This window comes from Oncorhynchus clarkii, chromosome 16 (assembly GCF_045791955.1).
Source record: "Oncorhynchus clarkii lewisi isolate Uvic-CL-2024 chromosome 16, UVic_Ocla_1.0, whole genome shotgun sequence".
Taxonomy (NCBI): domain Eukaryota; kingdom Metazoa; phylum Chordata; class Actinopteri; order Salmoniformes; family Salmonidae; genus Oncorhynchus; species Oncorhynchus clarkii.
This window is the reverse complement of record NC_092162.1, coordinates 10,790,847-10,915,510: the sequence shown is the minus strand read 5'-3', so window position 1 is coordinate 10,915,510 and position 124,664 is coordinate 10,790,847. Positions and strand designations below refer to the sequence as shown.

Below are 124,664 nucleotides of genomic sequence, written 5' to 3'. Positions count from 1 at the left end.
TTATTTCAGCTTTTATTTGTTTCATCACATTCCCAGTGGGTCAGAAGTTTACATACACTCAATTAGTATTTGGTAGCATTGCCTTTAAACTGTTTAACTTGGGTCAAACGTTTCGGGGAGCCTTCCACAAGCTTCCCACAATAAGTTGGGTGAATTTTGGCCCATTCCTCCTGACATAGCTGGTGTAAATGAGTCAGGTTTGTAGGCCTCCTTGTTCGCACACACTTTTTCAGATCTGCCCACAAATCTTCTATAGGATTGATGTCAGGGCTTTGTGATGGCCACTCCAATACCTTGACTTTGTTGTCCTTAAGCCATTTTGCCACAACTTTGGAAGTATGCTTGGGGTCATTGTCCATTTGGAAGACCCATTTGCGAACAAGCTTTATCTTCCTGACTGATGTCTTGAGATGTTGCTTCTATGTATCCACATAATTTTCCCTCATCATGATGCCATCATCTTTGTGAAGTGCACCAGTCCCTCTTGCAGCAAAGCACCCCCACAACATGATGCTGCCACCCCCGTGCTTCACGGTTGGGATGGTGTTCTCCAGCTTGCAAGCCACCCCTTTTTCCTCCAAACATAACGATGGTCATTATGGCCCAATAGTTCTATTTTTGTTTCATCGGACCAGAGGACATTTCTCCAAAAAGTACGATCTTTGTCCACATGTGCAGTTGCAAACAGTCTTCTGGCTTTTTTATGGACATTTTGGAGCAGTGGCTTCTTCCTTGCTGAGCGGCCTTTCAAGTTATGTCGATATAGGACTCGTTTTACTGTGGATATAGATACTTTTGTACACGTGTCCTCCAGCATCTTCACAAGGTCCTTTGCTGTTGTTCCGGGATTGATTTGCACTTTTCGCACCAATGTATGTTCATCTCTAGGAAACAGAACGCGTATCCTTCCTGAGCGGTATGACGGCTTCGTGGTCCCATGGTGTTTATACTTGCGTACTATTGTTTGTACAGCTGAATGTGGTACCTTCAGGCGTTTGGAAATTGCTCCCAAGGATGAACCAGACATGTGGAGGTCTACAATTGTTTTTCTGAGTTCTTGACTGATTTCTTTTGATTTTACAATGATGTCAAGCAAAGAGGCACTGAGTTTGAAGGTAGGCCTTGAAATACATCCACAGGTACACCTCCAATTGACTCAAATTATGTCAATTAGCCTATCAGAAGCTTCTAAAGCAATTACATCATTTTCTGGAATTTTCCAAGTTGTTTATAGGCACAGTCAACGCAGTGTATGTAAACTTCTGACCCACTGGAATTGTGATACAGTGAATTATAAGTGAAATAATATGTCTAAACAATTGTTGGAAAAATGACTTATGTCATGCACAAAGTAGATGTCCTAACCGACCTGCCAAAACTATAGTTTGTTTGCAAGAAATTTGTGGAGTTTTAATGACTCCAACCCAAGTGTATGTAAACTTCTGAATTTAAATATGTGTGTGTGTGTGTGTGTGTGTGTGTGTGTGTGTGTTTTGTTATTGGGTGATGTCGTTGTATCAGCCTGGTATGGTGTGATGGGTATTCAGGGCGGGGCCCAAACAATACCCCCTCTCATTAAGACACAAGACACTGACTAGCTACTAAAACATACTCACAGCAGAGGGCTCTCTCTCTCTCTAGATGAACATAGTTCAGAAAATGTTTATCTGTGTCTTTGATGGTTACGTGTTTGACCCCAGAGCTCTGGGTTAGAGGTCAAACTATGACGTCACTAAACAAAGGACAAAAGTCCAGGGGAATACCAAAGGAGACATTGGGATAGTGATATCTGCTGTAGAATGACAGGATGAGGGAGCAGAGCAGTACCTATCTGCACCAGTAGACTGCAGCAGAGGACAGCTTCTTTGAGTTACATCATAATGGGACTTCCTGCAAACAAGCCACTTTGATACAGTTAAGGCCAGAAGTGACTTCTCATGGCAGATTAGGATATCATTTTCCCTTACCCTAACCCTAAAATTGTATTTCAAAAAAGTATTTCATGATTTTAAACTGAATCTTAGGAATATTGCATACAGTTTTTACATTCAATTTCAATTGAATTCATTTACATTTTAGTAATTTAGCAGACGATCTTATCCAGAAAGGTTTACAGTTAGTGCATTAATCTTAAAATAGCTAGGTGGGACAACCACACATAGATGTTTACTCAATAAAGGGGGAAAGTGTTGAGGAGGGGGTGCGAAAGGGGGAAGGCTATGAGATTATTAAGATACTCTTTAAGGAAGTAGGGTTTCAGATGTTTTCAGAAGATGGCCAGGGACTCTGCTGTCCTAGCTTCAGGGGGAAATTGGTTACACCATTGGTGTGCCAGGACAGAGAAGAGCTTGGACTGGGCTGAGCGGAGCTGCCCTCCCGTAGGGGTGGAAGGGCCAAGAAACCAGAGGTGGCCTGCTGGTTTTCTGTTCTACCTGATAATAAATTGCATCCACCTGGTGTCCCAGGTCTAAATCTCTCCCTGGATAGAGGGGAACAATGGAGAAAAGCAATGAAACTGGCTTCGAGGTCTAGAGTTGAGTTTGAGGGTTAAAGAGGAGCGAGTCACTGCAGGAGCGAGTGGACGGCGCCAATGACTTGGTGTATAGAGAGAAGAGCAGAGGGCCTAGAACCGACCCCTGGGGGACACCAGTAGTGAGAGTGCGTGGGGCAGACACAGATCCTCTCCACATCACCTGGTATGAGCGGCCTGCCACATAGGATGCAGTCCATGAGTGTGCAGAGCCTGAGACACCCAGCCCTGCGAGGGTGGAGAGGAGGATCTGATGGTTCACGTGGATTTAATGGTTCACAGTGAATTGGTCTACACGGACAAGTTCTGGCCTGGTTCAGATCTTATCTGTCGGAAAGATATCAGTTTGTCTCTGTGAATGGTTTGTCCTCTGACAAATCAACTGTACATTTCGGTGTTCCTCAAGGTTCCGTTTTAGGACCACTATTGTTTTCACTATATATATTTTACCTATTGGGGATGTCATTCGAAAACCTAATGTTAACTTTCACTGCTATGCGGATGACACACAGCTATGCATTTCAATGAAACATGGTGAAGCCCTAAAATTGCCCTCGCTAGAAGCATGTGTTTCAGACATAAGGAAGTGGATGGCTGCAAACTTTCTACTTTTAAACTCGGACAAAACAGAGATGCTTGTCTAGGTCCCAAGAAACAAAGAGATCTTCTGTTGAATCTGACAATTAATCTTAATGGTTGTACAGTCGTCTCAAATAAAACTGTGAGGGACCTCGGCGTTACTCTGGACCCTGATCCCTCTTTTGAAGAACATATCAAGACCATTTCAAGGACAGCTTTTTTCCATCTACGTAACATTGCAAAAATCAGAAACTTTCTGTCCAAAAATGATGCAGAAAAATTAATCCATGCTTTTGTCACTTCTAGGTTAGACTACTGCAATGCTCTACTTTCCGGCTACCCGGATAAAGCACCAAATAAACTTCAGTTAGTGCTAAATATGGCTGCTAGAATCCTGACTAGAACCCAAAAATTAGATCATATTACTCCAGTGCTAGCCTCCCTACACTGGCTTCCTGTCAAGGCAAGGGCTGATTTCAAGGTTTTACTGCTAACCTACAAAGCATTACATGGGCTTGCTCCTACCTATCTCTCTGATTTGGTCCTGCCGTACATACCTACAGTGCCTTGCGAAAGTATTCGGCCCCCTTGAACTTTGCGACCTTTTGCCACATTTCAGGCTTCAAACATAAAAGACATAAAACTGTATTTTTTTGTGAAGAATCAACAACAAGTGGGACACAATCATGAAGTGGAACGACATTTATTGGATATTTCAAACTTTTTTAACAAATCAAAAACTGAAAAATTGGGCGTGCAAAATTATTCAGCCCCCTTAAGTTAATACTTTGTAGCGCCACCTTTTGCTGCGATTACAGCTGTAAGTCGCTTGGGGTATGTCTCTATCAGTTTTGCACATCGAGAGACTGACATTTTTTCCCATTCCTCCTTGCAAAACAGCTCGAGCTCAGTGAGGTTGGATGGAGAGCATTTGTGAACAGCAGTTTTCAGTTCATTCCACAGATTCTCGATTTGATTCAGGTCTGGACTTTGACTTGGCCATTCTAACACCTGGATATGTTTATTATTGAACCATTCCATTGTAGATTTTGCTTTATGTTCTGGATCATTGTCTTGTTGGAAGACAAATCTCTGTCCCAGTCTCAGGTCTTTTGCAGACCCCATCAGGTTTTCTTCCAGAATGGTCCTGTATTTGACTCCATCCATCTTCCCATCAATTTTAACCATCTTCCCTGTCCCTGCTGAAGAAAAGCAGGCCCAAACCATGATGCTGCCACCACCATGTTTGACAGTGGGGATGGTGTGTTCAGCTGTGTTGCTTTTACGCCAAACATACCGTTTTGCATTGTTGCCAAAAAGTTCAATTTTGGTTTCATCTGACCAGAGCACCTTCTTCCACATGTTTGTTGTGTCTCCCGGGTGGCTTGTGGCAAACTTTAAACGACACTTTTTATGGATATCTTTAAGAAATGGCTTTCTTCTTGCCACTCTTCCATAAGGCCAGATTTGTGCAATATACGACTGATTGTTGTCCTATGGACAGAGTCTCCAACCTCAGCTGTAGATCTCTGCAGTTCATCCAGAGTGATCATGGGCCTCTTGGCTTCATCTCTGATCAGTCTTCTCCTTGTATGAGCTGAAAGTTTAGAGGGACGGCCAGGTCTTGGTAGATTTGCAGTGGTCTGATACTCCTTCCATTTCAATATTATCGCTTGCACAGTGCTCCTTGGGATGTTTAAAGCTTGGGAAATCTTTTTGTATCCAAATCCGGCTTTAAACTTCTTCACAACAGTATCTCGGACCTGCCTGGTGTGTTCCTTGTTCTTCATGATGCTCTCTGCGCTTTTAACGGACCTCTGAGACTATCACAGTGCAGGTGCATTTATACGGAGACTTGATTACACACAGGTGGATTGTATTTATCATCATTAGTCATTTAGGTCACTTCTGGAGAGAGTTTGCTGCACTAAAAGTAAAGGGGCTGAATAATTTTGCACGCCCAATTTTTCAGTTTTTGATTTGTTAAAAAAGTTTGAAATATCCAATAAATGTCGTTCCACTTCATGATTGTGTCCCACTTGTTGTTGATTCTTCACAAAAAAATACAGTTTTATTTCTTTATGTTTGAAGCCTGAAATGTGGCAAAAGGTCGCAAAGTTCAAGGGGGCCGAATACTTTCGCAAGGCACTGTACATGTACGCTACGGTCACAAGACGCAGGCCTCCTAATTGTCCCTAGAATTTCTAAGCAAACAGCTGGAGGTAGGGCTTTCTCCTATAGAGCTCCATTTTTATGGAATGGTCTGCCTACCCAAGTAAGAGACGTAAACTCGGTCTCAACCTTTAAGTCTTTACTGAAGACTCATCTCTTCAGTGGGTCATATGATTGAGTGTAGTCTGGCCCAGGAGTGGGAAGGTGAACGGAAAGGCTCTGGAGCAACGAACCACCCTTGCTGTCTCTGCCTGGCCGGTTCCCCTCTTTCCACTGGGATTCTCTGCCTCTAACCCTATTACAGGGGCTGAGTCACTGGCTTACTGGGGCTCTTTCATACCGTCCCTGGGAGGGGTGCGTCACTTGAGTGGGTTGAGTCACTGATGTGATCTTCCTGTCTGGGTTGGCCCCATCTTTGTGGGCTATATTCGGCCTTGTCTCAGGATGGTACGTTGGTGGTTGAAGATCCCTCTAGTGGTGTGGGGGCTGTGCTTTGGCAAAGTGGGTGGGGTTATATCCTTCCTGTTTGGCCCTGTCCGGGGGTGTCCTCGAATGGGGCCACAGTGTCTCCTGACCCCTCCTGTCTCAGCCTCCAGTATTTATGCTGCAGTAGTTTATGTGTCAGGGGGCTAGGGTCAGTTTGTTATATCTGGAGTACTTCTCCTGTCCTATTCGGTGTCCTGTGTGAATTTAAGTGTGCTCTCTCTAATTCTTTCTTTCTCTCTTTCTTTCTCTCTCTCAGAGGACCTGAGCTCTAGGACCATGCCTCAGGACTACCTGACATGTTGACTCCTTGCTGTCCCCAGTCCACCTGGCCGTGCTGCTGCTCCAGTTTCAACTGTTCTGCCATATTATGGGGCGGCAGGGTAGCCTAGTGGTAAGAGTGTTGGACTGGTAACCAAAAGGTTGCGAGTTCAAATCCCGAGCTGACAAGGTACAAATCTGTCGTTCTGCCCCTGAACAGGCAGTTAACCCACTGTTCCTAGGCCGTCATTGAAAATAAGAATTTTTCTTAACTGACTTGCCTAGTTAAAAAAAAAAAAATATATATATATATATTATTGGACCATGCTGGTCATATTTGAACATCTTGACCATGTTCTGTTATAATCTCCACCCGGCACAGCCAGAAGAGGACTGGCTACCCCACATAGCCTGGTTTCTTCCTAGGTTTTGGCCTTTCTAGGGAGTTTTTCCGAGCCACCGTGCTTCTACACCTGCATTGCTTGCTGTTTGGGGTTTTAGGCTGGGTTTCTGTACAGCACGTTGAGAAATCAGCTGATGTACGAAGGGCTATATAAATAGATTTGATTTGATTTGAATTCAATATTCAAATTCAATTTTTGAAATAAGTTTACAAACTATAATTTCAAGTTTACCAAAGTTTAATATAATCAATTTCTCAGATGCATTCAGATTCAGTTTTAAAATTCAGTTCTCTAAATTCAGTTCTCTCAATTCAGATTCATAACTTCAAAACAACATCCTGGTGCTTTTCCAGCTAGGAAAGGTAGAAGAGAACAGATATAATCTACCGCTCTCTGTGGGAAACAGAAGGTATTGTAATGGATGCTTGCTTAGTGGGTACCGCTTTCCCCTGATTCAGCTCATACCACCCTCCCCTTAGTGACGTAATTCCAGGACTGTATAGTTGTTCTCCAGGCTGACTAACGATGCTAATCTAAAGCCTCTTTTGGCCTCTTATCTGCTCAGACCTGCTGGTTAACCACAATACCAAAATACCACCTACTGTTGGCCTCTTTACCGCTGCCTGCAGCTACACCAAACACCCACTAACTATCCCTCTGGCCCCACTTACTAGCCAACTACCCTTCCCCTCAAGCCCCCAACTCACAAGTTACCTACCCCACACACCTACTAACTACCCCTCAAGACCTTACTCACTGGCTAACTATCCCTTTGGCCCCACTTACTAGCCAACTACCCTACACACCCACTAACTATCCCTCTGGCCCCACTTACTAGCCAACTACCCTACACACCCACTAACTATCCCTCTGGCCCCCACTTACTAGCCAACTACCCTACACACCCACTAACTATCCCTCTGGCCCCACTTACTAGCCAACTACCCTACACACCCACTAACTATCCCTCTGGCCCCCACTTACTAGCCAACTACCCTACACACCCACTAACTATCCCTCTGGCCCCACTTACTAGCCAACTACCCTACACACCCGCTAACTACCCCTCAAGCCCCCAACTCACAAGTTAGCTACCCCACACACCTACTAACTACCCCTCAAGACCTTACTCACTGGCTAACTACCCCTCAGGCCCCCACGCACTAGCTAGCTACTCCAAACACCCACTAACTAGCCCTCAGGCCCCCACTTACTAACTAGCTACCCCACACACCTACTAACTACCCTTCAGGCCCCCACGCACTAGCTAACTACCCCACACACCTACTAACTACCCCTCATGACCCACTCACTAGCCATATGCACCACACACCGCTAACTGCCCCTCAGTCCCCCACACACTAGCTAACTACCCCACACACCCGCTAACTACCCCTCAAGCCCCCACACACTAGCTAGATACTCCACACACCCACTAACTACCCCCCAAGCCCCAACTCACAACCTCATTATACTTGGTCCTTTACAGTACTATAATAACACCTACTGCTGTTCTGCTCTCTATAGGTCTCCCCTCTGACTTGACCTGGAATCAGAACCTTGATTTGTGGTACAGGATTGTGCCTTTCCAAATACCTCCTCACTACCTCAAACATTTTAGCCATCAATGGGATGTAATGCTGATTACAAATATTACGGCCAAGGATGCATTTAGACAGGCAGCCCAATTCGGATCTTTTCTTCTCACTGTGAAAGAGATTTGATGTGATTGGTCAAAGACCAATTAGTGGAAAAAATACCAGAATTGGGCTGCCTGTGTAAACGCAGCCCAAGTGAAACAGAATCTGGCAGCTGCATGGAACTGGTTGGCGACTTGACAAAATATGTGATGATCGCCTATAGATGCAACGTTTTTGTATCTCTGTTGGACATTGAATGCTCAGATGAATGACTGGGCTCTGGCGTTGTCTGGTTGTCTCCTCAGTTTATAGATTATAGGATTTACTGTTTACCACTGGACACAGACAATCACATAATGTCATAGACAATTAGACATCAAATGTCACAATTAAATTAGTATATTTATCAAGGAAGTCTTGCAAAGGTGCTTTAATGACGGTAACGTAGTTAATGGTGGATCCTTTGGTAACGTAGTTAATGATCCTTTGGTAACGTAGTTAATGGCAGATCCTTTGGTAACGTAGTTAATGGTGGATCCTTTGGTAACGTAGTTAATGATCCTTTGGTAATGTAGTTAATGGCAGATCCTTTGGTAAAGTAGTTAATGGCAGATATTTTGGTAATGTAGTTAATGGCAGATCCTTTGGTAACGTAGTTAATGGCGGATCCTTTGGTAACGTAGGCAGATCCTTTAGTAATGTAGTTAATGGCGGATCCTTTGGTAACGCAGTTAATGGCAGATATTTTGGTAATGTAGTTAATGGCAGATCCTTTGGTAAAGTAGTTCATGGCAGATATTTTGGTAATGTAGTTAATGGCAGATCCTTTGGTAATGTAGTTAATGGCAGATCCTTTGGTAATGTAGGCAGATCCTTTGGTAATGTAGTTAATGGCAGATCCTTTGGTAATGTAGTTAATGGCAGATCCTTTGGTAATGTAGTTTTTGGCAGATCCTTTTTTGTAACGTAGGTGGATCCTTTGGTAATGTAGTTAATGGCAGATCCTTTGGTAACGTAGTTAATGGCGGATCCTTTGGTAACGTAGGCGGATCCTTTGGTAATGTAGTTAATGGCGGATCCTTTGGTAACGTAGGCAGATCCTTTGGTAATGTAGTTAATGGCGGATCCTTTGGTAACGTAGGCAGATCCTTTGGTCGCTTAACAACTAAAAACACCTAGAATGTTAGAGATCTGAAGTTTAGATTTTTTTTACATCTAAAGTCACAGAACAAACACGCACACGCACACGCACACACACACACGCACATACGCACACACCCTCGTCCTTCAGTCTCCATGTGCAGGGTTGTCCTGTGTCCATGTGAATGCGATAATCTGATGATTACCCTGATCCAATTGGCTAAATGAGGCACCCCGCTGAGTTCCCAGAAGGCATTGCTGTTTGATCTTTGATCAGTCTTAAGTAGAAACAACACAACACCAATATGTCCAACTCTACTTCACAGGGCTAGCTTCTTTATTAACATTTTCATTTACACAATGGCCTCATCATCCTTCTACACAACATACAGAAAGAAAAACAGAAGGATTTCTCATGGCAAAACATTTTCTTTACAGTAAATAAAATAATTTAAATGAATTACACGGTTAAAAAAAAGTTATGTATCAATACTAGACTATTTACAAAGACAACAGTAGCCTGGGAGTTGGTCTGTGAGTGTGTGGGTATGTACAGTAGCTCTTGATAATCCAATAAGAGAATGCTGATTGGACCTGCTGAGTGACCTCACAGAGCAGACGGCTGGGGTCAGAGTTCAGGGGTCAGAGGCCAGGGGTTTAGCTGCCAGTCTCAAATGTCCTCAACTTTGGGGTCACCCCTGGTTCACCCCCGCCACGTCTCCTTTAGCCCCTCACCCCCAAACTTCAACAATATCGGTTAGCATAAAATGGTTCCACCTCTTCCAGCCCAGGAGTCTCCAGCCCTCCTCCCCAAACTTCAACAACATCGGGTTAGGGTGAAATGGATCCACCTCTTCCAGCCCAGGAGTCTCCAGCCCTCCTCCCCAAACTTCAACAACATCGGGTTAGGGTGAAATGGATCCACCTCTTCCAGCCCAGGAGTCTCCAGCCCTCCTCCATCTCTCAAATTAAGTTAGAAATTAAGAACTTTAAAGAGTTGATATCTGGGGTGTTTCAGTCCTTTTCTTTGGAATTTTCTAGGAATTATCTAATAGAAAAAACTGCACTACAGGTGGATCCAAAACATATATTCCTTGGGCTATGAATTAACATTTAACCTTTCCACTTTAACGTCCTCTCTGGGAAGGGAAGCGGGTTGCGCCACAACCACCAGCCCCACATTATCCATAAAACACAACATACCTGGTTTCCTGACCTTATTCTTAAAAATGCATTTTCACAGTGCAATGCAAAACATCTGACATTATGCATTTTCATGACACTGGGTGGTGTTTAGTTTTTCCCTCGTTTTATAGAAAATGGGCTAAAAATAAAATATGAAACAGAGCAGAATTATACAGAACGTAAGAAAACTGAAGCAGAGTAGCAAAGCTGGGGTTGGAGGAGAGGTGTGTGTGTGTGTGTGTGTGTGTGTGTGTGTGTGTGTGTGTGTGTGTGTGTGTGTGTGTGTGTGTGTGTGTGTGTGTGTGTGTGTGTGTGTGTGTGGAAAAGGTATGAGTTTTAGAAAAAGTGTGTATTGTTTGTTAGTCTGTGTGTATTGGAGTGGGGGAGGGCATATTGGAAATTGGTTATAATGTGACTTATACATACATTCATGCATTCGTACATTCAACATATCGTAAGTGCTGACATGTACTCAAGAGTCCATTTGTGTCCATTTCAGTTTTCCCTTCAGATGGACAGTATTGTGTGTGTCGGGCATGCATGTGTGTATTATGTGTGTATTTTGTGTAATAAATGCAAAGGAGTTGTTCAATCTGCCTTTCTTCCCCTCGGTGGGAATGGTCTCAGTTTGTGTCAATGTGTCTTGTTCAGCTGCCCGTGGCGACACCATCCACTCCGGCCTCGTCCACTGCATTGCCTTTACTCATGGCTTTCATCTTGTCCATGATGTCAGTAAACGTCTCCTTCACTGTCTTCTCCAGGATCCAGCCTTCGCTCTCACACTCTGGGTCCTCTGGGTTGGCCAGGTTAGACAAGGAGGTATTCACGTACTGGAGGCCGATCATCACAATAACCTACAGGGGATAGAGATAGACATATTAGTTACATCTAGCCTGGGCTAAGACTTACAGCTAGCCTGGGTGAAGAGCTACACCTGGCCTGAGGTAAACACTAGCTTCAGCGACTTGCTCATGTACTGGAAGTGAAAACCCATAACTTAACCTAACCCCACATTAACCAACCTACAGGGGTTGAGAGAGATAGCTATAGCTGTTAGCGCAGGCTGACATGTCTAACAGAAGACACCAATCAGCATTCAGCAACTGAAATATAGCTTTGCTTATGTTCCAAGTCAACACATCAAACCCGTCTGAAACAAAGAGTTAGCTAAAAACAGAGATTCACACTGACAGGGTAAGCAACAACAGGCAACAGCAATCATAAGTTTGCCTCACAGGCATAGGCTAATGTAGTAGCATCTCTGTAGCCCTACAGAACCGAATAAAAGACATACCCCATTTCACTACTTTGACACTATCTGCTCCTGCACCATGCCAAAGGCCTGGGAGGACGGGACACCACCACTCAACACACCCTGTAACTCTTCTGAAGTCAAATCTCGAATGCCCAAATAGTTCTCTGCTGCTGCCACCACAACATCTATTTTCTGTGATTTTACGTTCCATCTCTGCGGTACAGTTGATAAGCATTTCTATGAACGCTAAGAAGCCAGCCTTAATGAAGCTCAAAACACCCTCTGACACAAATCTATTACTCCATTGACCCATCCTCCTCTACCGTTGACCCATCCTCCTCTACTTTCTTCACTGCCTCAGCATACGACACCTTCTGCACTACTCTGACTCAGGCCACTTCAACCTGCTCTCGCATCGAACACTTCCGATCCCCAACAACATGGGCACCCTTACAGTTGACACACGCAACTTTATCCACCAAAACGACACAATCCTCTGTCCCATGCCCTCCTGCACACTTCCCACATCTTGGAATCTCCCCCCTACACACGGCTGCGACATGAACATAAAAGTTGCACGTGAAACAGTGCAATGGGTTCGGCACAAAAGCTCTAACAAGATAAAAAAAAACATTTATTTAACCTTTATTTAACTAGGCAAGTCAGTAAAGAACCAATTCTTATTTACAATGACAGACTACCGAAGACACTCAAAAATCCCTCTGACACAAATCTATTACTCACTGGGATCCTCTCAGGGTCCCTCACCATTGACCCATCCTCCTCTACTTTCTTCACTGCCTCAGCTTACGACAACTGCTTTGTTCAGGGGCTGAATGACAGATTTTTACATTGTCAGCTCAGGGATTCGAGCCAGCAACCTTTCAATTACTGGCCCAACGCTCTAACCACTAGGCTACCTGCCACCCCAACATGACTTTGTTAAGTAGAGACTTTGACTCAAAAGGACTGCGATGACTCCTCTGTTTCACCACGCTCCCTACCTGGTCTGCGTTGCACCAAACGGCAGGCATCACAAACACCAGGATTTGTTTCGTTTCCCCCCCTCCCTTTTTCTCCCCAATTTCATGGTGTCCAATTGTTAGTAACTACTATCTTGTCTCATCGCTACAACTCCCGTACGGGCTCGGGAGAGACGAAGGTTGAATGTCATGCGTCCTCCGATACACAACCCAACCAAGCCGCACTGCTTCTTAACACAGCGCGCATCCAACCCGGAAGCCAGCCACACCAATGTGTCGGAGGAAACACCGTGCACCTGGCACCTTGGTTAGCGTGCACTGCACCTGGCCCACCACAGGAGTCGCTGGTGCGTGATGAGACAAGGATATCCCTACCGGCCAAGGCCTCCCTAACCCGGACGAAGCTAGGCCAATTGTGCGTCGCCCCACGGACCTCCCGGTCGCAGCCGGTTACGACAGAGCCTGGGCGCGAACCCAGAGTCTCTGGTGGCACAGCTAGCGCTGCAGTACATCGCCCTTAACCACCGCTCCACCCGGGAGGCCCCACCAGGAATTTTCAAATTCAATTGCTTTTGTCAAAAGTAGATGAATAAAAAATTTTACACTTAAGCTAAGCCTTTTCCAAACTTTAACATTCCCCTAACCTGCTACATTAATTCTCCAAACCTAGTACGAAAAGCCAAATATGATGTTAATTTGACAAAAGCTGGATCCTTTCTAGTATGACCCCTCTGACAAAGCTATAGGTAAGGTAATACCATGGAGACAGTTGCGTAACCATGGCTATTCCAGGTAGGAGATCTCTCGGGTTGTTTTTATCCCTGATAAGCTTCAGCAGATTGAGTCCAAGTCCAGGTTTTCAGGACAAGTTAAGGGAGCAACTGAAGGCAATAAACAACTTCTCTGGTAGAAAACAGTTTATGTGGCATCTATATTAGTCAGAAACATTTATTCTTGTGTCAAAATTGACTACAACAAAGTGTAAATCATTTTGGTCATTGAGTCAGTCTTGTCCAAAACTGAGATTTGCAAGATAATTAGGAAAAAATGGTATGTCACAGAATGAAGGGTACCGTAACAGCTTTCCTTGGGTTGGATTTATTTCAACCCTGCCTACAGCTGGAAGCACCCAAGTATTTATCAATTCAGATTGCATCTGCAGATGGCCCTATCCTAATGACCATGGTCAATTTGATATGTTTGATATTTGATATCCATATGGGACTCGTTAGGAACCATCAGTAAATTACACAATGTACATGGGACAATACTTTTAAATGTCAATAGCTCCAAATTTCAATGACTTAAAAACCTCAAACCAACTATAAATTGTAGAAATGCATGTACAAATATTGAAAGCATTTAACGAAACAACTCGAAGATGTGCAACATGAAAATATTATCCTGTTTACATAGTGTAATTATTTGACGTCCCTAACTAGCCCCAGAGATATCATATCCAACGTCATACTAACTTTGACAATTCCAGACCTGAGGCCTATGCATAATTTGAGGAGTTAGGGAGGTAACTTTGGTCAACTCTGAGTTCAACTGGGGATAACTGGTACCTCTAAAGTTGCTCACCTTTCAGGCAGGTAAATTCCTGTGGCTACAAATCATTCAGAACTAACCTGCTCAAATATATCCTGAATAAAGTGTCTGAGCTGCGAGTTGAGGACCAATGAAATTAGATTCCCTCCCTCTCGCAAAGATTGCATCATCCCTTTCATTTGAGGTACATGACTGATTCAATATTTTATTCATAAAAAAATGTTTGTTCAAAAAAAGTTACATTAAAATACCTATCACATCACACATTTAGTAATGACAGAATGCATTTTAAACTTTGCACAGAAACTTTTGCTTTTATTGATAGGTGTGGGGAAAAAAGTGCTTGTGCATTGACAAGCATGCCAATGATGGCATTAACGATCAATAAAGACTTCAACAAGCCTATTTCACGCCATAGCCTGCTGAATATGCAAGATAACTTTTCTTTCAATTTGATTTAGGCACAATTGAAAATGTGGCACTGACTCGCCATTACATTGGTGTTTCAGCATTGTCTCAATGAAGAGTTCGGTGTTCGACTAGCCACATACAATATAAGCCTGCTAGAGTTAGCGGCCGGCGAACAAGCAATATCCACGTCGGAGTACGAATGAAGCATGAGCTGGACTGTGAAGCTAACTGAAGCTGGCTAGCATTAGAAAATGATAAGTAGATCTAGCTTAATCATAGTATACCCCTCTGATCAGATTGTTTCAAGTTATCTGGAAAGGTGAGTGACTGTAACTGTGCACGGTTTTGGCCGAGTGAAAGTGCAAACGCTTCCCACGTTCGAACACACACTTCCGAGACACCCACATCAAAGCCTCCAAGACCCAAATCTCGCTCTCAGTTGCACTTCCTAATGAGGAGAATTTAAACCAAAGCTGAATCAAGTTCAGGTATTTTATTGGTGTGTTTGAAGTGAAAGCCTGCAACCATATGACCCACAAGAAGACCACTAAAGAGTTACCAGCCATGTGCACTACCACTGTAAGCCTGCCTCTATGTGTGTGTCTGTGTTTACCATTGTAAACCTGGCAGGTGTGTGTCTACCATTGTAAACCTGGCAGGTGTGTGTCTATGTTTACCATTGTAAACCTGGCAGGTGTGTGTCTGTGTTTACCATTGTAAACCTGGCAGGTGTGTGTCTGTGTTTATCATTGTAAACCTGGCAGGTGTGTGTCTGTGTTTATCATTGTAAACCTAGCAGGTGTGTGTCTGTGTTTATCATTGTAAACCTGGCAGGTGTGTGTCTATGTTTATGTAACAGTATAACTTTAGTCCGTCCCCTCGCCCAACCCGGGCTCGAATCAGAGACCCTCTGCACACATCAACAACTGACACCCACGAAGCATCGTTACCCATCGCTCCACAAAGGCCGCGGCCCTTGCAGAGGGTAACCAAGGGGAACCACTACTTCAAGGTCTCAGAGCAAGTAACGTCACCGATTGAAACACTATTAGCGCGCACCACCGCTAACTAGCTAGCCATTTCACATCCGTTACACTTATCATTGTAAACCTGGCAGGTGTGTGTCTATGTTTACCATTGTAAACCTGGCAAGTGTATGCCTGTGTGTACCGTTGCAAACCTGGCAGTCATGTGTCTGTGTGTACCGTTGTAAACCTGGCAGGTGTGTGTCTGTGTGTACCTCTGTAAACCTGGCAGGTGATGGCGTCCCTACAGCAGAGAGCAGGAGGCGTAGAAGCAGGTATCATGACTAATGCAGGAGGTTGGGGTGGAGGAGGTGGAGGTGGAGGGGGGTGGTGGAAGGAGGAGGTGGAGGTGTAGGGAGCTGGTGGAGTTCGTGGGGGGGAGGTGTAGGGAGGGGAGGAAAGTGTGTGGAGGTGGTGGGGGGAGATGAGGGAAGTGGAGGGAGGTGGTAGGTGGTGGAGGAGATGGAGGGAGGTGGAAGTGGTGGAGGAGGTGAGGGAGGTGGAGGGAGGTGTGGAAATATACATTGAGAGTACAGGAGGACACCATGCCAGGAATTCTGGATCTAGCCAGGCATCTGGGGCATCTTTGTCAACTCTCAGTTAAAACTTAATCACAAAAAACACCCCATGCCTTTTAACAAGCGAGTGAAAGGGAGTATTTGGTCAAACTTTATTTGGATAGTCCATCTGTAGATGCTCTACAGACTATCTTTTCTTACCTCCAGAATAGTGACCAGCAGCACCAGGGCTCCTATGCTGTTCATCATGCCTCCGTAGTAGGAAATCAGAGCGTCGCGGCAGCCCCGTTTCCAGATGTTCAGGTCTTCGGTGTGGTGGTCGTAGGAGTAGTGGGCCGTGTTGTTGGTCACCTGGTACTGGATGCAGGGCCGCGGGGAGCCGGGGTTACAGCAGCTGAATGGAACAGCATCCATCAGGTACTTCCCATCCACGTTGCTGCCGATACGACTGGGGGGTGAAATGGCAAAGAGCAGAGGTTAAGGTTTCATGGCTTAGGGTCAGTGTATTGTGTGTTAGGGTCAAGGTCTTATGGGGTTAGGGGAGTGAAAAGGTAGCCTCCATCAAGTACTTCCCATACTCATTAGTGCTTAAATGACTGGGGGTCAGAGGGCAAAGGGCAGATGTCATGGTCAGGGTAATATATAAAAAGCCCTACCCAATCCATCCATCATAACGTACAGTATGTGTGATGAAGTCCCAGTGAACTACCAGTATTTAGAAAGGTAGTATAAGGCTGAAAGACCTGACACAACCTAACACTGCTTTTACGTGCTCTTTCCATGACAAAGGGTTTGCAGTGCTTGCATTGTTTCTGACAGAGCTGAAATCTGTCCACATTGTACCTGGTAAAGCGAGGATCACGAAGCTCTATCAGTCACATGCTGTTTGAATGGGATTAACCCCGTTTGCCCCTCTCTACTGGGAACACTCTGCTCTCCTCACATTGGATTTGGGAAGAAACAGTGCAAACGAATACTGTCACTTGCTTTCCAAAAAAAGGTGCATGAGCCAAAGGAGAATGAAGAATGAACTCTGCTTACATTGGGAAGGAACTATGATACTTTCACTACATCTCGGTCTCCAACACAAACAGATGAGCACACTGAAGATGAGAAAAACATTCAGCAACTGTCATTGAACACACGTCCTCATTGGTAAGACATCTATCTGCCACGGACTCAGAAATTACAACAAAGGATTATGGAGGATAATGATGCACACCACTTACAAAGGATCTCTCTCAGAATGACTTTCCTCCACTACACTGAGAAGGCATTTCAGAGGATGTATTGAAATTCAATTCATAAATTGATGGTTGAGCCATTACTTCGAATGATGATGAATTGTCTAAATGGAATTAGTCTGCATACTAACTAATCGATGGCTGGATATACAGTAGTAGCTAGTTAACCTAGTTGCGGCTTGCCAACATAGTTATAGTTGACAGGTAATCAATCAAGCAGTTTGTTGATCGTCTGAGTAGATGATCCCCATAAGGTGAGACTGACTGGCCTGACCGTGACAGCAGTAATCTCTCTGATTCTGTAGCAGGGAGCGTGCATTTGGCCTTTGGGTGGTCTGGCGGTAGGGTTTCAACTGTGATTGACAGTTGTAGGGCAGTTCTAAATTAGAGTCATGCAAAGAGTAGTCTGATGGGATCAGAGATGAGAGAGTGACAGGGATATGAATAATTTCCAGTCATTCCCAACAACAAGGACATACTGAAAATGCTTGATAACGCTGACACTCTAGACAGGTCCGATCTTCCGAATGAGTTGTATTAAAGTAGGGTTGGAGCCACTAAGAACTCACAGACTCACAACACACACACACACACACACACACACACACACACACACACACACACACACACACACACACACACACGCACACACATTCACGCATACACATGGGTGCATGTACGCCTTATACCACTTACTTCCCCTTTAGACAACCACAACTACACACTTGATATCACTTACACTGAAAACCAAAACTTGAAACACCTGAATCCATACACACCTTACACGAGACACACTGCAAAACAGACCCCGGAATCATTCCCCTTCAGCTCTCACAGACTGAATCTCCTTCCCCCACCTCCCGTAAGCCAGACACTGTTCAGTAATCCTTTAAACAAACCCACATGCACACACCACCATCACCACCTCTAACACTAAAATCTAAAATCCACTGACCCTGTAATCCCTCCTTAACCTTATAACAAAAAGTGGCCCTTTTATATTACTTAGCCCCCCCCCCCTCCTCGCACCTGCAATCCCTTTATACTGAACACCCTTTAAGAACAGTGGACACCCCCACATAAACTAACTCTACAATCTCCATTCATACCATTTGTTGGTGTGGGCCTATTATAGAGTCATCTTATTTAAAATAAAACGTACATCACTATGTTTAACACTTATCTAAGGTCAGTTTTGCATTATAACCTCCTAATGGTTAGGGATCTTTAGAACTGATCCTAGATATGTTGCTAATATCATGACTCACTCTTTTACTTCCTTGGCACTGAAGTCCAGGTAGCGATTGCTGACCCACTGGATCTCGAACCAGTCCCTGAAGTTGTTGTTGCCGCAGCAACGGAACTCCATCTGCATCTGGTCCAGGGTTCTCTTCATGTAGCAGCGTCCCGGCGTGTCTGTGTCCTTGTAGAACTTCAGGGCGTTCTTCAGGCCCTCGGCCAGCGTGAACTGGAGAGGGATCCTCATAAGGAAGCAGAGGAGAGCCGTCAGCACCAGGAGACAATTGAAAACCACACAGGAGACTAGGAAGGGTTTGAGCATAGGCTTCCACCTGGAGAACTTGCTGGGGTCCAGGGAGTCATAGCAGATCTTGCCTCCCATGGCATTGATCCCACAGGCCAGCAGCCCCACGCCGATTAGTAGGTTAGGAACGAAGTGGCTCTCGTTGTTGTCCATCATCTCTGAGCGCTTACGCAGCTCGATCTTAAAGAACAGCCCCATGCTGAAGACCAGCACGCCTGCCATCACTGAGAACCAGTACATCAGCCATACGAACTGGGCCAGTTTCACCCGCTTCTTCAGGTCAAACTTGACCTTCATTAGTGCCATGGTGGCAATTTAGGGAGAATCCTAAAATGAAAATACACTACTGAGATGAGATATAGCTCTAATGTCTGAACGTCTGGTCCTTCTTTTGGATGTCCCAGGCAGCAGAGTTTCAGCAGGGCAGGAGTGTCAGCTCAGCCAAAGATCTGTAATCCATCCCAGAGAGGAGAGGTAAGGAAAGAGGAGTGCTGTTATTACTTCAGGGCACTTTCCTCTCCCATAATGGCAGGACCTTAAATAGAAAACTCACCAAACTCACCCAGACGGATGACAGAACACAGGGTCACACTTTTCCCACTTTTCCCCCTTGCCTCTGTCCCAAACTTTCCCTCCAAAAATGTCAAAATCAACAGGTGAGGCTAATTGTGATGTCCCTTTCACTGGCTGGAGGAGGATTGAGGAAGATCCTCCCGATTCCAGCCAGAGGGGAGGTGCGTCATGATAATTCCCTGTAAGCAGTCTGATCCCATTTACAGAAATCCCTCTCCAGAAGATGAGCCAGGCCGTAAACTGCTGCCAGGATACATAATTGGTTTGAATGCTCACATGGTCCACGGTCGCCCCGATCGAACGCACCGGGGGCCGGAAACGAGGACAGTTAATGGTTAGTGGTTAACAGAGAGCCGGTAGGTGGAACTAAGACGTGCTGCGATGTTGACATGGGTCCCTTGGTTCAGACGAGGCAGGATGTTTGCAGTGTAGAGTCAGTGAGACGATTCAATAAAAACAACCAAAAAACCTGTAAGCCCCTCACAGACAAACAGGCTCTGGAAGAATGGATCCTTAGAGTAACTCCTACAACAGTCTCCCCATGACCCACTTAGCTACACCTGCATTCAGCAGCCAACATAAACAACCTGGCAGTCTCTCATCAGAGGGGTCTACTACAAAGCAGGATCAGATAAATTTGATCAACAACCAGAAATAATTATTGCTTTTCTGGTTCATTAAGAAAGCTAAACTGATATGTTTTTTGGGCTGTTAAGACAATTAAACCATGCCCATTTCTAGCTTATATTTCTAAAAAAATAAAAAGTTATTTCAGAGTGATAAGGCAAGTTCGCTGGCTAACTCATTGATCCTGCATTGTAATATACCCCGCTGTAGTAAGGAAGCAGGCAGATTTAACTATGAAGGTGTTTGTGTCTGGACTGAATGAACTGTGTAATGCTTCTGGCAGTTTGGTGGACCAACAACTAACTTCTAAAGGAGGCCTCTTCATTGCACAACAAAGCTAGGATTGTGATGTGTAAACTATATAAGAGAAGGGAGATGTGTGTGGTTATGTGAGTGTCAGTGCATTCAATCAACTACATGATGGCAGGTGCACATGTGAGCTGCACAGTTACACACAACAGGCCAGCAGACCTGATATGACATCTTCAGAAGTTGGCAGAACTTATGAGTGAAACCAGAGGAACATACTGGTGTTAGAGTAGCTGAGGGCAGAGATCAGCACTGTCATTGGTACAGTATGATTATAACCTCTACTACATGTCAGATTTCTCTGGGAAAAGTGGGGACAGGATGTGGAAAAGGGAAGAAACAGTTAGAGACGGTTTTCCATACACAGATTAGGCCCGGCCCTAGACTAAACACATTCAATGGAGATTCCCTATTGAACTTGCTTTTTAGTCCAGAACTAGGCTTAATATGCATCCCGGAAAACCACCCCAAACTGTTTCAGTCAAATATTTCATGTACCATTAAAAGACAAACTGACAGATTTATTGGTTTGTCAACCAAACCCTTTATTTACACCTTCACTAACACTCACCGAGACCACTTCCACAGATGAGAGAACAGTGAAAAAAATGCATGTTGTAAACATTAAGGTGTGGCTATTATATATATATATATATTTTTTTTTTTACAAACTAAGGTGGTCCTTTCTGAATAAATGAACATGTAACAAACTGTGTTAGTGACATTACCTGTGGTTAACGTTCTAATTGTACTGCTGAGAGTAGGGTAGTGAGAAAGCAGCAATGAGTAAACACACACATACATATATATATATATATATATATAAAAAATACACATACAGTCAACCCTGTCAGGACATCAGGACTGAGTGATTGTTGAAGTCAACAACATAAATTCTAGAAAATAAGAAAACACTTCATTTGTTTGATTGACATGCTCTTTATTTATGTCTCTAGGAGTCCCATTCAGTTCTTCTCTCAGCTTCTGGGATGACACACCAGTTAGGTGATTGGGTCCCTATGGCCAGCCAGTTAAAATCATCCACCTGGTTCCAGTTGTTCCTCTCCCGGTCCAGACCAGACACCTTAAAGTCCAGGTCCAGACCCGGGTAGGACCAGGCAAAGGGGGCGAAGCGCACCCCTTGGCAGTCCTCTATGATGGCGCGGCTGGTGACATGCAGATAGACCTGTGTGTCAGTAGTGTGGTGAGTCCGTAGCTGCTGGCAGGGGAAGGAGAGGGTGCTGTCGGTGCAGTGGTCGACGAATACAGAGCTGGAGACCGGCCCAGAGAAGATCTCACAGTTCTGGACGTGTTTGATGTGGACGGTGCTTGGGGATCCCAGGAGTCTGACCTTGCAATTGGTCAGGTGGGTCAGGAGAACATCCTGTTGTTTGATCTCCTCCGCTGTCTTGGTCAGCACCTGCCAAAGACAAACAGTGGTCATCAGACATTTAAACTACATACCTTCAAAGAGTAGAATCTACAGCACAGTTGATTAGAGACAAGCGTTCTCATAAGAAATGATTTAATGAATCGTGTTATGTAAGGGACTTACCTGGGACTCAAAGTGGGAGAAGCCGCACTGCTCTGGGGGGCTTATGGCTCCATCCAATTTAATTCGGCCAGAATCCTTAGGTGTTACAGGTGACGCTGGGTCCGCGACAGGTGGATCTACTTTGGGTGTATTTGCTGCACGCGACCTAAAGGCGAACTTCTTCTTGGGGAGAATCTCATCTCTCTTCTCGGCCAGTGAGTTATGTAGTTTCTGGAGCGCCATCTGTGCCTGTCTCAGCTCGTACTGCGGTAAAAACACCATGCTGTCGTTTAGAAACTTCTGGAGCTGTTGTGTTTTAGTAGTCACCTCCTCCAAGGTTTTGGTGGCCAGGACACGGTCAGTAGCCTCCGAGCAACCAGCCAGTAACTTCTCGATAGCCGCCCTTTCGCTGCCGAACGTCGCGGTGAAGAACCCGCTCTTCTCCTCCGTGACAGACTGGCTATTTTTCACCTCTTTCTTTCTCTCCACGTCCTCGAGCCTATCCTGTTCCCGTTTCAGCATCCCCTCGGGGATCTTCACGCCTAACTCACTAGGCCCAGAGTCCCCGTTTCCCTGACAAATACCACTCTCCACATCCATATTCTCGTTTATGTTGTTGTATCGGCACATGCGGAAGAGATAATGTCGCTTCGTAACAAACGGAATTCTCATTGGATAAATCCCTCCCCTCTTGTGGCTATACTGTCACTTAATTGGTGGGTTATGGAACGGCGTTTCTTACGTTTTCCCCACTCTCACCTAGACCCAAAAGTCCACAGTGCCCACGAGAGCTGGTGTCAGCCAAACCACACAGGTTCATACACGATTGTTTCTGCAACCCATAACAAATATCCATCTATAATGTTTCCCATGTTCTATCGTGCCCTACTGCGAAAACAAATGGAAGGATTCCTGGGTTTTAAATCGAGGCGAATATAAAATTAATCTCAGTATAGTTAAAGAGTATATCAGGGACCACCTTCACAGTAGATGTAGAAGAGTGTATTTATTCCTCAATGTCACACACACCTCACTTTCATATGCAGTAACATTGTATTATTCTGCAGGGAGGAATAACTTCACTCGTCCAAAGGAGACAGCTGTAACTGTTTGCAATAATATGAAATATATGGAATAAAATAGGCCTACATGAATTCACACCACAATAGATTGAATTGCGGTATACATAGTTGACCCCAATCTCTTATTGAAACATGGTGTACAGAGCAGCACTATGAATAAGATTACTTATTAAAGCTGTTACCGCCCTCCTATATGCCCTTGGAGAGTATATGAGTGGAATAACGCCCTCGTTTTGATGATCTCTTTGTAGTCATTCCTCCTCAATTACTTAAGCAGCCACATCAAGGTGTGGCATCTATTAGTGGCCCCCTACCGTTCATAATAGCCAAGCGTACAGTAAAACAATTTCCTATTCATATGGGAGAATTTAAGTATATGTTAAGTTAAAAAAATAAAAAAATAGTGAATGGTAGAACATAGTTTTTCAGTATTTATAGTTTAGTAACTATTTGGTTGTCCTATGTGAGTACTATGGAATATTGCAATGCTATCTGTAGAATGCTCTGATGTTGCTGACTTCTGCTGGAGCGGCACCACCCCGACTACCCGTGCAGTGATGGCGAGGAAACCCCGTTGACAAGGCACTGCTTTTTCATGACGGTGAGTTTCCCTTTGAGTGTATTATAATTTTGTGATAAAATTTCAAGGAAAAAACACACACAACCTCCTTCCTCCCTTCCTTCTGGGGGGGAATAGAGTGAGAGTGGAGAGATATATCTGAGACAGAACAGGGACAGTGAGAAAAATATATGAGTGGGAAAGGAGGGAGGGAGGAGGAGGAGGAGGGGGGAGCAAATTAAAAGTTGCCAAATGGAGATATTGGGTTTCAAGAAGAGTGAGACAGGAGTAAGGGTTTGCCTTCTTTCAGTCGTCTTTATGTTATGCTAATCGAAATAAATATTTATGTCTCGACGCTGTTTAGTCCGTTTAACCGTGTCAACGAATTCTGTCCGACGTTTCTAAATAGGCGACAACGGAGCTAACCAAGAACAGGCCGATGTTTACCAGTTAAAAAAAAAAAATCCTCGGTCAAATAAGTAGCCCCAAGAGCTGCTTGATGGAAATCGCCACGCTCTAGTAAATTCCACGATTTGAAATACGTCTGTTCAGCAAATCGAGAGAAATGTGACGTTTTGCATGCTGGCAGATGAGCTAAATACTGTAGAAGACAAGTGGTAGCTTTTACCCCAACAGAGAAGGAGCACGTCAGCTAGAGGCTGGAAGGACAGGCTTTTTTTGTTGTTGTGCTCCAATACGATTCATTGTCTGTCGATTCAGTCTATTTTTTGGGGGGACATAAAAAAAAATAGCAAGCTATACATTAACTGGCTTTGTTAACGACGCCGAAGATTGAGCGTCGTGCCACGACTGTCGTTAGCTAGCGGTTCGACTCAGCACAATGCTAAGATTTGGGAGGGTGTTATTGCCATGTCGAAATTCAATTGGAGCAAAAATGTTTCGACTATTCTTCGGATGAGCTGGTTTAGCTATCTCTTCTTATACGCCTACTTCGACCACTGGGCGAGTTATAGGGGGGGAGAGGAAATGCTATATTGTGTGTTTATTTTTGCATTTATTGGCCAGCTAGCTGACTGAGTTCAAGCTAGCTGCTCGTTTTCCCACATTCGGCCAAATTTATCTAGTCAAATCTTTGATATTTCCAAGCCAACTGACAGGTTTTTTTTTTACACTGCGTGTGAATTCGGACAGTTAAACGTTATTTGACACGTATAAATGCAATGTTTAGTGGTGCTAGCTCGCCGCTATGGCATAAAATAACCCCAATGAAAAGGGCAGAGGGACATTATAACGCTAGCTAAGGTTAGCTAGTCGCGTAGCCGACATACTACGACGCCATCAGATTATTTTCAACTAATCTTTCGTTAACTAACAATACTTGAAGGGACCATCCAAGAGCGCGTATATCGGTTTAATTTGTGAAGTAAAATATTTTGTTTTGTTTCCTTTTTGGGGGGTGGAAAACTGCATATAAAGTGCCACGCTTATCTGCGTATGCCACATGTTTTGTTAAGGACAAACATACAAACTAGCAGCCCAACTATAGAAAATGAAACTAGTTTCGTCATTTCAAAACGGCCAGTTAGATCTGATTAACCATATTCGTGTAATCCCCTTTACATTGAACTACTCAATTGTAGCTGAGATTTTGTCGCATTGTTTTGAGTCTCATCTTCAGGCTTTTCTTTCTCAAATAAAGATGGTGGCGGAGTCGCCATTTTGTTTCAGACTTGCTACATTTTTCCAGACTGACACGGGAGTACGAGGCTACATCACTGACTGGACACAATGTATCAGATTTGTAATTCGACATGACATCGAATAAATGATACAAATAAGTTTTAAAAAATACGTCTATAATTGGGACACATCACAGTATATTAGGCCCCCTACACTGGCAATCCATTTTTCAAAGCCCCACCTTGTTTAACTCTGCCATTGCGGTTCTATGAATTAACCAAATAACAGGTTCGCCCTTGAGAATAGTATGATACTATTGCTATTCACTGTTCTATGGCCCCTTCCGTCATGAGACGACGGTCAACATCATAGGAGTTAGTTCTGTGGAATGTTGGCTATAAAATGCTTTCTAAACGTTCAACTCCCAGACAACCTTGAAATTGAACAGGGTGGAGTTATTTACACCGATGGCCATCTTCATTCTATGGGAGGTGACAGGAGAGACCAATATGCAGGAGAAGGGTAGGGTTCGGGAGCGTCACTCGCGGTCTGCTGTAGAGAGCATGGTGCTTGCAACGCCAGAATAATGGGTTGTTTGCACACGACTGTAAATCGCTTTGGATAAGAGCGTCTGCTAAAATATCCTATATTATTACTCTCAGGGAATCTGGATACTAGGTGGATGGATAGGGGCAATACTGTACGTACTGTTCTCTTAACCTCCCTCTCTCTTTCCTGTATCTCTTCCATCTGTCTCTCTCACCCTGCTCCCTTTTACTCCAGCACAGAAAATAAAGGGTGGTTAATTAATGATTCCATGCCCGCTGTCAGAAAGCAGTGAGTGTTTTATTGCGTCATCACCAACTGTCACCACACACCACTTCCTCTTTATTGGCCCACTGTCAATGTTTCTGCATTGCTCTTTAGTGCTCATAAGCATTCATAGGAATTGTTGCCTCTATCTAGAGTAGTGACAGGGGTTTGAATAAAAACTCATATTGCATTTGAGCATTTTTAGCATAGTTACAGAATGTATACAGTTAAAAGCCTTAATATAATATTTTCCACTTATCCTTCATTCCATTACACATAATTTTTCTCACATCATCCTTCACTCTGCTCTCATCCAACCCTCCTCTCACTTCGTCCCTCTCTGCTTTCACCTCTCCCAGGTGTCATGGATGATGAGGACGATCGCCGTCTTCTGGATATTATAGGGTAAATCTGTCTGACAATTAAATCACAAACATAGTCTATAACATATCTAACACTAAGGCATTCATAATGGCAGGTGGAACAGAGGAGTATGTTGCCCAGGGGCTACAAATGTTAACTAAATTGCATAAAAAAATAATAATCAGATTGTCTCTGACTCGAGCTCCCTCCCTCTCCTTCAGAGATGTGCAAGCATTGAATGACTACCTCCACGGCTCCACCAACAAGTCTGTGAGTGTTTCCCCCCTCTGGTCTACTAGTTCATTCATGCCTATTTAAACTAACATAATATTTAATAAAGTTAGCAGGCTGCTTTGTGATACAGGTGAAGTGACTGTGTGTTTTCTCCTTCAGATTGAGGAGGATGATGTGACGAACGCAGCGTACGGCTCTGCTGGAACCTTCTTCACTAGTAACACTGTGAGTCTTTGTAAACCTTTACTTACCTGCTGCCAGTGGGTTTATATACTGACGGAACCTGCGTAGTTGCCAGCAGCATACCACCCTGCATCCCGCTGCTGGCTTGCCTCTAAAGCTAAGCAGCATCAGTCCTGGTCGGTCCCTGAATGGGAGACCAGATGCTGCTGGAGTGGTGTTGGAGGGCCAATACTGTTCCCTCTGGTCTAGGGAGATCCCAGGGCAGTGAAGGGGACTTTGCCCGCCTATCGTGCAGTCTTTCCGATGGGACATTAAACAGGTGTCCTGACTTTCTGTGGTCATAAAAATCCCATGGCACTTATCATAAGATTAGGGGTGTTTACCCTGGTGTAATGGATACATTTCCAACCTGGCCCCATTCCATCTTGGCCATCTAATCATCCTCCTAATTTGCATATATCACTCCTCACCTCTCCAACTGATAGCTGATGTGTGCTGAGTGTTCTGGCACAAAAATGGTCGGCGTGCATCACCCAGGTGGGTGCTAGACACTGATGGTGGATAATGTGAACTTCCCACTACTATGTAAAGCACTTTGAGTACCATGAGTATCAATTATAGTTATAAAGTGTTATTTTTTTCTCTCTCTCAGGCTGGTTCTAACTCCGGCCTCAAAGATGGCGAGTTTGAGGATTCAGCGGGTGCTGGCCTCCAGCTTTCCAGCAGCCTATCGTTCATTGAGGATGAGCTGGGGGGAGGAGCCTCTCCAGGAGGAATGGATCTTGGAGGAGGAGAGGACCAGCACTTTGACATCCTGCAGAAGTCTCTCATGGAGGCAGACATCACTGAACAGACTCTGGAACAGGAGGCCATGCTAGACTCCCAGCCACCTCCCCCTCCGACCCCCTCCCCATTCCCCGCCCAGCTGGTCTCGGGGGGGTACAGCGGCGGGGTCACCACGGCGACAGCAGCGTTTCCCAGTGGTCAGTTTCTCCAGGGCGTATCCCAGGTGTCCCAGCTGCCCAACGGCCAGGCAGGGGGGAACATCCAGGTGTTGGGGTCCTTCGGAGGTGGAGGGGTCCAACAGATCCTCCTCCGGCAGGGTGGGGAGATCGGGGGGGTGATGGGGGGAGTAGCAGCAGGGGGGCAGGTGTTCGCCGCCTCCTCCCAAGTGGGCCAGGTGAACCAGGTGGGCTCGCCCTTTAAAAACATCCCCCTGCAGAACATCATCATCCAGAGAGGACCAGGGGGCACCCAGGCCCTAGTCAGACCTATCCAGCCCAAACCCCTTCAAGCTGGGGCTCAGACAGTCTACAGCCTGGGACTCCAGACCACAACCACCACCATGGTTAACACTGCGGCCCAGGGACACTACACAGCTAACGGCTCCATCCTGGTCCACTCTCCGCTGGGGCAGCAGAACCAGGGACAACAAGTCCAGGCCAATCTGGCCCCAGGGCAGTACCTGGTCCACCACAATGGCTCCTCAGACCCATCCCAATCAACCATGGTAGCCAATCAGAACACAGTGCAGCTTGTCACCGGGCAGAACTTCACGGCGACGGCGGGTGGTCAGCTGATCCAAGTGGGAGGCAGTCAGGTGGGAGTAGGAGGAGCCATGACCCAAAAATGGCAGACTTTTCCTGGTACTAGCCCTGCCCCCATCCAGGCGGCATCAAATCAGGGGTGTCTGACGCTGGTTGGCACAGCGACCGCAGGGGTTCGGGGTCAGGTGTCGTGCAGCCCAGTGCAGCGCCTCGCAGTGACTCAGAACAGCAGCTCCCTCTCCCCCATGTCTCTCTCTGGTACTGGTACTGCCACACAGGATGAGGAATACTCACAGGTACTAACTACAACTCTCTACCCCTCGCTCACTCTCTCTCTTTCTCTCTCTCTCAATTATTACCCTCTTTGTATTCGTTTCTATAAATATTTAGTTGTTTTCTTCTCCACTTCCTGTCACAGGCTCAGACACAGCTTGTCAACCTCCTTGGAAACAAAGGTTTGTGTTTGTATATGAGTTTATGTGTCTGTGTGTAGTTACAGACATAAAGAAACCCCTCTCCTGATTTCTGTTTCCTTTTTTGTCTCCTAGCTGTGAAAACAATGACCTCCATGAGCCAAAACTCCCTGCTAAACATACAGGTAGTCTACATGTTGCACACGTGTGTGTTTGTGTGTTAGTCTGTGTTTGTGTGCGTGATGATGAAAATGACGTGTCTCTTGTAGGTCAGCGCTCAGAAGAGGCAGGCCCCTCAGCAGCTCACCAGAGGAGCAATGTAAGTAGTGTGTGTTTGTACGTATAAATCAGTGGAGGCTGCTGAGGGGAGGATGGTTTGATGTAATGGCTGGAATGGAATAATATCAAACACATGAAAACCATACGTTTGATACCATTCCATTCCAGCCATTACTATGAGCTGTCCTCCCCTCAGCAGCCTCCAGCGTTATAGATGTGAGTATATCCACATATGCATTTATACTGATTGTATGCGACAAGTGTACAATGTGTATGTCTGCAGGATGCTACATCAGTTGACGATGGATCGTTCAGGGGTTCTGTCACCTGACATCACCCGCTTCACCTCATTGGACGACGCACTGCACAGACTCCTCCCCTACCACATGTTCCACGGTGCTCCGCCCAACAAGGAAGAGTTTTCTCAAGGTCAGAAACCTCCCCTACACCGCGTGTGTGTGTGTGTGTGTGTGTGTGTGTGTGTGTGTGTGTGAGTGTGACACTGTGTTCTGTCTGTACCAGTGGATGATGAGTTTGAGACGATGGCGACTCAGGTGTTGAAGAGGACCCAGGTTATGATCAACAAATACAGACGACTGCTGATGGTGGAGGCTGAGGTGAGAACACACACACACACACGAACATATGCACATACACACAAATACTTGTTTATCTTCAAAATTGTAAGGATGTTGCTAAGTCCCTCTCTTCCTGCAGCGCTCCAGTCCCTCCTCAGAGATGGTGATGATTGACAGGACCTTTAACCAAGAGGAACGGCAGAACCTGACACAGGACAAACGTATGATACTGGTTGACCCAGGTGAGGAGGAGGGAAATGGCAGGAATGTGGATCATTCAAAAGCTGTGGACCATTATTTTTCATCATGTCTCTTTCTCTCTCTCTCCCTCCCTCCATAGATGGCTTCTTGGAAGATTTCTGTTGTGCGGTGAAGCCGTCTCTCCTCTCTCCCCCCTGCCTCCCCTTGGACCCTCTCTCCTCCCCCTCGTCCAGCCATGGCCATAGACAGTCAGTGGGGGGGTTGAACATAGACCCCCCTCACAGGACAGACCCCCAGTCAGGCTATGGAGACCCTGGGGGAGGTAGTGGGGGAGGAGGAAAAGACTCTTATAAGAGTATCATTGACCTGAAGAGAACTCAACATAGCAACTATGGAAACAAAGCTGCTTGTAGCAACAACAACAACAGCAACTATCACCTTGGAAACGTGGCTGCTACGGCCACAGCGGCAGTGTCGACAGGGACGGAACAGACTCAGCACCTGTCTCACCTGCCCTCTCACCCCCAGGTCCCCCTACCACTCCCTCCCACCCCGCCCGACACAGACTCGGTTCTAGAGGCAGCCGTCAACAGCATTCTAGAATGTTAGAGACTGACAGGCAGACGTGCCCATCACTCTATCCTTCCATTCCTCCATCTCTCATCCTCCCATCCTTTCCCCTCAGCTCGCTCCAGGGATTACATGCCTGTTGTTTATTTTCTCCTTCTCTCTCTCATTGTCAGTCCACTTCAACCAGCTCTGAGTTAGTTACAGCCATAGAAATATAATCTAGATTGTATTTCTATGGTTACAGTATTATATTTACTGTAGGACAGCCAGGTGTCATGATCTTTGTGACATCATATCCTGTTGGGTGTGAGTGGGGAGAGGATGCAAATATTGTCTATTATATTGACAAAATAGTCGATTGACTGCTCTCACAATAGAAATACATGTCCTCTAAGATGGAAGGCAGGTGGGAGGTGGCGAGATCAGGTAGGACTATTTTAGCCAATGAGAGGGCAGATACGTGTGTGAATAACAGGCCATAGAGATAGATGGAGGACTCATCTCTGTATCTGTGCCATCATAGCATCTGTGACAGCATGGGCAGCGCCATTGAGGCTATTTCCATTTTAAAGTAGTACATTTTCTTCTTCATTGGCCGATTGCTTCCAACTCATAGGAATTCCCAACCCAGTTGGCTACTTTAAAATGGTGGAAGCCCCAATGGCCACTTTAAAACGAGTTATATCCACGAAGAGTTCTCTATATACAGTATCTCTATGACAACAGGTACAACTCAGATATTAATGCCACGTGTGTCCACTTATATCAGTGCATTTGTAACAAGCTAACCATTGCAAAACTTCTATTTGATCAAATAAGCCTCATGAAGCAAATGAGCAATTACATTTTTTGTTGGCCAAATTCGACACCCTTTCTCATTGACCTCTATACAAACATTCCTAAATTCCTGAAACTCAATGTTAGGCTACGTCCCACAAAGCTGAAGTTCAGGGAGGAGGAAGATGATGATTCTGTGCCTGACAAATTCTACGTTGTCCTTGAAATGTTTACATGAAGAAGCCTTGTAAGAAATGTTATTTTTGCACCTGACATTATACACCTACACATAAAATACAGTAGTAATTGATGGATTGGAAAACTACAACAAATATAGCTATTTTTGTGTTTTCTACTTCAGTCTTCACGGTAAAGTCAAGCCAGAGAGACTCACTCACACTCTTGTGTCTATATAACGACTAAACAAGCAGCTTTTGGTTTTCTGTCAGTTGTCATTTTCTTATTTGGCATTTTTCTTTTGTACCTTAAAGGTATGTGACGCCCCTCTGCACTCACACACATTCACTCTCGTTAGAGTGTATTGGTGCTGGGGGGGAACTAACTCCTCAGATTGAGGGAGAAATGTTTCGCCGTGTTTATCTTTTTTTGGTTTCAATTTTTTTATTTTTATAAATCACGATTTGTGTTGTTAGGGATGTGTGTACCAGCGAAGTTAACACGCAACCACTGTAACCATGGTGAGATTTAATGACCCTGGAAGGTCATGGGTTGTATGTCTCTGCGTACGTACGCTGGACGAATGTCACTCATTACTTCGCCTGCTTAACTTTCCTCTCCTCTATTCTATCCATCACGTCACTCAATCCTCCTGCCCCGCCCAACAATTATACCCCAATCAACAGGAGAGAGAGAGGGGAGTGTCTATGCTCATAAATTGACTGAATGAACAGACTGAAGGCTTTAGAGAGAGAACACAGCTGTCTGTTTTACATGTTGTCTTGTCAACCCTCTGTATTTCAGCCCTGGTCCTGACCACCCCCATGTCTCAAATTACACACTATGCCTGTGATAGTGCACTACTTTTGACAAGCTTATGTGGCGTGGAGCAAAAGTAGTGCACTTAATGGGGAACAGTCGTTTCCCACAGGAGTGCCTAAGGTTGATAAACTAGGCTCTTTCTGCCAAGGAGTGACACATTTTTACTTCATTACCCCCATTTTCACTGTTTACTTTTGTCTCACTCTGTACATGATTTGTATAGTTTTTATATATATCTATATATATAAAAATGAAACAATATTTATACTTTTTTGTAAAGAAAAAGAATGTAAAAACAGTTTTTTTTTCTTTCTGTTGGCTATGAAGTGTTCCAAGAGAAATCGTTACAAATACTGTGTTGTTCATTTTTAGTTTGTGTTCACTACAACAGAAAGAGAAAAGTCAACAATAAATTCATTTTGAATACAATCATAAATGGGCATAGCCTGATTCATTTGAAACTTAACCTTTCTCAAACATGTAGTATTGGTAAAACCTTCACAGTCAGTTAAATACTGCAAGCACACACACTGTAATACTTGTTATTATAGTATTACTATACTTGGGCCAGTTTGTCTACATTCAATCATTTGAGGCATTGATTGGGAGGGCATGCTACACACAGTACATTGTCAGTTTAAACAAAAACAGTCCTACAGTGACACTTGCTGGATTGGCTGGGAGTCCTTTAGGAGTACTGAATTAGCTTTGATGCTGTTCTCACTAGTTTAGAGAGAACACAATTCATTTTTAACTTGTCCTAGAAGCAGACGTGCTGTAACATTGAGATATCCTTCCCTTTCATAAACAGTTAACAAAACAACAGCAAATGCAACATAAATACTTAAAGAGTTGTACACAAGGTTTACAAGAAATTAAACTTCAAACTGAAATGAGACCATTTCCCTGGGCACCTCAGTGTTGCTTCTGTATACATTTCATCTCCTTTCACACAGAAGAATATGTGTATAAAGCCAAAGCGTTTTCGCCATAGCTGCAGCTCGTCAAATATGTCTCCCGTTGGAAAATGTTTCTCCACCACACCACTAGGGGCGCTCTCCCAGAGTGAAGAGGTTTCCCCTATGTTTGATCCCTACCGCTGGCGCTCAGCAGGGCTCAGTGGTACTTCCTCCAGCGGTCATGCTCTAATGAGGGAAAACACACAAGTCAGTAAACATATAAAGAAAGTCAGTCAATTTTTTGAAGAAAGATTGAAGTCACACACTTACTGATGTGTGGGTAGTGCCAGGTGTAGCCCAGGATGCAGTATCCTGCTAGCAGCATGGCCACTCCTCCCACTCCACCTTTCCTCACATCTATATACCTCCTGTAGTACCACTGCCATCCTAGAGAAAGAAAGAGAGAGATGGTAGATGGACCTAAAAGAGATATCATGGGATAACCAAATAGATTCACTGTGTGTGAATGTGTATGTGTGTGTGTATGTTTGTCGGGCTGGGTTCCCCTACTGGCGTTTTATTTGGCAACCCCAAGTTTTCTGATAAAAAAACACATTTAAAAAGATAAAAACCTACCACCATACCCCGTTCAAAGGCGTTTAAATCTGGCCTTGCCCATTCACCCTCAACGGCACACACACACAATCCATGTCTCAATTGTCTCAAGGCTTAAAAATCCTTCTTTAACATGTCTCCTCCCCTTCATCTACACTGATTGAAGTGGATGTAATAAGTGACATCAATATCACCTGGATTCATCTGGTCAGTCTATGTCATGGAAAGAGCAGGTGTTCCTAATGCTTTGTACACTCAGTGTACATTAAAAGTTGTTTCCACTACTTTCAAAGCAACTTAGTAGCCGGTAACTTCTTAATGTTTTGTATACTCAGTGTATGTGATCGTAAACAAATGTAAGCAAGGATTAAAATTATTATGTTTTTGTCAAATATCTGTTTGGACTTCTTGCGGTCAATTTGTAGTCTACTAATAATTTGTAACTATGTTCCGGCCCCCTGACCATCCGCTCAATGAAAAACAATCGTCCCATAGCTGAATCTAGTTGATGATCTCTGGTGTAGGGTGTCTTCTACCGCTGATCAGGGCCTGTACTCCATTTCTGGGGTTGCGGGGAGCTCTGGTAGCGATCCAGCAAGGTAGTTCCTTCAGCCTCACCTCCCCTAGAGACAGTTTACCTACAACACAACATGCCAGTCAATCAGTGCTGGTCTCATCATCTACAGGGAGTAGGGATGTCAATGGTTAACCAGTTAGTTAGTGCTGGTCTCATCTACAGGGAGTAGGGATGTCAATGGTTAACCAGTTAGTTAGTGCTGGTCTCATCTACAGGGAGTAGGGATGTCAATGGTTAACCAGTTAGTTAGTGTTGGTCTCATCTACAGGGAGTAGGGATGTCAATGGATTAGGCAGCCATAATACAGTAAGACCAGAGAAACACTACAGACCCATGATCCTCTGCTCAGTGCCATACTTCCTGGTGTCGAATGGCGCTTTCTCCCTTGTCACGCTCTGATTGGCTGTTGCTGACTCTGTCCTCACGGAGGTTTGACCGAGTTCAACCGTGAGCAGTCTTCTGGTCTTGTTATACAGATAGTCTTTGTTACGATCAGCGGTTGTGGTCTGAACACGGTCCAGTACTGTTGAAACGTGGTTGACCATGAGTGGTCCCTGGTTGCTTGTCTTGCTGCGTAGACTGTCTTTATTGAGGTCAGAGGTTATGGTCGGGTTATGGTCCAGTGCGATTGTCTTGCTGTACAGACGGTCAGGTTTGACGGTGGTGTGGTCCTGGATGCTGGGTCTGGGCTGACCACTGCCTGACCCCTGCAGCTTCTCTTCTCCTCCCACCTCCTCCCTACTGCTCCCCACCTCCTCCCTACTGCTCCCCACCTCCGCCCTACTGCTCCCCACCTCCTCCCTACTGCTCCCCACCTCTTCCCTACTGCTCCCCACCTCCTCCTTCCAGAAATGTCTTGCTTCACTCTGTGCCCCTGGTAAAGGCTCCTGGGATAGTGTGGCAGCAGCTCTGGCTGTCTGAGCGGATAGTTCAATCTGCTCCCGCAGTGAAACCTTCTTCTTAGAGGCAGCTTTGGCTTTAGTGCTCACTGGGGCTGTGGCAGGGACTGGGGCTGTGGCAGGGACTGGGGATGTGGCAGGGACTGCTTTGAGTTTGGCTATCGCTTTGGGTTTTGTGTGGATATTGGCTGGATCTTTTGCCAGACTGTCCTTGGAGAGAATGAAAGTCTCATCAAGGAGCTTCTGCCGTTTCTTTGAAGTTGATGTTGATGACGATGACGATGAGGAGGAGGAAGGTGATGGTGTCTTCTTATTGTTTTTAGTAGTTGTCAATGATGATGATGATGATTTCTTACTCTTGGTTGTAGTTGCCAATGGTGATAACGCTGGTGATGGAGACGAAGATGATGCCTTCTTACTCTTAGTAGAAGTTGTTGATGGTGATGAAGAAGACGATGATAAAGATGTCTTCTTGCTGTTCTTGTCTGTGATGAGGTCAGCTGGGCCAGGGGGGGTCTGCGACCTTTGTGTGGTTGTGGTGACCGGAGCCATCTTGCATCTGGGAAGGTGGCTGTTCAGTCTCTTGAAGTTTTTCCCACAGAACGGGCATGTTTCAATGGAGGACGACATCACTGCTGGAAAAGAGACAGGATTATAGATGATGTAAATATGATGTTGTTATTATGGTCTGACAGAGTTTGACACAAAGGATCAAATTATTTTCCAGAATGTTGTCTCTTACAACCCATAACTTTCTAGCTTTAATATCTTAAGAGAAAAACTCTACATAATCTATACACGAATATGTAATACATGCATTACTTTTCTCGCAATCAAATGGGTTAATGAGTTTGATGACCATTATTATGCTTTTATAGTCTGCATAGCCAGAGTGGTGCTCCTGACAATGGGAAATGCCATGTTGGCTTACATAACCCGCCTGACATGAGTCTTGAGCGGTAGAATCAATTTTACTTGCCGTTTGTTGGTTGCTAGAACGAAACCAGCGGCACTTCAACATCTTCTAATGCTTATCATCTTCTTCTTGACGAAATGTAAACTTGTGTCATTTTACTGTACGCGTGGAACATTTGGTGCACACGTTGTTTCAACCATAACATTTTTGTCTGCTAAATACTTTTGGAAAAGACCCCTTGGGTAGCACAAGTAAACGCCTGAGGAAATTAGCTAGATAATTCCACATCGAAAATATTTTCAGCACAAATAAAGCTTTAGAAATGTCTGATAGTACTTTCTCTAAACGAACTGTTATTGCACTCGTTACCGATACAGCAATTGGTTAGATTTGTAACGGTAAAAACGAAACAATGTATCTCGTAGTCTAGAGAACGTGTGCGTGGTAGTTGAAAAATAGATATTTGCTGACCCCTAGTGGAAGCTACACCCACAGATAGAACAATGAGACAGAAATTTCACCGGATGTATAAATGTGAAACATCCGCTTGGCGTTTACACTCCCTACCAAATATGGTGGTAAGCGGAAGCCCAGTGGACGGAAGTGGGAAGGCCAAATCAAATGAAACGCGAAAGAGCGTGTACTCGCTGGAATTATTATGCACGGTAGTGAATGACAGAAAACAGGCGCTTGAAATTAGAAAGCAAGTCCACTTTTCTCGCGTGTATGCGAAGCAATGCTCGTTCGCGTTTCGTTTGATTTGGCCTGGAGAAAAAAAAACTATATGGATTTTGAGGGACATTCTGCAAATGTTCTCATCTATGAAACATTTGATCTCAATACAGTTTTCTTTTCGAAACACTAGCATCACATTTTTGTAGACTTTACACTTTGGCAAAGCTTCCAAAAATTGCGTTGTTTAGAATGAGTGCAAGGGAGAATTGAGTTAGGGGCTCCCGAGTGGGCAGCGGTCTAAGGCACTGCATCTCAGTGCTAGAGGCATCACTACAGACCCTGGTTCGATTCCAGGATGTATCACAACTGGCCGTGATTGGGAGTCCCATAGTGCGGCGAACAATTGGCCCAGCGCTGTCTGGTTTAGGGTTTGGCCGGGGTAGACCGTCATTGTAAATAATAATTTGTTCTTAACTGACTTGCCCAGTTAAATAAAGGTTAAAAATAAAATAAATATTCACATGCGAAATACAGAGTAGGCGTTCCCTAACGAAAATATGCAAATAACGCTTGGCTCTGCCCACGTCCTTGCTTGTTCTGCCAACTCTGACTCATTGTTCCCATTGTAAACGAGAGGCTGTAGTCTATCTTGGGTTACTTATAAACATCTTTGCTACAGCTCCAGCCTGAACAGAGAGACTGGAACCAAGGATTACCTGTTTAATGCGAGTAAAGTACGTAAGATATAACATGTCATAACAGGCCTGATGGAAACAAAAGATTTTGTCGGTAAACGTTCAATATATCGAGTAAAGAAAATACGTTAGACAAGGTGGGATCTTTTTGTGTCGGTAAAATGAATTATGCGAGAATTGTAGAAATCTCGGTGTGAACGCTTTTATGCGCAAATATTAATATAACTATCATATTGAAGTAAATTTGGAGTCACGTGATGACATTGTATGGTTCTCCGACAACAACTCGTCGTGAAAGAATACAGTTTATTCGGCACCCCTCACAGCAACTCGCCCAAGCCTCCCCCATTTCTCCTTCACCCAAATCCAGATGGCTGATGTTCTGAAAGAGCTGCAAAATCTGGACCCCTACAAATCAGCCGGGCTAGACAATCTGGACCCTCTCTTTCTAAAATTATCTGCAGAAATTGTTGCAACCCCTACTACGAGCATATTCTACCTCTCTTTTGTATTGTCTGAGATTCCCATAGATTGGAAAGCTGCCAAGGTCATCCCCTTCTTCAAAGGGGGAGACACTCTAGACCCAAACTGCTATAGATCTATATCTATCCTACACTGCCTATCTAAGGTCTTCGAAAGCCAAGTTAACAAACAGATTACGGACCGTTTCGAATCCCCCCGTACCTTCTCCGCTATGGAATCTGGTTTCGGAGCTGGTCATTGGTGCACCTCAGCCACGCTCAAGGTCCTAAACGATATCATAACCGCCATCGATAAGAGACATTACTGTGCAGCCGTATTCATCGACCTGGCCAAGGATTTCGACTCTGTCAATCACCACATTCTTATCGGCAGACTTAATAGCCTTGTTTTCTCAAATGAGTGCCTCGCCTGGTTCACCAACTACTTCTCTGATAGAGTTCAGTATGTCAAATCAGAGGGCCTGTTGTCCGGACCTCTAGCAGTCTCTATGGGGGTGCCACAGGGTTCAATTCTCGGGCTGTCTCTCTTCTCTGTATACATCAATGATGTCGCTTTTGCTGCTGGTGATTCTCTGATCCACCTCTACGCAGACGGCACCATTCTATATACCTCTGGCCCTTCTTTAGACACTGTGTTAACTAACCTCCAGACGAGTTTCAATGCCATACAACTCTCCTTCCGTGGCCTCCAACTACTCTTAAATGCAAGTAAAACTAAATGCATGCTATTCAACCGATCGCTGCCCGCACCTGCCCGCCCGTCCAGCATCACTACTCTGGACGGTTCTGACTTAGAATATGTGGACAAATACTAATACCTAGGTGTTTGGTTAGACTAAACTCTCCTTCCAGACTCACATTAAGCATCTCCAATCCAAAATTAAATCTAGAATCATCTTCTATTTCGCCACAAATCATCCTACCAAACATACCCTCCTAAAACTGACCATCCTACTGATCCTCGACTTTGGCGATGTCATTTACAAAATAGCCTCCAACACTCTACTCAACAAATTGGAAGCAGTCTATCACAGTGCCATCCGTTTTGTCACCAAAGCCCCATATACTACCCACCACTGCGACCTGTACGCTCTTGTTAGCTAGCCCTCGCTTCATATTCACCGCCAAATCCACTGGCTCCATTTCATCTACAAGTCTCTGCTTGGTAAAGCCCCACCTTACCTCAGCTCACTGGTCACCATAGCAGCACCCACCTGTAGCACACACTCCAGTAGGTATATCTCACTGGTCACCCCCAAAGCCAATTCTTCCTTTGGCCGCCTTTCCTTCCAGTTCTCTGCTGCCAATGACTGGAACGAACTGCAAAAATCACTGAAGCTGGAGACTCATATCTCCCTCACTAGCTTTAAGCACCAGCTGTCAGAGCCGCTCACAGATCACTGCACCTGTACATAGCCCTTCTGTAAATAGCCCATCCAACTACCTCATCCCCATACTGTATTTATCTTGCTCCTTTGCACCCGTGTCTCTACTTGCACATTCATCTTCTGCACATCTACCATTCCAGTGTTTAATAATTCTATATTATTATTACTTCGCCACCATGGCCTATTTATTGCCTTTCCTCCCTAATCTTACCTCAATTGCACTCACTGTATATAGACTTTTTCTACTGTATTATTGACTCTATGTTTCTTTATCCCATGTGTAACTCTGTGTTATTGTATGTGTCGAACTGCTTTGTTTTATCTTGGCCAGGCCGCAGTTGTAAATGATAACTTGTTCTCAACTAGCCTACCTGGTTAAATAAAGGTGAAATAAAAATAAATACAATTGTGTTCACTTCAGGCCTGAAACACCTCATAATTCAATTTGCGATGATTGTACATCTGCTAAGACTGGACAGTTTTATCTCAAAGACTCCATCATGGACACTCTTACTGACAGTGGTGGCTGCTTTGCGTGATGTATTGTTGTCTCTACCTTCTTGCCCTTTGTGCTGTTGTCTGTGCCCAATAATGTTTGTACCATGTTTTGTGCTGCTACCATGTTGTGTTGCTGCCTTGCTATGTTGTCTTAGGTCTCTCTTTATGTAACGTTGTGTTGTCTCTCTTGTCGTGATGTGTGTTTTGTCCTAAATTAATATACACTGCTCAAAAAAATAAAGGGAACACTTAAACAACACCATGTAACTCCAAGTCAATCACACTTCTCTGAAATCAAACTGTCCTCTTAGGAAGCAACACTGATTGACAATACATTTCACATGCTGTTGTGCAAATGGAATAGACAACAGGTGGAAATTATAGGCAATTAGCAAGACACCCCCATTAAAGGAGTGGTTCTGCAGGTGGTGACCACAGACCACTTCTCAGTTCCTATGCTTCCTGGCTGATGTTTTGGTCACTTTTGAATGCTGGCGGTGCTTTCACTCTAGTGGTAGCATGAGACGGAGTCTACAACCCACACAAGTGGCTCAGGTAGTGCAGCTCATCCAGGATGGAACATCAATGTGAGCTGTGGCAAGAAGGTTTGCTGTGTCTGTCAGCGTAGTGTCCAGAGCATGGAGGCGCTACCAGGAGACAGGCCAGTACATCAGGAGACGTGGAGGAGGCCGTAGGAGGGCAACAACACAGCAGCAGGACCGCTACCTCCGCCTTTGTGCAAGGAGGAGCACTGCCAGAGCCCTGCAAAATGACCTCCAGCAGGCCACAAATGTGCATGTGTATGCTCAAACGGTCAGAAACAGACTCCATGAGGGTGGTATGAGGGCCCGACGTCCACAGGTGGGGGTTGTGCTCACAGCCCAACACCGTGCAGGACGTTTTTCATTTGCCAGAGAACACCAAGATTGGCAAATTCGCCACTGACGCCCTGTGCCCTTCACAGATGAAAGCAGGTTCACACTGAGCACGTGCAGACGTGGCAGAGTCTGGAGACGCCGTGGAGAACGTTCTGCTGCCTGCAACATCCTCCAGCATGACCGGTTTGGCGGTGGGTCAGTCATGGTGTGGGGTGGCATTTCTTTGGGGGGCCGCACAGCCCTCCATGTGCTCGCCAGAGGTAGCCTGACTGCCATTAGGTACCGAGATGAGATCCTCAGACCCCTTGTGAGACCATATGCTGGTGCGGTTGGCCCTGGGTTCCTCATAATGCAAGACAATGCTAGACCTCATGTGGCTGGAGTGTGTCAGCAGTTCCTGCAAGAGGAAGGCATTGATGCTATGGACTGGCCCGCCCGTTCCCCAGACCTGAATCCAATTGAGCACATCTGGGACATCATGTCTCGCTCCCATCCACCAACGCCACGTTGCACCACAGACTGTCCAGGAGTTGGCGGATGCTTTAGTCCAGGTCTGGGAGATCCCTCAGGAGACCATCCGCCACCTCATCAGGAGCATGCCCAGGCGTTGTAGGGAGGTCATACAGGCCACACACACTACTGAGCCTCATTTTGACTTGTTTTAAGGACATTACATCAAAGTTGGATCAGCCTGTAGAGTGACTCCAAATCCAGACCTCCATGGGTTGATAAATGTGTTTTCCATTGATCATTTTTGTGTGATTTTGTTGTCACCACATTCAACTATGTAAAGAAAAAAGTATTTAATAAGAATGTTTCATTCATTCAGATCTAGGAAGTGTTATTTTAGTGTTCCCTTTATTTTTTTGAGCAGTGTATATTTTTATTTAATTTTTAAACCCCGCCCCCGTCCCCGCAGGAGGCCTTTTGCTTTTTGGTAGGCCGTCAGTGTAAATACGTAGTTGTTCTTAACTGACTTTCCTAGGTAACGGTTAAATAAATATATATCTTTTTAAAGTCAGCCAAAACTTAAAACCTCAACGTCAATATGGAGTCAACATACAAGTGTAAGTAAAAACAAATGTAAATAAGTTAGAAATTGTGCTGCTAATGCACAAACATCTCATAAAAGTAATGTTTTTGTTTGGTTAGCTTTTGGAAATTGTAGAAATAAAACATTTTCCTTCAGAAGTAGCTAGGCAGGCTAACATTAGTTAGCTAATTAATTTTCTAGCTATCATACAGTATGTGTATATTAATAGTTAAATAGTTAATACAAGTAGACATGCAATCATAATTGACTGTAGCGCATATAAAGCACCCACAAGCTACCGGTGGCTGAAAACACAATCATCGAGTGATGAATTTAAAAATCATTCCTTCCTCCCTCGCCCCTTGCCTTGCAAGTGTGTACGCGTCAGACGTCATCAGAAATGTACACTTAACTTGAGGGTTGAGGGGATAGTGTGTGTCTTTTAAGTGTTTGGAATCCAGCCTTAGGCTGTGGTCCAAGCACTTTGCCTTTTACTCTGAGGTAACACTTTATACCAGGGTTTCTGAAATGATTGTGAACTATCTGTATATGTCGGGCCCTTGGGTAGTTGAATCATGTGTGCTAGTGTTGAGCGGGATAATACAAATACGTGCACACTGGGGTGGCCTCTGGTCCAGACTCAAACTGCTGCTTTATAGTCTATGGGCTGAATGAATGACAATTCACACTTTATTATTTATTAGAAAAAGTGTTTTATTGTAAAAATTAGTGGCATATTAAAAAAATGCAGATTGTTAGAGAAAGAAACATATGTTCATTGACAAGGCCAACCGTGAAACAGTGATTTTTTGTTGTTGAATCATTTAAAACATGGAAGTAAACAGTTTTAGATTACAACTAAGGCATCAGGGCAGTTTTACTAAAGTTATGCAAAAACTTAAGCTTTTTAAAAATAAATAAGCTCATAAGAACTCAAATGTTTCATAATTCACGATTTTCTTAAGGACTTCTTAAATATTTTCCTAAAATGATTGTCGCTAGGCAACAGCGCTATCTAGCAAGGGCAATCATGTTAGCATATTTCTTATCGAAATTACTGGTCTAAAATGTTTTATTGGATTTAAAACAAATCCAACTGAAAGTTTCAGTAGAGTCAATAAACATGTGCAATTGCTTTTATTAGCTTATTTGCTCACTTCCATGAGTTTAAGACAAGGGTTTACTATAGCCATCTTGGAATTACAAGAAGAAATCCAATAACTTCCTTTTCAAGAATCAAATGTATTTTTAACTATTTTCATAGGAAGAAACTTAAGGACATTTGCAATAACCTTATTGAGGAATAGCACATTTTAATACAAATAAAGTTAAGGGGAAAAAAATGGCACTTAAGAAATGTCTTCTAAAAGGTTTTGTGAAACTGGGCCCAGGCGTCAGTATGTACAAGGCCAGAGCGAGGCACAGTGGAAAGACAGACACGTAATCTCCGTAGCTAGAGAAACTAGGACAGTCGATCTTTATACAGTCATATAAAAGGCAGTGTGACGTGGCAGGAGAGAAACGCTCAAAACGCTAATCTGGAGTCAGTCTCTAGCTGTCTTTCAGCCCTATGAGGTGGCGTATCTTACAGTGTTGGCATACCTATACACACACTATTGTCATCAACAACAGGTTACAGTATGGACATGAAAACAAACAAACTAATCTGTCATATTTGAAACTAAAAGATACATTTGAGTCAGTCTGTACAACTATAAACATGATCACATCCATTAGACAGACAACCTCACTGACCAATAACACAAGTCCCTTTACAAGGCCACCAATGGGAAGGGAAGGAGGAGGCGGTACCTTTAACTTGTCGTGGTAACCTGGGCCACGTTCCGTGGGGGCAAAAACATTATAGAAATTTCAGACAGAAATGAACACGCATACGAATCTGCCTGAACGTTCTGTAACGTTGCACCCCAAATTAAAGTACTGTAGCCCAGGGTCGGAGACATGCCCCCTCTGCTTTTCTGGTCCGTTAGGGCACACTGTAGAAAAATGTTTCAAAACATTGGCAATGGAAAAAGAAAACAAGCGTTTCTTATTGGACAAGTTCAGATAGTTCATCCCTGTTTCAGCCCGTTTTCTTCCACTTCATGCTTAGTGAATACGTCCCAGAACAGGTTCTCACAGGAAGACATTTAACAACAAAAAATCGAACACTTCAACCTGGGATATACACTATAGACCGGGAGTTTTCAACTCTGACCCTACGAGGTACGGAGTGCTGCTGGTTCTGTTCTACCTGATAATTAATTGCACCCATGTGGTGTCGCAGGTCTAAAATCAGTCCCTGATTAGAGGGGGAAGAATACAAATCTAAAAGCAGTGGAGGTCCAGATTTGAATTTGAGGGTATAGACAGACTACAGCCCTATGGACAGACTGTTTATTACAATAATAACACAATAAGGACATCCTTTGTAGCGGTACCTCCATCCAACCCTGAGATAACAATACTAGATAACCGTCCAAGTGTGTGTGTTGTGTCCTTACAGCAGAATTACATGTGAACTATCTGGGAATAGAAAGGTAGAAATTTGTAAACTGTATACACACGTTAAAATGTATTGACTATAAAGACATGATTGATTACATGATAGCTAATGCCAAAACAGGTATACACACACACACACACACGTACACACACACACACACACACACACACACACACACACACACACACACACACACACACACACACACACACACACACACACACACAGTGATTAAGGGTTATTAAGACGTTGTTGTATTAACGCATTGTGGTTTCTGTCAGTCACACAGGTCTCAGATCAGTGGACAGGAGCGGGGCTATGACAGCATGGAAGGCTTCAAAACTGATCCAAGGACAGTGCTTATTATCCAGCGTTCAATCATGTCCCTGGCTCCTAAAAGGTCAAACTGACCTCAGAGCAGTCTATAGACCATCCACTCAACACAGTGCAGTAAAAACCAAATAAAACAACAAAAGTGGAACATCAAGGTCCTCCCCAAGGCACTGGGGTCCTCAATCCGGTCCTCTTTTGAAGGTGAGAGCAGTCCTCAATCAGGTCTTCTTTTAGGCGGGAGAAGAGGTCCTCTCTGGGGTTCTCTCTGAGGCTGGTTCCTCGCAGGTCCTCTCTAGTGGTCATAGGTCACTGGAGCATAAGCTGTTTGAGGTTTTCGTGGAGGATGGTATCCTTGACATCTCGGAACACCAGGCGGATGTTCTCTGTGTTGATGGCTGTGGTGAAGTGGTGGTAGAGGGGCTTCTGTGTCGCATCTCTTCTCTTCCCCCGGAAACAGTCCACTAGGAACTTCTGGACGTCCGGCAGGCTGTGGTCCGGCCCCGTGTACTCTGGGAAGTATTTCTTCAGCGAAATGTTCGAGACCTGCCAGGAACAGATCAACACAAAGTTTATTCGCCACGTGCACAGGATACATCAAGTGTAAAACATTACAGTGAAATTCTTTACTGAGAGCTCTTTCCCACAATGCAGGGTTGATAATAATGTAGATAGATAATAGAAAATAGAATAAAAACACACAAGAAGTACGATATAAGTTGAAGAAATATGAGAATGCAAGTATATACAGGTCAGTGCCAGTCCCTTATTCAATGTGTAAGGTGGGGTTTTCGTTAGGTAAATGTGGCACAGGACAACGTAACCGGCAAGATTAACATTTACTGGACATTTGAGAAATTTACCCATGGTGTTCAAAATCACATTTAGATTGTAATTCATTTTAACAGAATAGAAATTAGCCTGTAAAGTTCTAATAAAATAAAGTAGAACAATGTTCTTATACCAACATGTCAGGTTTTATTGAAAAGCAAAATATAACATTTGTATAATATAATTTGCGAACAACCTGTACTATAAGCCCTTTGTATGTACACTTTAATCAATATCAACTGATTGGCTCAAACACATTGAGGAAAGAAATTCCACAAATTAACCAGGTACACCTGTTAATTGAAATGCATTCCAGGTGACTACCTCATGAAGCTGGTTGAGAGAATGCCAAACGTGAATAAGTGAAAATCTTAGTCAACCAACAGCCTATCGACCAAACAATGAACCAGTTGACTAATTGGGGTCAGCCCTAGTAGAATCTGAAGGTTGGTGTGGCCTCAATAACAACACATTTATCTCTGAAAAGCGAACATAGTCTAGTTTCTTGTGTGAACCCTGCTTCCTAGAGTGTTTGGTGTGATTGTGATGTTACTGACCTTCTCCTCCAGGAGGTCAGTCTTGTTGAGGAAGAGGATGATGGAGACGGCGAGGAAGACTCGGTTGTTGACTATCGTTTCAAAGATGTTCAATGACTCTCTCAGACGGTTGGTCTGTCGGTCCTCCATCAAGACCTTGAAAAAATAAATACATTAGGGAGTGTGTGAGTGAGAGAAACAAAGGGAGTGTGTGGTGAGTAGGGCTGGGCGATATGGCAAATAAATTATCACGAGATATATATATTTTTTCATTCGATAACAATAATTATCACGATATTAATCAAAAGATGTTTAAAAAGTGCATATCTGCTTCAAACTCAAGAATGCCTTAACAAACCGTAGTTAGAGCGTTGGACTAGTAACCGAAAGGTTGCTAGAACGAATCCCCGAGCTGACAAGGTAAACATCTGTCGTTTAACTGAATAAGGCAGTTAAACCCACTGTTCCCCGATAGCCCGTCATTGTAAATAAGAAGTTGTTCTTAACTGACTTAAATAAAGGTAATTTTTAAAAATGTTATTATGTGAGCTACACATAAAATTATACTTGAAGGAAAATTGTTCCATGTTTGCGGCCAGGGAGCACGTACCTGGGGTCAATTAAATTGATAAGCCTCATGAAACCTTCCTTTTCGACTGTGCTAATGTCCTTAGCAATGCATAATAGCATTTGTGATGTCTTTTTCTTTTCGGTTTGCTTGTAGGGCATAAACGCTGTCAGTGTTGACTGCTTCGGGCAACATCCCTAGATTGGCTGGTGCTTGAGGGGCATTTATCAATACTGTGGCTCAAACTCAAACTTCCTGCATGTTCCAAAGAGGGTTTTCGCTTCAGATGTTGAAAAAGGTTTGTCGTATTACCAGACTTGGTAGCCACCTGTCTACGGCACAATGTGTACTGAACATTGCTCTACTCTTTGTCGGACTTCAAAAGGCCAAACCACTTCCAAATTACTGAAACAGTTGAACCCTTTTTATCAATAATTTCTTTGTGGAAGCTGCTCCTTCTCCATGGCTATCACTGCCACTGTTTTCACCTACATCGCTAATTTTTCCTGGTTAATAGAGGTGCTAAGTGGTTTTTAGTGGGCGTATACCTCTCTGCACGTTCCTGCTGCGTCAGAGGTGAAATGAATGGCTGTACCTAATTATTCTATATCGTCATTATAGAATAAATATCGTTATCGAGGGAGGTAATTACCTCAATAATTATTGATGTTGATTTAATCGCCCAGCCCTAGTGGTGAGTGTGTGTCCACTGTGTGTGTACCTGGTCATACTCTGAAGAAGACACTAGGAACAGTATGGAGGTGACAGAGTCAAAACACTCAAACCACCGTCGTCTCTCTGAGCGCTGTCCTCCCACATCCACCATCTTGAAGGGAACGCTCTTGATCTCAAAGTCGTACTCATGGATGCCTTTAGTGGGCTTGCGGGCTAGCAGGATGTCCTGCTGGGAAGGGATGTAGCTCTGGAGGAGAGGGAAAGAATGATAAGTGGAGGACAGGAGAGGGGGATGTAGAGTGAAAGAGGGATAAAGAGGAAACCCACCTGCTCCCCCAGCATCTCCACATTGTCCAAGAAATACTTCACAGACTCACCCTAAGAGACAGAGAAGAGACATTTGTTTTAGCTTCCTGGATAATCATCCTAATCTATCAGCCTAAAACTGCTGCACGTGAGTGTGTGAGTGTGTGTAGAGCATTTATGGGTCTTCCTGTGAGTGTGTGAAGTGAGCATGTGTGTGTGTGTGTGTGTGTGTAAATGTGTACACAGTGGCAAGGAAAAGTATGTGAACCCTTTAGAATTACCTGGATTTCTGCAGAAATTGGCCATAAAATTTTATCTGATCTTCATCTAAGACAACAATAGACAAACACAGTGTGCTTAAACTAATAACACACAAATTGTATTTTTCTTGTCTATATTAAATGCATAATTTAGGTTGGAATAAATGTGAACCCCTTGTCTAATGACTTTTCCAAATGCTAATTGGAGTCAGGAGTCAGCTAACCTGGAGTACAATCAATGAGACATGATTGGAGATGTTGGTTAGAGCTGCCTTGCCCTATAAAAGAAAAAGCTCACAGAATTTGAGTTTGCTATTAACAAGAAGCATTGCCTGATGTGAACCATGCCTCGAACAAAAGAGATCTCAGAAGACCTAGGATTAAGAAGTGTTGACTTGCATAAAGCTGGAAAGGGTTACAAAAGTATCTCTAAAAGCCTTGATGTTCATCAGTCCCTGGTAAGACAAATAGTCTATAAATGGAGAAAGTTCAGCACTGTTGCTACTCTCCCTAGGAGTGGCCGTCCTGCAAAGATGACTGCAAGATAACCTCATTGAGCATTCTGCGCTGTTAAGAAAAATCCTAGAGTGTTAGCTAAAGACTTACAGAATTCTCTGGAACATGCTAACATCTCTGTTGACAAGTCTACGATACGTAAAACACTAAACAAGAATGGTGTAAATGGGAGGACACCATGGAAGAAACCACTGCTGTCCAAAAAAAAAACAATATTGCTGTACATCTGAAGTTTGCAAAAGTGCACCTGGATGTTCTACAGCGCTGCTGGCAAAATATTCTGTGGACAGATGAAACTACAGTTGAGTTGTTTGGAAGGAACACACAACACTATGTGGGAAAAAAGGCACAGCACACAAACATCAAAACCTCATCCCAACTGTAAACTATGGTGGAGGGAGCATCATGGTTTGGGGCTACTTTGCTGCCTCAGAGCCTAAACAGCTTGCTATCATCAACGGAAAAATGAATTCCCAAGTTAATCAAGACATTTTGCAGGAGAATGTAAGGCTATCTGTCCGCCAATTGAAGCTCAACAGAAGTTAGGTGATGCAACAGGACAACAACCCAAAAGACAGAAGTAAATCAACAACAGAATGGCTTGAACAGAAGAAAATACGCCTTCTGGAGTGGCCCAGTCAGTCCTGACCTCAACCCGATTCAGATGCTGTGGCATGACCTCAAGAGAGCGGTTCACGCCAGACATCCCAAGAATATTGTGGAACTGAAATAGTTTTTTTTTTTTAAGAGGAATGGTCCAAAATTCCTCCTGACCATTGTGCATGTCTGATCAACAACTATAGAAAACATTGAGGTTATTTCTGCCAAAAGGAGGGTCAACCTGTTATTAAATACAAGGGTTCACATACTTTTTCCAACCTGCACTGTGAATGTTTACACAGTGTGTTCAATGAAGACATGAAACATTATAATTGTTTGTGTGTTATTAGTTTAAGCAGACTGTCTATTGTTGTGACTTGATGAAGATCAGAACAAATTGTATGACCAATTTATGCAGAAATCCAGGTAATTCTAAAAGGTTCACATACCTTTTCTTCCCACTGTATATACAGTTGAAGTCAGAAGTTTACATACACTTAGGTTGGAGTCATTAAAACTTGTTTTTCAACCACTCCACAAATTTCTTGCTAACAAACTAGTTTTGGCAAGTCGGTTAGGACATCTACTTTGTGCATGACACAAGTCATTTTTCCAACAATTGTTTACAGACAGATCACAATTCCAGTGGGTCAGAAGTTTACTTACACTAAGTTGACTGTGCCTTTAAACATCTTAGAAAATTCCAGAAAATTATGTCATGGCTTTAGAAGCTTCTGATAGGCTAATTGACATAATTTGAGTCAATTAGAGGTGTACCTGTTAGAAGTCGACCGATTAATCGGAATGGCCGATTAATTAGGGCCGATTTCAAGTTTTCATAACAATCGGAAATCGGTATTTTTGGGTGCCGATTTTTTATACCTTTATTTAATGCAAGTCAGTTAAGAACACATTCTTATTTTCAATGATGGCCTAGGAACGGTGGGTTAACTACCTTGTTCAGTGGCAGAACGACAGATTTTCACCTTGTCAGCTCGGGGGATCCAATCTTGCAACCTTACAGTTAACTAGTCCAACGCAATAACGACCTGCCTTTTACGCGAATGCAGTAAGCCAAGGTAAGTTGCTAGCTAGCATTAAACTTATCTTATAAAAAACAATCAATCATAATCACTAGTTAACTACACATGGTTGATGATATTACTAGATATTATCTAGCGTGTCCTGCGTTTCATATAATATGACTACAAGTATCTAAGTATCTGATTGAGCGGTGGTAGGCAGAAGCAGGCGCGTAAACATTCATTCAAACAGCACTTTCGTGCGGTTTGCTAGCAGCTCTTTGTTGTGTGTAAAGCACTGCACCGTTTATGACTTCAAGCCTATCAACTCCAGAGATGAGGCTGGTGTAACCAAAGTGAAATGGCTAGCTAGTTAGAGCGTGCTAATAGCGTTTCAAACATCACTCGCTCTGAGCCTTCTAGTAATTGTTCCCCTTTCTCTGCATGGGTAACGCTGCTTCGATGGTGGCTGTTGTCGTTGTGTTGCTGGTTCGAGCCCAGGTAGGAGCGAGGAGAGGAACGGAAGCTATACTGTTACACTGGCAATACTAAAGTGCCTATAAGAACATCCAATAGTCAAAGGTTAATGAAATAGAAATGGTAGAGGGAAATAGTCCTATAATAATTACAAACTAACATTTCTTACCTGGGAATATTGAAGACTCATGTTAAAAGGAACCACCAGCTTTCATATGTTCTCATGTTCTGAGCAAGGAACTGAAACGTTAGCTTTCTTACATAGCACATATTGCACTTTTACTTTCTTCTCCAACACTTTGTTTTTGCATTATTTAAACCAAATTGAACATGTTTCATTATTTATTTGAGGCTAAATTGATTTTATTGATGTATTATATTAAGTTAAAATAAGTGTTCATTCATTGTTGTAATTGTCATTATTACAACAAAAAAAACTGTCAGATTAATCGGCATCGGCCTTTTTGGTCCTCCAATAATCGGTATCGGTGTTGAAAAATCATAATCGGTTGACCTCTCGTACCTGTGGATGTATTTCAAGGCCTACCTTCAAACTCAGTGCCTCTTTGCTTGACATCATGGGGAAATCAAAAGAAATCAGGCAAGACCTCAGAAAAACAATTGTAGACCTCCACAAGTCTGGTTCATCCTTGGGGGCAATTTCCAAACACCTGAAGGTACCACGTTCATCTGTACAAACAATAGTACGCAAGTATAAACACCATGGGACCACGCAGCCGTCATACCGCTCAAGAAGGAGACAAGTTCTGTCTCCTAGAGATGAATGTACTTTGGTGCAAAAAGTGCAAATCAATCCCAGAACAGCAGCAAATGACCTTGTGAAGATGCTGGAGGAAACAGGTACAAAAATATCTATATCCACAGTAAAAACGAGTCCTATATCAACATAACCTGAAAGGCCGCTCAGCAAGGAAGAAGCCACTGCTCCAAAACCGCCATTAAAAGCCAGAGACTACGGTTTGCAACTGCACATTGGGTCAAAGACTGTACTTTTTGGAGAAATGTTCTCTGGTCCGATGAAGCAAAAATAGAACTGCTTGGCCATAATGACCATCATTAGGTTTGGAGGAAAAAGGGGGAGACTTACAAGCCGAAGAACACCATCCCAACCGTGAAGCATGGGGGTGGCAGCATCATGTTGTGGGGGTGCTTTGCTGCAGGAGGGACGGGTGGCATTTCACAAAATAGATGGCATCATAATGAGGGAAAATTTGAAGCAACATCTCAAGACATCAGTCAGGAAGTTAAAGCTTGGTCGCAAATGGGTCTTCCAAATTGACAATGACCCCAAGCATACTTCCAAAGTTGTGACAAAATGGCTTAAGGACAACAAAGTCAGGGTATTGGAGTGGCCATCACAAAGCCCTGACCGCAATCCTATAGAAAATGTATGGGCAGAACTGAAAAAGCGTGTGCGAGCAAGGAGGCCTAAAAAACCTGACTCAGTTACACCAGCTGTGTCAGGAGGAATGGGCCAAAATTCACCCAACTTATTGTGGGAAGCTTGTGGAAGGCTACCCAAAACGTTTGACCAAGTTAAACAATGCTACTAAATACTAATTGAGTGTATGTAAACTTCTGACCCACTGGGAATGTGATGAGTGTTGAAATAAATCCTTCTCTCTACTATTATTCAGTAATGTCACATTCTTAAAATAAAGTGGTGATCCTAACTGACCTAAGACAGAGAATTTGAACTAGGATTAAATGTCAGGAATTGTGAAAAACTGAGTTTAAATGTACATTTAAATTAAATGCCAGGCTAAGGTGTATGTACATTTCCGACTTCCAACTGCAGGTGTTCATTTTTGTCCAGGTGAGGGAAAGGGCAGTGTGGAGTGCAATAGAGATCGCATAATCTGTGGGTCTGTTGGGGCGGTATGCAAATTGGAGTGGGTCTAGGGTTTCTGCGATAATGGTGTTGATGTGAACCATGACCAGCATTTCATGGCTACAGACGTGAATGCTACGAGTCGGTAGTCATTTAGGAAAGTTACCTTAGTGTTCTTGGGCACAGGGACTACAGTGGTCTGCTTGAAACATGTTGGTAATACAGACTCAGACAGGAGGAGGTTGAAAATGTCAGTGAAGACACTTGCCAGTTGGTCAGCGCATGCTCGATGTACACATCCTGGTAATCCATCTGGCCGAGCGGCCTTGTGAATGTTGACCTGTTTAATGGTCTTACTCACATCGGCTGCGGAGAGAGTGTGATCACAGTGGTCCGGAACAGATGATGCTCTCATGCATGTTTCAGTGTTACTTGCCTTGAAGCGAGCATAGAAGTTATTTAGCTCGTCTGGTAGTCTCGTGTCAATGGGCAGCTCTCGGCTGTGCTTCCCTTTGTAGTCTGTAATACTGTAATAGTTTGCAAGCCCTGCCACATCCGACGAGTTTCAGAGCCGGTGTAGTACGATTCGATCTTAGTCCTGTATTGATGCTTTGCCTGTTTGATGGTTCGTCGGAGGGCATAGTGGGATTTCTTATAAGCTTCCGGGTTAGAGTCCTGCTCCTTGAAAGTGGCAGCTCTACCATTTAGCTCAGTGCGAAAGTTGCCTTTAATCCATGGCTTCTGGTTGGGGTATGTATGTACAGTCACTCTGGGGACGACGTCCTCGATGCACTTATTGATAAAGCCAGTGACTGACGTGGTGTACTCCTCAATGCCATCAGAAGAATCCCGGAATATATTCCAGTCTGTGCTAGCAAACAGTCCTGTTGTTTAGCACCTGCTTCATCTGACCACTTTTTTTATAGACTGATTCACTGTTAATTCTTGCTTTCATTTTTTGCTTGTAAGCCAAAATCACGAGTTATGGGCAGATTTGCCAAATGGAGGGCAAGGGAGAGCTTTGTACGCATCTCTCGTTGTGTGTAGTAAAGGTGGTCTAGAGTTTTTTTCTCCCTCTGGATGCACATTTAACATGCTTATAGAAATTAGGTAAAACTGATTTAAGTTTCCCTGCATTAAAGTCCCTGGCCAAATGGAGCGCCTCCTCTGGATGAACGGTTTCCTGTTTGCTTATGGCAGAATACAGCTCATTGAGTGAGGTTTTAATGCCAGCCTCGGTCTGTGGTGGTATGTAGACAGCTACGAAAAATACAGATAAACTCTAGGTAGACAGTGTGGTCTACATCTTATCTTGAAATACTCTACCTCGGGCAGCAAAACCTTGAGACTTCCTTAGATATCGTGCACCAGCTATTGTTTACAAATATGCAATGTGCCCCATGTCTTACCAGAGGCTGCTGTTCTGTCCTGCTGATAGACTGTATAACCCGCCAGCTGTGTTCTTAATGTTGTCGTTCAGCCACGACTCGGTGAAACATAAGATATTACAGTTTTTAATGTTCGTAGGATATACGTGCTTTCACGTTTTGATCCTCACAAGGCATTCTTGATCTCTTTCCGTGAAACGTATGCTTCCTTTTCCAGCAAATCGCAGGGATCTGGGCCTGGTCGGGTGTCCTCAGTATATTCCCTGCGTCCGACTCATTGAAGAACTCATCCAATTTGAGGTGAGTAATCCCAGATCTGCTATCCAGAAGCTTTTTTCGGTCATAAGAGACAGTAGCAGCAACATTATGTACAAAACAAGTTTTATATATATAAATTGCATGGTTGGTTAAGAGCCGATAAGACGGCAGCCCTACCCTCCGGCGCCATCTTCCAAACTTCTGTGCCAGTATTTAATGTTGAATGCAGACGGTGCAGCAGATGCTGGGTGGACTGAGTGTGTTCTGTCTGTAAGCAGATCAACATTCCAGCCCAGATCACACTCAATCTCACCAACAAACAGTTAGTGATGGGGTTAAATATCGATACAGTAGACTGAGCATTGCGATATTAATTAGGCCTATTATTAAGGTGTCCAATCAAAAAAGGATGTGTTAATTGTGTAGATACTCCTCTAACATCACCAAATGGTCCAAACCGTATGTTTATATATCATAATCATTTAGAAACGTATTGGAGTTTTTACCCTTGTAGGATGACAAAGATTAGGGTGACTAAATCAATGGAGGCCAGAGAAGAAAGGTGGTCAAGAATCAGGAAAATACAGTGAGGTCCAAAAGTATTGTGACAGGAAGAAATGTCGTTTTGGCTCTGTACTCCAGCACTTTAGATTTAAAATGATACAATGACTATGAGGTTAAAGTGCAGACTGTCAGCTTTCATTTGAGGGTATTTTTCATCCATAAATCGGTGAACTGTTTAGAAATTACAGCACTTTTTGTACACAGTCCCCCCCCATTTTAGGGGACCAAAAGTATTGGGACAAATTCAGATGTGTATTAAAGCAGTCAAAATGTAAGTATTTGGTCTCAAGTTCATAGCATACAATGATTACAACAAACCTGTTGGATGCATTTGTTGCATTTCTCATTATGTTGTGCCCAATAGAAATGAAATGGTAAATAATGTATTGTGACTTTTATTGTAACTAACAATAGAATGTTTCTAAACACTTCCACATTAACATGGATACTACCATGATTATAGATAGCCTAATGCTGAATTTATTGTGAATAATGATGAGTGAGAAAGATAAGACATAAATATCATACCTCCCCCAAAAAATTCTACCTTCCCTTGTTATTGTAATGGTGAAAGGTTAGCATGTCTTGGGGGTACAATATCACTCATTACTCACGATTCATTCAGGACTATGCACAATGATGGTAGCATCAACAATGTAGAAGTGTTTAGAAACATTCTATTGTTATTTAGAAAAAGTGATTCCAAAATGACAATACATTACTTACTATTCATTTCTATTGGGCACAGAATAATTGAATCAGCACCCAAGTATTGTGAAAATATTGTATTGAGGTCCCTGGCAATTCCCAGCCCTAGTGTATTTGGAAAGCCCAGATGTCAAGACAAGAGAGCTGGGGTCTGCACAGGAAACAGACTGATGCGCGTTCTTTAGCATGCGACACACACACACACACACACACACACACACACACACACACACACACACACACACACACACACACACACACACACACACACACACACACACACACACAGAAAGAGATTGAGAGACAAGGGAGGAAGCAGTAGGACGTCTAGTCTTGACTCACTTTCACTTTTACTTCAGATCAGCTCTGCCAGTCTGAATCTGTGTGCGCGCGCTCGCTCGTCAGGGTTTCCGTTAGGAAAATGTTGATCCGGACAAAGTGATCTGAAGATTTTAATTTACCAGCCATTTGAGACATTTACCAGACTCCTATGCATTGGGTGCATAACCCATTAGGGCCACGATGCTCAGAATGACACTACATTCCTGGTTGAGTCTGGCAAACCCCATTTATAAACATCAATATCCTGCCAGCCAGATTGAGTCTACATTTGCCTGGCATTTTAGCTATCAATGTGATGTTTGGAGGTGCCTAATCAGTCAGTTCTGTACCTGCCTGGCTGAGTGGAAGTGTGTGTGTCTGTGTGTGGGGGGGGGGGGGGGGGCAACCAGAGCACAAAACACATGAGGAAATAAAACTCTAGTCTGCCTGGAAATTAATTCGCAAGGATAAATTTTTCTAATATTTTTCATATAAAGATCATTTTCTGTTCTCCTCATTTAAATTAAAGTACTTTTTAGTTACCAACTTGAGTAAATGTCTGATTTAAGGCATTCCAGTACTTGAGTGTCGGAGTGCAAAATTCAATTACTTTAAACACCTCAAGGCACCTTGTGTGAACCCTGCATATAGGTCACCAGTAGTAAATGTTCCGCTAATCCCAGTCATTTAGCTACATTAATGTCTCTTAACTTCTCTAGGGTAGGCAGCATTTGTAATTTCGGATGAAAAGCATGCCCAAATTAAACTGCCTTCTACTCAGGCCCAGAAGATAAGATATGCATACAATTGGTAGATTTGGATAGAAAACACTCTAAAGTTTCCAAAACTGTTAAAATAGTGTTTGAGTATAACAGAACTGATTTGGCAGGTGAAAATCTGAGAAAAATCCACTCAGGAAGTAAGATATTTTTTGTGTGTAGATTTCTATTCAATGCCATTACAGTATCCATTGACTTAGGACTCAAATTGCAGTTCCTATGCCTTACACTAGATGTCAACAGTCTTTAGAAATGGTTTCAGGCTTGTATTCTGAAAAATTAGGGAGTAAGAGCAGTCTGAATGAGTGGACCCTGCCGTGTCACAGAGCTTTTTCATGCATGCGACCGATAGAGTGCCTTTCCTATTTACCTTTTATATTGACAATGTTATTGTCCGGTTGAAATATTAGTGATTATTTAGGCGAAAAACAACCTGATGATTGAATATAAACATCGTTTGACATGTTTCTTTACGGATACAATTTAGATTTTTTGTCTGCCTGTTGTGACTGCGTTTGAGCCTGTGGATTACTGAAGAAAACGCGAACAACAGAGGTTTTTGGATAAAAAGAGAGACTATCGAACAAAAGGAACATTTATTGAATAAATTAATGTCTTCTGAGTGCAACCATATGAAGATCATCAAAGATAAGTGATTCATTTTATCTCTATTTCTGACTTGTGTAACTCTTCTACTTGGCTGGTTACTGTTTGTAATGATTTTGTCTGCTGGGCGATGTTCTCAAATAATTGTAAGGTATGCTTTCACTGTAAAACATTTTTGAAATCTGACACTGTGGTTGGAATCACAAGAAGTTAATCTTTAAACCTATGTAAAATAGTTGTATCTTTTCTGAATTTTTATAATGAGTATTTCTGTATTTGAATTTGGCGCTCTGCAATCTCACTGGATGTTGGCCTACCCTAGAGAGTAGAGGCTGACCGATTAATCAGAATGGCCGATTAATTAGGAATTGGAAATCGGTAATTTTGGACGCCGATTCTTTTTTTTTCACCTTTATTTAATCTTTATTTAACTAGGCAAGTCAGTTAAGAACACATTCTTATTTTCAATGACGGCCTAGGAACGGTGGGTTATTCAGGGGCAGAACGACAGATTTTTACCTTGTCAGTTCGGGGATTCAATCTTGCAATCTTGAAAAATGAATGAGGAGTAGGCAGCGCCATAAGTGACTAAACTGAGATATGGAGTTAATCAGTGCAACTTTTCCATAAATAGACAGGAATTTACTTCTCCATGGTTGCAGGAGCTCGTCTATTTTTACAAATTTTCTACTGAAATTCATTGTGGAGAGCTCATTTATATATTTTGTGATGTGAATACCAAGTATGTTTACTTCACCATCAGACCATTTTCTAGGTACACTACAGGGTAATGAAAGTTGTATTTTTTAAAGATCCAACACGCAATCTTGAACACTTACCATAATTAGGTTTTAGTCCAGAGAGTTCTTCAAAGTTCGTAGTCCAGAGAGTTCAGAAAAGTTCTTCAAAGAGATATTGCAGGGATCTAGTTTGCGGACTTAATAAAGAACTTGAGTCATTGGCATACATGGAGACCTTTGTTTTTAAGCCTTGGATTTCTAATCCTTTAATTTTGTTGTTTGATCTGATTTTAATAGCTTGCATTTAGATTCCGAATAGATATGGTGACAGCGGACACCCTTGTTTACCTCAAAACTCTGAGAAGACGCTGCTATTTACTATTTTACACCTGGGGTTGCTATTCATTACTTTTACCCATTTTATAAGACACTCACAGAAATTGCAAAAATAAATCCAGGCATTTATAAATAAAATCCAGTCTTTATCATAGTCCTTTAAAAAAGCTACTATAAATATCAGGCCTAGCTTCTTAAATGTTTCATGTTCTATTATTTCTAGTAGTTATCATATATTATCTCCAATGTATTATCCACATAAAAAAACCTGTCTGATCAGGATGAACAATACCTGTTAAAACCGTTTTATTCTGAGTGCTATGATTTCGCTAGTATTTTTTCTACACAACATTGAAGTATAAAAGGACTCGTTTTAATAATAGTGAAATCAGACCTTCCTGCTGAGTACCTAACAGACTACCATTTCATTAGGAGTAGTTAAAACAAGTTAATAAATGGAGCTTTGATTGTATAAAAGAAAATGACTTTATATACCTCTTCCAGTATGCCATTAAGCCCTGGGGTTTTTCCACACTGAAAGTATTTAATAGTCTCAAAGTTATTCCTCTGTAATTTGGCCTCTAATTTGGCCTTTGAACTGATCTTTTTGTACATTTGTTAAATTTTCCTATTTTTTATTATTTGGAAAGAATTCCTTACAGTAATTGAGAAGACAGAAAAGAGAACATCTGCTTAAAATATTTAGCTTCCTCTTAAAATATCATTTGTGACACGATTCAGGAAACTAGGCATATGTCGCAAGTCACGATTTCACAGGAGAGCGTTTGAACGTAAAAAATATTTTATCAACATGCGTTTTTTTTGGCAGAAATGCCTTCTTGAATATGTTTACTTTCATGTGCCTTAAACTCGTATGCCATCTGTAAATACGAATAAAATTGTTAAAATTACAAGCCTTGGTTAAGCCACAGAAAAAAAAGTTAACCTTCCCACTAGCCATGATTGGCTGAGATAATGAGTGGGCTGGAGATGCCGAGAGAGGAGTTCGGATTGGTTTGCCATAGAATGTCGTCAGTCTGTGTTGGTAATCCTGTCGAACGCGGCTTTTCGTTTTTTTTTTACTGTGTAATGGAGCTGCATAAGTGTGGCTCCCCACTTTCTGGAGGATCAAGTTTTGAAATCAGTGGAATTAAAGTATGATAGCTAAAGAGATGGAGCAAACACCTGTCTCCGGATTACATCTTCAAACTAAGAAAAATCGTGGCATGGCATTCCTGACAGGGAGACGCGTCCATTCATGACGATGTATACAGACAGGTAAGATAGCTAGCTAACGCTAGACTAACGTTACATTTTCAGATATTACACGTTTTCTAATTTTGACAGAAAGTGGTTTCATTTCAAGTTAAAGTGTACGGTTAGCCAGCTAGCTAACGTTAGCTGGCTGGCTCCCTAGCTGACATTATTATTAGTTTCCCAGAGCCGTTTGCAGTTATAGTTAAAGCCTAATGTTAGCTAGCTAACATTGAACATGGGTTGTTAGCTCCCAGCACTGTGGCATTGTTGGCACCGTTCATTGTTTAGCTAGCTAATGTTGGCTGGCTGCCTCGTTAGCTAACGTTACGTGACACGTGTACAACACCCGTTGAATATGGCCGGTGTCAGTAAACGTCTAAAACAGCGTAATGAAATTGTTGACAGCAGAGCTGATTAGGCTGTTTTCAAGTCATCCAGAGGTAAACAAATCATCGGCCAGAGCGTTAAGTGTGCGCTTCGAGAGCAAAACGGGATGGGTGGGGCTAAAGCAGGGTGAGGGTGTGAACGATGCCGAATGGGTATAGACAAAGAGCTCTTCACTAGATAGCAAAACATTCAAAGGCAATTTTCTCAAAAGTGAGTTTGAAAGTTGATCAACTTTCAAAGCAGAATTACTTTCCCATTGTTCCTGAAATGCAGTGTATGACATACCATTTTGTAGCTCTAAGCATCTACTTTCGTATAATGTAAAAAATAAAATAATAATTGTGCTACATAAGACTGAATCCAGGTGGTGAGTCACATTTGGAGAATCATAGATGACTGTCTTTAGGAAAGAGTTTCTGCAAATTATTTTTGGTAGCATTCCTGTGTTGGAGATTCAGGAAGAATTTGGTGCATATTCCATCCAGTTTGCTTTATTTTTGTATAGATTACATTCGATCGTTCTTGAATAAGTTCCTCCAGTTCTTTTTCCTCCAACTTATTTTGTCACTCTGTAGTACCGTTTTTATTGCTATCTACCTGTACTATTAGTTCATGTATTTCCCTTGTTAGCCTTGTCTCTTCAGGCAGAAACTGCATTTTTTATTGATGAATATTGAGTGACCTCTGAAGGTACATTGAATGTATCCCAAACAATAAGGGGATTTGCTGAACCTATATTGTACTGGAAAAATTCAGGTTATAAATGATGTCTTAGTTAAGAATAAATTGTCCTGAATTAGACTGATTAACTTCTTTGGGACTGGGGGGCAGTATTGAGTAGCTTGGATGAATAAGGTGCCCAGAGTAAACTGCCTGCTACTCAAGCCCAAAAGCTAGAATATGCATATAATTAGTAGATTTGGATAGAAAACACTGAAGTTTCTAAAACTGTTTGAATGATGTCTGAGTATAACAGAACTCATATGACAGGCAAAAACCCGGGAAAAAATCCAACCAGGAAGTGGGAAATCTGAGGTTTGTAGTTTATCAAGTCATTGCCTATCAAATACACAGTGTCTATGGGGTCATATTGCACTTCCTACGGCTTCCACTAGATGTCAACAGTCTTTAGAACCTTGTTTCAGGCTTCTACTGTGAAGGAGGAGAGAATGAGAGCTGTTTGAGCCAGAGGTCTGGCAGAGTGCCATGAGCTGATCACACGCGTGAGAGGTAGCTGCATTCCATTGCATTTCTAAAGACAAAGGAATTCTCCGGTTGGAACATTATTGAAGATTTGTGATAAAAACATCCTAAAGATTGATTCTATACATCATTTGACATGTTTCTATGAACTGTAATATAACTTTTTTGACATTTCGTCTGAACAAGTGATCGTGCATTATGCATTTGGATTACTGGGCTAAACGTGTGAACAAAAAGGAGGTATTGGGACATAAATTATGGACTTTATCGAACAGCATTCCGATCAAGATCATCAAAGGTAAGTGAATATTTATAACGCCATTTCTGACACCTCTCCTTCTTTGGAAAATGGCTGGATGGTTCTCTGTGACTAGCGCTGGCCTAACATTATCGCAAGGTGTGCTTTCGCCGTAAAGTCTTTTTGAAATCTGACACAGCGGTTGCATTAAGGATAAGTTTATCTATATTTCCATGCATAACACTTGTATCTTTTATCAATGTTTATGATGAGTATTTCTGTAATTTGATGTGGCTCTCTGCACTTTCACCGGATGTTTGTTTGAGACAATGCATTTCTGATCATAACACACCAATTTCAAATGAGGTTTTTGGACATAAAGATTAACTTTATTGAACAAAACACACATTTATTGAGTAACATGAAGTCCTGTGAGTGTCATCTGATGAAGATCAAAGGTTAGTTATTAATTTAATCGCTATTTCTGATTTTTGTGAGCCCTCTCCTTGGCTGTATGTTTTTCTGTGACTAGGTGCTGACCTAACAATCGTTTGGTGTGCTTTCGCCATAAAGCCTATTTGAAATCAGACACTGTGGCTGGATTTTCAAGAAGTTTATCTTTAAAATGGTGTAAAACACTTGTATGTTTGAGGAATTCTAATTAATTATGGTATTTCTGTTGTTTTGAATTTGGCGCCATGCAATTTCACTGGCTGTTGGCGAGGTGGGACGCTACCGTCCCACATATGCCAGAGAGGTTAAAACCTCTTGAGACTAGGGGGCAGTATTTAGATTTTTGGATGAAAAACATACCCAAAATGAAACTGCCTATTTCTCATGCCCAGAATCTAGAATATGCATATAATTGTCAGATTAGGATAGAAAACACAAACGTTTCCAAAACTGTCAAAGTATTGTCTGTGAGTACGACAGAACTGATATTGCAGGCGAAAACCCGTGGAAAATGAAACCAGGAAGTGGCTTCTATTTTGAAAGCTCCATGTTCCATAGCCTGCCTTCGCTCCATTTAAAGGGATATCAACCAGATTCCTTTTCCTATGGCTTCCTCAAGCTGTGAACAGTCTTTAGACATAGTTTCAGGCTTTTATTTTGAAAAATGAGCGAGAAAGAACCCATCGCGTCAGTGGATTTTCTTTCTCTCGCCTATGGAAGAAGCTACATTCTGGTTGACATATTATCGATTATATATTGTAAAAACAACCTGAGGATTGATTATAAAAAACATTTGACATTTTTCTACGCACTTTACGGATGCTATTTGGAATTTTCATCTGCGATGTCGTGACCGCTCGAGCCTGTGGATTTCTGAACATACCTCCATTTGTTTGGCGCGTTATTTTGGATATAAAATTAATCTTTATGGAACAAAAGCAACATTTATTGTGTAACTAGGAGTCTCGTGAGTGCAAACATCCGAAGATCAAAAGGTAAGCGATTTAATTTATTGCTTTTCTGACTTTCGGTGAACCAATCTACTTGGCTGCTAGCTGTTTGTAGTATTTTGTCTACTGAGAGAGATGTTCTTACATAAACGCTTGTTATGCTTTCGACGAAAAGCTTTATTGAAATCTGACACGCCAGGTGGATTAACAACAAGCTAAGCTGTGTTTTGCTATATTGCACTTGTGATTTCATGAAAATTCAATATTTTTTGTAATTTAATTTGAATTTGGCAATCTGCAATTCAGCGGAATTTGATGACAATTATCCCGCTAAAGGGATAGGTGCACCAAGAGCATCAACAGGCAGCACTAGTAGCGCAACAATTAAAAATAGACGCCAAAAATAAAGTTCCTGGCGATCATAGCGATCTGACTCCCTTCTGTCTGAACTTGGAATATTATTGTTCGAGGGCTTGGGCCACTGACCCTCAAACTGATTGTTCTGTTCTGCGTTGTGTACTATTCTAATCATTTGAAGTTTGATGGCATAATCATTTTAACTCTCCTGCAATTTGAAATCTCTATTTTTGATTGTCATAGTACCTCTTATGGCAGTAACTTTACAAACACCAATTATGGTCTATTTAGACCAATTTAGTATCTAGTTATGGTAAGGGATGAAATAAGGATAGCCTGTTATAATTTTAACGGCTTAACAGATAAGAAAATATCCGTCTTTACATGGCTAAAAGAAAAGGAATATAACATATACTGTTTACAGGAAACTGTTTACAGGAAATCCTTAGATGAAATTGCGTAGGAAAAGGAATGGGATGGTGAAATAATTTTCTGTCATGGACAAAGGAACCCGAAGGGTGTGATGATTAACAAAAATGTTGATCCTAATGTGCAAATAGTCAGGAATGATTCGCTAGGAAAGTGGATCCTTTTGAATATGAAAGGGGATTTTTTTTAAAATAACTGATTCGGCTCATTAATCTATAATATTGGCCAAATCAGGATGATCCATACTACTTCGAAAATATTTATACCAATGTATTGAACTTACAGGCAAACGATCAAATCATCATGGTGTTAAGTACCTCAATGGACCGTAAAGGTAATCACTCTAAATACTATCATCACCGTGCTCTTAATGAAATCACAAATATGATGGACACATTAAAACATTATGGATATTTGGAGACCAAAAAACCCTGACCTAGTGAGATATACATGGAGACTTAATCAAGCTAGTTGTCTTGATTACTTTGTCTCTTTCTCTCTTGCATCAAAGGTTAAAGTATTGATAGGAGAATGTGATCGGATCATCTGATTGACCTTCACATAACTCTTACAGAATTTCCACGTAGACAGGAATATTGGAAATTTAGGTAGGCAGCTACAGTTGCTGAATGATATTAACATCGTCTGGTTTTATTTCATTAAATGTATTTTATTTAATCTGGTTGCTTACGTCACCTACTAACTCCATGGTACTACCCGTAGCTCCGAGAAAACACAGAAAGGTATGTGTTGCAGATTACTCCTTCGTAGAATTCCATAATGTGAAAGAAATAAAACACCAAGGTTAATGCTGTAGATATTGTTACAAGGGAGTGAGAGACTATTGAAACATGTAACTTTCAGGGTTTTATTTTTGTTATTGATATAGTTTACAGAGTGCTAAAAAGTATTGCTGTTGCTAGCTAGCTGAGCTGCCGACTGATGCTAGCGTTGCATTATGGGAGATGTAGTTTTAGCCCTCTAATGTCTGAATGGGATAAAGGCGATTTCACATTGTAGCTTGTTTGTAATTACAGTGTTTTTGTACATGAGTTGTTGTATTTCAATACTGTCAACACTGAAAGCACCTAGCAATGTATTGGGGATGTGAGACAGGATGTATGTTTTACCTTTCTTCATGCTCCCGTATAGAACAACTTGTCAGATGGTGCATTGGAGACTGATGTGTTCCTGTCCTGTCTTTTCATAATACTATTGCAGGTATGGTTCTATTGTCTAAGAATTAAGATTATACATTCTTTGTATTAAGGACTGGTTATTATTTTATACATTATGGCTTTATGTATGAGTGTGATTGTGTGAGTCTGAGAAAACACAGAGAGAAAGAACAACTTGTCAGATGGTGCATTGGAGACCGATGTGTTCCTGTCCTGTTTTTTCATCATACTATTGCAGATTGATATTCATCTATTCATCTAAGTCACAACAATAGACAAACAGTCTGCTTAAACTAGTAACACACAAATGACTGTATGTCTTGTCTACATCATTTAAACATTCAGTGTAGGTTGGGGAAAGTATGTTAACACCTAGGCTAATGACTTCTCCAAAAGCTAATTGGAGTCAGGAGTCAGCTAACCTGGAGTACAATCAATGAGACATGATTGGAGATGCCCTATATATGCCTTGCCCTATTAAAAAAAAAAAAACTCACAGAATGTGAGTTTGCTATTCACAAGAAGCATTGCCTGATGTGAACCATGCCTCAAACAAAAGAGATCTCAGAAGACCTAGGATTAAGAATTGTTGACTTGCATAAAGCTGGAAAGGGTTACAAAAGTATCTCGAAAAGCCTTGATGTTCATCAGTCCCTGGTAAGACAAATAGTCTATAAATGGAGAAAGTTCAGCACTGTTGCTACTCTCCCTAGGAGTGGCCGTCCTGCAAAGATGACTGCAAGATAACCTCATTGAGCATTCTGCGCTGTTAAAAAGAATCCTAGAGTGTCAGCTAAAGATTACAGAATTCTCTGGATCATGCTAACATCTCTGTTGAAGAGTCTACGATACGTAAAACACTAAACAAGAATGGTGTTAATGGGAGGACACCATGGAAGAAACCACTGCTGTCCAAAATAAACAACAACATTGCTGCACATCTGAAGTTTGCAAAAGTGCACCTGGAGGTTCTACAGCGCTGCTGGCAAAATAGTCTGTGGACAGATGAAACTACAGTTGAGTTGTTTGGAAGGAACACACAACACTATGTGAAAAAAAAAGGCACAGCACACAAACATCAAAACCTCATCCCAATTGTAAAGTATGGTGGAAGGAGCATCATGGTTTGGGGCTGCTTTGCTGCCTCAGGGCCTAGGCAGCTTGCCATCAGACAGAAAAATGAATTCCCAAGTTAATCAAGACATCTTGCAGGAGAATGAATGTCTGTCCACCAAATTCCTCCTGACCTTTGAGCTGGTCTGATCCGCAACTACAGAAAACGTTTGGTTGAGGTTATTGCTGTCAAAGAAGGGTCAACAGTTATTAAATCCAAGGGTTCACATACTTTTCCCACCCTGCACTGTGAATGTTTACACAATGTGTTCAATAAAGACATGAAAACGTATAATTGTTTGTGTGTAGTTTAAGCAGACCGTGTTTGTCTATTGTTGTGACCTAGATGAAGATCAGATCACATTTTATGACCAATTTATGCAGAAACCAGGTATTTCCAAAGGGTTCACCTACTTTGTCTTGCCACTCTATAGGATGTCTGGATAATTAGTAAGACTATAATGTGTGATGTCTAAATATATAATAACCCAGACAATTTGCATGGTTGAGTGTGTGTGTGTGTGTGTATCGTGAGTATACATGAAGTGAGTATAGCCTTAATATTCTGGATGATAATTGTAATCCATATCTTATCACCATCATAGTTGCATAATAATTCAATTAAACATGTTCATGGGAGAAAAAAAAAACAAACACATCCCAGCATTTCCATAGCAATTGAAGTTTCACATGATCATGAAAGAGACCTTGCATTGCTCTAGAGACAGCTTCACTACATTACAAATGTATTCCTCATAGGCTCCTGCGCCTATCTCCTGTTTCTGTAGCGTGAGGCAGCTCGATGTACAAGCACACCATCTGGACAGGACGCTAGTCTATCGCAGGGCCTTACCCCCTAATCTCGCCCTTTAATGCTGAGTGGCCTATGAAGTCTTTAAAAAAGAAATGGCTCCACATTTCCATGATCAAATTTTGCCTATAGCCTCATTTGAAGGTAAGACACGCCTCCAGCTTCCATTTGTAAAGTGATGGGACACGCTGATAGACTGTTGCCCGCACTGGAATGGTGAATGGGAGGCGCGCTTCAAATACCAGTTGAGAATAAAATATAACTCTTTTTTTCCCCCCATCATGCACCAAAACTATTTAACACGCAATTGCATTTAGAATGGAGTAAAACACATTCATTGCGGAACCAAAAGCCATCAGCTGAGGAGCTGCTGGAAAAATCTCACTCAAAATAGGCTCTGTATGCTGTGATAGTCATCATGTATCTTATTTATCCAACACAACTAACGAAAACACACACAGGCCAATTTAATTCCACAAAATAATGCAAATGAATCTGTAGCCTGATAAGCATGACAGTCAAATATATTTCCATTGACTGGTATTACCAGCAATGAATAAGCTGGCAATTGAGGGATAATGGAAACCCTGGGGGGCGTGTACTGGGGTGTGTACTAACCAGTTGGAACTCCCTGCGTCTGTCGTAGGCCTGTTGTATTCCGCTGTCGGCCCACAGGACCTGGATGGAGGGCAGGTACTTGAGAAACACGCTCGTCTCCACCTGGCCGTTCGCCATCATCACAGACCGTGTGTCGAATGACATCACATTGTCTCCGTGCACCTGGTTGTCAGGGGAACCCCAGGGGATGTGAAGCTTTTCCCGTGCGTCCACCAACACACGCACACCTGAAGAGGACAGATAAAGTTGATAGTTAACAACAACGACCATACACAGAAACTCTCTGACGGGGGTCGATAATATTTTGTTACGTTACAGCCTTTTTCTAAAATGGATAAAAAATATCCCCCCCCCTTCAGTCTACACACAATAACAAAAACAGGTCTTTAGAAATGTTTGCAAATTTATCAAGGATCTCTCTGAACTTCGCTCTGTTCATCTTTCCCCTCGATCCTGACTAGTCTCCCAGTCCCTGCCACTGAAAAACAACCCCACAGCATGATACTGCCACCACCATGCTTCAACGTAGGGATGGTTCCAGGTTTCTTCCAGACGTGACGCTTAGCATTCAGACCATCGTGTTCTTGGTCACCTCCCTTACCAAGGCCCTTCTCCCCCGATTGCTCAGTTTGGCCAGGCAGCCAGCTCTAGGAAGAGTCTTGGTGGTTCCAAACTTATTCCATTTAGGAATGATGGAGGCCACTGTGTTCTTGGGGACCTTCAATGCTGCAGACATTTTTTGGTAGCCTTCCCCAGATCTGTGCCTCGACACAGTTTTGTCTCTGAGTTCTCGGACTTCATGGCTAGGTTTTTGCTTGAATACATTTTTTTTTTTTTTTTTTTTTTAAATGGGCAAATGTTGCACAATCCAAGTGTGGAAAGCTCTTAGAGACTTACCCAGAAAGACTCACATTTATAATCACTGCCAAAAGGTGCATTTACAAAGTATTGACACAGGGGTGTAAATACTTATGTAAATTAGATATATCTGTATTTAAATTTCAATACATTTGCAAACATTTCCAAAAAACATGTTTTCACTTTGTCATTATGGCGTATTGTGTGTAGATCAGTGAGAAAATTCAGGCTGTAACTCAACAAAATGTGGAATAAGTCCTGACCAGCTGTCTGGGACAGTGATGTTGTTTCTACGTGCCAATTCGAAGGCAAGTTCTCTGCATTTGAGGCTACTAAACTGGTCCGCAAAATTCTTGATATGTTTATCAAGTTCAGACTCCATGTTATCAGATAAAGTACAGGACTGCTTTGCTAGCACAACCTGGAATAAGTTCTGGGATTCTTCCGATGGCATTGAGGAGTACACCACATCAGTCACTGGCTTCATCAATAAGTGCATCGATGACGTTGTCCTCACAGTGACTAAGTACATACCCCAACCAGAAGCCATGGATTTACAGGCAACATCCGCAATGAGCTAAAGGGTAGAGCTGCCGCTTTCAAGGAGCGGGGCTCTAACCCGGAAGCTTATAAGAAATCCCGCTGTACCCTCCGACGAACCATCAAACAGGCAAAGCATCAATACAGGACTAAGATCGAATCGTACTACACCGGCTCTGAAGCTCATCGGATGTGGCAGGGCTTGAAACTATTACAGACTACAAAGGGAAACACAGCTACGAGCTGCCCAGTGACACAAACCTACCAGATGAGCTAAATTACTTCTATGCTCGCTTTGAGGCAAGTAACACTGAACCATGCATGAGAGCACCAGCTGTTCCGGACGACTGTGTGACCACGCTCTCAGAAGTCGATGGGAGTAAGACCTTTAAACAGGTCAACATTCACAAGGCTGCAGGATTACCAGGACGTGTATTCCGAGCATGCGCTGACCAACTGGCAAGTGTCTTCACTGACATTTTCAACCTCTCCCTGTCTGAGTCTGTAATACCAATGTTTCAAGCAGACCACCATAGTCCCTGTGCCCAAGAACACTAAGGTAACCTGCCTAAATGACTACCAACTCACGTCTGTAGCCATGAAGTGCGTTGAAAGGCTGGTCATGGCTCACATCAACACCATTATCCCAGAAACCCTAGACCCACTAATTTGCATACCGCCCCAACAGATCCCCAGATGATGCACTCTATTGCAATCCACACTGCCCTTTCCCACCTGGACAAAAGGAACACCTATGTGAGAATGCTATTCACTGACTACAGCTCAGCGTTCAACACTATAGTGCCCTGAAAGCTCATCACTAAGCTAAGGACCCTGGGACTAAACACCATGCCTCTGCAACTGGATCCTGAACTTCCTGATGGGCTGCCCCCAGGTGGTAAGGGTAGGGAACAACACATCCGCCACGCTAATCCTCAACATGGGGCCTCTCAGGGGTGCATGCTCAGTCCCTCCTTTACTCCCTGTTCACTCATGACTGCATGGCCAGGCATGACTCCAACACCATCATCGAGTTTGCTGATGACAACAGTGATCACCAACCACGATGAGACAGCCTATAGGGAGGTTAGAGACCTGGACGTGTGGTGCCAGGACAACAACCTCTCCCTTAACGTGATCAAGACAAATTAGATGATTGTGGACTACAGGAAAAGGAAGACCAAGCACGCCCCCATTCTCATCGACGGGGCTGTAGTGGAACAGGTTGAAAGCTTCAAGTTCCTTGATGTCCACGTCACCAACAAACTATCATGGTCCAAACACACTAAGACAGTCGTGAAGAGGACACAACAAAGCCTATTCCCCCTCGGGAGACTGAAGAGATTTGGCATGGGTCCTCAGATCCTCAAAAAGTTTTACAGCCGCACCATCGAGAGCATGGTTGCATCCCTGCCTGGTATGACAACTGCTCGGCCTCCAACTGCAAGGCACTACAGAGGGTAGTGCGTACGGCCCAGTACTTCACTAGGGCCAAGCTTCCTGCCATCTAGGACCTCTACACCAGGCAGTGTCAGAGGAAGGCCCTAAAAATGGTCAAAGACTCCAGTCAACATAGTCATAGACTGTTCTCTCTGCTACCGCACGGCAAGCGGTACCGGAGCGCCAAGTCTAGGTCAAAAAGGCTTAATAGCTTCTACCTCCAAGCCATAAGACCCCTGAACAGCTAATCAAAGGGCTACCCAGACCCATCTTTTACACTGCTGCCTCTCTCTGTTTATAATCTATGCATAGTCACTTTGACTCTACCTACATGTACATGTTACCTCAACTAACAGGTGCCCCCGCACATTGACTCTGTACCGGTACCCCCTGTATATAGCCTTGCTTATTTCACTACTGCTGTTTAATTATTTGTTACATTTATTTTATTTTTTTACTTAACACTTTTTTTTCTTTTTTTCTTAAAACTTCTTAAAGCATTGTTGGTTAAGGGCTTGTATAAGCATTTCACTGTAAGGTCTACTACACCTGTTGTTTTCGGCACGTGACAAATAAAATTTGATTGAAAACCTGGTTTTCCTCTGCTACTCTGTCATCGCCTCTATCAAGCTCAGACTCCATGTCATCAGATAAAATACCTTGTGTTCCTCTGCTACTTATCACAGCCTCTCTTTATACAGCTCAGACTCCATGTCATCAGATAAGACCTGGTGTTCCTCTGCTACTCATCACAGCCTCTCTTTATACAGCTCAGACTCCATGTCATCAGATAAGACCTGGTGTTCCTCTGCTACTCATCACAGCCTCTCTTTATACAGCTCAGACTCCATGTCATCAGATAAGACCTGGTGTTCCTCTGCTACTCATCACAGCCTCTCTTTATACAGCTCAGACTCCATGTCATCAGATAAGACCTTGTGTTCCTCTGCTACTCATCACAGCCTCTCTTTATACAGCTCAGACTCCATGTCATCAGATAAGACCTGGTGTTCCTCTGCTACTCATCACAGCCTCTCTTTATACAGCTCAGACTCCATGTCATCAGATAAGACCTGGTGTTCCTCTGCTACTCATCACAGCCTCTCTTTATACAGCTCAGACTCCATGTCATCAGATAAGACCTGATGTTCCTCTGCTACTCATCACAGCCTCTCTTTATACAGCTCAGACTCCATGTCATCAGATAAGACCTGGTGTTCCTCTGCTACTCATCACAGCCTCTCTTTATACAGCTCAGACTCCATGTCATCAGATAAGACCTGGTGTTCCTCTGCTACTCATCACAGCCTCTCTTTATACAGCTCAGACTCCATGTCATCAGCTCAGACTCCATGTCATCAGATAAGACCTGGTGTTCCTCTGCTATAAAATACATCAGATAAGACCTGGTGTTCCTCTGCTACTCATCTTGTGTTCCTCTGCTACTCATCACAGCCTCTCTTTCAAACAGGTACATGTTTGTTTTCTGTACCTCTTCAGTGTCATTCAGTCTATTTGTTCATCCCTTGCTGCTGCTCCAAGGGACTTCTTCCCTTCTCTCACTTCCTTGGCTGCTCTTTCAAGAACCTCAAGGGGGATAAACCCCTGTTTATTTTACGTTTGTATACACAGGGCATAATGATGCCTGCTCTGTAACAATAAAAATGTACATATGCATTAAAGTGCAAACATACTATGTATACATAAAAATAAAAAAAACTATTGCACTGACTATGCACACACTGGCCTCTACCCACACACACAGTACATACCTTGCCACCACAACACACACTTTTTTTGCACCAACCCTCCTGCATTGACTATCCACACACACACACACACACACACACACACACACACACACACGCTTCTGCTACGGTCTATTATCTATCCTGTTGCCGAGTCACTTTAACCCTACCTATATATACATAGCTACCTCAATTACCTCGTAACGCTGCCCATCGACTTGGTACTGTTAATCCCTGTATATAAACATGTCAATTTTTTATTAGTTATTCACTGTATTTATTCCTTGTGTCACTATTTCTATTTATTTTCTCTCTACATTGTTGTAAAAGGACCTGTAAGTAAGCATTTCACTGCTAGTCTACACCTGTTGAAATGCCAGTGGCACAACTTACCCCAAGGCAAACATTTTGACTATATTAACCCACACAGCTACAAAGAGACTTTCATGCTAGGTTTGGGTTTGTCGTATTGTAGCTTATAGAGACCCCAACTGATGTATAAAACACATCTTTTAAAAACAATCTACTTTGGTTTAGATAAATTCATTTATTGTGTTTATAGAAATCATTATGCTTTTGACTTTGTGAAAAATAGTTATTTGGACGTAACTTGCGTACCAACTTTCCCATGTGGTTTCTTCCTTCACAGACTCCTCGAAATGACCTCTTCCTAAATATTTGGTTACAAGATTAATTTTGTTTAAAAAAAAACGGATTGTTTGGATCCTCATTGGACGAGCAGCATTCCAAGCCGCTCTGTATTGGACGTCAGAAACACACTTATGCCCGCTAACAATTCTATCAGAATATGATGTTCATGTTGCTGACCCAATCATCTGTTGCATTGATCTTAACTCGCCCATTATTATTTCACCTCTTCTCCAGCATTTGGTTTGGTACAGCGGCGGTTTGTTTGCTGTCTGCCTACATTTACTCTCTGCTACCATTTCTGTCAAGCCATCTACACATACAGTTTGATGCATACGTTCCATAAATCCAAAGTATGCCTCTGTCATGATGTTGGCCTGGGGGGGGGGGGGGGTAGGTTTATGACAGTCATAAATACCTCTTCCCCACTTTTTCCTCTCTCTACCCTACTGATGTGACATTTGAAAACCCCTTGGTTAACATAGAGATTCTGGGAACATCAGAAGGTGGGGGGGAATTAACTATATTCTGGTAATCCGACCAATTTAACATATGCGGTGGTACTTAATGAATATGATGTCAGTTTGGTTGTCATCTGGGACATTCTCATCAATGACAGGATGACAAACTCTACAGTGGAAAGTCTGCACATTGTAGTTATCGGAGTCACATGGAATTGTTGTTCAATTTAAATGTTTGAATATAAAATTATTGGTGAAGAGATGAAATGTAATTTTAGCTTCCGAATGAGAGATTTGGATTTTCATAGGGTTAGGGCTCTGCTCAATCAGTGGCTGCCCCTGTGAAGAGACATGGGTTATAAAACTTTTCAGACACACCCTTCTCGCTCCCCTATATAAATCCTTGACGAAAATGTAACCTCCTGTTCCAAGTACGTGAGGTCTGCAGCCTCTGTGTTAAAAGGACTAACATGTCAACTACAGAACTAAGCCAACCTCAGCGTGAGCTTTGGTTGAAGATTTGGTATGAACTTTGAACTCTCATTCACTACAGAAGTGATAGTCGTTGAGTTAGCAACAGCAGCTGCAAACGCGGGCTAGGAAAGAACAGACAGAGTATCCCGTCTACCACACAACAACGTTACTACAACAAATCCAATTGACCACCAGAGACATTCTTCAAAGGACAAAGGCCTCGGTTTGGCAACACGGCCTTCCATCTACCACCAACCTACCGAAGCGCAGCTCAGAGTAAATATTTATTGCATTTTCCTTTTCCAAATGGACGGTTATTTAGAATGCATAAGATACTGTATTTACGATAGCACAGCTTCTTTTCCTTTATGATGTAATTTGTAATCAAGGTATAATTCATTCTGTGTATATGTAATTCTGTGTGATTAGTTAGGTATTTAGTAAATAAATAATTAAACCCAATTTTGTATTGCTGATTCAACTTGTTAGCCAGGGTTCGTGCAGATAACCAAGAATTTACAACTTTCAGATGAGACTGAATTAAGGTGACGATTAATATTGACTGCTATTGATGTAAAATATTACTAGGTCTTTAAGAGTTTATTCGGAAGATAACAGCTCTATAAATATTATTTTGTGGTGCCCTGACTCTCTAGTTAATTACATTTACATGATTAGCTCAATCTGGTAATATTAATTACGGAGAAAGGATTTTATAGAATAGCATGTCATTTCACTTAATCAGGCATAGCCAAAGATACGACACACCACACAGAACACACTGAAACTGCCTCTGCAATGCAATACTGCAAGGCAAATGTAGCATTCCAATGCCTCGATCACACCTAAAAAAGGCCTCCATCATACTTAAATGGAAGAAGTTCGTAACCACCAAGATACTTCCTAGAGCTGGCTGTCTGGCCAAACTGAGCAATGGGGAAGGGTCTTGGTCAGGGAGTTGCTCAAGAACCCGATGGTCACTGTGAAAGAGCTCTCGAGCTCCTCTGTGGAGATGGTTTTCCTTCTGAAAGGTTCTCCCATCTCTGCAGCACTCCACCAATCAGGCCTTTATGGTAGTGGCCAGATGAAAGCCACTCCTCAGTAAAAAAGGAACATGTCTGCCCACTTGGAGTTCGCCAAAGGGCACCCAACAGACTCTGACCATGAGAAACAAGATTCTATGGTCTGATGATACCAAGATGGAACTATTTTGCCTGAATACAAAGCTTCACGTCTAGAAGAAACCAGGCACCGCTCATAACTTAGCCAATACCCAGTGGTGTAAAGTACTTAAAAAAAATACTTTAAAGTACTACTTAGGTAGTTTTTTGGTGTCTCTCTGTACTTTACTATTTATATGTTTGATACCTTTCACTTTACTACATTCCTAAAACAAATGATGTACTTTTTACTCCATACATTTTCCTGACATCCAAAAGTACTTGTTATATTTTGAATGGTTAGCAGGACAAGAAAATGGTCCAATTCGCACATGTATCAAGAGAACGTCCCTGGTCATCCCTACTGAGTCTGATCTGACGGATTCCCTAAACACAAATGTTTTTAAATTATGTCCGAGTGTAGGAGTGTGACCCTGGCTATCCGTAAATAAGAAAAACAAGAAAATTGTGCTGTCTGGTTTATTTAATAAGGATTTTTTTTATTATTAGTTTATTTTTATTAATCTTTTACTTTCGATACTTAAGTACATTCAAAACAAACTACTTTTAGACTTTTACTCAAGTAGTATTTTACTGGGTGACTCACTTTTACTTCAGTCATTTTCTATTAAAAGGTATCTTTAGTTTTATTCAAGTATGAGAATTTAGTAGTTTTTCCACCACTGCCAATACCATCCCTACGGTGAAGATTGGTGGAGGAAGCATCATGCTGAGGGGATGTTTTTCAGTGGCAGGGACTGGGAGACTACTCAGGATCGAGGGAAAGATGAACTGAGCAAAGTACAGAGAGATCCTTGACGAAAACCTGCTCCGGAGCACTCAGAACCTCAGACTGGGGCGAAGGTTGACCTTCCAACAGGACAACGACCCTAAGCACACAACCAAGACAACGCAGGAGTGGCTTGGGACAAGTCTCAATGTTACTGAGTGGCCCAGCCTGAGTCTGGACTTGAACCCGATCGAACTGCAGAGAAGAATACTCCCCAAATACAGGTGTGCCAAGGTTGTAACATCATACCAAGTAAAACTCAAGGCTGTAATCGGTGCCAAAGGTGCTTCAAAGTTTTGAGGAAAGGGTCTGAATACTTATGTAAATGTGATATTTCCGATTTTTTAAATTTTATTATAAATTAGTTCTCTCTCCTAAAAATATGTTTTTGCTTTGTCATTATGGGGTATTGGGAGTAGTTTGAATGTTAAAAAAAAAATCAAGTTTAGAATAAGGCTGTAATGTAACAAAATGTGGAAAAAGTGAAGGGGTCTAAATACTTTCTGAATGCACTGTACAAACGGATAATACTAAGCGAGTTAAATGTCTTACCTGTGAATAAATGTTTTCCACACACACAGCTACTTGTACACCAGGGTCCCCACAATTTCCCACTCAGAATAGCCTTAAGGGTCCATCAGAGTATCAAACAAGTACACATACGTACAGCAGTGTTCTAAAATATTGGACCATTGGCTTTCATACTTTACTAATTCTGAGCGCAGCTCAAGCAATTTCTCCAACTGTCAACACATTTAAATGAATAGAGGACACGCTGTTTGGGAATTGAGGGGAGGTGCACTTTCGGGCTGTGAGTCCCTCACAGATGGTAGTATCAGAGCCGCTTAGCTAGGTCACAATGGGAAGTCAAAAATCAGTCTCTCCAGGATTCTGCGATCGCATAATTCAATGCAAAAATCAACAAATCAGTGCATATTATGTGAGACCTCGCAATTTTGACGAATCCCCGTACTTTCAGCGCATTAATCAAAAGCGGGTTAGTAATTTTGACCAACTACTGCACTGTTACCGTGGAAAATGGCCCAATCCAAACACGTCAACAAAGTTTTTCCCCCTGGCCTGTCAACGTACTCACTTGCAAAGATGGCTGACAGGCAGCACAAATGAACAGAAGTCAATCTCATTTGCCAACAAAAATAACAGCTAAAGACCGTGCAAAACAATTTCCAAATGTTTTACATGAAAGTGGGGAGAAATAGTTTTGCACTCCGTGCAACATTATGCTGGAACACAAGAGAAAGTCGACAATCAACAGTCACTTGGAATCAGCAAAGCACATGAGAATGTCAGAACAGTTTGCACAGCAGCGGCAGATCACCATGCCTGAAGTGGTAGCAGGGAAAACTGTGACAAGCGCTGAAAGAATCAAGGTGAGTGGCGTATTACTCAAACTTTTACTCCGCTGACCTTGGCTTTAGTAGGGTGGTCGGCACTCTGCTTTCCCCAGTCTGTCCATGGAGAGCGCTGCTCAAAGCACAGAGAAATTGGTCAGCTTTTCCGTTTTAAAATCTCTGTAAAAACGTACTGTACCACAACCAACGACTCCGCAGTGGAGCAATTGATATGGAGGAGGATAGAGAGGATGAAATGGAGGATTACATTGAGATATAGGCCTAGATGAGCTAGGCCCTCGGTCACCCCCCACCTCTTATGTTCAGAAAAAGAGCTGCGTTTGTTCAAAAAAAGAAACAACCGAAAAGAGAAATTTGTCTCCAATTGTTTTCATGGAAGATGAACTTGAGATAATGTCTTAAATGCAGATTGGACCCCAGGTGTTTATTTTGTCCTAGTTTAATATTGTATACTATTTACAGATTAAGGAGGCATGCATTAAAAATATATATATATGTTGGAAATGAGCTAGTTTCCACACATTTTTTGTTTAGAAAAATTGCTGTTCAGGAAAATAAACAAAATTGAGCACTTCAAAAGTTTCTAATTGTTTTTGTGTTATGTATTCTGCTTAAAATCCTCCTAAAACTGAGCACAAAGGACTTTATATGAAATTAACGTGAAAAAAAAACATCGCAAAATGTATGGCAGAATTTCAGAAATGCTGCTGCAAAAATCAACCATTTTTGGCCACATAAATACATGTTTTTTTAAATCACGAAATCCTAGAGGGACTGCAAAATATTGTGTCTCAGTCAGCGTCTGTTGACGCTTAAAGCCACATGGCTCTTCTCGCAGGCTGTATTTCCCTATGTGGGAGCATTCCCGAACCATAGGTTGGGAATTTGACATTGGGAATTTGACAGCTTTTCGGCATATTTTGTTATTTCTGTAGAATTAAATATGGATGACTAAGTAGGCTTTTTATTTATGTTTTACAATGGGGTGTCAATGTGGAATACCTTCTGTTTTCCCCAATTTGTGGGCGTGGTCGAGGGGAAGTTCTTCTTATGACGTGAATACCGACACATAGTGGAGTACAGTGGTAAAACAATGATGTCATCCGAATTCAGACATCTTTATGCAGCTTCGCCACTGAAGAGTTGACAGCAGGAAGTAGCTTAACACTTTTTAAAAGAGGCACCCTAATGACCTTTTTGCATCACTGTGTGCATCGGATTTAACTAGTTATAACATAAAATGGCCCTTTTACATTAAAAGCTGAGACACTCTCATACTAGCCGACAACGTTAGTCATAAACAACACTGGCGTTCATCCACTAAACTGAATGTTTAATTGTAGTTCTGAAGCTAACGTTAAATCCCTAGCTAACTAATTTAGCTGCTAATTTCATCGAGCAGCTCCACGCATCCACAGAATGTAAACTTCGCCCAAAAGGTTTTTTTGAACACTCAACTTTCACTAGGGCTCGAAAGAAGAGTCCAGAATGTTAACTCGTAGCTTTTTAGTCCCGTAGACGTTCTCCCTAATTACCTTTGATAACATTGCTGTAAATTGTTGCCCGGAACTCTTCACGATCTTGCTGGTCGAAGTCCTGCCCGTGGATGATCCTCATCTGTTTGAGGAAAGTGGATTTGCCGCTCTCGCCCGCGCCCAGTAAAAGTATCTTTACTAGTCGTTCCGCGTACGTTTTGTCTCGGGAAAGACTTTTGTCAATCTCCTTAGATTTCCTCAGCTGTTCAACCTCGGTGCTGGAAAGCAGGCAAACTGGGAAGCACTGGTTTAGCACGGATCGGGTCGGCAGGAAGTCCGCCATGTTTCAACCAGCTTCATCGATACACGGTAGAGAGTTTGCTCGTTCATGTGAGGCGCGCGGAAACGCGACTACACTGTAGAAATATAATTATTCCAGTTCTGTGTACTACATGTGACACACCTCTTTCGCTAGGCAGCTCGTTCACACACAAACGCACATTATTTGTGTGACTATCAGTGTATGAGTGTTTTTATCTTGTCATGTTTTTTTGTGGACCCCAGGAAGAGTAGCTGCTGCTTCTGAAAAAGCTAATGGAGATACAAATAAACACACATAGAGGGCCAAGCCCATCTCTCTTCTACAACCAGGAAGTGTGCTTTGACAATATATTATAAACTGGGTGGTTCGAGCCCTAAATGCTGATTGGTTGACAGGTGTGGTATATCAGACCATATACCACGGGTATGACAACATGTATTTTTACTGCTCTAATTATGTTGGTAACCAGTTTATATTCACAATAAGGCACCTCGGGGGTTTGTGGTATATGGCCAATATACCACGGCTAAGGGCTGTATCCAGGCACTCCGCGTTGTGTCTTGCATGGGGGGGGATACAGCCCTTAGCTGTGGTATATTAGCCATATACCACAAACCCCTGAGGTGCCTTATTGCTTAAATATACCACAGGAGGTTGGTGGCACCTTAATTGGGAGGATGGGCTCGTGGTAATGGCTGGAGCGGAATAATTAGAATAGTATCCAATACATCAAACACATAGTTTGATGCCATTCCATTCACTCCATTCCAGCCATTATTGTGAGCCGTCCAGCCCTCAGCAGCCTCCACTGTAGTATACAGTAAACAAATATTGTATATAATGCCTTTCTTGCTATGCTAAATGAATACCTTATATCATCACTTAACCATGTGATTTTGTATTTTCAATAAAACATGCAGTTTTGCCCTGATAAAACGTTTTTAAATCCCCAATTAAACCAAATGTTTTACCAAAGTTGACCAAATGAAAGAACATAGCTGTGCCTAAAATTATAGCATTGAAATACCTTATTATTCACATCACATTAAATGCTTCATTTAACATTTAACAGAACAATTCAACACTGCCAAATTACAATCATATTTTAATCATGAAGCATGTAGACTGAGATTTATAACCCAATGTCATCACCTGGCGGTCACTGTTGCGTAAACGCAGAGCGTGACCGGTAACTGTTATAACGCAGTCTGTGGGTCATCACTAGCTTTTATAGCCACAAAGTCATAAACCTCGCACATTTCTACAATTTATCTTCTTAAAATTGCATTTTAAACATAACCTTGACCACACTGTTAACAAATTACAACAAATTCCCCCAATGTGGCCAATTTTGACTTTGTGGCTGTGGAATCTGACTTCGTGGCTGTGGAATCTGACTTTGTAGCTATAGAAGCTAGTGGAAACCCAGGCAGTGACAGGCAGGTAAAATCACTGGCGGTAATATAGAACAGTGCCCTGATTGGCTGATACGCAATCCCTCTCCATCCCTATGGATGCTTGCTGCTGGTCATTGTATTGATAAACTGCGTGCTTATTCACTCGCATCCAGCATCTTCGCTTTGGCTGGAGAAATATTAGGCTAAATTAATTCAGTATTGGCGTTATCATAGCGAATAAGAGAGGAGGAAAGCAAACAACATGACCATCAGAAATGTACGGGATCATGGACAGAGGTTCCGACCGAGGATGGCATGTCTCAAAAAGGTAGGTTAGCTTGATCAGAAATTATGATACGGTTATGCTACACACCGCAGACATCTAGGCTGTCTTGCTATATTTAGTTCTTAAAATAAAATCGTCTGTTCGTACTTCATACACTGGGCAAAGACTGGTTGAATCAACGTTGTTTCCACTTAATTTCAACCCCCAACATGTCATAACGTTCATCAACGTTGAAAACTAATTGGATTCGCAAAAAAGTCTTAAACGTAGTGGAATTGCGCATTATTTTTCATCCAACTTTGAACCTAAATCCAATGGCATGGGGACGTTTTTTGTTTATTTCACGTTCAATTCACGTTAGTCGACAATTTCACTAAATGTCATTTAAAAAAAAATAGACGTTGGTGGGCAGTTCTGTTTTTCTGGGATTATTCGATCAATGTCTGTCAACCCAATGCACCTATATGATAATAATACATCTACATGTGTTTTCCTAACATGCCATTTTCTCTTACAATGGCCAATTTGAAAACTCAGTTATCAGAAAACATAATTCACAGGAAAGCCTGGGAATTATGACGGTCATGTTTAGTTGTTTCGCAGGTGCTAAGAAGACTGCAAGATCTCGAAAGCTACGTAGTCAAACGAGAGCGAGACTACCTATTCTCAATGTGTTAAAACAAATTACTTTGGTGAACAGCCTTTCACTTACTGGCATCTTTATTTTGACTTTGATTGACACGTTGTTCTCTTTAGCATTGCATTGCTTGATGCGGTCAGTGAGCGTGGTCAGCATTAGTCTGATTAGTATTAACAGCACCACCATCAACCAGTTAATCCAGACAGTAGCAGTATGGAGAGGACAGATCCTAGTGCTTTTCTAGCTGGGACTGTGCTTGTTGTACCTGCTTTTGTTACCAACAGGGTACTAAAACGGGGTTCTCTGTGTAACTCAAGACTATGATGTTTAGCCTATTTACAAGCTCTGTTTGGCCCAGTGACAGTTGGTGTCCAGAGGGTGCTGAGAGTCCGCTGTGTTTGGCTGAACCTAACTGGATGGTGTTACTGTCACATGACATCAAAGCCTCAGACAGACACTGGTCTGTCAGAGAGCCCCTTCATATCAGTCAGAGACAGGCCAGAGCAGGCTGGTTTAGAACAGACTGGGATATAGCTCTACACTGCAAGACAGACTGAGACACACTGGTAGCCGGGTTCAAAACAGGCAGGCAAGCAGGCAGACAGACAGAACCCTACTTGCTGAAACACACTGGTTTTCCAAACATTAAGAGGAACAGAGTCCTTCCTCCACATAGCGTGTATATGCTTGTTTGTGTTCCCTGTCTCCTTCCTCACAGTCTCCCAATAACCTGTCTCATAACTACAAAGCACAGACGTCCTATTATTTAATAGTAATAGTACTACTTAAAAGTAATAGAATTATGCAATTATATGGCTCTGACCTGTCTCGTCATAGTAACCTGTTGACTGTCTGTCTTACTGTCATGCTAACCTATTATTTTGACAACCCGTTGTCTCTGTAGTGGTGTATGCCGTTAGTGATCTGTTGTCTTTACAACCTGCGTTCCTGTTGTCTTCCAGGTGGAGGCTGTGATGCTGGAGATGCAGGATCCAAAGACTGGAGTCAAGTCACAACCCCAGAAACTGGTTATCACTACTATACCGCACGCTATCACAGGTAAACACACACACACACACACACACACACACACACACACACACACACACACACACACACACACACACACACACACACACACACACACACACACACACACACACACACAAAGAAGCACACAGAAAACACACTCAGTGGATTGATAGTGGTTGCCATAGGTTAGGTAACTCCTATTTTTTTCCATGTCTTGAGCTCAATATTCTATCTCCATGACAACCTCTTACTGAGAGGGAGAGAGAGTGGAAACAGAGGGAGGGAGAGAGTGTAGGAGGGAGAGAATGAAGGTAAAAGAGATGATGGAGGGAGAGAGAGAAGCATGGAGAGAGAGAGATGATGGAGGGAGAGACAATGAGAGAGTGAAAGATGGAGAGAGAGATGATGAAGGAGAGAGAATAGTGTGAAGGAGGGCAAGAGAAGAAAGGAGAGAGAGAGAGAGAGATTGATGAAGAACCTATACTCTTGAGTTTTAATGACGCCACTTCAGCCTGGTCCATTTCTGGTATTCTATTATTGGTAAATAATAGAACAGAACAGACTGGAATAGAATAGAACACCCAGAATTCCTTAGGGACATTTGGTTTGCAAAATAGAAGCTCCCCTCCCGTCTCATCCTCCCCTCTCAGTATATTGACTGTCTCAGCAGTAGTTTCTCTCAGAGGGAGGCCTCTGGCATTTACAGACTCCACATGTAATGTCCTGTGGGCAGAGTCTCTCTTTCTACTCTCCCCCTTTTTTTTTTCTCTCTCTCTCTCTCTCTCTCTCTCTCGCTCTCTCTCTATTTCTGTGTCTATCTCTCTGTCGCTCTAATATCCTCCTATCCCTTTCTCTCTCGCTCTCGCTCTCTCTCTCTCTCTCCTCTACTTTCAACACCCTCTTTATATTAGAGTACCATCAATGAAAGTGTCCATCTGATGTCATACATGTGATGTCATATCTCTATAGTAGTTGTGATGTTTGTTGCAACCTTTTCCAGGTGAGGATGTCGTGACATGGCTAGCCAACCGTTACACTATAGAGGCAGAAGGTAAGAGAGATTTCTTCTCAGACATGCACAGAACGTTCTTGAATTACAGTTCTCTTTCTCTCTCATATTCTCCCTCTTCACCTCTCTCTCTCTCTCTGTCTCACTCCTTCTCTCCCTCTTCCCTCCCCTCTCTCTCTGTCTGTGTAGAAGCGTGGGCTCTGGGCACCATGTTGGTGGCGTTTGGGTACATCTATCCCCTCCAGGATCATAAACGACTAGTCATCAAACCAGACACAGCCCTCTACCGCTTTCAGGTAGCCACGACAACACCTTATAAACCTTAACCAACCCCATACGCCTAACTCTATGCCAAACCTCTGTGCTTTTTGTCTTCTCTTAGACACCATACTTTTGGCCGGCCCAGCAGTGGCCTGTAGAGGACACAGACTATGGTGAGATACACACAACGAGACAAACATAGTTAAAGGTGCAATTTGCAGAAACCTCCCCGCAATTTCCTGGTTGATAAAATTCTAATACTTTGCCTAATTTCAGTTTATGTGACAAAACCAGTAAGTATAGTGTAGAGAATCATTTTGTACCATCTAAACCGCGGTGAAATATATTTCCCATAACAAAAAATATTGTATTTTCAGCTGTTTGAAGCTGGTGTACAAAACTCAAAATAAAATATACAAAAAACTCAATTTGAAGCATAGAAGTAGCACACATAGAACATATCTACCGCTTCTTATACTTTTTTTCAATGAGAATTACAGATCTATAACTAACATTTCTATGTGAATTTGGTCAGATCGCCCAAAAAGTGACATATTGCAGCTTTAAAGCTTTCTTTATTGTTAGGTCACCTACATTGTGGACATATTCGTGTGTTGCACCTCCATCACCCGGTCACGTCATTGCTATTTTTAATCAATGTTCTACAGATGGAGCAGCCATATTGATGCTCAAAAGTAGAATGGGAGCTAATGACTCTAAACCAGGGCTAATGACTGTTTAGTCCAAATTACACTATAGGGGCTTGGGAATACGATGACGTTGGTAAAGTAGGCACATATTTAGTAGGAAACAATCATCATGTTGTCGAATTTACTTTAGACAGATGGCAATATTGTCATTAGCTGGCAAAGTTAATAAAAAATGGCTAGCATTGCTAACGTTAGCTAGCTAAAATCTGGAAGTCTCCCCTCAATCTCAGCTAGCTAGCTAACATTATACTGCAACTTAAGTCAATCTGGCGACATCGAAATGATGACAAAAGGTTTTCCTACGAATTATTCGCCTTCTTTAGAAATGCCATAGTGTTTTCAAGCCAAAGTACTGCACTTTGGAATAAATCTTTATCAGCGCTCAATGACGATGCATCGAGTAGAATGCTCAGTCCTAAAAGGAACGTTCAAAACAATATTGTGGCGCAACGTGCCACACATGAATAAGTTTAAGTTATAAAAAAAAACAACTAATAAAATCATGTTTATTTTTCAGCAATCTACCTGGCCAAGAGAAACATCCGCAAGAAAGGAGTTCTAGAGATGCATGAACAGGTGAGACACACACACACACACACACACACACACACACACACACACACACACACACACACACACACACACACACACACACCCACACAGGCACACACATCTGTCTAAGTGGTAACACACATCTGTGTTTTCTCTTCAGGAGCAGTATAACGGCCTTCACAAGTGGATGAACCATAAATGGGACTTCATTGTGATGCAGGCTAAAGAACAGTACAGGTTAGTCTGGCAGAAACAGACTACACTAACATCCATTCATCCACAGACTGTTTACATGGGAACATAGATTATTTATTTATCAGGCCTCTAACTCACAGGTGTGTGTGTGTGTGTGTGTGTGTGTGTGTGTGTGTGTGTGTGTGTGTAGGGCTGGGAAGGAGAGGAAGAAGCCTGATCGTGCGGTATTTGACTGCCAGGAGAGAGCCTACTGGGTTGTACACAGACCTCCGGTGAGACACACACAATCCAAGGCATTCCTAGTCGATCACCAAACATTTCTGTAAAAAAAAACAACGATAAAGCCTTGCATTTATTTTGATTGGCAATAGGTGCATTTGATTCAGCAGCCCTAACGCATGTGTCTGAAGGTAGAACTCTGCCTACCTGGCAGGCCCCGAGAATAAATCAAGTGCACTTATAGACCTATCGCTGACCAGTGAGATAGCTCAGATCACCGTGTCTGCACAGTTTCCTCGCTCCATAGACTGTAAAAAATAAACTTTGAATGCACAGCAAAGTTGATCATGTGAGACTGAATGAATAAGAACTTAAACAGGAACTTACTCATAAAAACAGCAGGTTTTTGCCGTATTCATTCAGTCTCTCTCTAATCATACTTTTAAAAGTTTTGAAATCTCACATTAAGTTATTATTGAGCACTGTCAACACTTTGTTAAACACTTTTAAGCCATAAAATGTGCGTTCTCCCTACTTCCACTCACGCTACAACCAGCACTGTGATGAAAAGTGTAGCAAAGTGTTCCGATAAGCTTGCATTGTCATTATTAGCGGCTTGTGTCTTTTCTTTTTATATCGTGGGAAGATTGACCTTTCTCTGGTCATAGGAGTAACAACATGAATTGGTGCAGAAATAATGCAGTGCGACTTAAGTTTCACTATCAGCTGGAAGACTGTGTCCCCCGTTCTCAGCGGAGGGAGGGAGAGAGGTGGGACGGGGAGTCGGGTGAGAGGTCGCCTCACCACTGCTCCCTCCCCTCAGACTGACCATCAGATGCAGCTAATTATTATGCTCAGTCAGCTTTGCCTCACAAGTAATGCAACAAATGATCTATTGGTTGAATGCATTCAGTTGTGCAAATTACTAGGTATCCCCTTTCTCCTTTCATATACCTAAAAGTTTGAAATATAATTTCAAAATGGTCTGAGAAGAACAATGGAAGGGCAATTCAAGCGTAGCCAATATGCAGTATTAATGTATTGGTCCTATAGCTTACTGTACAAACCTCATCGCTACAGAACTGTTTTTAATTGGTTAATGTTGCACAGGCTTATGTTTTTTAAGTCATGTTAAAAAAAAATTGTCACTGTACCTATATCATGCTCTGATGCCAATGAGAGACCCAGTAAACTGTTGTATGGGAGCCTTTTTCTGCAGTCAAATGACCTAGTGTCTTCATGGGTGGAATGTTAATAGTTTTCATAATTTCATAATTCATTAACATTATTTAAAAATAAAAAATCCAGTGTTTCTATGTTTCTAACGGTTTTGTTATGTTTCAGTCTTCTGTGATGTGTGTATATAGTGTAGTATTGGGATGCAAACTCAAAATGTAATACATTTCAACTCTATCTGGCATGGTACAGGTGTCTTCTTTCTTTAAACCCATAACTATGTGTGTGAGATGTATACTTTTGTTTCAAAGTAGATTTGTTTAAGACTACCAAGAAACATTGTGTGACCCTGATTAAGCCCACGGCAGTAAATGGTTAATCCTGTCTTCAAACTGAATTTATCAGACCGTAAATATGATCAGATCTATTATCAGACACTATTCTGCTGACAGGTGAATATATCTTTGGGTGAGATGATGTGTGTCTCTGCAGGTAGGAGTTTTGGCCTTTACCTCTGTCTAGACAGACAGACTGCTAATGAGGAATCATGGGTAGAGAATGATGCATGCTGGATATTCTCATTAGGGGCAGAGGGGTAGGGGGCCTAGCTAATTTCTCAGTCTTATACCAATCATCAGAACAACACACCATGCTCTCAAATCATATTATCATACCGTGCACATGACACTTTTTTTGTCTGTCTGTCTGTCTGTAGCCAGGGACCGTCAGTGCAATGGACTACGGACTAGAACGCATGGTAGACCCCAACGCAGAGGAGGTAACAGGTCAGTCGTGTGTGTGTGTGTGTGTAGATTAGCCTGCTTATGCTGAGGGTGTATTGTAACTACAGGTTTGTCATTGTGACCTAGCACGGCTCTATTCAAGCTGCTTATATTTGATAAGAGGATTTCAACTGTGGTAATCTGACATTAGATACAGGTACACACCCTTCTACTTGCCCCCACATTACATCTAGACTCTCTGTCAAGCAATCACACCACACCTGTAGACTCTGTTAGCCAAATCCAATCTCATACTTCAACTGAAGTTATTGCATATTGCACCCTTCATTGGATTTCTATTTGATTGCATTGACAGGATATCCCCCTTCTTTTTTCTCTCTGCAGGTTCTCTTCTCTTTTATGGTTTCAACTTTGAAGAGGACTTCCGTCTGCACACACATACTCACACACACACACAAACCATTAAGTGTAGTGATAAATACCACATTATTACTTTATGTCTAACGGAACAAAGTTGACCGTAGCTGGCCATTCTGCTTTGATATAACCAAATCATTGTTTTATTTTCCAGAAAGAAACTTCAGACTTCTTCAGAAGAATTGTTAGTAACCACATTTTATATCCTAACATAATTAGCCCATTTACATATGACCAGTTCCTCCTTCTTTTTGTCTGTGTTGATGACCAATTCCTTTTTCCTGTTTCCTGTAGATGATTTTTACCCAGCAGTCCATCATGAGGCCGAGGGTCAAGTCGTCTGTCTCTATCGGAGCGTACGTCTAGTTTACATTTCATCACATTTGACACACCCATGGTTAAAAGCTGAACTCAAATGGTGAAAACATTTGTATGACAAGGTGCTAAAAAGCATCATTCTCCATTCCCTCCAACATGGTTGTAGTTGTTTGTGTGTGTGTGTTCTCTCTCTTCTCCAGTCTGGTGAAATACTCCGTCACCTGTAATAAGCATGACCCTTTCCTAGCCCCCTGTCTCCCTAGCAACCCCTGGGTCACCGATGATGTCACCTACTGGTTGCTCAACATGGCCAAGTGAGTCTGATTCCCCCAACTGTTCAACTTACTATTTCTGTCCTACCTGTTGTTATAGAATGTATCATTTTAACTTATACAGTATCAATACGTGTGTGTGTGTGTCTGTCAGTGTGGATATTCCTACTAAGATGCGTGTGGAGAGGTGGACGTTCAGTTTCGGGGAGCTGCTCTCTGACCCTCGAGGCAGAGATGACTTCAGACTCTTCCTCAAGAAGGAGTTCAGCGGTATGTCGATACAACGTTATGACCACATTGGGAAAACATTACAACAATGGTATTATATGTTGGTCCAGGTCTCTCTTTTAAAAAATAGATTTTCAACTCAACGAGACTAACCCGATTTAAATAAATATTATATAAACACCTAATAGTGAATTCTAGGCAGTCACGTACCAGTCCCTTTGACACCCAACCATCTGGGTCTTCTGAAGGTGCATCTACTTGTTCTATTAGGGGTTGATATTATAAAAGTCAAGTTTGATTGGTTGACTGATTGATTGACAGGTGAGAACCTGGCATTCTGGGAGGCATGTGAGGATCTGAAGTGGGGAACGGCTGCTACCATGAACGAGAAGGCCCAGCAGGTCTACAAGTAAGACATACATACACAGTCTCACTCACTCACATTCACTCACACACTCTCACTCACCATGTCTCTGGTCAGGACTTTCTTGGCGCGTGGCGCCCCCCGGTGGATCAACATTGACGGGAAGACCATGGAGGTGACAGTTAAAGGGTTGAAACACCCTCACAGATACGTACTGGATGCAGCTCAGACACACATCTTCATGCTGATGAAGAAGGTCAGTTTCACCACATTAATACTACTGGCCCTCTGCCTGCTGTAACTGGAGAAATCAAACACAAAATGGCCGCCATGATGTAACATTCCTGACTAACTTATTTTGGAGTAAAACTGTCAATACACATACAGGAGGTATCTAAGTGTGTTTTTGTAGGACTCTTATGGGCGGTACCTGAAGTCTCCAGTGTTTAAGGACACTCAGAAGAGGGCTATCGGTCCTGATCAACACAGGTTCAGGTCAGTGCTGTGTGTCAGTACAGTTGACATATTGTCTGGACTGTCGTGCCCATCTCCCTCAATGCAGAGATGGAAAGACTTTGTAATTGTAAGGACAGTAATAACTCTTTCTCCGCCACCTCCCTTCTCCAGTGTGTCCCAGTTGGAGGCCAATGCCAGGAAGCGTCGTCCCAGCATCAGTCCCATCATCGTCCGCCAGCAGGAGAAGGAGGAGAGAGCCAGGATGGCCACCAGTGGCCCTGTGGACATCACACAGGTCATGAGTAAACTCAGCAACAAGGGCAAGGAGGTGCCCCCACCCAAAAAATAGACCACAGACATACTCACATGCACTGACATAAATACACACACTTCTAGAAGCACAACTACACACACATAGGCTACACACCCAATGAAAATTAATCAATGCTGTTGCTATCTTTAAAAATAGTTTGGAGGACAGCAGCGCTGACGATTTGTGAAGATTTGAAATTAAAATGTGCAATTTTGAATTTCTATGAACTGTATACTAGAAGAACCGTAGTCTGACTGTCCACAGACCGTTACATGTAAAGTTATTAAGTGTTTTCTGTTCACATTATTGTAGAAAATCATAGTAAATGTCACAGGTGATAGTGTTTTAGTCTTGATGGTATGTTCACCTGCGTCTCACCGGTACCTGCGTCTCTCACCTCTCTTTCAATGTCATTCAGCTTCATGTTCCCCCTATAGGGACATTTCTGCGTTGTTCCACCAATAGAGTGCCTTTTATGTCCCTCAGGCATTGTGTGTACATAAACCCCGGTAAACAATGCCAATAGCAGTGTTTTCTCATTCAAATAAATTGTGTTTTAACTGAAAATTCCCATTTTGGCATGTCGCAAATCATGTTTGTCCAACTTCTAGGAAGATTTTCCCAAAGTTTTCACCATCAGTCCTAGTTCTTTTGTTGCTTAGAGAAAGATCTTATTTAATGTGATTCATTTCATTTACAATTGAAGGGCTTATTTCCAAAATGCTATACCCACCAATTCTTCACAATTTGCGTTTTTGTTTAATCAGAAATGGTTGCCTATGGGAGCCCTCCTGTGTGTACAATATTACTGTTCTAAGTTGTTTAATTAATAGATTTTTTTTTTTAAAGAAGTTTTGCCATACGGCATAAATCCATTATTCAGCTAGAATGAAATGTTCGTATTCTGTATTTGACTGTGATAGGTGGTTGTCTCACCTAGATATCTTAAGATAAATTGACTAACTGTCAATCGCTCTGAATAAGAGCATCTGCTAAATAACTAAAATGTCAAATGTTTTACATATAGATCTCATATTACTACATTGAATTCTTTTTTTTTCTTCATTTGACTGTGTAAAACCTAGCAGTACTACTGATTTCTCTGAGAGTGAGGCAAATATATATTATTACTGTGTAAAACCTAGCAGTACTACTGATTTCTCTGAGAGTGAGGCGGATATATATTATTACTGTGTAAAACCTAGCAGTACTACTGATTTCTCTGAGAGTGAGGCGGATATATATTATTACTGTGTAAAACCTAGCAGTACTACTGATTTCTCTGAGAGTGAGGCGGATATATATTATTACTGTGTAAAACCTAGCAGTACTACTGATTTCTCTGAGAGTGAGGCGAATATATATTATTACTGTGTAAAACCTAGCAGTACTACTGATTTCTCTGAGAGTGAAGCGGATATATATTATTACTGTGTAAAACCTAGCAGTACTACTGATTTTTCTGAGAGTGAAGCAGATATATATTATTACTGTGTAAAACCTAGCAGTACTACTGATTTCTCTGAGAGTGAAGCAGATATATATTATTACTGTGTAAAACCTAGCAGTACTACTGATTTCTCTGAGAGTGAGGCGGATATATATTATTACTGTGTAAAACCTAGCAGAACTACTGATTTTTCTGAGAGTGAAGCAGATATATATTATTACTGTGTAAAACCTAGCAGTACTACTGATTTCTCTGAGAGTGAGGCGGATATATATTATTACTGTGTAAAACCTAGCAGTACTACTGATTTCTCTGAGAGTGAGGCGGATATATATATTATTGTAAAACTGTGTAAAACCTAGCAGTACTACTGATTTCTCTGAGAGTGAGGCGGATATATATTATTACTGTGTAAAACCTAGCAGTACTACTGATTTCTCTGAGAGTGAGGCGGATATATATTATTACTGTGTAAAACCTAGCAGTACTACTGATTTCTCTGAGAGTGAGGCGGATATATATTATTACTGTGTAAAACCTAGCAGTACTACTGATTTCTCTGAGAGTGAGGCGGATATATAGCGTTTAGCAAAAAACATGATTATTTGTCTCTGAAATGAAACCATCAAGTGACAGATTATTTAAAAAAAAAAGACATGTCTGTCATTGAACAAACCCATGCCATGATTAGATGGTGTGTTTTTCCACTAATCTCATTCATAAGTTCTTCAAACAATAAAAGCTAATTTACCAGCATTTCTGTTATGAATATATATATATATATATATATATATATATATATAGCATTTTGGAAATAAACTCTTAATTTGTCCCTCAGGGTTAACCCTGTAACGTGAACTCAACTCTTGTGTTAATATGTTAACACTATTCCCTTTTTGAAGAAACATTGAACATTTAATAGCAGTTGAGATGGCTCTACTTTTTCTGGCCATTTTCTGGTGTTTTGTGGTGGAAAACTGAGAACATCAACCCTGTTACCCATAGATACACTACATGACAAAAAGTATGTGGACACCTCGTTGAACATTTCATTCCAAAGTCATGGCCATTAATATGGAGTTGGTCCCCCCCGTTGCTGCTATAACAGCCTCCACTCTTCTGGGAAGGCTTTCCACTAGATGTTGGAACATTGCTGTGGGTTGAAGTCAGGGCTTGGTGCAGGCCAGTCAAGTTCTTCCACGCCGATCTCGACAAACCATTTCTGTATGGACCTCGGCTCTGTGCACGGGGGCATTGTCATGCTGAAACAGGAAAGGGCCCCAAACTGTTGCCACAAAGTTGGAACCACAGAATTCTCTAGAATGTCATTGTATGCTGTGGTGTTATGATGACAGGGGACGCAGCTCTGTTGCATCCTGCAGTGTGTGTGACGTTTGGTGTGGTGTGCGTTTGGGTGGCGTTCTATGATGTTTTTAATTAGACCCAAGCCACCCCCTGTACCCGGACTGTGAACTACTCCTCTCTGGGCGCAGGTATAGGGCACCCGTCAGCAGGAAAAACAGAACTAGACAATAATTTGTGCCAGGTGTGATATCCCTCCTAAATAGCTTGGGCTAATGTTCCTATCGACTCAGTAAGGCCAGCAGGCTAGTCTTTATATATATATATATATATATATATATATATATATATATATATATATATATATATATATATATATATATATATAGCCTTAAATATGTTTTATTGGTATGTAACTGTTATGAAAGTTGCATTGCCAATTTTGTTTTGTATTTAAACGCCACTTTAAACGTGTACATGACACTGCAACAACATTTCTCCATTGGGACAATAAAGTCAGTAAGTGGTAAGATTTCCCTTCACTGGAACTAAGGGGCCTTAACCATTATTCCTCATCCACCAAACTTTACAGTTGGCACTATGCATTCGGGCAGGAAGCGTTCTTCTGGCATCTGCCAAACCCAGATTAGTTCGTCGGACTGCCAGATGGTGAAGCGTGATTCATCACTCCAGAGAACGTGTTTTCACTGCTCCAGAGTCCAATGACGGCAACCTTTACACCACTCCAGCTGGCGTTTGGCATTGTGTATGGTGATCTTAGGCTTGTGTGCGACTGTTTGACCATGGAAACCCATTTCATGAAGCTCTTGAAGAACAGTTATTGTGCTGACGTTGCTTCCAGAGGCAGTTTAGAACTCAGTAGTGAGTGTTGCAACCGAGGACAGACGATTTTTACGCGCTTCAGTACTCGGCGGTCCCATTCTGTGAGCTTGTGTGGCCTACCACTTCGCGGCTGAGCCGTTTTTGCTCCTAGACATTTCCAGTTCACAATAACAGCACTTACAGTTGACCAGGGCAGCTCTAGCTGGGCAGAAATTTGATGAACTGACTTGTTGGAAAGGTGGTATCCTATGACGGTGCCACGTTAAAAGTCACTGAGCTCTTCAGTAAGGCTATTCTACTGCCAATCTTTGTCTATGGAGATTGCATGGCATGCTCGATTTTATACACCTGTCGGCAACAGGTGTGGCTGAATTAGCCACATCCACTAATTTGAAGGGGTGTCCACATACTTTTGTATATATATTGTAGATAGGCTAGAAATGTTTGAAAAATATTCTATTTTTTGTGATTGTTCCTCCCGGTTGCACACAGCAAGCGTCCATTCCCCCTATAACAATGGGAGTTATGGCTGATTTAAAATTAAATCGTCAACCCTGTTACAGTCAACCCTGTTACAGTCAACCCTGTCAATAGTCACTTTTATAGCCATGCTATATTAATTTGACCTCTTGAGATGTAACACGTTTATTGAGAAGTTGGAACGTGTGCTATTAATGATAGAATGTTCAAATTTGGTGGAATAAAATGATGAAGAAGAAAAGCCAGTCCCCTAAAGGCAGTCTATTTGTGGAATGGCACATATGTTGTATGTCATTACTGTAACCTACATGTCTGCACCATCTATACAATAAAGCATCAATTACCAGCCATATCTGTCTGTCATGTCATCTTCACTGTGTCATCCAGTCACTGTGCCCATCACTGTCCATAATGTCTTAACAGAACTCACAGATAACTCAGTCATTCCTGTCACAGGGCCAGACCAATCCATGCTACCCTTCATCTACAGTTTACCAGTGTTCAGCGTTTACTCATCATTTTTACCACTCCATCCCTGTGTGCGATGTATTAGTATGACCTCTCAGTGATCTTTCCCACCCCTGACCCTATATCTGACCTCTGACCTTTAACCCCTACAGCTGTGTCGCTTTACAGCACCCGTCCCCCACCTCGCGGTCTACTCCGGCCCCCCCTCCTCCTCCCCTGCCTCACCCCCTTTCCCCTTCCGTCTCCCTCACACCCCCACCTGCCCTTCACCCATCAGCGTAACCATAGACAGCACCCCCGCCTCAGAACGCAGGTGGGAGGAAGGAAGAGGAGGTGGGCTGGAGGGGGGAGAGGCGGGCCCTGAGTCCTGGGGGACAGCTGTCTCTTCTCGTTCCCGTATGGCTCTCTCATTGGGCCGTCTGTTGAGGCGGGGCTGTACTTCCTCCACGGTATTCGCCAGCCTGTCACCCAAATGTCCTGCCCCCGCCGGGACCAGCAGCCGCGTTCAGCCTATCAGCACGGAGCAGCCCAGCCAAGCCCCGCCCAGACGCATTGCCAAGTGAGTCACAGAGAGTAAGCTCACACACCTTTTATGCATCCTCATCCCTTCATTCCCTTCTCATTCCTCTTTCCTCGTTCCTTTAGTTTTTTCCAGATCAAGGTGGACATCCCTCCAGAGTGTCGCATCTACCCCATCGACTCCGAGGATGAGGAGGAGAGTGGGGGGGCGTCGAGAAGGGGAGGAGGAGGAGGAGGGCAGGTGAAGGAGATCATCTGTCCCTGGGAGAGTGTGACACCTCATGAGGGGGCTGGGTAACAAACACACACACATTCACGCACGAATGCACAACACACACAGAGATGGACACACACGGACACAGCTGAATCCTTACCGTAATCCTTAATTTAACCAAACTGATCGTTCTCTCGCACCTACCAGGTGACGGTCATTCAATTCATACATCAATGCTCTGGACATTCAGAAGTAGCAGAAGCTAGTCAAAGCTAGCTGAACGTTGCACACTGACATCAACCCAGCTCTTGATTATATGAGTCTACTGGGAGTTTGCACAACACCTCTCAGCAATGTACGTATTTATATATATATTCTAGTGAGTTAAACTCTGTTTAGTTTTCTGACGTTAGGTCTACAGTGTCTCCACCATGCTGCTGCTCTGTAGAGTTTTGCGTGAGGCTTCTCTGCTGTTTTATGTAGCTTTGTGGTACTCTAGTCCAGGACTCGGACTTGACTCGACCAGTGGTGACTTAGGACTTGGACTTGGACTTGACTCGGACTCGACCATTGGTGACTCGGACTTGACTCGGACACTATTCACGATTTTCATGGCTCGTGACTCGACTTGGACTTGACCAGTGGTGACTCAGACTTGGACTCGACCAGTGTTGACTCAGACTCGAACTCGACCAGTGTTGACTCAGACTTGGACTCGACCAGTGGTGACTCAGACTTGGACTCGACCAGTGTTGACTCAGACTTGGACTCGACCAGTGGTGACTCAGACTTGGACTCGACCAGTGTTGACTCAGACTTGGACTCCACCAGTTGTAACTTTGTTGTCAGACAATCTCTCTCTTCTGCATAATTCAACATACATTTTAGATAACTGTATTGTCTATTTAATAGCCTTACAAATGTGCCACACTGTAATGAAATTAAACTTTAAAATGTTTGAACAACAACGTTTAACACTATCAAGTGACTCGGACTCAAGGTTTACTGACTTGCCTAAATCACTGTTTCATACAGACCCCTGTTGGGTAGCCTTTGTCTTTATCTTTAGGGGTTAAGTGATGTTTTTCCATAGTGTCTTTCCTAATGGACAGTGCAGTGAGTTAACTAACAGAATGTATTTGACCCTCTACCTTTAATGTGTTTACAGAGACCAGAATGTGACATGTGAACAGTATTGTATGATTTCTTGTGTAAGTGCCTCAATAAATGACTAAACATGACTGTAACAGGGTGAAGAGTAAATTCATCTATGTGTTTAACCAGGGTCGTAACTTTCACTGGGGACGGGAGAGGGGACATTCTGAAATAGCATTTTTGCCCCCCCCCCCCTAGTTTTATCATTGGAATGTGATACAAACCAAGGCTTTAGGACCATACGGACGCCTTCGAGCGGTTGGGTAGGCTGTTTGGAGTGTTTATCCGCCTGTATACATTTTTTAAATAATAATAATTATGACCCCCCCACTTCTAAAACTAAAGTTGCGCCCCTGTGTGCAACTAGACTAACTGACAATGTATGGCATTATATACTGTATCTGTCTCCTGGGCAGTGGTGAGGATGCACGACCTCCACTAGGTGGAGTTCTCTGCATGTTTCATGGTTGAAGACAAGCTAACATACTACAACTATAAAGGCTATGGTTTTCCGTAGATATATTTTCACTAATAACACTGAACAAAAATATAAAAGCAACATGTAAAGTGTTGGACCCATGTTTCAGGAGCTGAAATAAAAGATCCCAGAAATGTTCCATACACACAAAAAGCTTATTTCTCTCAAATATTGTGCACAACTTTGTTTACATCCTTTGCCAAGATAATCCATCCACCTGACAGGTGTGGCACATCAAGAAGCTGATTAAACAGCATGATCATTACAATGAAAGACCACTCTAAAAATGTGCAGTTTTGTCACACAACACAATGCCACAGATGCCTCAAGTTCTGAGAGATTGTGCAATTGGCATGCTGACTGGAGGATTGTCCACCAGAGCCATTGCCAGAGAATTGAATGTTCATTTCTCTTCCATAAGCTGCCTCAAATGTCATTTTAGAGAATTTGGCAGTGCGTCCAACTGGCCTGACAACCACAGACCACGTGTATGACGTAGTGTGGGCGAGCGATTTGCTGATGTCAACGTAGTGTACAGAGCTCCCCATGGTGGCGGTGGGGTTATGGAATGGGCAGACATAAGCGACAGACAACGAACACAATTGCATTTTATCAATGGCAATTTGAATACACAGAGATACCGTGACGAGATCCTGAGGCCCATTGTCGTACCATTCATCCGTCTCCATCACCTCATGTTTCAGCATGATAATGCACAGCCCCATGTCGCAAGGATCTGTACACAATTCCTGGAAGCAGATAATGTCCCAGTTCTTCCATGGCCTGCATACTCACCAGGCATGTCACCCATTGAGCACATTTGGGATGCTCTGAATTGACGTGTACGACAGCGTGTTCCAGTTCCCAGCAGTATCCAGCAACATCGCACAGCCATTGAAGAGGAGTGAGACAACATCCCACAGGCCACAATCAACAGCCTGATGAACTCTATGTGAAGGAGATGTGTCGTGCTGCATGAGACAAATAGTGGTCACACCAGATACTGACTGGCTTTCTGATTCTTAACTGCACTGTAACTCAGTAAAATCTTTGAAATTGTTGCATGTTGTGCTTACATTTTTGTGCCGTATATTTGACACAAGTGGCAGCCCATGTGGTGACTATCATGTGAAGAATGGTAAAGATGAACAACCAACCAAATAGCACTAGTGACACATAATCAGCACCATGGATGGTGCTGATCAGAATCACCAGAAGCCAGGATCAGAAGCAGAAGCACTGTGGAAAAAATCAACAGGGAGAAAGATTCCTTGAGAGGATCCAGTCTCACACCTTCCTCTGCAACAAACCTTACTCCACAAAGAGAGTTACAGCCACCAATCATACAGTCATTCATTCAGTCAAGAGGACTTGTTCAGGCTAGATGAGATGATTGTATCTTGTCAGAAGATGCATATATTACTGAGCGTACAAAACATTGCATGACATAGACTCCTCTTTCCATGACATTAACTGACCAGATGAATCCAGGTGAAAGCTATCGTCCCTTATTGATGTCACCTGTTAAATCAACTACAATCAGGGGAGGAGACAGGTTAAAGAAGGATTTTTAAGCCCTGAGACATGGACTGTGTGTGTGCCATTCAGAGGGTGAAAGGGCAAGACAAAAGAGTTAAGTGTCTTTGAAAAGGTATAGTAGTAGGTGCCAGGCACAACAGTTTGAGTCTGTCAGGAACTGCAACGCTGCTGGGATTTTCATGCTCAACCGTTTCCTGTGTGTAACAAGAATGGTCCACCATTCCACCATGGTCCACCAACTGTGGGAAGCATTGGAGTCAACATGGACCAGTATCCCTGTGGAATGCTTTCAACACCTCGTAGATTCCATGCCCTGACAAATTTACACCCACTAAGTTTTACATGATGACAGCAGGATTTGCTGGTTTGATCAGGAGTCCCTAAAACATTAAACATCACAAATTACAATTCATAAAAAATGTAAAACGCCCATATATAGCAAGATAAATATGTATAATCGTATCTCTACATTAACTAACATATTCCTCTTAACTGTCGTTTCTTTTGCATGATTTGTTAGGAAGTTGTAATTACTTACATTTGCTTCCATCCTTGCCTGGAAACCTGACTTGAATTGCATTGAATTCTACGTTGGGAAGAAAGGAGCGTTTAAATCAGGAAAGTTTCCTCTCATGACCACTACAAGCCAGAATATTGAATAAAATTATATTTGAACCTACTTTCCTGGTTGTCCGTGTGGTTGGTGCTTTTGGAGGTAGGAATGTGAGACAATATATCCACAGGAAAGTATAATAACATAAACTTTTCAAAGCGCTGGCTTCACCTGAAGCCGAGCACAAGATAAAAATACATGCAGGAGACACAGGCAAACTGAGACACATGCAAACTGAGACGCAGGCAAACTGAGACGCAGGCATACTGAGACGCAGGCATACTGAGATGCAGGCATACTGAGACACAGGCATACTGAGACGCGGGTATGCTTCAGGTGATACACATCTGAACGCACTACCAGCGCTTTGAAAAGTTGATGTACATGTAATTATACTTTTCTGTGGATAAAATGTCATAATCCTACTCTCCTTGCTCTTCTCCTTTTTCTCCTCCTCTCTTCCCACTTCAGATAACGCAGGACAATCATAATGAGAGAGAGAGCTGCCTGGGGGCCGGGCCCGGTGTGTCGGTCTTGACGAAAGAATTAAAAGAACTTTGTCAGCTGAACTAAGCCACAGGGCATGCGCACTCACACACACACACACACAAACACACACACACGCACACACACATACAAACACAAACACAAACACACGGTCTCTAGAGAATAGTTATATTTATACCCAGTGGGCTCTGAGATGTCAGCCTCTCCTTTGCTAAAGCACAAACCTGGTTATTTATGGACCTGTTTTTATCTTTGACTTTCTCTTTCTGCTCTCAAGCTATTTTTACCCTCAAAGTCAGAGAGACAGACAGATGGACATTCTAGCATGGATGGATGGATGGAAGGAAGGAAGGAAGGAAGGAAGGAAGGAAGGAAGGAAGGAAGGAAGGAAGGAAGGAAGGAAGGAAGGATGGATGGATGGATGGATGGATGGATGGATGGATGGACGGACGGGCAGACAGTCACACAGACACGCAGCAGTTTGCGTAGTGAGCAGAGCAGTCCGGGTTACGTCATTCCTGCTGGTATGTTACATTATGGTAAAAAGGCTGACAGTTGGACCGGCTTAAAGGTCCTGAACCTCGTGTTTTCATGACATTTTATGATATTTGGATGAAACCAGATCAAATGATGATGATCAAAGTATGAAAAATGACTGTTGCTTCTACATTGATCAAGTTTGATCATAAAGTTACTGGTCCCCCCCCCCATGTCAAACACTTGGATTCAGGAGGCGGGATAAAGCGATATTTTTGATACACCAATGGTAACATCTTATTCTCTTACCTAATTTAAATATTTATCCTCTTAAGGATCCAACCCTCTTTTTCAATTTTCGCCTAAAATGATGTACCCAAATCTAACTGCCTGTAGCTCAGGACCTGAAGCAAGGACATGCATATTCTTGATACCATTTGAAAGGAAACACTGAAGTTTGTGGAAATGTGAAAATGAATGAAGGAGAATATAACACATTAGATCTGGTAGAAGATAATACATAGAGGTTTAAGTTCTGCCTTGTAATCAACATTGCAGAAGGCATGTTCGCAGAGGGGTGTGGTTTACATAACTAGGTAGCTAGGATACTGGTTCCAACGTTTGGCTGCAGCTTGTCAGCAAATATCATTTTAGGTTTCACCTATTCATCTCAGGCAAAAATACTCATAGGGTTCCGCATTCATCTGTGTCTAGTGTTAGCTAGTAACTGGCTGGCTTGGTCTTCAGCCAGCATGGAACAAAAAACTCACACGCAGTTGTCATACATTCAAATGTCTTGCCATCATTGATAGTTATAATATATGTCAAACTTAAAAGCTAAAGGAGAGCCGCACACTCTTGGAGCTCAGATGCCAAAAATATTTCTGTCCAACGTTTCGACAGACAAGCTGTTTTCATCAGGGTATAATGACAAACACTGTGGGGTGACTCATTTATATAGTGTCAAAAGACACACATCTGTAATCACACGTCTGTAATCATGGCCGGGTGTGGCCGGGTGTGGCCTGATATCATTGGTTAATTCTCATATTAAAATAGCATACAAAAACATAAATGGAGAGCGTACGATCATAGATACAATTTGGCTACATAAGCCTACAAACATTTACAATGAACAGCAAAATCACAATAATCACAAGAATGGCTTCAGATCAAAGTCTACGTTGAGACCGAAAGGGAGCGAGGGTCTTTAAATTAAAGAGGTCACCCCCTTTCCTAGGGAGGGTGACATGTTCGACGCCAATATAACGTAGAGACGAAATTGAGTGGTTTTCTTCCAAAAAGTGGGCCTGAGCTCCTGAGTGTGCGGCTCTCCTTTTTTGTAGTGTTCCACTCCGTTAGCCAGCACCACGCCTAAATAGGTGTGCGTTTCTTTCGCCTCTAAGTTATGATAGTTTCAACTGAAATAGTCCAAGATGAACTAGCTTGATTGGGCTAGCTAACTACATTTTACATCTAACGTTTTGCGTGATGTTTTAGTCACTCAAAAACCTATTTAACATGGGAATCAAAATGATTGTTCGGGACCTTTAACAACGAGAATATTCATTACAGTCCCCCACAGATATCATTTATTCAGGCATTAGTTCAGTGGGATAATTCTGCCTCTATGTCCCTGCCCCATGGCTCTCCCTTTGTACTGAGACTTGTTCAGTACAGGGTTGTCAACAATCTCTCTGTCTGTCTGTCTGTCTGTCTGTCTGTCTGTCTGTCTGTCTGTCTGTCTGTCTGTCTGTCTCTCTCTCTCTCTCTCTGACTCTCGTTCTCTCTCTCTCTGACTCTCTTTCTCTCTCTCTCTCTCTCTCTCTCTCTCTCTCTCTCTCTCTCTCTCTCTCTCTCTCTCTCTCTCTCTCTCTCTCTCTCTCTCTCTCTCTCTCTCTCTCTCTCTCTCTCTCTCTCTCTCTCTCTCTCTCTCTCTCTCTCTCTCTCTCTCTCTCTCTCTCTCTCTCTCTCTCTCTCTCTCTCTCTCTCTCTCTCTCTCTCTCTCTCTCTCTCTCTTCTCTCTCTCTCTCTCTCTCTCAGTATTCATCCCCACTGTCATACACTCGACAACTGTTTATTCACCAAACAGCAGCCATCTGACACCTGTGTACACAAACCAATAGCCACCGCACACACACATGCACTCACACGCAGGCTCCACAAACAGCTGGATGAACAGTTTTGCTAAGGCTCTGCCTCAGTCAGAGGGGGGGGGGGGGATTGGCCTCCTGGCCTGGGGACAAAGGATCCCTTCAACTCATCTGGCTAACAGTTAATGGATCCGCTAACTACTGTACTCTTCAACTCATGAGCTGCATCCTGTATATATTCAACAAGACCTGACTTCAGTATTCAACGTTTGTTCTAAGGGGGGAGGGGTCTTGTTGCTTACGCCCATATGCCATCCCTGTCTGCAAAGCCTTAGCAAGCCGAATGACTACTTGATGTTATTGTGCTCTCCGTTGCCCCTGGCGGCTGGTTTTGAAGGCATGTCACACTGATCTATTTTAGAGTAGCGTTGTTGTATTTTTAGCGGAGGGTTACAACGACAAAAAGACTGAGAAGGGAAACAGACATCAGACCGTAACCTGGGAAGACAGGAGAGCTTAAACGCGTGAAAACACCTGCCTGCTAGAATGAGTGAAAGATGCAAGGAGAGAGAGGGGCAGAGGGGAGAGAGAGGAGGAAGGGAGAGGGGGAGGGGGCTTTAGTGAGATGACATAAACATTGGTAGTAGAAGTGCGAGAGGAGAGATGAGAGGCGCTCGGAGGATGTTGCATGCATGCACGCTCACACACACAAACATTGAGACGTGTCAACTCCCTTGTTTAAAAATAGACATCAGTTACTCCAGAGCCTCATAAAGAGGGATAAGTGAGTCTGTGTGTTTTAGGATGGCAGCACTGGTAATCACTGTCAAATATATCTGTTAGTTAGGTGGATGCTTTGTCTGCTTGAGTCACGATGTCTCAGCCTCCTATCTGACTCTCTGATCTCTACGTCTTCACTGTTTAGGAAAGAGGGGAGGGGGGTAATGGAGAGAAGCAGAGAGGCAGGGTGAGAGAGAGAGAGAGAGAGAGAGAGAGAGATATGGGGGAGTGAGAGAGAGACATGGGGTGTGAGATGGAGGGAGGGAGAGAAAGAGAGATGGGGGTGTGAGAAGGAGGGAGCGAGAGGGAGAGAGGAGGGTGAGGGAAGGAGAGCGAGCGAGATGGGGGTGGGAGAGGGAGGGAGAGACAGGGAGAGAGAGAGAGAGAGAGATGGGGGTGTGAGAAGGAGGGAGAGACAGGGAGCGACAGGGAGAGAGAGATGGGGGTGTGAGAGGGAGGGAGAGACAGGGAGCGACAGAGAGAGAGAGAGAGAGAGAGAGAGAGAGAGAGATGGGGGTGTGAGGGAGGGAGGGAGCGACAGGGAGAGAGGAGGGTGAGAGAAGGACAGCAACGGGAGCATGCGAGAAAATGAGACACACACAAAAAACCCTCAAGGGTTCTCTGGGAAGGGTGATGGTTCTATATGGAACCATAATGACTCAAATAACCCTTTGAGCTCTTCAATGGTTCTTTACAGTTCACAAAAGGGTTATTTGCTCTTTTAGTGATAATTAACATCTAGGGCATGCGGCCCATTACAATATTTCGGAGCGTGGTTTGTGCACAGCGCTTTTGTGCAACCGTGACTGAGAGTTTCATTCCAGTTTATCTAATGTGTTGTGTTATTACAAATTGTATATGACTATGGCCAGTGCCGGTGGCTTGTGAAGACTCATGTATGGTCTTGTGTCAATTGATAAAGGTTGACTAAATCAGTCAGTGGTTCTCAGTTCTCTCCTCAGGGACCCCCAGCTGTTCCAGAGGTAGTCCACTAGATTCAACTTGTCAATTAACACAATAATAACACCTATGGAAGTTTAACAATATAATATGGCTGACCAGAATAAAACACCCTGTATGGTTCTACAAAGAACCTTTTAGATTGAGAAAAGTTATTCATGTGACCATACAGGTTCCATTTAGAACCTCTTGAGTATGGTTCTCTAATAGAACCTTCAAAAAAGGTTATATAAAGTACCAAAAATGGTTCCACTATGTTACAAGCCAAATAACTCCTATTTGGTGCTATTTACAACCATCATTTATTTTGTGTGTAGAGAGGAAGATAGAGGGAAAGGGGGAGTGAGGAGAGAGAGATTTTCAGATGTTAAAAAGAGAGAGAGATTTTCAGATGTTAAAAAGAGAGAGAGATTTTCAGATGTTAAAAAGAGAGAGAGATTTTCAGATGTTAAAAAGAGAGAGATTTTCAGATGTTAAAAAGAGAGAGATTCTCAGATGTTAAAAAGAGAGAGAGATTTTCAGATGTTAAAAAGAGAGATTTTCAGATGTTAAAAAGAGAGAGAGATTCTCAGATGTTAAAAAGAGAGAGAGATTTTCAGATGTTAAAAAGAGAGATTTTCAGATGTTAAAAAGAGAGAGAGATTTTCAGATGTTAAAAAGAGAGAGATTTTCAGATGTTAAAAAGAGAGAGAGATTCTCAGATGTTAAAAAGAGAGAGAGATTTTCAGATGTTTAAAAGAGAGAGAGAGGGAGAGAGAGAGGATAAATCCTTACACCACTATGATGAGGACTCACAGCACCTTCTGTGATTGAGAGAGAGAGAGAGAGAGATGGGGGGGGGGGAGAGAGAGAGATAGAGAGAGAGAGAGAGAGGGGAGAGAGAGAGAGAGAGAGAGAGAGAAGCAGGATTAGACTGCACGGCAGATGAGCGGAGCCAGTCGGAAAACTCCAGGAAAAATCTGTGACTGTGTGAGAGCAACAGGAGAGGACCTGCCGCTATATACAGCTCCGACAAGCCAGACCACCGTCGGTCCATCAGTCAGTCTTTCGGTCCCATAGACGTCTGCAGCTCTTCCATATGGGAACTCCTCTGGACACATCGGACCTGAGGGACACAGACCGGAATACTCACCGCACTCCGCAAAGAGAACACAAGGAATATTCAGCACAGGGAGACACACTAACTCAAGAACATACTCCACACACTCCGGAGATACAAACCCATGGGAATACTGTCTGCACTTTACAGAGGGAGGACAACAAGGAGACCACAATGGAATATTGACGACACCCCAGGGACTGGAGAATACAACAGTGGGAGAACAAACTCGGAGTGGAGGAAAACGTCAGGTGGAAAAAGGACAGAAACTTGTATTTTTTTTATCTGATTAACTGAATAACAATTGATTCCCATGGAGAGGACCTGTATATCATTCCTAGAGAGGAAGAGACAGAGGAAGAGGTAGAAAACGACAGAGAGAAATAGAGAGGTTGTGACCATGGTGGGGTTTCTGCACTATGTTCTTACTCTTTAAAAACCTTGTCACCCTGTTTTCTCCGCTGGGTGGACTTCTCATCATCACTCTGTTCTCTCCTCTACAGACAAGCAGGGAGCGAGGGAGACAGGCAGACTGACAGAGAGCTAAACAGCAGGTTCATACACACACACACACACACACACACATACATACACACACACACACACACACACACACACACACACACACACACACACACACACACACACACACACACACACACACACACACACACACACACACACACACAGAGAGAGCTGGCTGCCTCTGTCTCACACCTCTCCCCAGCGAATCACTCCTGTCAGAAGGAGGAGTGTGTGAACAGCTTTGCTCCTCTCTCTGTCATCCCCCCTCCCCTCTCATTTTCACTGTCCCCACCTCAGTTCCACTCATTAACACCTGCTATAGTTCTGCTTCACACATTACACACTCACACTGTCCATATGCTGCCACTCTCCCATTGAGATGTGCTCTCCTTCAAGAGAGCATTCCACTACCTCACACAAACTTTTATACACACACAGTTTGAACACACACCCCTACAGGTGTTGAGAGAGGATAGAGGGAAGTAAGAGACAGACGAAAGGAGAGAAAGAAAGAGCGAGCGATAGAGAGAGAGTGAGAGAAAGAGAGAGAGAGAGAGACAGAGAAAGAGCGAGCGATAGAGAGAGAGAGAAAGAGAGTGTGAGAGAGAGAAAGAGAGAGTGAGAGAGAGAGAGAGAGAGAGAGAGCGAGAGCGTAAGAGAGAGTGAGACAGAGAGAGACAGAGAGAAAGAGAGAGAGAGAGAGAGAGAACGAAACAGGAAAAAAAAGAAAGAGGGAGACAGAGAAAGATGAAACAGCGGAAGCTGAGGTTGAATGAAGACAGTTGGCACAGGTAATACACAATCTAAGTGTGTGTGAAAGATCTGGGTCAATGAATTAGTGTTTCCGTCAAAAAAGCTGGTCCCTATGAGAGAGAAAGAGGGGGATAGAGAGAGAGAGAAAGGAGGGAGAGAGGGAGAGAGAGAGAGAGAGAGAGAGAGAGAGAAATTCCCTGTTGCTGACAGTGCAAGACAGTTTGTAGTCAAATGTTGTTGTATAAATTACACCTTAATATGATTTTGGTATTTTTGAAAAGGTGTTGGTGGAGCTTAAAAGGTCACTCTCTCTTTCTCTGTCTCTGTCTCTGTCTCTGTCTCTGTCTCTGTCTCTGTCTCTGTCTCTGTCTCTCTCTCTCTCTCTCTCTCTCTCTCTCTCTCTCTCTCTCTCTCTCTCTCTCTCTCTCTCTCTCTCTCTCTCTCTCTCTCTCTCTCTCTCTCTCTCTCTCTCTCTCTCTCTCTCTCTCTCTCTCTCTCTCTCTCTCTCTCTCTGTCTCTGTCTCTGTCTCTCTCTCTCTCTCTCTCTCTCTCTCTCTCTCTCTCTCTCTCTCTCTCTCTCTCTCTCTCTCTCTCTCTCTCTCTCTCTCTCTCTCTCTCTCTCTCTGTGTCTGTGTGTGTGCTTCTGCAGTTTTATTCCTGCCAGTCACTGTCCCATTACAGCTGTGTACAGAAGGTCTAATGTGTGTGTGTCGTTTTGATTGCGCAGGGCAGGTCTAATGCATCTCTATTAGCGATGGGTAGCGTATCCCACGGTTACAAGGTGATGAATGGCCATGCCAACTCTAATATACAGCCCATTCTCTTATGGAATACGGCCGTACCAGATTGCGTTTGGAACTGGCAAAATGTGGAAGCTATATTGTCCACTAGGGGCAATGTGAGAGCCTGTTACCATTTAGTAGGCTGGCAGCTTTGTGGATGGGGATGGTGGATGGACTCCGAGGGTCGCGTGTTCAGTCAGTGCTAGGCACTGATTTCTATTCTTCTTCTTTTCTTCTTTTTTAAACCTTTAACTTAACCACTTGGAATTAATGCCTAAACCTAAGTTTAAGACTATTCCTAAACTTAATTCTAATCTTCACCTTTCGGGAATTAATGTCTAAACCTTAGTTTCACTGTGGACTTTTTTCACAGCTAAGATACGGCACCACATGCCCTAATTAAAACGGCAAGCCATCGCATGGTTCTGTATCTGCAGTTACGCCACGGGGTGCCGTTATATTCTGAGATTGGGTTGCTAAAATACGTGTCAGGCTGTTTAACTGTTTATTACAATCACAATTACATCCTAACTGAAGTGTGTGTGTGTGCTCTGCAGTGTGTCTGTCTGTGTGTATCTCTGTGTGTGTGTGTGCTCTGCAGTGTGTCTGTCTGTGTGTATCTCTGTGTGTGTGTGTGTTCTCTGAAGTGTGTCTGTCTGTGTGTATCTCTGTGTGTGTGTGTTCTCTGAAGTGTGTGTGTGTGTGTGTGTGTGTGTGTGTGTGTGTGTGTGTGTGTGTGTGTGTGTGTGCGTGCGTGCGTGCGTGTACCTAGCAGGTGTTGTAGCAGATTGGGTGGTATACGTAGGTAGTGATGAGAGGGAACAGGGAAACAACTAGCAGAGCTTTGAGTGGTTCCATACTGATGTACATCATAACCTGTTACCTTCAAGTAGGGTGGAAGGGGACGGTGGAAAGGGATGGTGGAAGGGGACGTTGGAAAGGGATGGTGGAAAGGGATGGTGGAAGGGGACGGTGGAAAGGGACGGTGGAAAGTGGACGGTGGAAAGGGGACGGTGGAAGGGGACGGTGGAAAGGGGACGGTGGAAAGGGGACGGTGGAAAGGGGACAGGGGAAAGGGGACGATGGAAAGGGACGGTGGAAGGGGACGGTGGAAGGGGACGTTGGAAGGGGGACGGTGGAAGGGGACGTTGGAAGGGGGACGGTGGAAGGGGACGTTGGAAGGGGGACGGTGGAAGGGGACGTTGGAAGGGGGACGGTGGAAGGGGACGTTGGAAGGGGGACGGTGGAAAGGGGACGTTGGAAAGGGGACGGTGGAAAGGGGACGGTGGAAAGGGGACGGTGGAAAGGGACGGTGGAAGGGGACGGTGGAAAGGGACGGTGGAAGGGGACGGTGGAAGGGGACGGTGGAAAGGGACGGTGGAAAGGGACGGTGGAAAGGGGACGGTGGAAAGGGATGGTGGAAGGGGACGGTGGAAAGGGACGGTGGAAAGGGACGGTGGAAAGGGACGGTGGAAAGGGACGGTGGAAGGGGACGGTGGAAAGGGACGGTGGAAAGGGACGGTGGAAGGGGACGGTGGAAAGGGGACGGTGGAAAGGGGACGGTGGAAAGGGACGGTGGAAAGGGGCGGTGGAAAGGGACGGTGGAAAGGGACGGTGGAAGGGGACGGTGGAAGGGGACGGTGGAAAGGGACGGTGGAAAGGGACGGTGGAAGGGGACGGTGGAAGGGGACGGTGGAAGGGGACGTTGGAAGGGGGACGGTGGAAGGGGACGGTGGAAAGGGACGGTGGAAAGGGACGGTGGAAAGGGGCGGTGGAAAGGGGCGGTGGAAAGGGACGGTGGAAGGGGACGGTGGAAGGGGACGGTGGAAGGGGACGGTGGAAGGGGACGGTGGAAAGGGACGGTGGAAGGGGACGGTGGAAGGGGACGGTGGAAGGGGACGGTGGAAAGGGACGGTGGAAAGGGACGGTGGAAGGGGACGGTGGAAGGGGACGGTGGAAGGGGACGTTGGAAGGGGGACGGTGGAAGGTGACGTTGGAAGGGGGACGGTGGAAGGGGATGTTGGAAGGGGGACGGTGGAAGGGGGACGGTGGAAAGGGGACGGTGGAAAGGGACGGTGGAAAGGGATGTGGAAAGGGACGGTGGAAAGGGACGGTGGAAGGGGACGGTGGAAGGGGACGGTGGAAGGGACGGTGGAAAGGGACGGTGGAAAGGGACGGTGGAAAGGGACGGTGGAAGGGGACGGTGGAAAGGGGACGGTGGAAAGGGGATGGTGGAAAGGGACGGTGGAAAGGGACGGTGGAAGGGGACGGTGGAAAGGGGACGGTGGAAGGGGATGGTGGAAAGGGACGGTGGAAAGGGACGGTGGAAAGGGACGGTGGAAGGGGACGGTGCAAGGGGACGGTGCAAGGGGACGGTGGAAGGGGGACGGTGGAAGGGGACGGTGGAAAGGGACGGTGGAAAGGGACGGTGGAAAGGGGCGGTGGAAAGGGACGGTGGAAAGGGACGGTGGAAGGGGACGGTGGAAGGGGACGGTGGAAAGGGACGGTGGAAAGGGACGGTGTAAGGGGACGGTGGAAGGGGACGGTGGAAGGGGACGTTGGAAGGGGGACGGTGGAAGGTGACGTTGGAAGGGGGACGGTGGAAGGGGACGTTGGAAGGGGGACGGTGGAAGGGGGACGGTGGAAAGGGGACGGTGGAAAGGGACGGTGGAAAGGGATGTGGAAAGGGACGGTGGAAAGGGACGGTGGAAGGGGACGGTGGAAGGGGACGGTGGAAGGGGACGGTGGAAAGGGATGGTGGAAAGGGACGGTGGAAAGGGACGGTGGAAGGGGACGGTGGAAGGGGACAGTGGAAGGGGGACGGTGGACGGTGGAAGGGGACGTTGGAAGGTGGACGGTGGAAGGGGACGTTGGAAGGGGGACGGTGGAAGGGGACGTTGGAAGGGGGACGATGGAAAGGGGACGGTGGAAAGGGGACGGTGGAAAGGGGACGGTGGAAAGGGACGGTGGAAGGGGACGGTGGAAGGGGACGGTGGAAAGGGACGGTGGAAGGGGGACGGTGGAAGGGGACGGTGGAAAGGGACGGTGGAAGGGGACGGTGGAAAGGGACGGTGGAAGGGGACGGTGGAAAGGGGACGGTGGAAGGGGACGGTGGAAAGGGACGGTGGAAAGGGGACGGTGGAAAGGGACGGTGGAAGGGGACGGTGGAAAGGGACGGTGGAAGGGGACGGTGGAAAGGGGACGGTGGAAAGGGACGGTGGAAAGGGACGGTGGAAAGGGATGGTGGAAGGGGGACGGTGGAAGCACCTGCCTCTGGTGCCAAATGTTGCATTTTTTAATCCAGCGATATAACGTTTTTTTTATTTTTATTTTTGTTTTAAGCCTTTCCCAAACAGGGATGGTGGAAAGGGACGGTGGAAAGGGACGGTGGAAGGGGACGGTGGAAGGGGACGGTGGAAAGGGACGGTGGAAAGGGACGGTGGAAGGGGACGGTGGAAGGGGACGGTGGAAGGGGGACGGTGGACGGTGGAAGGGGACGTTGGAAGGTGGACGGTGGAAGGGGACGTTGGAAGGGGGACGGTGGAAGGGGACGTTGGAAGGGGGACGATGGAAAGGGGACGGTGGAAAGGGGACGGTGGAAAGGGGACGGTGGAAAGGGACGGTGGAAGGGGACGGTGGAAGGGGATGGTGGAAAGGGATGGTGGAAAGGGACGGTGGAAAGGGACGGTGGAAGGGGACGGTGGAAGGGGACGGTGGAAGGGGGACGGTGGACGGTGGAAGGGGACGTTGGAAGGTGGACGGTGGAAGGGGACGTTGGAAGGGGGACGGTGGAAGGGGACGTTGGAAGGGGGACGATGGAAAGGGGACGGTGGAAAGGGGACGGTGGAAAGGGGACGGTGGAAAGGGACGGTGGAAGGGGACGGTGGAAGGGGACGGTGGAAAGGGACGGTGGAAGGGGGACGGTGGAAGGGGACGGTGGAAAGGGACGGTGGAAGGGGACGGTGGAAAGGGACGGTGGAAGGGGACGGTGGAAAGGGGACGGTGGAAGGGGACGGTGGAAAGGGACGGTGGAAAGGGGACGGTGGAAAGGGACGGTGGAAGGGGACGGTGGAAAGGGACGGTGGAAGGGGACGGTGGAAAGGGGACGGTGGAAGGGGACGGTGGAAAGGGACGGTGGAAAGGGATGGTGGAAGGGGGACGGTGGAAGCACCTGCCTCTGGTGCCAAATGTTGCATTTTTTAATCCAGCGATATAACGTTTTTTTTATTTTTATTTTTGTTTTAAGCCTTTCCCAAACAGGGATGGTGGAAAGGGACGGTGGAAAGGGACGGTGGAAGGGGACGGTGGAAGGGGACGGTGGAAAGGGACGGTGGAAAGGGACGGTGGAAGGGGACGGTGGAAGGGGACGGTGGAAGGGGGACGGTGGACGGTGGAAGGGGACGTTGGAAGGTGGACGGTGGAAGGGGACGTTGGAAGGGGGACGGTGGAAGGGGACGTTGGAAGGGGGACGATGGAAAGGGGACGGTGGAAAGGGGACGGTGGAAAGGGGACGGTGGAAAGGGACGGTGGAAGGGGACGGTGGAAGGGGATGGTGGAAAGGGACGGTGGAAGGGGGACGGTGGAAGGGGACGGTGGAAAGGGACGGTGGAAGGGGACGGTGGAAGGGGACGGTGGAAGGGGACGGTGGAAGGGGACGGTGGAAGGGGACGGTGGAAAGGGACGGTGGAAAGGGGACGGTGGAAAGGGGGTGGAAGGGGACGGTGGAAGGGACGGTGGAAGGGGACGTTGGGACGGTGGAAGGGGACGGTGGAAAGGGACGGTGGAAAGGGACGGTGGAAGGGGGACGGTGGAAGCACCTGCCTCTGGTGCCAAATGTTGCATTTTTTAATCCAGCGATATAACGTTTTTTTATTTTTTTATTTTTGTTTTAAGCCTTTCCCAAACATTAACCCTAACCTTAACTTTTAACACTTTGAAATTTGACATTCGGAACAACTTTGAAATGTGACGTTTGAGAAACAGATGAACATGTAATTGTGACGAGAGACTGTGAGCGCTGGTTGGAATAATATATCCTATAGTATTCTGACGTGTGAAACCTGAATAGATTTCTTTGGCATATGAAGTAGAAGGAATAGAAATAGTTGTTACTGCTGCTCACCTCATAGGCAATAGTTTATTCCTGTGCTTCCTGGAGGGTCTGTCCATCAGGCTCCCTGCTAGTAAACCATATGGCCATTGAACTGGGGCATCACTGTATGATAATGGTGACATGGTTAGGAGATATGAATAACTGTTGAGATGGACCATTGGGCTGTGCTGCAGCGTGGCAGTGGTGCTGTGAGGTGTGTGTGACCCAAGTAGTGTGTGTGTGTGTGTGTGTGTGTGTGTGTGTGTGTGTGTTTGTGTCTACCTGAGGTCCCAGTGAGAGTGAGTCTTTATCCCTCATTACTGAGCCTTCCGCCATCTGGACAGAATCTTATTTTAACACAGCTCTACAGATGTCCACTACCAATCTGTGTGTATGTGTGTGTGTCCGTGTGTTTGTGTGTGTTCTGTAAACTTGCATGAATGTGTGTGTGTGTGAGTGTATGAATGTGGATGAGTGTGTGTGTATGTGTGTGTGCGTGCGTGCGTGCGTGCGTGCGTGCGTGTGTGTGTGTGTGTGTGTGTGTGTGTGTGTGTGTGTGTGTGTGTGTGTGTGTGTGTGTGTGTGAAAAAATAGTGAGCATAAGTGTGTTTGTGTGTGAATGAGCATAAGTGTGTGTGAATGGACATCAGTTAAAATAGTACTCTAACGTAATTGGTTTTAAAATGGGATATTTTTATGATGAGATTATTGTTCTTACCAGATGGCTTTCAGTTGAGTGCTTGGCAGAGATTTCTCCCACAGTCTGTGTTTTTTTACTGATTGTTCTAGGCTTTTGTGACCAACAGGGTTTAAACGCACCACAACACGATGAAAGGTCGCTGAGCTAAATATCATATTTGCCTGAAACGATCACTTCGTCTAAGCCTACTCTGAATTCTTGCCTAACCCTGTTTTTCAAAAAGTCTGAAACTTCGAACAATATGATAGGCATATCGATAATATTACCGTTAAATCAACACTATCATCACTCCTGTTTAACAACTCTAAATCGTTTTGGCAAAGTAGGCATCAAATCACTTGCCGATAACGTTTGAAAGGTCTATTTTCATCAAACACAATCAAAGTTTACATGGAGACCAGATGCCTTCAATTACCCAATTCTTAAAGCCACACCCAATTTAGCCATATTTTTTTAATACTATGTGATATTGTGCTCCATTAACAAAATAATCACTTGAAATAACATGATGTAGGCTAATTAAACTATCAAAATAAATATATGTGATTATTTAATAGACTAGTGGTTATTGTGGTTAAGTGGTTAAGTATGGTCAAAAACACAAGAGATACTGTTGCATGTAGGTCTAGATGATGTATAGATACTGTTACATGTAGGTATAGATTATGTATAGATACTGTTATATGTAGGTATTATGTATAGATACTGTTACATGTAGGTCTAGATTATGTATAGATACTGTTACATGTAGGTATAGATTATGTATAGATACTGTTACATGTAGGTATAGATGATGTATAGATACTGTTACATGTAGGTATAGATTATGTATAGATACTGTTACATGTAGGTATAGATTATGTATAGATACTGTTACATGTAGGTATTATGTATAGATACTGTTACATGTAGGTATAGATTATGTATAGATACTGTTACATGTAGGTATAGATTATGTATAGATACTGTTACATGTAGGTATAGATTAGGTATAGATACTGTTACATGTAGGTATAGATTAGGTATAGATACTGTTACATGTAGGTATAGATTAGGTATAGATACTGTTACATGTAGGTATAGATTATTATTATTATTATGATGACCAAAGTATGAAAAATGACTGTTGCTTCTACATTGATAACGTTGTATTATAAAGTTACTGTTCCTCTCTCCCGTGTCAAACACTTACATTCAGGAAGAGGGATTATTAAGGGCATAGTGTGACATCACCTTAACTCTTATTTAAAATATACCAATGGTAACATATTTTCTTACCTAATTTAAATAAGTACCGTCTTGTAACCAACATCGGAGAAGGCGTGTTTGCAGAGGGGCGTGGTTTATATAGCTAGACAGCTACTCACTCTACTGGTGCCAAAATGTGACTGTAGGGGTCAGCTATGGGGTCAATTTCACACCATATGTTTTGAATTCAATATAAAAGAAATTGTGAAGGTGAAAAAAGTTGAGAATGTAAACATATTTTTGAGGACGGGTGAAATAACAGATGTTGAAATCAAAAACCAAACAGTTGAAAGCTAAATGTATAGAACAAAACAAAAATAAGACATCAAAAGCAAAACCCCAAAACTTGTTGTTGTTCACATGCTTACCTATGTAGCTAGAAGGTTCAGAGCCAGTGTCACATCAAATCATTGATTGGGTTAATCCGAAACGTCACTCCAAAACTAGTGGACCAATGGAGACTCTATGCCTCGCTCTATACCCCGCCCTTCAAGGGAAAATAATGCCAAAACTCGCAATCGAAAAAAGACAAGCAGTGAAAGCAAAGATTGATCCAAGATGGCGTAGCAGTCTTGTGTGTTTGCCTTGTCCAGTGTTAATTAGTCTGTAAATAGTCTGTTTTTTGTTTTTTCGTATATATTTTAATCTCCCTTTTGTCATGACGTTGCCCTCTTTGGGTATAGCAAGCCCCATCCCCCTCTCCCTGCCTCCCCCTTGCCTCCTTCAACTAGGCTGCTGTGGTCAGAGAGAGGTCGTAAATTCCTGAGAAGACCCTGCCACATGGCCACACAGTATAAGAGACAGAGTGAATTTTCATAGAGCACAAAGGAATTTCTTCCACCTCACAGAACTTGAGGTACGAACAAATTTCATGTTCTGGAGAAGGTATAAAAGATCGGTGAAGAATCCAGCTACGAACTGGTCCGTTTGTTACAACTTGGGGAAGCTCATGGGAGACGATGTGGCCACATTACCATAACGCTGTTTATATAATAGCCTCAGATATGAGGTTTGCATCAAATTTTTGTATAAGATGAATGAGTGAGTATGATACTGTTTGTATAATTGTGTAATATGATTTTGGACTGTTTAATGAAGGAAACTACAATTCCCTTTTGATTTGAACTAAATCAGAGGACCGCCCCTGAGCCCAGTGAGGGTCAGGCATCCTGGGACAGCCCGTTTCTGCAATTCCGAATAAAAAACAAAACTTTGAGAAACTATCACCAGACCATGTTTTTCTCCATTAGGAGAGGACAAAGGTTGTAGACCATTGCTGAATCTTTTAACAATACCACGTGGTTAAACTCTTAGACTATCGATACCGACAGAATAAGAACAAGTCTTTGATATGAATTACTAGTCTGCAGCTAGGAATTCGGTTTCATTGAACGCGAAGCACGACAACCGCCGAAACATCCATTCTATAACGAATTAATGAATGTCACTCTGAACTATCCCATCTAACCAAGACACAGAGAGAGAGAGAGAGAGAGAGAGAGAGAGAGAGAGAGAGAGAGAGAGAGAGAGAGGACGAAACTCTCCAACAGAAACAAACTTTTCACCAGCGATCAAGACGACACACTGAGCATAAACATATATATTGATTGCAATTGTTCCCGAATGAGTGAGCGTTCATGTGCAAAGGATTAGCATTTCAATTGTTATAATTATCACTCTGTAGTGACTTCTTAGGCGACCCCCACTTCCCCTTTTGTCTAACAAGCCACCATGCCAGTTTAGCCCACTAGGGCACATTCTCCTCTCATTTCTTGTAACCATATTTACTGTTTGTTTATGCCTTTCTGTGAATTACTTAGTTAGTAATAAATAAATGATTTAAGACAATTGATGTATGGATGACTCATAGTGAAGACTGGGTTCTTGCAGATAAGCAACAATTTACGACGTTTGGAATGAGACTAACGTGAGGGAAAGTAAATAATCCATTAATTTGAAGACTAATTGATCAGATAAAATATCTGAGAAGTTATTTTAGGAAATTATAATTTTGTAATCTGAATATTTTTCCTTGGTGCCCCGACTTCCTAGTTAATTACAGTTATATGATTAATCAGTTGATCCCGTAATAACTAATTACAGAGAATCTTTGATAAAAACTATAAGTCTTCAATTTAATGATAGTAAAGACACGACACTTTCCATCTACGAACTTAACATACTTTCCTGCAACCCGACTCACACAATGTGGTACGGATCTTATACCTACCTATATCTGGAACCTCCATCAGAAGCTAGCCAGCAAACTAGCTACTAGTCATGGTTTGCCACTACTAGCGGTCTTCACCTTTAGCTCGGACACTAGCCAGCTTTAGCTCGGACAATTACCTGCCAGTCTGCACAGCGCGATATCAACCCAGAGCATATCGGACTGCTTTTCTCCACCACATCACCGGATTCGTGCCGCAAGCTCTGGTCCATTACATCGGATCATCACAGCTAGCTAGCTGCAACCGAGTGGCTACTGTTGGCTAACGCTTCTGTCCCCAAGCAAGCACCAGTTAGCCTTGAGCTAGCCTCGAGCTAGGCCCATCTTCCTGCTAGCCAACGGAGAATACCAGATAATTCTTGGACTACAATACCTCTTTTGCCAGTTGGCATGGACCCTTTATTGTTGACACGGAGCCCCGCCGATCCACCACGACTGGTCTGCAGATGTAATTGTCCAATGTGGTTTCAACAGGCTTTTCCGTTGCGATGTCGCCGAAGACCCATCTGCTAGTCCCGGCCCGCTAGCTTTCTGAACGCCATGTCTCCCGCTCGCCTAGCGTAGTAGCAACTACCGAACAGCTCCCTGACAATTATTGCTACTCATCGGACCCTATGATCACTCGGCTACACAGCTGATGCCTGCTGGCCTGTTCATTAACAATGTACCTCATTTTGTACCTCATCTGTCGGACCCAGGCTTGAACTCAGGTCCTGTATTTACCTAACTGTCCCTCTCTGCCCATTCATCGCCATTTACCCGTTGTTGTCTTAGCTCTCCCGACCAACACCTGTGATTGCTCTATGCCTCTCTAATGTCAATATGCCTTGTCTACTGCTGTTTCGGTTAGTTATTATTGTTTTATTTCACTGTAGAGCACCCCAGTCCTGCTCAACATGCCTTAGATAGCTCTTTTGTCCCACCCCCACGAATGCGGCGACCTCACCTGGCTTAACTGGTGCACCCAGAGACGCAACCTCTCTCATCATCACTCAATGCCTAGGTTTACCTTCACTGTATTCACATCCTACCATACCCTTGTCTGTACAGTATGCCCTGAATCTATTCTACCATGCCCATAAATCTGCTCCTTTTATTCTCTGTTGCCAATGCACCAGACGACCAATTCTTATAGCCTTTAGCTGTACCCTTATCCTACTCCTCGTCTGTTCCTCTGGTGATGTAGAGGTTAACCCAGGCCCTCTAGCCCCCAGTTCTACACCTATTGCCATGCGCTCTCATTTGTTGACTTCTGTAACCATTAAAGCCTTGGTTTCATGCTTGTTAACATCAGAAGCCTACTCCCTAAGTTTGTTTTATTCACTGCTTTAGCAAACTCTGCCAATCTGGATGTCCTAGCCTTGTATGAATCCTGGCTTAGGTTACCACCAAAAATTCTGAAATCTCCATCCCCAGCTACAACATTTTCCGCCAAGAAAGAACTGCTAAAGGGGGAGGAGTTGCAATCTACTGCAGAGATAGCCTGGAGAGTTTTGTCTTACTATCCAGGTCTGTGCCCAAACAGTTCAAGCTTCTACTTAAAAATTCTACCTTTCCAGAAATAAGTCTCTCACTGTTGCCGCTTGTTATAGACCCCCCCTCAGCCCCCATCTCTGCCCTGGACACCATATGTAAATTCATTAACCCCCATCTATCTTCAGAGTTCGTACTGTTAGGTGACCTAAACTGGGATTTGCTTAACGTCCTAGAATCTAAGCTAGATGCCCTCAATCTCACACAAATTATCAAGGACCCTACCAGGTACAACCCTAAATCCGTAAACATGGGCACCCTCATAGATACCATCCTGACCAACTTTCCCTCCAAATACACCTCTGCTGTCTTCAACCAGGATCTCAGCAATCACTGCCACATTTCCTGCGTCCGTAATGGGTCCGTGGTCAAACAACCACCCCTCATCAGTCAAACGCTTCCTAAAATACTTCAGCGAGCTGGCCTTTCTAATCGACCTGGCCCGGGTATCCTGGAAGGATATTGACCTCATCCCGTCAGTAGAGGATGCCTGGTTGTTCTTTAAAAGTACTTTCCTCAACATCTTAAATAAGCGTGCTCCATTCAATAAAAAAAAAAATAAGAACAGATATACAGTTGAAGTCGAAAGTTACATATACTTAGGTTGCAGTCATTAAAACTCGTTTTTCAACCACTCCACCAATTTCTTGTTAACAAACGATAGTTTTGGCAAGTCGGTTAGGACTCACAAGTCATTTTTCCAACAATTGTGTACAGACAGATTATTTAATTTATAATTCACTGTATCACAATTCCAGTGGGTCAGAAGTTTACATACATTAAGTTGACTGTGCCTATAAACAGCTTGGAAAATTCCTGAAAATTATGTCACGGCTTTAGAAGCTTCTGATAGGCTAATTGACATAATTTGAGTCAATTGGAGGTGTACCTGTGGATGTATTTCAAGGTCTACCTTCAAACTCAGTGCCTCTTTGCTTGACATCATGGGAAAACCAAAAGAAATCAGGCAAGACCTCAGCAAAAAAATGGTAGACCTCCACAAGTCTGGTTCATCCTTGGGGGCAATTTCCAAACACCTGAACGTACCACGTTCATCTGTACAAACTATAGTACGCAAGTATAAACACCATGGGACCACTTAGCCGTCATACCGCTCAGGAGGAGACGCGTTCTGTCGCCTAGAGATGAATGTACTTTGATTTCTATCGTCTAAGATCCCTAAAGATTGCAAAGCTTCTGCGGTCATCCCCCTCTTCATATGGGGTGATACTCTAGACCCAAACCGTTACAGACCTATATCCATCCTGCCCTGCCTTTCTAAAGTCTTCCCAAAGCCAAGTTAACAAACAGATCACCGACCATTTCGAATCCCACCGTACCTTCTCCGCTATACAATCTGGTTTCAGAGCTGGTCATGGGTGCACCTCAGCCACGCTCAAGGTCCTAAACAACATCATAACCGCCATAGATAAAAGACAGTACTGTGCAGCTGTCTTCATCGACCTGGCCAAGGCTTTCGACTCTGTCAATCACCGCATTCTTATTTAATTCTTATTGGTTTCTCTAATGACTGCCTCGCCTGGTTCACCAACTACTTCTCAGATAGAGTTCAATGTGTCAAATGTGTCCAAAATTTCGCAACAAAGCCTCCTTCACTCATTCTGCCAAACATACCCTCGTAAAACTGACTATCCTACCGATCCATGACTTTGGCGATGTAATTTACAAAATAGCCTCCAACACTTTACTCAGCAAATTGGATGTAGTCTATCACAGCCATCCGTTTCGTCAATAAAGCTCCATATACTACACACCACTGCGACCTGTATGCTCTTGTTGGCTGGCCCTCACTACATATCCGTCGCCGAACCCATTGGCTCCAGGTCATCTATAAGTCTTTGCTAGGTAAAGCTCCACCTTATTTCAGCTCACTGGTTACCATTGCAAACACCCACCCGCAGCACGTGCTCCAGCAGGTATATTTCACGGGTCATCCCCGAGCCAACACCTTCTTTGGCCGCCTTTCCCTCCAGTTCTCTGCTGCCAATGTCTGGAACAAATTGCAAAAGTCACTGAAGTTGGAGACTTATATCTCCCTCACTAACTATAAGCATCAGCTGTCAGAGCAGTTTACAGATCACTGTACCTGTACACAGCCCATCTGTAAATAGCCTACCCAACTATCTCATCCCATGTTGTTGTTTTTTTTTTGCTCTTTTGCACCCCAGCATCTCTACTTTCACATCTATCACTCCAGTGTTAATGCTAAATTGTAATTATTTCGCCACTATGGCTTATTTATTTCCTTACCTCCCCACTCTTCTACATTTGCACACACTGTACATAGATTTATCTATTGTGTTATTGACTGTACATTTGTCTATCCCATGTGTAACTCTGTTGTTTTTGTTGCAGTTGTAATTGAGAACTTGTTCTCAACTGGCCTACCTGGTTAAATAAAGGTGAAATAAAAAATATAAATAAAAACAGACATCGAATGCAAAGATATGAGTAGCGTAACCAAAAGGTATTACATGCAGGCAAGAGCGTTGGCAAAATGTATTCAATAGGAATGGTTGCAGGGAAAGTTTACCAAAAATTATTTTTGCCTTTGTTTTCAAATATATATTTTTAATAATTTGTCATAGATTTTTGCTCTCGTTTTAAAATGATTTAGTTACAAGTTTTGCGGTTTTGCCTTTGATGTCTTATTTTCGTTTACAATTCTATACATTTTGCTTTAAATGGTTTGGTTTTTGATTTCAACATCCATTATTTAAACCTTCCTCAAAATAAAAGATTTACAATCTCAACTTTATTTTTCATGTTCACAATTTATTTTATTTTGAATTCAATACATATGGTGTGAAATTGACCCCATAGTCAGAAAATATAATTAAACGTTTATCTTATTCTATGTTAAAGATACTTATATGTTTCCCCTTTCATATGTGCCTGGTGTTAGCTAGCTACTGTCTAGCTGGGTCTTCATCTGTGTCTGGTGTTAGCTAGTTACTGTCTAGCTAGGTCTTCATCTGTGTCTGGTGTTAGCTAGTTCCTGTCTAGCTAGGTCTTCATCTGTGTCTGGTGTTAGCTAGCTACTGTCTAGCTGGGTCTTCATCTGTGTCTGGTGTTAGCTAGTTACTGTCTAGCTAGGTCTTCATCTGTGTCTGGTGTTAGCTAGTTCCTGTCTAGCTAGGTCTTCATCTGTGTCTGGTGTTAGCTAGCTACTGTCTAGCTGGGTCTTCATCTGTGTCTGGTGTTAGCTAGTTACTGTCTAGCTAGGTCTTCATCTGTGTCTGGTGTTAGCTAGTTCCTGTCTAGCTAGGTCTTCATCTGTGTCTGGTGTTAGCTAGCTACTGTCTAGCTGGGTCTTCATCTGGTTCTGGTGTTAGCTAGTTACTGTCTAGCTAGGTCTTCATCTGTGTCTGGTGTTAGCTAGTTCCTGTCTAGCTAGGTCTTCATCTGTGTCTGGTGTTAGCTAGTTCCTGTCTAGCTGGGTCTTCATCTGTGTCTGGTGTTAGCTAGTTACTGGCTAGCTGGGTCTTCATCTGTGCCTAGTGTTAGATAGTTACTGTCTAGCTAGGTCTTCATCTGTGCCTGGTGTTAGCTAGTTAACAAGTTCAATCAGGTGTGCTAGCAGCTTGGGGTCCCTGGGTGGAAAAACGTCAATCATCCTCAATTGACATGAGGCCATATATGAGTATTTTACAACACACCATCACTGGTTGTAGTCATACAGTTTATGATGTTTAATAGCATGACACAACATATTAGATCAACTGGAATGACACTCTTACTCACGGTTGCACGAAAAGAGCTAAAAACCAAACCACGCAACAAAATATTCTAATGAGCCGCCGCTCCGACATTAGAATTATTACTAAAATACAAAAGAATCCTTTGTTGAACTGTAAAGAACCATTGAAGAGCTCAAAGGGTTATTTGGGTCAGTATGGTTCCATACAGAACCATCACCCCTCCCAAAGAACCATTGAGGAACTCTAATACTTAATAAGTGTGTATACATAGTCCCACTCTCTTGCACAGCCTCTGCTAATCTGTGTTCATCACCACCCAGTACAGAGTGTGGAGATTATAGTGATTTATTATAGTGTTATCTGCACCCAGCATCTCTGCTCTCCAGTCATCTCCTCTGACTCAGGGTTTCCCAAACTCGGTCCTGGAACCCCTCCTTGGTGAATATTCAGTTTTTTGCCCTAGCAATGCACAGCTGAATCAAATAATCAGAGCTTGATGATGAGTTGGTTGTATGCATCATCTGTGTGGTGCTAGGGCAAATACCAAAATGTTCACCAACAGAAGGGTTCCAGGATCGAGTTTTAGAATCCCTGTTCTCCTGCAACAGGGTGGTCAAATTAAGATCCTACATCTGTTCACACACATTTTCTCCCGGTCTCCCTGTCCCTTGTCTGCCTTCTCCCCTTCTCTGTTTCTCTATCACTTTCTCTATCACTCTCTTTGACTGTCTCTTTCGCCTTCTTGCTATTTTCCTCTAATCTGTCATACTCTCTCTCTCTCTCTCTCTCTCTCTCTCTCTCTCTCTCTCTCTCTCTCTCTCTCTGTCTCTCTCTCTCTCTCTCTCTCCCTCAAACTCTGCAATCTCTCTCTCTCTGCCATCTCTCTCTCTCTCTCTCTCTCTCTCTCTAACTCTCCCCATCTCTCTCTCTCTAACTCTCCCCATCTATCTCTCTCTCTCTCTCTCTCTCTCTCTCTAACTCTGCCATCTCTCTCTCTCTCTCTTTATTTGCATGACGTAACAATGTTCACTTTGGATATTTACAATATTAAGATAATAAGAATCAAAACTGTCAACGGGACAACAGTAACAACAATAACCAACAATAACAATAAGCATACAATAGAGGACATGTGCAGGTTGATTGGTCTGTCAGACACTGTCCCTCATCTTATGGCAGGCAGCAATGTAGTGCGCTGCCAACCCACAGCTTTCTGCGTTCTCTCCCAACAGGACGGGTAACATATTCTCATCAGAGACGTCTTTGAAACCTTGAATAATATAATTGGTTTATATTTTTTACATTTTGTCAGGAAATGCAGCTCAGTCTCAGGTTCTGCTGTGGTGCAGTGTTTGCACCATTTTGCTTTGTGCGTGTGCTTGTGTTTCCCAATAAGCAATGTAGTTTTGTTTGTTGTTGTAATTTGTTTTATTCTGATAGATTGATGTTCTGGTCCTGAGGCTTCAGTGTGTTTGTAAAACAGGTTTGTGAACTCAGCCCCAGGACCAGCTGGATGAGGGGACTGAGGCTTCAGTGTGTTAGTAGAACAGGTTTGGGGACCAGCTGGATGAGGGGACTCTTTTCTTTGCTCAGCTCTTGGCATTGCAGGGCTTGGTAATGATATGAGAGGGGGTCATGGTATTTTTAGTTTCCAAAATTTAATTGCTATTTTTTGAGTTTTTATTATTAGTGGATTTTGGCCTAATTCTGCCCTGCATGCATTGTTTGTAGTTTTCCTCTGGACGTGTTGGAGAATCTTACAGAACTCTGCATGCAGGGTTTCAATGGGGTGTTTGTCCCATTTGGTGAAATCTTCTTTTGCAAGTGGACCCCACACCTCGCTGGCATAAAGTGCAATTGGTTCAATGACACATTCAATTAGTTTTAGCCAAATATGAATAAGGTATTTAAATTTGAATTAGTTTGTTTATGGCGTAGAATGCCCTGCATGCTTTCTCTCCCAGTTCATTCACTGCATCATTAAGGTGTCCAGTTGAGCTTATTTTTAAACCTAAGTAATTGTAGTGTGTGCAGTTCTCTATATATTTTGTACCAATTGAGAACTTTGGTCTAATTCCCTGAGATCTGGATCTTCTCTGGAAAATCATTATTTTAGTATTTTTGGGGTTTACTGCCAGGGCCCAGGTCTGGCAGTACTGCTTTGGCAGGTCCAGGCTCAGCTGTAGGCCATGTGCTGTGGGTGACAGCAGGCATAGGTAATCTGCAAAGAGTAGGCATTTAACCTCTGAATTGTGGAGACTAACACCAGGGGCTGAGGATTTTTCTAGAATAGTGGCCAATTCGTTGATGTAAATATTTAAGAGTGCAGGGTTCAGACTGCAACCCTGGTGAAGGCCCCATCCCTGGTTAAAGAATTCTGTTATTTTCTTGCCAATTTAATGCTGCACGTAATGCCATTGATTTAATTATGTAATATGTTTTACCCCCTACACCACTTTCATTAACTTTGTAGAACAGTCCCATATGCCAAATATAATCAAATGCTTTTTGGAAGTCAATAAAGCAAGTGTATATTTTGGTATTATTTTCGTGGACATGTTTATCTATCAGGGTGTGTAAGGTGTAAATATGATCAGTCGTGCGATGTTTTGGTATAAATCCAATTTGGCTTTTACTCAAGACATTGTGCTTATTAAGGAAGTTTAGAACTCTTACATTTATAATACTACATAAAACCTTCCCCAGGTTACTGTTCACACAAATGCCTCTGTAATTGTTAGGGTCAAATTTGTCTCCGTTCTTAAAGATTGGGGTTATGAGTCCTTGATTCCAGATGTCAGGTAAATAACCTACACTCAGGATCAAATTAAACAGTTTATAGCCAATTGACATTATACAGTAGTGAGTTTGAGCATCTCATTTAGGATGCCATCAGGTCCGCATGCTTTTTTAAATTTGAGGGCCTGAAGTTTCTTAAATAACTCCTGGTCAGTAATTGGGGAGTCCAATGGATTTTGATTGTCCTTTATAGCTTTTTCTAATCCATTCAACTTCTCATGAATTTGGCATTGCTTTGTGTTTGTGTCAATTTGAACGGTGTTGTAGAGTGTTTAAAAATGGGTTGTCCATATGTCACCATTTTGTATCGCTAATTCTGTGTTTAGATTTTTTTTAGGTTTTTCCAATTTTGCCAGAAGTTGTTTGTGTTTATGGACTCCTCAATAAGCGTCAGCTGCTTGCTGTTGTACTGTGCTATTTTGGTTCTAAGTACGTTTATAGAGTTTTAAAGTCTCAGAGTAATGAAGGCGTAATTCACTGTTATTTGTGTCTCTGTGCTTTTGGTTGGATAGTGTTCTAAGCTTTTTCCTTATAATTTTACAATCTGCATCAAACGAGGTGTCATCTGTGGTCTTTAAAAAAAAAAATCAATTTCAGTTGTGCTTCTTTTGCCGTTTGCCTGAACATATAGTTAATGTTTTTTACTGCTAGATTGATGCCTTCTTTACTGTGTGTGAATGTGGTATCCAGAAAGTTATCTAAGAGTGTTTGGATAGTTTGGTTCCAGGTCGCTTTCTGGTATTCTTCTGTGCTGTTTTGGGCCCATCTGTATGAATTTCTGATGTTGTACAGCTTACTGGGCTGTGAATGTGTGGTTGTTTTCATGTCTGTTCTTTCGAGGAACAACGTAATTTGGCTGTGATCAGACAGAGGTGTTAGTGGCTTGACAGTGAATGAGCTGAGAGAGAAAGGGTCAATGTCTGTAATCATACTGCTGTGGCCAAGAGGTGAGCAATAGAGTCCCCCGTAACCTACCATTGACAAAGTACAGACCCAGGTTTCTACAGAGCTGCAACAGATCCCTTCCGTTGTTGTTGATGGTGCTGTCACTGTTGTTTCTATGGGGGAGATTAAGACAGTTAGAAACAGTATGGCCTGTAATAAAGCTGTCCATTCGTGTGGTTGTTAGATCAGGTAGTGTTCCTGTGCATGCATTTGTGTCCCCACAGATGGCACGTCTCTTCCTCAAGGGTGGGGAAGATCTCCTCTGAGTAATATGGGGATTCTGAGGGGGATATACATATTGCGCAAAGGAACAGAGGTTCTGTGGGGTGTGATCAGGATGACCAGTGGGGTGTGTTTGGGTTTGTGAACAGAGCACCAGGACCAGCTTGCTTAGGGGACTCTTCTCCAGGTTAATCTCTCTGTCGGTGATGGCTTTGTTATGGAAGGTTTAGGAATCGCTTCCTTTTAGGTGGTTACAGGTATGTATAGGTATGTATATTTTGTCGTGTGCTCTAGGGCAACGGTGTCTAGATGGAATTTGTATTTG

At 43.3% G+C, this 124,664-nt stretch overlaps 8 protein-coding genes across 10 annotated transcripts; 4 read left to right on the top strand and 4 right to left on the bottom strand.

Annotated features, from left to right (window-relative positions):
- Window positions 1–9,517: 9,517 nt before the first annotated feature.
- Window positions 9,518–19,598, bottom strand: LOC139367444 (peripherin-2-like). Its single transcript, XM_071105651.1, has 3 exons — window positions 18,650–19,598; window positions 16,339–16,585; window positions 9,518–11,248 (listed from the first exon to the last, which is right to left on the bottom strand). Exons 1-3 carry the CDS (start codon window positions 19,228–19,230, stop codon window positions 11,042–11,044), a joined length of 1,035 nt encoding a protein of 344 aa, XP_070961752.1. The 5' UTR covers window positions 19,231–19,598; the 3' UTR covers window positions 9,518–11,041.
- A 1,355-nt stretch (window positions 19,599–20,953) lies between these two features.
- LOC139367940 (tubulin-specific chaperone C-like) lies at window positions 20,954–24,520 on the bottom strand. Its single transcript, XM_071106337.1, has 2 exons — window positions 21,989–24,520; window positions 20,954–21,853 (listed from the first exon to the last, which is right to left on the bottom strand). Exons 1-2 carry the CDS (start codon window positions 22,637–22,639, stop codon window positions 21,386–21,388), a joined length of 1,119 nt encoding a protein of 372 aa, XP_070962438.1. The 5' UTR covers window positions 22,640–24,520; the 3' UTR covers window positions 20,954–21,385.
- Window positions 23,607–32,642, top strand: LOC139367937 (BRD4-interacting chromatin-remodeling complex-associated protein-like). 2 transcript variants are annotated; one of them, XM_071106333.1, is made up of 13 exons: window positions 23,607–23,650; window positions 26,033–26,086; window positions 26,422–26,467; window positions 26,647–26,695; window positions 26,819–26,884; window positions 27,495–28,685; window positions 28,808–28,844; window positions 28,938–28,987; window positions 29,072–29,121; window positions 29,365–29,510; window positions 29,604–29,698; window positions 29,799–29,901; window positions 30,000–32,642. In XM_071106333.1, exons 2-13 carry the CDS (start codon window positions 26,059–26,061, stop codon window positions 30,467–30,469), a joined length of 2,331 nt encoding a protein of 776 aa, XP_070962434.1. In that variant the 5' UTR covers window positions 23,607–23,650; window positions 26,033–26,058; the 3' UTR covers window positions 30,470–32,642. The 2 variants fall into 2 exon arrangements, with proteins under 2 accessions (XP_070962434.1, XP_070962435.1); XM_071106334.1 differs by lacking the exon at window positions 23,607–23,650 and adding an exon at window positions 23,870–23,896 and having other exon boundaries at window positions 30,000–32,636.
- LOC139367938 (uncharacterized) lies at window positions 32,560–36,517 on the bottom strand. Of its 2 annotated transcripts, none has more exons than XM_071106335.1 (5): window positions 36,176–36,517; window positions 34,629–35,831; window positions 34,257–34,358; window positions 33,436–33,552; window positions 32,560–33,351 (listed from the first exon to the last, which is right to left on the bottom strand). In XM_071106335.1, the coding sequence occupies exons 2-5, from the start codon at window positions 35,824–35,826 to the stop codon at window positions 33,323–33,325; spliced, it is 1,446 nt and encodes a 481-aa protein (XP_070962436.1). In that variant the 5' UTR covers window positions 35,827–35,831; window positions 36,176–36,517; the 3' UTR covers window positions 32,560–33,322. The 2 variants fall into 2 exon arrangements, with proteins under 2 accessions (XP_070962436.1, XP_070962437.1); XM_071106336.1 differs by having other exon boundaries at window positions 34,629–35,828; window positions 36,176–36,328.
- A 5,933-nt stretch (window positions 36,518–42,450) lies between these two features.
- On the bottom strand, window positions 42,451–78,293 carry LOC139367936 (guanine nucleotide-binding protein subunit alpha-13-like). The gene is made up of 6 exons (XM_071106332.1): window positions 77,962–78,293; window positions 66,935–67,161; window positions 47,535–47,585; window positions 47,254–47,454; window positions 45,986–46,120; window positions 42,451–45,143 (listed from the first exon to the last, which is right to left on the bottom strand). Exons 1-6 carry the CDS (start codon window positions 78,242–78,244, stop codon window positions 44,907–44,909), a joined length of 1,134 nt encoding a protein of 377 aa, XP_070962433.1. The 5' UTR covers window positions 78,245–78,293; the 3' UTR covers window positions 42,451–44,906.
- A 1,454-nt stretch (window positions 78,294–79,747) lies between these two features.
- Window positions 79,748–90,418, top strand: LOC139367935 (regulator of G-protein signaling 9-like). Its single transcript, XM_071106331.1, has 17 exons — window positions 79,748–79,948; window positions 81,509–81,605; window positions 82,579–82,629; window positions 82,777–82,883; window positions 82,970–83,021; window positions 84,076–84,134; window positions 84,271–84,347; window positions 84,496–84,577; window positions 86,416–86,478; window positions 87,015–87,044; window positions 87,155–87,216; window positions 87,379–87,492; window positions 87,605–87,720; window positions 88,000–88,087; window positions 88,160–88,298; window positions 88,455–88,537; window positions 88,670–90,418. The coding sequence occupies exons 1-17, from the start codon at window positions 79,883–79,885 to the stop codon at window positions 88,845–88,847; spliced, it is 1,464 nt and encodes a 487-aa protein (XP_070962432.1). The 5' UTR covers window positions 79,748–79,882; the 3' UTR covers window positions 88,848–90,418.
- Window positions 90,419–92,040: 1,622 nt separating this feature from the next.
- Window positions 92,041–94,806, top strand: LOC139367843 (regulator of G-protein signaling 9-like). Its single transcript, XM_071106180.1, has 3 exons — window positions 92,041–92,082; window positions 93,507–93,913; window positions 94,000–94,806. The coding sequence occupies exons 1-3, from the start codon at window positions 92,041–92,043 to the stop codon at window positions 94,169–94,171; spliced, it is 621 nt and encodes a 206-aa protein (XP_070962281.1). The 3' UTR covers window positions 94,172–94,806.
- Window positions 94,807–106,791: 11,985 nt separating this feature from the next.
- LOC139367842 (uncharacterized PE-PGRS family protein PE_PGRS54-like) lies at window positions 106,792–110,710 on the top strand. The gene is made up of 3 exons (XM_071106179.1): window positions 106,792–109,105; window positions 109,205–109,969; window positions 110,109–110,710. Exons 1-3 carry the CDS (start codon window positions 106,792–106,794, stop codon window positions 110,708–110,710), a joined length of 3,681 nt encoding a protein of 1,226 aa, XP_070962280.1.
- The last annotated feature ends 13,954 nt before the right edge of the window (window positions 110,711–124,664 follow it).

Excerpts from the sequence above, each read along its gene's own strand:
- LOC139367940 (XM_071106337.1), bottom strand. The coding sequence starts at position 22,639 with ATGAGAATTCCGTTTGTTACGAAGCGACATTATCTCTTCCGCATGTGC. Across the intron at positions 21,854-21,988 it reads TCTCCCACTTTGAGTCCCAG|GTGCTGACCAAGACAGCGGA; the intron begins GTAAGTCCCTTA and ends TGTCTTTGGCAG.
- LOC139367843 (XM_071106180.1), top strand. The coding sequence starts at position 92,041 with ATGACACTGCAACAACATTTCTCCATTGGGACAATAAAGTCA. Across the intron at positions 92,083-93,506 it reads CCATTGGGACAATAAAGTCA|CTGTGTCGCTTTACAGCACC; the intron begins GTAAGTGGTAAG and ends TAACCCCTACAG. Across the intron at positions 93,914-93,999 it reads CCGCCCAGACGCATTGCCAA|TTTTTTCCAGATCAAGGTGG; the intron begins GTGAGTCACAGA and ends TCGTTCCTTTAG.
- LOC139367842 (XM_071106179.1), top strand. The coding sequence starts at position 106,792 with ATGGTGGAAAGGGATGGTGGAAGGGGACGGTGGAAAGGGACGGTGGAA. Across the intron at positions 109,106-109,204 it reads GGGATGGTGGAAGGGGGACG|GGATGGTGGAAAGGGACGGT; the intron begins GTGGAAGCACCT and ends TTTCCCAAACAG. Across the intron at positions 109,970-110,108 it reads GGGGACGGTGGAAGGGGACG|GGATGGTGGAAAGGGACGGT; the intron begins GTGGAAAGGGAC and ends TTTCCCAAACAG.
- LOC139367936 (XM_071106332.1), bottom strand. The coding sequence starts at position 78,244 with ATGGCGGACTTCCTGCCGACCCGATCCGTGCTAAACCAGTGCTTCCCA. Across the intron at positions 67,162-77,961 it reads TTACAGCAATGTTATCAAAG|GTGTGCGTGTGTTGGTGGAC; the intron begins GTAATTAGGGAG and ends TGTCCTCTTCAG. Across the intron at positions 47,455-47,534 it reads TGGAGATGCTGGGGGAGCAG|AGCTACATCCCTTCCCAGCA; the intron begins GTGGGTTTCCTC and ends CCTCTCCTCCAG.
- LOC139367937 (XM_071106333.1), top strand. The coding sequence starts at position 26,059 with ATGATTCCATGCCCGCTGTCAGAAAGCA. Across the intron at positions 26,468-26,646 it reads CGTCTTCTGGATATTATAGG|AGATGTGCAAGCATTGAATG; the intron begins GTAAATCTGTCT and ends CCTCTCCTTCAG. Across the intron at positions 26,696-26,818 it reads ACGGCTCCACCAACAAGTCT|ATTGAGGAGGATGATGTGAC; the intron begins GTGAGTGTTTCC and ends TTTCTCCTTCAG.
- LOC139367444 (XM_071105651.1), bottom strand. The coding sequence starts at position 19,230 with ATGGCACTAATGAAGGTCAAGTTTGACCTGAAGAAGCGGGTGAAACTG. Across the intron at positions 16,586-18,649 it reads AGTGCCAAGGAAGTAAAAGA|TCGTATCGGCAGCAACGTGG; the intron begins GTGAGTCATGAT and ends TTCACCCCCCAG. Across the intron at positions 11,249-16,338 it reads TGCTGGTCACTATTCTGGAG|GTTATTGTGATGATCGGCCT; the intron begins GTAAGAAAAGAT and ends TATCCCCTGTAG.
- LOC139367935 (XM_071106331.1), top strand. The coding sequence starts at position 79,883 with ATGACCATCAGAAATGTACGGGATCATGGACAGAGGTTCCGACCGAGG. Across the intron at positions 87,493-87,604 it reads TGGTTGCTCAACATGGCCAA|TGTGGATATTCCTACTAAGA; the intron begins GTGAGTCTGATT and ends TGTGTCTGTCAG. Across the intron at positions 88,299-88,454 it reads TCTTCATGCTGATGAAGAAG|GACTCTTATGGGCGGTACCT; the intron begins GTCAGTTTCACC and ends GTGTTTTTGTAG.
- LOC139367938 (XM_071106335.1), bottom strand. The coding sequence starts at position 35,826 with ATGTCGTCCTCCATTGAAACATGCCCGTTCTGTGGGAAAAACTTCAAG. Across the intron at positions 34,359-34,628 it reads CACTGAGCAGAGGATCATGG|GTAAACTGTCTCTAGGGGAG; the intron begins GTCTGTAGTGTT and ends GTTGTGTTGTAG. Across the intron at positions 33,553-34,256 it reads AGTACAGGCCCTGATCAGCG|GATGGCAGTGGTACTACAGG; the intron begins GTAGAAGACACC and ends TTCTTTCTCTAG.